Raw genomic sequence first — 112040 nt, 5'->3', positions numbered from 1 at the left:
TAATTACAGTTTTGAGACAACGAGTCTTCCAACCAGAACAGCCATTTAAGCTTTGTCCCTACCCCTTTAGCTGACCCATAGGAGCGCCTCATGAAATAGCACCCCTATGGCGACGCACACCGGACCTTCATTGTCATGGTTACAATAATAAACATGCATATAAGCTCACGGAACAGTCAAGGTTTGGTTTGGTTTAGGCACAAAACCAACTTGGTTATGTTTAGGAAAAGATCATGGTTTGGGTTAAGTAGCCCATTAAGGTTAAAGGACCTTCATCGACATGGTTACAATAATACACACACAGTTAAGGTTGTGGAACGGTCACGGTCAAAAGAAACAATGATGACTATTGGTTTCAAACAGGAAATGAACAGCGGCCTTCTTTGTCAACAGGACAAGGTCCTGTGTTTTGTTGACCCATCCAGCTGGAGGATTTCTTTGATGAAAGATGTCAGTCATTTGCTCTTTCCAAAATCCTAGCTTTAACACAGAATTCTGCTGTGGTAGAAAGCAACTAAAAACCCACCGCCAAACAGCAGACAGACACAGACCGGCTGGTGAACATAGTGGAGCATTTAGCAGCTATGGAGCCAGATATTTTCCTTCAGGAGTTGGTAGAGACCAACACAGAGCTAAAAGAGAGTGAGTATTTGACTTACAATCGCCAGGTCGGTAGAAACACGCCTCCAACTAAATGATAATGTTGCTCCATAGCTGCTGGATGTGTAAGCATCTGTTTGCTAACAAGTTTGCCACATCAATTTAAAAGGTGATATGTCACTGTTGTACAACTTGTTTCTGCCGCCCCCAAGTGGCCATCAGTTAATGCAGGTTTAAGTACTTTAAATACTCATTGTACTTTAGTTTTTCCATTTTATGCTAAATTACCCTTCAGGTCTGCTACATTTCAGAGAGGGATATATTACTTTTTACTTCACTACATTTCTTTGACACTTAAAGTTACTAGTTACTTTTCAGATAAAGATTTCACATTTAAAAAAACAAAACATATAGCTTATAAAATACAACACATTATCAAAGACTAGTTCCCAGCCTCTTTGGCAGTATCATGTTGGAGCCACTTGCCATGTTTCAGATGTCTGAGTTGTTAGCAGTTCCACAAGAAACGATCCTCCATCTAAACTTCCCAGATAATGTCATTTAAATAATTGTTTGAGGCCCAAAAAGGTAAGATTATCGAAAAATTCACAAAAATAAAAAAAACAAAGATTAGAGAAAAGTCCCAAAAAAGAAGACAGGTGCTTGTAGCAGCACTTTGTTTTTCATCCTTTCCTCTCCCGTTAATCCCTCTATCCCCAGATTTCCTTGTGACCCTTCGGAGGGGTCCGACCTCCAGGCTGGGAACTACTGGACTAAACTTCCCAACTGTGCATAAAGAAGTTAAAAGCAGCTGCACCTCGAGCAGCTCCAATGGCTAAATGCTGCTTACACATTGATACACCAGTATAAACACTCTAACTATGGACTGCATAGTAAAATCTCAGTTACAGGGGAAGTATGAGTTTGAATGCAGGACTTTTACTTGTTATGGAGTATTGTTTATTTGCATTGTTGTGTTGGTACTTTCACGTAAGTAAAGGATCTGGCTACTGATGCTGGATATAAGAAATACATTTCCCTTCAGACTTATTGTACAAGGTCAGAATATTGGTTGGTACAGATGCAGTTTTCCCTCATGGAATCATGGTGTGTCTATCTGGTGGTACACTGGTGGTAGGTGCGGCGGTGAGTTTCCTGAAAGAAATCATTTGCCTTTGCTTGTAGCCTGTCTGTCATTCCCACCACGCCTTTCGTGAATGTCATGCATTATTTTATTCATAGGCTTTAGGCTCATTTGCAAGGGAATTGAAAAATCCTGTGCGATGAGATGAGGAGAGTAGTGTCTGTAAAATTAGGCACCCGTAGATATGCACACGGCATCCTAACACACTTTGACAGAGTGTTTGTGAGTGACTTTAGTATTAATTCACTCTTTATCACCAGTTTCTTTTTTTTCCCATCACATCTCCTCGGGTCCTCTTTCTGTTGGACTAGAGATGATGAAATACTCCTTCTGAGAGTGAGTAAGTCTAAAATACTCCTGGGCACGTGATGGTTTCTTAAAAATCCCCTAGAGGGGTCAGTACTGTCAAGAGACACTCAAAGTTTTTGTTTCTTTATTCTTCTTTTTTTTTTTTTTTAAACACAACCATTGTGTAGGGCTTCCATAGAGAGAGGACTCATCCTACGACCAGTCCCCATCATGTGACTCATGATGACCATCCGAGGTCTCTGTATAAATAACTTCATCCACTTAGTTGTGCTGCCAAACTCCCCAAGAGCTGCAAGCAGATACATGAGACTTAGCTCTTCAGTTTGGTAAGTCGGCACATCACCACACTATCAGTATTGTTTAAGGGCGGTCAGCATGGGTTTATAGAAAACTAATCCATGTTGTGTAGACCTTTAGTAACTTTTTCTAAACTGCCGGGAAGTGTTTTCTTTCACGCAAAAAGTACAGGAATGCCATATTAAGAGCTAGGAGTTCCAAAATAAACTCAAGAACAAATTCTTATGTATGTAATAGAATAAGTTGTGAATTTTTGGTAAAGGTATGGAAATGTAAGGATATACTTTTCACTTTTTCACTTGCATGTTAAAGATGTGCATCGAAGCATTAAATGCGTGCACTGAATGTCATGTGAAGGACACTCTGGCAGGCACCGGTTACCACTATTTCGCCTTATCCGTGCCCTCCCGTGCAGTGAGCAGACCTTAGAGCCATGTGCACGTTCTGCGGATCCACACGACGCCGTCCACGTGGAGAGGCCGCGAGCATTTTTCTAACGTCTTAGCTGCGGCTTCACTGCCCACGCGCGCTTTTCGTGGTTTGCCATCGCTTTTGTCACAACGTGTACGACGAAAACTTGACACGCTGGGGTCCTATCCCCGTGCGTAAAGCGTGCGCGAAAGTGAACTGAAAGACAACCTCGTGTTTATGGATGTGTACTTCTGTGTCTTTTTAAAAGGTCCCCCCACGTCGGTTGCACTTCCAACGCAATGGAGCGTCCGGAAAACTCCACAGCCTCACACAAACACCCCTCCCCGCACCCGCAGATCGGCTCAGACCCCCAGGCGGACAAAAGCGGCGGGAACGCATACCTGTACATACTGATAGTCATGGCTTTCTACGGAGTCTTCCTCTCTGGTATAATGCTCGGCTACTTCCGCTCCAAGCGGAGGGAGAAGAGGAGGATCAACATCTTCACGCGCCTAGTGCACGAGGAGGAGCAGCGGGAGTGGGGCGCGCTGCCCAAGAAGCACAGCCTCGCCTTTCCCGCGCCCGTCTCCGGGCTGCGCTCGGTGCAGGTGTCGCTGCCGTTCTGCGGCACCCACCTCGGGCACCTCCACCACGGGGACGCGCTGTGCACGGAGCAGAGCAGCGTCAGCTCCCTCTGCTCCTCCGCGGACGCGCGCTTCGCCATAGAGGAGGAGTCGGACAGCGGCACGGCGGAGGGTCCGGAGGAGAGCGCCAAGGGAGCATCCGAGAACAGCGCAGACGACTCCGGCTGAGCCGGCCGAAGCAGAGGAGAAACGCCAGCGGGTGGCTGTGAAAGCCCGGACAGTCCGAGCAGAAATCCTCGATTTGCCATAAAGAAATAAATAAAAACTCGACATTTCAATGAGATGATCTCCAGAAGAGCCCCGGAAAGAGCCAGACAGGACTTTGTAGCCAGCGTGAAATGTTTTAGATCTCAGTCTGGGCCACATTTGGCCATATTGGAACTTTGTGGTAGCTCTTGAAATACTGAAATAAGTGTCTTCACTTTAGATGATAAGACAACGGCGGTGAGATCGAAATGTATGCACACACTGCTCCTTTTTATATGTCACATGTTGGGAGAACTCCTCACTCACATTTCAGTCAGTAACATAGCGAATGTAACAGCTCCGTCCAGCTCAGTGCTTTGTTCTTTACTCATCCCCGCGAGGACAACTGCGGCTCGCCAGCCAGCTCAACACACACGTTACATAGGAGAAGAAGAATAACACTCACAGTAATGAACACATGAATAAAGTCAAAATAACGCAGCTGCACAGAAGAATGAAAACATATATTTACACGAATCTCGTACCCAGTACAATAAACCACGGTGTTGCTAGAGTACATTATTATTTTATTGTACAGCTATGACTTTGCCTCATGGTGGTGGTGACCCCTCCTGACGCCACACTGACAGAACCACCTCGCCGCTTCGGGCCGATGACTCACCCTGCAGGGGGACGGGAGTGAGAGACTGGCTTCTTTCTGCGGAGGGGGGGCTGTTTGGACTGAACTTGACGTGCTCTTGCCAACACGGTCTTGAGCACTGAAATGTACCTGGAACCCACTTGAAGGACTGTCTGAACTTGCTGTAGCTTCAAAGCGGACACGCTGTTCGCAGGCGGTTGGTGATGTAGGTTTACTTGAAGAAAGCGATGCACTGTACATATGATTTGTATTTGTCACTCTGTAAGGCTTAATTTAAGAAGGAAGCTTTGTACTGTTTAAAAAAAAAAAAAAAAAATTCTTTTGAAATGAGCGTTAGTTTCCTCTTTTTTTGTTGCACTATGATGAACCACCAGTAGGGGGCAGTCTTTTAGTGCTTACTGAGTGGTTGCTACTAGCAAATAAGGAAGATGAAAGAGATGAAATGAAAGCGAGGGCAAGTCTATTAATATCATGTTATTTTTATAGATAACCTACATACAATCATCAGAATAATGCAGAATAGGGCAGATAATAACCAGATCAGTCCCACTAATGCAACATAGCTCATCTTTTTTTGCACATATCCTCAGCTGAACCTGTCTCTAAGCCTCTATCTCTCACACACAGACACAGCAGACTTATGTCCCAATTATCCCAATTAGGTCCCTGTGTTTAAAACTGACAGTGCTTAAGCTTTTGGTGGCATTTAAAAAGCCTGAGGCAGGTCATGATTATTTTTTTTTTCATTTACTGGAAAGCTTCTTTTGGTGTGGGGATTTAAGGTCGTGCAAAAGAACCCCCGAGGGATCATGGACTTCATCTAAAGACGCTTCAGACTGGATTTCAGTTGTTGACCTGACATAGAAGAACAGCAGGCGACAGCAATGAGTCACTGTAGCTTCTCTCATCTCTTGTCTGAAGATTAAAACAAAACAAAAAAAACAACATATGTAGGTTCTCATGTTTTATTGTCTCACAGCACTGAAGTAAAGTAGATTTAATTCAGCCTTTTTGACACCGATCAACAGATAAAGACCCTTTGATATCAAAGTGAAAAAAGAATCCCCAAAAAAAGTGATCAAAGTTGTACACAAATAAAAAATACCAAATGTTTTTGGGGGATTCTTTGTCTATGTACTCTGCAGTTTTCAAGCCCTGTCAGGCTGCGTAGAGACTGTGAGCGAACCGTTCAGCCACAAAATGTCAATAGATCTGGACCCTGACTCGGTCCCTCCAGGACATTAACATTGCTGACTTGAAGCCACTGTGGAGTGTTTGCTTTATGCTTGGGGTCTAAACCTGGTGTTTCGTCTGATGGCCACGAAGCTCGTTGTTGGTCTCATTAGACTACAGAACCTTCTTCCGGCTGGCAGAGTCTCTCGAGATGTCATATGAGTTTTTTTTTTTTCCTTTGCCACTCTCCCATAAAGCTGCAACCGGTGAAGCACCCGACCAGCTGGTGTTGTATGCACACACTCGTTCCAATCTCAGGCCCCCGAAGCTTAGGTAGGTCTCTCGGTGGAGTCCCCTCCGTAGTCTTCCTGCAAGGTCACTCAGGTTTTAGCCATGCTAGTGCTGCAGCTCTAGGGATTGCAATGTCTGTCAGTTTGTTCACCACTGGTCCAGACTGAAATATCTCACTATCTACAGTGCAAGCTGGACTACCATGGAAAAAGCACCACCACGAGGTTGACATTTTTGTCTTCTAGTGAAACATCTTAACAGCTGTGGATTGCAGCGAAATGTGGCACAGCTACCCATGGTGTCCAGAAGATGAGCCTTAAAGACTTTGGTAATGCCTCGACTTTTCCTCTAGCACCCCCAGCGGGTGAAAGTTTTCACTTATCATTTCAAATGTCTAAACATCTAAAAGATGGATTGGCAAAGAACATGCTACAGACATTCATAATTCCCTGAGGATGAATCCTAATGACCTTTGCGATGTTCTGGCTTTTCCTCTGGTGCCATCATGAGGTTGATGGGGGGTTTTTTTTGTGAAATATATCAACAAACTATTTAATGGCAACTTCGCTGCCATGACATTTGGCTTTTTCTTTAGCGCCATCATCAGGTCAACATTTAAACTTGTATATTACTTTGGTTTATGACCAAATACCTGCAAAATGAATGACATTCCCACCAGCTTCGGCTTTATTTTGTGTTGAGTGCTAGAAAGCTCTCCGCTGTCAACTTTCATCACCTTTTTGCAGAGTTACTTGGAGTATTACCTCTGTCTTTATGGTGGAAGGTGGAGGCTTCCAAGGGGTGTGAGTACATTTATAGGTACTATAAGTGGAGGGGTTGAATGTGCCCAAGTTCCTAGATTTTAAAATATGCATACAACCAATATTAAAGTATCTGAAAGCTGTCTCTGCAGTACTACTGTCCACAGAGACATTTCTGTATCTCTCTCTGTCTAACTATCTTCCGGACAAGCCTGACACAGATACAGACTTGTCGAAGCATTCTAATTGTTCTTTCCCACATAACATAAACGCCCCGCTGAATAATTCACGCACAAACCAACACTCACACAACCATACAGTGAACCATTTGTTTATTATCAGCCAGGAAGCTGAGGGGCACGCACTGCTGTGTCTCCAGCAACGGGCAGGAAAAACACGCGCAAGCTGCCTTGTCCCCTTTTTCTTGGTGTGGCAACAGATGTGTGAGACAGAAAAATGAAAGAGTTTTTCTCAGGAGAAAGAGCGTGTAAGAGTAAGCCGGCTGAGAATAAGAAGCAGATGTGATGCATGGAGCATCTAACGCGCCGTGAAGCAGGATGTTTGTCATTAGTGTCCTCCTGTGGGAGTCAATTGTGGGGCCTGAGTCCTGCCTCAGGCCTCACACACCATTAATGAGTCTGGAAATGAGTCATTTCAAAACCCAGCATCCCTCTCCCTAGTTCCATTCTTACCCCCTCCTTTCTTCCTCAGTGATGTTTCCTCATTAAACTTCTTTCCATTAAGTGGAGATTTCATCAGAAAAGGGTTTTGTACTGTGAGTGTATATATATGATCTGAATACACTGCACCGATTGTCAATGGGGATCTTTTTCCACCAGGTTCCACACAAGTATCGCTATTATTAATATTGGTATTAGTAATACTAACACTGAAAGAGGTCGCACATGGTAATGAACACACAGGGAATTATTACCCAGCTCTGCAGTTCTCCTCAGTTCTACAGAGGTTGCCTCAGCTGATTGTTTTGGTTTTTTGGCATGTAACTTACTGGTTGGGTCAGTCTCAGCTCTCATCAACCCCATCCCCAACAGCTCCAATTAACCCAGAAAACCCAGAACCAACCAGAGAGTCACAGCTAGTGACCAGCACTCTAAAGACCCAGGAGTTAGTGGAGACCAAAAAACAGGGCTAAAGGGGGAGCGGATATAGCACTTGCATTTGTCAGGTAGTAGGACTCTTAATAATGCCAATGTTCCTCTGTGTCAACTCTACGAGGCCATAACATGTAAAACGAATGTGATTTTCAGCTTGTTGTGGAGTCCTGCCCCCAGGTGGCCAAAAAGACATAATGCAGCTTTAAAGCTGCACTGACGATCAAATGACTATGCATAAACCCACAGAAAATGAGCCCCTGACTCTGGCCTTTCAGCGTATTTAAGATCACTGCACATAGACAAAGTTAGCAACTTGCAACTGAGGAAAGTCCAACAATGAGCAGTCAGAGAACCAAATAATTTCCCTCAGGAGTTGGTAGAGACCAAAAAGTATTGGACCTAGGTTCATCAGGCGGCCAGGACACAACTCCAAATGAAGGCTGATGTTGCTGTGTCTACTGGATGTGTAAATAGGCAACTGTTTGTTAACACACTGACCATAACAACTTATAAAAGGTGATAATATGTCAATGCTGTGTTTACAGCTTTTTTTGCTGCCCCCTAGGGGCTAAAATGAAAAATCCAGTCCATTCTTTTACTCTTTTGTGTCTTCCAACTTAATCTCTATTGTGTTTCAGGCTTGTTACATGAAATGCTGGAATATTCATTTAAATACCTGCAGCTTTGGTTCAAAAACAACTGGTGTCAAGATCAACCTTAAAAAAAACCCCATACACGTGGCTGAACGTTCCCCACCAACTTTTATCGGCGTGAAGCCGGTTGTTTGAGTCAGTCCACCTGATAGAAGTCGATTGATTTTCTGCTGATATGCGAGCCTGCATTGGCTGTGATAAATTACCAGACCTTTTCTGGGTCATGGTGATAGAGCAAATTATAATACCAAGTCAAAGCAATAATGGCGATGTAGCAGGCCTGCGTCACTCAGGCTCTTACCAGGACTGACAGTTATTATTAGGGAGCAATATGAAAATCTATGTAAGAAATAACTTCATTTGGTCAAACCACAGTCAGCCTGCCTGACAGGCTCAAGATTATTGACAGCCTAATGATGCTGTAATTATGTTTGAGTACAGTTAAATGAAGGATAATATGCCTTAAATTCATATTTTAAGGTCTTAAATGATTTAAATTTTTTTGAGTTATTTTTGGAAATCGAATCTATGGCTTCGATTAGCTTCTCTTCATAGTCTAAAAGGGTCTCGCAGTTTTGACTCATCTTCCTCACCTGACTGGGATGTCGGGCACGCTGTAGCTCACAGCCTCATTGCAAAGTAAGAACATGGCCTTTTGACCTGGAATTGCCACAGTGATGGAAATACTCACAGATACAAGGCACTACTGGAAGAGCTTACCATAAAAACCGTAACTTTCTCTGGGGTACTCATATTGGCTTTGACCTTTTGGTCTTTATGTCAGACACCATCAGTGCCTCATCTCAGAAAGCTTTTCATCACATTGTGTTTGTTTAATGTGCTGTTCTCCTGGGCAAATCATAATTACGTTGTTACCCAACCTGTAGGAGTCACTGGCTACTGAGACACTTAACCTTGACAGAAGGAATGCGATTTTGGCTCAAAATGAGAGCTGTTCTGCTTTCCCTTTAGAGCCTGTAGCACAATTATTGCGTCCCTTATCCAAAAGGGCACTCACACACCTGTTAACACCAACAACAGAAGAAGCAAATAGGCCTGACTGTTTGCCTGCCCACAAATTAAATGGGCTTTTTTCAGAGTGTGGATGGCCTGTACACAAAGAGCAGTCAAGAGTCAACCTTTTAATAATGATTGTTACTATGGAAACGCAAGCCAAAGGCTAATTCACATCAGTGTAGCTGGTCTGGAGGGATCATCGCTACGAATCAAGAAAGGGAGGGGAGTCTCCAAAATACTGAATAAATTGAAATTGACAATCAATCACCTAGATAATGACAAACGAAGCTGCAGAATGACACGTGGCTCATTTCATCCTTATGCTGATTGTAATTTGAGCTGGAGGAGGTTCAGTGGAAATAAAGTCTGACACTGTAGATTCAGACCAATAGGCGCTATCTGCTGGCTGATATTTGGCTTTTGTTTAAAATTCTATACTATCCAGTTCGTGATCAACATAACACATTTGTTGCCATGCAGAGGAGCTTTTCTTCCCCTCAGTTATTTTGAATAAATGATCAAGACTACACTAGCTGTATATAAGAAGGCTCTTGTCCAAATTTATTTTTAAAGCTGCTTTTATCAACATCTTTATATTAACAATGGATCAAATGTTAATATGTAATATTAGAGGTGTGTAGTGAAAAAAACCCATAGAGAATTATCAGTTAACTCTGCAATTTCTTTCTAACATGTTAGCCGTATCCACTTTATGAGGCCATATGTCATACATGATCTTCAGTTTGTTTTGGAGATTTGCCCCCCATGTGGCCAAGAACAGCTTTAAAGCTGCACTAAGTTAGGCCAAAGAGAGATAAAGGGAGTAAATATTGGACTTAAATTTGCCAGTTGGCCAAAAATACAACTCTAAATGTATGCTAATGTTGCTCTGAGTCTGCTGGATGTGTCAATAAGCAACTGTTTGCTACCACCCTTATGATATCAGTGTTTTTACTGCTTCTTTAACTGCCCCCAAGTGGCCAGAAAATCAATTTATGTAGGTTTAAATAAAAGTTCTTCAGCCAGCCAAAAGTTGTATTTGTTTATAATGGAAGGATAATGCTTCTGTTAAGTGAATTATTTAAAGGAATAGTTTGACATTTTGGGAATGGTCCTTATTTGCTTTCTAGTGGAGAGTTTGATGAGAGGATTGATACGACTGTATGTCTGTCTGATAAATAGAAGACTACAGCTCGTAGCCAGTTAGCTTAGGTTAGTAGAAAAACTGGAAACCGGAAGACAGCTAACCTGGCTCTGTCGTGAGGTAACAAAATCCACCTACCAGCACCTCTAATGCCAAATTGACACATTATATTTTCTCTTATTCAATCTGTGAAGAAAATATGGGGGATCAGGGGTTAGAATTGTTTAGGCATCAAAATGGAGTCCTTTCCATCAAACCTCTGCCTTGTATCATTTTTAATTTCTCTCAAACCACACAACTAGTAGATGTGATGTGTCCCTTGAAATATCCTGACACACACTGCATGAGCTGCTCCTTTTATAAGAGTCTGACTAATGTCCACTCACTGGGGGTGTGTGGACATGGTCACACATGTGACACCAAGCCAAGTCTCACCTAGGTTTCACGGCTTTGTTGGCGCCGTGTGTGAAGCTTCGTTAAGTCAGTGGGAAGCGTTGCTCCTTCCTGCCAGATTTGCTTGGATCACTACTAATGGGCACAGTCACAGTTCACTGTCAAGCTGGAGGAAAGCTCACCGGACCAACGTTGGCCCACGTAGTCGCATGTTGCAGTCCTTCTCTTTAATGCCAAGTAAAGCAGACAGCGCAAGATGTGGCTCCCTGCTGGCTGTTAAGCATACCTGTCTAATGAATCGCATACTGAGCCACACTGGTTAATTGCACACTGAAGGAGCCATCCCCCATAGGCTCGTTACCGTGAAGACTATACACCGAATTGGGACTGCTTCAAGTGAGACAAAAGCACCAGTTCATCCTTATTCTGGTCTGCCGTTTGTTTGACTGAAGTCAGATCCCGTGACTGCCTGGTGTGGTACGTCCCCGCTGAAGTCAAGAGCCTGAGTCACATCTGTCGGTGCTTCGCCGTGGTGCACACTGGTATACGGGGGATGTGATAGCTGATACATGAGGGAAACGTCTCCCCGGTGAAGGGATTCAACTCCTCTGGAACCCCTGCGACGTTACAATGGCTCTGTCAATCACTTTCCAAATCACACCTCGTTTGTACTTAAGGCTGACTGTGCATTAACTGCAATATGGCGTAAGTAATTATAAACTGCGGTCTTAATCTGCACGGGTTGAGGATTTAACAGAACTAGTTAATGTGGTAACATCTTGAGTGACGCACATAATAACGCCATATTATTTCATCCGCGGGTGATTAGCATTTTATTAGCTCAAAATATGTTACACCACTGCTAACCAGTTGAGCAAGAGTTTTATCACAATATTTTAGAAAGTATTAAATCATCAGGTAGTTAATATATCACCAGATGTCATAAGGAAGTTTCTGTGTCGTTCAATGGATTAAAGTGCTCTGTTAAATGTATTGTAGGCAGTATTCTGCACATTTTTTTTTTTTTTTTTTTACCTGCCCTGAAGTAGACACAGCATTTCTGGTAAATTGGATCGTTCTGGAGGATCTGGGGCTGAAACTAAACGCCCCAAAACTGGCTGTGCCCACAAACATCATATTCTTCTTACACTTTGGCCACGGCCAAATGTTTCAAATTGCTAAAAGGGAAACTTTGTAGTTAAGTGAAAGCAAAAGGAAAAAATACTTTACTTTTACTCTTAAATTTAAGGCAATGGCTATTTATCCTTACATTGGCTAAGGTTAAAAATAAAAGTACATTCTTTATCTTGGAAATAAAAGTTGGCAAAAAAATCTAAACTCAAGGTCCACTTACTGCATTAGCTTTTTCCAGGGCTTTCAACTGTATACACTCTTCATCTGGTCAGCTGTCATGGAGCTGGATCTGTTGACATGCAAACTCAGCAGCTGTTGCACTTCCCATGTTGGCTTAAAGGATAAGCATTGTATCTAATCTTTTGACGAATGTGTGATAAGGTTGGAAGATTGGGGAAAAGCTAGGGTTGGACCTTGAGTTGGGATTGTTTTGTCCAAATGATTAAGAGTTATCTATTCTTTGATGGCTGCAAATGTAAAACGCACACCTTCCGAGTTATATTTTGGCGAGACTGTGAGATAATTCAATGTCATAAGAATAACATTTTATCCAGAGATATAGTATAATTCAGAATGGGGTAGTTATAACGTACCAGCAGCAGCTACTGCTTTCTTACGCTGCTTTCTTAAAATGCACCTGTGATAGGATGTTTCATCGTTTTTTGTACTTTTTCAGGAGCGCAGATTCTAAAAATAAATCTTGACATTGCTTTTGTTTGTAATCTCTTTTTTTTCATCTTCTTTGTCTGCTTTTGTCTTGAGACTAGAATCCACTTATCGTGTATTTTTGCTAGAGCAGACTTTCCTTCCTGTTCCCGTTTTCCTTTTCGCCTCCAATTTCCAATCATTTTACTTTTAATTTTTTCACCCATTAAATTTAGGCGCAGATCCGGTTAAAGGGGCGGATACAGGAACTGGGCATTTTTTGCCTTTGGCGAAAGTATACGCTCCAGTGAGTGCCAGTCTAGTTCAAAGTTAATTCCAGGTTAATTGTACATATTAATTGCCACTGCAGATATTAAAGGGGCACTCTGACAGCAGAGGCCAACATATCTCAGTCTCCATAAACACAGGATCCTACATTTCTTTTTACTGCATCTTGACAGAATCTCTTAGTTAGACCCTTCCTCCCCAGTAAATGCTGACATTTTTTTTAAACTCCACACTGTCAAGTTCCTTCCAGAACCACAGAAGACATAATACAACTGTTTTCACAGGCTGTATAATACTCCCAGGTAAGGTACATGTAAATTGAGCTTGAAAGATTTCCCATGATTAACTTAAAATAATGAAGGACACTGAAAAAAAAATGTGGGATTTTATAATGAACAATGGGGGAAATGTAGCTTAAATCCTTGTATCTGGCTCCTACACTGAGTATATACACCAATCAGCCACAACATTAAAACCAGTTACCAGTTTTAATGTTGTGGCTGATCGGTGTATGTGATTAAACATGGAATCACGCGGGAGCTCTTCTTAAAGGTTGCGCCACCACTTAGCTGAAAGTAGGAGTGACTCACGTCATAAATGCGTCTTAATCCCCTATTTAAGCAAAGATTTTTTTTTTAGTATAGACATGTTTATACAAATAGAGTATGACACTTCTAGGAAATTCAACTTATGTTAGGGAGAATTTTATCCTTATTTAGTAAAACACACACTCAATTCTAGTTAATGATTTGAATTTTAATCAGTGAGTTGAACCCAGTCTATATTCAGTGACTGTTTCTCATTAACACCATGTTCATGCAACATTATCATCTGCCTAATTACCAACAGGGAGGCAGCAGCCTTTATCAGTGAGCTGTTGATGTTGTAACTGGCTGTTTGGGGACTAACTGCATAACAACAGTATGTATGGTGGCTGAGTGGAGGCAGACTGTTTATGTGCCTGGATGGATCTGCAGAGCAGATATTATACTAATGAGCAAGTGGTTTGCAGAAGTGTGTATGTGTGTGTCCGTGAAGAAGATAAGACAACAAAGGAGCTGAGTGCGTCGATTCACATTCCCCCAATGACACGTTTGCTTTCCCCCTATATTCTTCTTCTTCTTTTTGTCCATTGTTAGTATTGCAGAGGCTTTGTCACTTTGCCTTGAGAAGAATTCTAGACACTTGTTTTTTAGAGTTTTCTTAGAACGTTTGTTAACATGAAAACATACAGACTTAAAGCTGCAATAATCTCTTTATATATATATATATATATATATATATATATATCAACAATTGATCAAATCGTTATGTGTAATCATGAAAGTACAAGCATCTCTCATAGTGACAACTTCACAGGGTGATCATATATAAGATGTTATCTTTTTAACTTGTTTCATTTGGCTAAAAACAACAACAACAAAAAAATTAGTGCAGCTTTAAAGATACCAAATACTAGAACAAAACAAGGGCCGCTACTCTTCCTTCTTCTTCTTGTCTGTATCGGAAAATGGAGAATTTACTTAACAAAACTACTGCTATTTACATGGCATTGCTAACTAGATCTGTTCTTCTGCACAGCAAATATATGTATACTTGGATGAAAAGTTGTATTTCAATTAATGGTTATAAACGGCTTTGCTGTTTTTGACATATACAAATAATATTAATAAGTTAAGCGTCACAGCTCTCTTAAAGACCTTCGTTTTAATCCAGTATCTTAGGTGGATACGGTGGTGTTAGGCCATACGACCTGAGTTCAAGGTTTTTCAGTTTTGAAAAGTGTATAGCAGGATGTGTGAACCAATCCGAGGACTTAGCTGCCAATAGTGGACGAAAGCTAAAAGAAAAAACCGGAGATGGAACAAACAAAAAAATTAGCGGGCCGGTTAAGGTCAGCAGAAGAGGTGACAAGGTACAATGTCAGCAATGTCACAATAGGACATTATAACACAAAAAAGAAACAGCAACAAATGTTGATGAAAAGCTTTCAAAGTGAGATTAGAAAGATAACCCAGCTTCTGTTTTAATTGGCTCTACAGTCTTTTTTTTTCACAATTCTTTGATACAAACCATCATATCAATATGTACGTATTTAAAAATAAATAATTTTAATGAAGAATTAAATATATTACATTAAAAGTCTAAGCGTCAGTATTGGTAAACAAAAATCCTTACCAGTTGAACCGTTGTATGCACGCAGCTGTTTGTGTGGGCTGCAACATCAGTGCAGCATCAGTCTCAGTGCCACTGGACAGATCTCCAGCCAATTCTCCAAATAGCTGCCTTCATCTGTATGGATAAAAAATTGATCAGCCCCAGCGCTGTCAGCTGGAATGCTTGTGGTTTGGAGGCAAACACAAATGACCTAAATGACCACTTTCCATGTGAGACGAGAGTGGAGGTCAGAGAGATTAGAGAGGGAGTCTGAATGGGTAAAGAGTTATTAAATCCTTATTATATCACTGTTACTATCACTGGTATGTGCTTGCTTGATTAAAGTTTTTGTCTACAGGACTACTTTGATCTGTCGAGTGTGTCTGCGTTGCAAGGGAGAGCGATGCAGTATAGAATGAAACAGTATTAATTATGACTCCGGTCAGGGTGTTAATAAACAGAGTGACAAATCAGAGCAACAATCACGAGGGGCTGATGTGATAAAATGATACCTTCCATGGAAACACAGTTTTACTCAGTATCTTCCTGCTTCAACAGAGGAGCTTAATTAAAGGGGAAAAGCAAAAGAGAATCAGAGATAGAGCAAAGAGTCCTCCAATCTACAATGAAAAAAAACGATAACTGCCCTCCAAAATAACACATTTGAGCATTTTCTGGTCTTGGAAAGCTTATGGCCTTTGTTATAAGCAGCTCATATCTGTGATATCATCCTTTCAGTCACTACTCAGTCAGCCAGCAGTCAGGACCCCTCCACTTGGGACATCTGCTGCCCTCTCATCTGGATTGGGCAACAAATCCTCCAATTGTAGTGATCAGCGGGACTTCTACACCACGGCTCGTACCACTGATCACTACAATGCAGACTCTGCCTCCAAATGATGTCTTCATTGCAAGATGGCGGCGCCTGTATCTGGGGTCTTTTGGCTTCATTTTTGTACAGTGGGAGGAAGTGGAGACACGTCGTCTATCTTCATATACAGTCAGTGATTTTTCGATCCGTCATTGCACTGTGTTACCGTTGGTGTCAACAATTTAGCAAGCTAGCGAGCGGGTAACGTAATGCAGGAAATGCAAAGGCATAATGACAAAGGGAAAAGATGAGGCGGCTTTTTCCTCAGACCTATTATAATATTACGAAGAAAAAACTCAATACAACTCAAATTACAATATATTAACTTACAATCCAATGTAAAATGAACTTTCATGGCCTCTGAAAATGTCAGCAAACACATCACAACTCATGAACTCTGAGCTTTCAGAGAATTCCGAGGTCCGAGGTCACAAATACCACAAGAGGGAGTGTCCATATGGACTCTTCTTGCAAACACCATAAACACAACCCAATTTGACAGCAGCATTTGACTTTTTTTAACAAGTATGTTTTTGTTGTGTATGTTCAGTCTACAGTTTAGTGCCCACACAGCAAACTAATTTCCCTCTCAAATAATAAAGTTACCCAATAAAGCAATCTACATTGCTACTGGTTGTACTCGGTTTGGATTCACAGCGGTTAAAATTGATTTCAATGGTGAGACAGCAGTATAATCCACATGAGCAAGCTAGCAAAACAAAAAGCCAATACTAATGAAACCTTTAATGTGTACTGTAAATATAAACAGTTACACAATAAGGCATTTGACGTATTTTCATATTTAAAGAGCGCTAACAAAATATCTAGCTTTAGCTAGCAAAGCAGAAACTTCCCTCTGTTATTGATGTTGTTGGAGTTTAGGGTAAAGATAAATTTGGAAATTTAATTGGCAATGCTGTAGGCAACAAGCAACACAGAGCTACGGTCAAAAATCTAGCCAATATCCTGAGGCAACTCCTAGGGTGGTGTTGAACATCTTGAAGTCAAGAAAATGTTGTTATTTCACATTTAAACTGATAGTGTTGATATTTTCTCTGTTGTGGTTGTTTTTTCATGTTATTATTTTTTCAGTCTTGTTTCGCTTCGATCTGAATGGGTTACTTGAAGTTTAGATGTTTAGCTCAGAAAATCATAGTAGTGTACTTGAGATCATCATTACTCGCAAATATATTGTATGCTTTAGCCAGATGTTGAGTTCAGAACATCATGGTATTGTTTGAGACCATCACGGCCTTCTAAACTGTGGCTACATTCACAAGGTCTTGAAGACATTAAAATGTAGATACTACGTTAACTTTTTAGAAATTTCTTAGGTTATGTTAACTCAAAAGTCAAAACAACTTGGTTTTACTCCAATTTTTAGAAAAAAAAACAGATGTAAACAAATTTACAACTTAAACATACTGGTATATGTAAAATTGGCGTTAAACTGTTACAATTTGTTAGTCCTTATATCAAGAGGTCTTAATCAGTCAATGTGTCAGAACTGAAAAATTCCCATTTGGATTTCTGTGGTAAGCTAGCCTTGTGTTTCTGTTTGAATCAATTAGCCTGTGTTTGATTGTACATTTAACATCACTACATTAAGTAATTTTTTTTTTATTATAATCATAACGGATTCTTCTCTATGATTAGATGTTGAAACCACAACATGTAGTGTTGTTTGGTTGAGATCATTGTACTGTAAGCTTGCATTAAGCTCTGGATATCATATCATTATTTACCTGAGATCCTAAGAGATTTCTTTACATAGTGTAGACTTAGATTTTAACTTCCCGATATTGTAGTGCTGTTGATTTCACATTTATATTTAGTAATTTACCTGACACTTTCAACCAAACCAACTAATAATAGTGTACCATAAGACGTAGTAGGCTAAAGACTTCCAGTAGTCATTAAAAAGTAATACTGTTCATTTAACAGTGCCAGATACACTGCCCTGTTGGAGTGTATAGGAAGCATAGACAATAATAAGATTTAGACAACATCACATTTTTTATTTAAACAAGATACATTTTGAAGCGTGCCAAAAGAGAGAGGGGGACCTGCATGTGGTGTGTCTCGACTTGGTGAACACCTCTGGCTCAGTGGTTGAGCCAGTTTGATCGAGTTTGCATTGGAATTCTTCCATATACCATCCAGTGTCATCAACACCTTAGCCAAGTATTTCAGCAACCTCCGCATGTGCTTCATCCTAGAAGGCTTTACGACAGGATGGCAACAGCTGGAAATCGGCTTTTCCATGGGTTGTTCCATCTCTCCCATACTCTTCGTGGCTAGTAGTCAGTGGTGAAAATTGGTATGCAAAACACCTTGGCAATCCTAAATTCAGGTAGAGCACAAAAAATATACTTTGTTTTTCATTTTGACAAAGAGTTGAAACAATAAACAAAAGTTTCAAATCAAGCCTAATGCTGCAGTTTTAAAAAATACATTCCTTTGTATATTAATGTTGTTTATTTACCCTAGTCAAAATATTGCCCATAAATTTGCACTTACTTTGCTAGGAATATTACACATGGAATCCTAGATCTAAAAAATTTCAAGGAAAATTATGAGGTAAAAGATTTTGACAGCTCAATTGTGAGTCACAGAGCAATACTGTGAGCCATTTCCCACCAGTCCTGCTAGGCTGGACCTTTGGGGTCCAGCAAATAAAAACATTAAATAAATCAATAAGATCCTGCTTGGAGAGTAAGAGGGGAAGTGGTTTACCCCTGAAAAAGAATGGATGTGCAGAATGGCCAGATGTAAGAGGCATATGTTGGTGCTAGAGCAAACACACCAATCATGTATTTTTAATGTGTTCTGGGGTTTCTGTGAGTTAATCTCCCAGTGTATTTATACGTATTTCTTACTGTATTTCAATGCATTTCTTATTTTTGTGTTTTCCATCATCTGGTAAACCAAGAAAATAGCCTCAACTAGCCTCAAAAATATATCTGTACCACTTTGCTAACTACATGCAGAGCTTTTAAATTTGAAGGCCAAATGCTAGACAGAGGCCATGGCAGTTTGCCTTGGTGGTAGGGTGGAATATTAGAAGTGCTCTAAGAATTTACGTATCCACATACTCTAGGATATTATGATTTACCTCGTCAGAAACCTTGTAGTTCTCCATTAAAGTGGTGAGACTTTTCACTTGGACACGGTATGGCCCCACACTGCCCACTAAGAATCTTGGCTTCTTCTTTTGGAGACACATTAATTTTTCCTACAAAGATGAAGAATAATTCAGCATAGATGGGACATTTTTGCAAGGACATCAGGTTCTCATTAACAATGAAAGTAAAAATGCCCATCTGACTTGATAATACTGCAACAGCATGTTTACAACAACACTGTGTGTGAGAGAAGTTTCCCTCTCCGCCACCCCCACATGTTAGCTAGCAAAGTATGCCTTGTGTTAGACTTGAAAACATGTTAAGAATTAAATATTGTTAAATCACATTTAAAAAAGTAAAGGGAAATCTTAGCATGTGCTCTTATTGCCAGTTGCTGTAATTTAAATACATGAGCAACAATTAGGACAGTTATTCTATTACTTTAATCAAACCAGCAGGGAGGTTGTTTTGTTGAGTGCAACATTTTATAATATTTTTATTTATCTGGATTCTTTGTTAAATTCAAAAACTGGGCAGGGGTGGGCAAACACTTAAGTGTTCCAGGGGACTGCATTGACATTATCAAATCAAATGACTTTTTGAGTAAATATTATTTATATTTACAGTACACATTAAAAGTTTGGTATTGACTTTGTTTCTTGATAGCTTGCCCATGTTTACTAGCTAGCTAAGTTTAAGCTTTTTAGCTAACGTCAGGCACACTACAAAACTATCAACTTCTAGTAAACATCTAAATATAACTTTCAGATTAATATTAGCTAATGTTAGCTCACTTGCTTTTTTTTTTTTCTTTTTTGCAGACATCAGCAGCAGGGATCTCTGTGATGGCAACCAAACCTTTTTTGGCTGAGGCAATTGTTGTCCCCGGGCTATCACAGAAAATATTGATAACAGGACAACAGCCACTTGGCAAAATCAGGGCATACAAGAGTGCAAACACTTTCTTTCTTTAGATTTGAGCTTGCAAGCAGATACATGCAGTGGTTTATGCAGGTTAAAGTGCACGTCCTTCTTCTTTTTTCTTTTTTGAACTACAGAAGAGGAAATAGAGGAAAATTTTTGGATCCCACAGAGATGACATTGGGACATTGTGTCTGAAAAGCTTTGTTGCTTTTGAGTTCTTACATTATTTTCTATGCTGAGCACCATAAATAACATTCTATTCATTTCCACTGTATTAAAGTCTCAGAAGTGGCACTATCAGCATGGCTAGATACCCCAAGGGGAATGAGATAAAAAATAATTTTCTCTGGGTGAAATGATCCTTTAAAGTCACCTTTGAAGTCTACTATGGGTAGGTGTTTGGCACTCAAAAGACAGATTTTGGAATTAAAACTGTGAGTGTACAGGTAATGAATGGACTGCAGCTGTGAAAGTACCCCATATGACTGTTTCACCTTCAAAGTATATATCAGGAGACACATTTATAAGTAATTCCAATCAGATGGTATTGTTTTCAAAATGCACACAACAACAAACAGATGTGATGACAACAGCAGCCCAACAATTTCCCGAATTTGAGAACCCATCTAATCCACCTCTACCACCTTAGTCCTTTGGAGTTTACTGACTACGGTGACCTCTAAAAACAAGATAGGCTCTGACTCTCCAAATCTTCTAAATTCATTTCCTGAATTGTTTACGTGTAACTCAAAGTTCTCTTTCAAAAATCCAACAGTATCCCCAATTGAATTCAGTATTTCACCACCCCTAATGAGGCAATGTCCTGCCTTCATCTCCTCAGTCACAGAGTAGTCAAAAGCTTTAGTCTTAAAGCCAAGGCTTTAAGACTAAATAAAAGCCAAACCTTTAAGACTGTGATATAATATGGTCCAACTTCACGCATGCCTGTCACACACAATGTCAACAGGATGGCAGTCAATAGCAATAGCAACCTTTTATGAACCTGCAACCACCCATGACATTTTTCGGTTCGATTCTCTCTTATAAGTTAGTCTCTTTTAAAACTCTCTGTTTTACAGCGTCGTCACTTTCTAACCTCTGTAACATTTACAGGAAAAAGCTTTCCTTTTAAAAGCAAATGTCAAGGCTACTGCTTGACATTGACTATTGCAGTGCTTCTAGTGATGTGTCAACATAACATGATATAACATAGAAGCAATAAAGCAGCCCCGCAAGGTTTTGTTTTGTCAGTAAGTGACAACATTTCTTGAAGACAGGGTTGTCATCCCTGAAAAATCGCAATTGAAACATTTGAAATAGTTGAAAAGGTGAAACAGTTGAAGTTGTAGTTGAAGTTTGTTTTTTTTTCACTTTTGTGTGTTTTCCCCCATGAAACAAAATTCCGCTGTTAGGAGTGTGAGGACATCTAGTCCCTTGTGTAAGTGGTTAGTGTGTGTTTATTTGTGTGTGTGTGTGTGTGTGTGTGTGTGTGTGCATGCCAGCCAAGCCAATGACATTACATATTCGCAGCTCCTCAGGAGGACATACATCCAGAGAAGCACCATCTTTGGTCTCCATGGATACCAGCTGTGCACCTGAGCAAAGTGGAATTATTTGTTGTAGGAGAGCCAATGAGAGCCCTGGAGATGATACATGACATCAGCAGCAGTGTGTTTGTGTGCGTGTGTGCGTGTGTGTGTGTGTGTGTGTGTGTGTGTGTGTGTGTGTGTGTGTGTTTGTGTGTGTCTGTGTGCGTGTCTGTGTGCGTGTTCTGGTAGCTTTTTAACTGAGTTTAAAATGACAGTGTAACTGTCGGAGGGTAATATTCAACAGAACAGAACAAGAACAATAGAGCATGCACGCACACACACACAAACACACATACACACCATTCGCTTGCCCTTTTCCCCTCACAGTCTCTCTCTGTCTCTCTCCAGTGACTCAGTACAATTGCAGACATTTTTCTCTGTCAGTAATTGAACTCTTTGTGTGGGCATCAACACGACAGGAAATGAAAAGTGTTGTTCTTTGGTGCCAAGGGGGCTAATTGAATACCCAATACACCTCTGTCAACACACCTCAGAGAATCCAGTTGGTTTGACAATTCCCACTATGAATTCCTTCCACCAAAATGTATGTGTGTATACGTGTATGAGTTCTGGCAGTAGAGCTGTTTGGTGTGAGGGAGAAATAAAATGAAAAGATGAAGCCGCTAATGAAGAGAGATATCAACTGAGTATTTCAACTGTTGGAACCCTGCAGCCGTCTGATGTGTGACAAGGGAGAGGAAAACCATGTGCATAGAGATTCTGACAGCCAAGAAAGAACTGATATGTTGGTCTTCCAGGGGTTGATTGTTAGCTAAATTACTTCCTGACTAGTTCAAATATCCTGAGGAGAAAGATTAGAGAAACAAAAAGAGTCCATGGCAAGGTTATAAAACAGCATGCGGCATTGGTTTAGTATGTGTCTCTTTCAAATCCAAGTCTGTTTTTGATTTTGAGTAGCTTGCTCAGTGTGGCCGACTTTTATTTAAGAGTTCACCGATTTGGTTATATTCAGACGGCATGGTTTTGGGAATGGCAATATCAGTCGGTTCCTCACTTTGGTCCTTCAACAAATGTTTCAGCCATTAGTGGACTGATTGCAACCCTTTCTCAAAGAAATTGAGTTTCTATACAACTAAATTGAAAAGGAAAAGCATGTTGTAGGAAACGTAATCGTTGGCTGTATTATGTTCAGTGGGAATGTATTTTTTGAATGAATGAGGGGCTACATTCATTAACAGCAGTAATTATAAATAAACACAATGCCCGAAGTCACTGTGAACCTTTTTTGTATTAAACCAGACGACACAGCACTTAACCTTAACTAAGAGCTCTGAGAGCCAAAACATAAGCATAAAAAACTACACTACAACACTATAGTACTGTAAGATTGGATATTTTGACAGAAAAAAAATACATTCTGTTAAAATTTTACTGATACATTTTTTTATCAGCGTATTTGCAACTTGCCAAATACTTAAATTACAAACATATCCTCATTAATACATTAATAGAAAATGTAATCCGGTCACAATTATGTCTCCTACAAAACGTATTTGCCATTGCAGTTTAGTCTTATAGAAACATAACTTTTAGGGGACAGGGTTGATTAATTGCCATTAAGTTTCATATGGACATTCATGCTCCTCAGTGGATGAACTGTAACAACTTTGGTCCCTTAACATTTCCTCTTGCTCATCAATACAAATTTTTAATCTGTCTAATACTTTAGTTTAGAACCAACTACCTGTAAAACTAATGACATTCCCATCAGCCTCAGCTTAACTTTGTGTTTAGTGCTAATTAGCATGCTAACTCACTGAACTAAAATGGTGAACTAGGTAACCATTACTGTACCTGCTGAACATATTGCATGTTAGCATTGTCATTTTGAGCACATTGCCATGTTGACGTTAGCATTTAGCTCAAAGTACCACTGCTCAAAGTACAGTCTCGTAGACCCAATAGCATGGCTTTAGTTTATACTTATCGGTTATATTTTTTATATTAATTTATATTTTTCTGGCCACTTGAGAGCAGCAGAAACAAGATATAAAGACAAAATTGACATGTTATCACCTTTGAAGTTATGGAGAACTTGTTAGCATGCGGTTGCCTATTTACAGAGGATCACTATCATTCACACAGATTCATGTTTCTGGCAACTTGACTAATGTAAATACAATATTCACTCTCCCTTTAACACTGGTTTTGGTCTCCACTTACTCCAGAGAAAAATATCTTTTCTTTGAGCTACAAAGCGCTTCCCTATGTTCACTAGCTAGTCGCTAACTTTGTCCGTGAATTGGAGCTGGATTTATCTCAGCTTTACACTGCCCACTGTGTATCAAAACAACACTGAAAGCAGGGAGAGTGAATCAAAACAGTATAGTCGCAAGCTGTAAAACCAAAACAAGATGAAAGATGCTGGAACAATCCATAAAGCTGACCGAAACTGCAATGTCGGGTGATTACTTTATGTGGGTCCACCACTACAAGGGAACCCTTACATTACACATTACACATAGTAATTTTATTCATTGTTATTGTAAAAAATATTGATTATGGGAGCTTTAAGAGAACAAAAAGTATATTATGAATATTGGGAACTTAGAGTCTATCGTAGTTCAAATAAATAAATCAGGTCATGGTATCACTTACGATGCCCTTTGCTCCTGTTCTTCAGACTCTTGTGAAATACAGAGCGCTAGCATTAATGCAGGGTAATCAGGGCAGTCGGTAATAGCAGACTGTTTCATAAGCACAAGGTCTCCTCTAAATAGCAACATGTCTTGCTGAAACATCCCCGAGCATAACAGTGATGCCGGCTCCTCTGTTTGTGAATGGCTTGCGATAAGAGACTAAATGAAATGAAAGATCACTTTGATGTATTTTTATAATCAGTGTTGTAAAACTGCAGTAAGTGAATGAATCCCAGACTGAAGACACAGCACAGAGGGTGGAGGGGCCTCCCCCTCAGAAACAAACACCGAGGCACAACTTTGCATAATGTTCAAATGCAGAGATGTGATTAAACATGCGCACACAGGTACACACACAAATACACTTTTTCATTCACTCACGCAAATCTGACCTATGAGTCATTCTGGCCGTACTTCCAGACGCCCCTCTCTCTCTCTCCCTCCCTCCCTACCCCACTGGATGTCATAGAATCATGCAGCAGACAGCCGCAGTCTTGATGCTGCTTCCTGTCTCTCTCTAGGCACTTAGCAACCGCTAGGCTCAGGCCGAGTTTAACCAGCAATCAAAGGAGCAATTTGTCATCGCTGACCGACAACAGGAAGGGTTCAGGACTGGGTAAACCAAAAGTTAACTGCAAGTTGAAAAGCATGCCTCTTGGCCAATCACTTAAAAATAAATCAGCTTGATGTGAGCTGTGGTGGTCCCATATGGAAGATTTTAAAAAGCCCAAATGAAAAAAAGTCAACCTTAGAAATAAAGTGAAATACAAAACAAATCATTACAGTATATGAATTTCCTTTTTTGTATGTATTTTCTGTGTTATATTTAAATGAAAAACATATGTTAAAAGGACAGTTATTTAGTGTAACATTATGCACCGCAAAATTTATCCAAATTTGAAATTTGAAATTTGAAATTCATTGCCCATCAGGCTATTCCAGCTAGCTACCTTGCAGTCATCTATTAGCATTAGCTCATCTCCCTCCATTAAACAAGTCACTGTTTGATTTTTTTTAAATTTTTTTTTAGTTAGATTTAGATTTTACATTTTCACCAGTCCCAGTGCAAGTCAGACTAATCATGAAAATGCCTTAATTCCTGCATAAAATTCATTTACGTGATAAGTAACTGACATGGAATAAAGGTCCCTGCCAGAATCAAACCTGGGACATTGTGGTTACTGACCCAAAAAGACCTCATATTTAGATGTAATTGCTGCTGTCAGTGCCTGTAAAACGTGTATCTGTAAAGTAAAATACATGTGTTACAACATAAAAATGCATGGAAAAGCTCTACAAGTACATCCTTGAGTCTTTTCAGGTCGGCTTCATCGTATTATATTATTTTCACAGCTTCTAATCAGCCTGAACATGGGACCACTTATCAAGTGGTTTAAGTGTCAAGCTGATGCAGCTGTTATTTTCATATGACAGCAGGGTCCAACATTTCAGACAGTGAGCTCTAAATAGGAAGTGTCGCAGCTATGAACGTAATATGTTATGGCAGGTGTTATATTATGGCAGGTATTCCAGTCTAGAGGGGAGACTGGAACACTTGCAAACTTCAGGGTGTTGTTTAGAGGTTGAAAGATGGTGCAAACTGACCATTCAAACATTTGGAGTATTAGGATTATTTTTTGGACATTTCTGCTTTATTTCATAAACAGAGAAGAGTAAGGTGGCCTTGAGGGTCAAAACACAACAACATTCTACAAAACACAATGACATTTCACAAAACACGACAACATTTCACAAAACTCGACAACTTTTCAGATTACAGAGAGGCTGGGACAACATTTCTTGTTTGTGCCTTGACAAATCAATTCAGAGTTTATTCAAGCGATGTGTTAAGGTGGGTTGGTACTAGGCTGGATCAGCCGAAGAGACCATCTAAGCTCTAAACTGCTGTGTAGCTTTGTTGGCCCTGTATTCAAAGTAACTAGAATGGTCATCTACATGGAAGTTCCTTAGATGGATAACTGGCATCTCTTCATTAAGAGCTTTGGCTTTAATGAAAAAGCTACAACTTGACAAGTCAATTTCCTGCTCCTCTTCTTCTCTGCAGTGTGCTGTTTGGTGTCATTGTGCGGTATCTGACTAGAGAGATTGTGTTGGATATGCCCTCCGCATCTCGTGGCCTCATCTTCCCTTGTACGAGACCAGCTGCATATGTTCAAGTGGTTGGAAAATGGTGTCATATCTTAATTGTTGGAAGAAATTTCAGTCCCTTCCAAATTTTTTTGATTCTTGTGGGAAGGCATTGACCTTAATAAAATAAAGGGGGCATGAAACAGACACCAGTGGTGGACATCTGTCCAGGCCCGCACAGTTCTGATAAGATGGCCCTTCTGATGTAATTTGTTTTAGAGTAGCTGCCCTGTCACCTCAGTCCTAAATCTTTCAAGTGTGCTTTCTGGGTTTCACGGGACATTTAACGTCATCATATTTTGACAATGTTATTGTGTTGTCTGAAATGTTTTATGAAATGTCATGTTTTCTGAAATACTTTGTGAAATGTCATTGTGTTTTGTGAAATGTCGTGTTTTGCGAAATGTTTAGTGAAATGTGCAATAATTTAGGCTGGGAATATTCATTCAGTAACCAGTGAATGCAGCACCAGAAAAAAGTTAAGACAACTTGCATGGTTACGCATTTTCTGGAGTCTCAACAGGTGGTCTACCAACAAGTCTTCCAACTTAAAATATATATTATATTTGTCCCTAACCTCCTTATGACTCAGAAGAAAAAAGGTGTGTGTGGAAGACTTTCATCATTCATCATAACAGTAATAATAAATACAGGATAGGATCATACCAACAACACAAAAAAAAAATTTTTTTTTTTTTGTTTTTGTGTTTGTGTTTATTGTATGTGTGTGTGTTGTGTTGTGAAAACAAAAAAAACATTTTTTTTTTTTTTTTAAAAAAAAAAATTTTTTTTTTTTTTTTAAATTTTTATATTTTCAGCTACAGCAGTTTTTTTTTTTTTTATTTTTTTTTGACAAGACAAGTGAGCAAAAACAAAGTTAGAAGAGTCAAACCATAAAGGAACAAGGAACAGGTTAGCTAAAAAAAATTGATAAATTTGGTTTTACATGAGAATAGAGTATCCTCTTTTATCAGCGGAGTTCATACAGTGGTTTTGTGCATATTTTGATTAATGAATTATAGGTGGGCTATGCTTAAGTTATACCTATAAAGTATTTTGTATTCTTTTCTCGAGTGTTGATACAGGTACATATCTTTTCATTTTTCTCGACAGGTGACTGGATCAAAACAAGCTTTTTGACTATGTTATGTCAGGTGAAATCACATAATAGTGTGTAGTATAGAATATAACATCAAAACCAAATCCGAGATACAAGTCAGCATCACTTGCTGTGATGTTAAGATGTAATTCTTCAAATAAACCTTTATTCAACATTTTCCTGACTGAACTGAAAGCAATCCTATCAGATTAATAGGCCTTGGAACTTGGAATATGATAAAATGGCCACTACACCCTCTCTGATTCACTGAAACACTGTTGTTTATGAAAGTATTTGTTTCAGGGACATTGTATTGGATTTAATTGCATTATACAAGTTTTCATGTTATTGTGGTGACCCACTAAATATACCTTTTTGATATCAAACTGCCAGAAAGTATTTTAAATATTATTGGAGATATTGTGGCTGTTTGGGGTGATGTTGAACTTTAAATGAAAAATCCTGACATCCATCAGCAGTTCACTGGAGACCAGCAGGGGTGAAAGCCTAAGGTCCTGCCAGCATCCTGAGGCTACAGACAATATTGTTGACTGTCACTCTCTGAGAAATCTGACTGAAGAACCTCTGATCTTTCTGGGGCTGCAGCGAGATATTGCAGAGAAGATTGCTGACCACTTTATATACCTCTGGGGTGTTGAGAGAGGAGGAAAAGCCCGGAAAAAAGCACCACCTGAAGAGAAAAAAGTGACAAAAGATATTAGTGTCTTGTATGTGGGAAAACACACCTGTCACCCAGAGGGGTAAACAGCAGTAGCTATGTTTACTGGAAGTGGCATTTGACCTTTATGAGGTCAGTGCTGTTGTTGTGAGGTCACTGACAGGGACCTCGCAACAACAGTTGTTATGGCTGATCGATGTATATTTTCATTAAATCTCAGACATGTTTTTCGTTGAAATAAATAGACTTTTGACTATAAATACAATAACATTGTTGCCGGGTATTTATTTCACAAACATGGTAAGGATAATGGTTGTGAAATAACATGAAAAAAAAAACTTTAAATAACTTAAAATTTCCTCTGAATAATTTCAAACCCCCAATCCCCACCATCCCCCTGACACCTCCTAAGTCCTCTGAAAACCTTGGGATAACTCTGTGTTGGCTGGTTTATGTCATGTTGGAGACTGTCCTTCTGTAAAAAACAAACCCATAGGTCATCCGTGCAAGCAGCCTATTATGACCCATAGTTACGTTTTATTGTTAGGTGACCTCTAGTTGCCGCAGTAATTAGGATGGGCGCAGAGGAAGAAGTTAGGTGACGTAGTATATAGAGGGACAAAGTCCACCTTAGGAAGAGGCTGGGGTGGATGGATCAACAAAACACAGGACTTTCTCACAGGAGACTGCTGTTAGTTTCCAATATGAAACCATTTGTCACCTTGTTTCTTTTAACCATGACCGTTCCACAAAATTAACTGTGTTTTTATTATTGTAATCATGACGACGAAGGTCCTCTGACATGAACAATTTTAACTCAAACCATGATCTTTACATAAACCTAACCAAGTAGTTTTTGTTTTTGTAACAAAACTGTGACTTTTCCGTAAGTTTAACTGCGTGTTTATTATTGTAACCATGACAACAAAGATCTGGTATTCACCGCCGATACACTCCGCATAGTTATTATTGTAACCATGATGATGAAGATCCAGTACAACTGCCACTGTAGAAGCATTATTTCATGAGACGCTCCTACGGGTACCAGATATAAGAGGGTAGGGACAAATGGCCAATGTAGTCGTTTAGGTTGGAGGACTTGTTGTTATGTTGCCAAGTATCAAATGCTCTATAGTAACTTTAACTACATTTTCCCAGTCTTTCCCCACCATCCACTCCCACAAGTTCATAGATTTTTTCCACGCCTTCTGCCCATACTAATTTATCCCTCTGCTCAAAAACAGATGGCTCTTAGTGTGAAAGCTGGAGATGGATCAGTTTCTTCTTCATGATTTTCTTTTCTTTGTTGTGATGAAAGAGGGGGAAAAAGTTGAATGGGGAAATTTTATGGTCAATAGTCAACAAACTGCACAAATTTTATAGTTGTAATACAACCCTGGCTGCCATATGCTTGCAAATATGTAACCTTGTCCAAATTTTCTATGCCAGGAATTTGATTGGTTATGAATGTCATGGGCCTAATTCAAAGACATACTTGACATGGATGGTGACCATATGATAAACACAATGACATGAATGACAATGACAGACTAAACCTTGTAACATTTACATTAGCTGGATTATAAATGGTGACTTCTGTATAATTCTTCCTATGGTAACTGCTAAATTATGCAGTATGTACGAGTTTTGGTTTAGTACAACAGTCAAGCTTTTTGACTCAATAATGTGAAAATGATCTCCTTTTGTGACCCCCATGCTCCCGCAAAGCTAAATGGGTAATACCTGTTCTGTGCTTCACAATGCAAAAGCAAAAGCAGTTAAAAAATTAAAACATGATTAAGGCGGCACTCAGACCGACTTTAGCCCTGTCTGAAAAAAAAAACACAGCCTACTCATTAATTTGAATTGAGCCAGTCCATCAGTGCAGTGGTATTGCTAATGCAGAAGGCACTAGTAAAACAATTCAGGATTGTCTGGCAATAAAGCTCAACTTATGCTGCAACGCAACGTGATGTCACCCAGCAAGGTACTGCATCACATGTATGCTAGCAAAAATTCGTGGCTTGTTACTTTGTCATGTTTTGCTACACTGTTTACCTTGCAATCTTTGTGGCAAAAGATAAAATAATCGTTGCCATGATAACTTTTCAGAGTTTGGAAAATCCTGTCTGTGAGTATTGCAAACCGTTGTACAATGATTTGGTGTCTGATAAGCTTTCAGATCCAAAGATTTCTCAAACTAGACTTTGTGGATCATATTTCATCGTCTCACTGATACCATAAGCAGCACGTCCCCATCAACGAAGTCCTCATTGTTTTAACGCAGGGCTGTTTTCGCTCTGACTCCCCACTGAGAAGTTTTTACGTCCAGTTGTCCGACCGCGCCAGCATGCAAAGGTGTTCATAGCTATTCTGAAAGGCTGCACTGGAAGGCAGGGTGAAAATCCTCTTGTCACAGAGTGTATGGAGGCGTAATATCGTTTAAATATAGGGGTCAAGGGGGCCCATTTTCTTGAAGTCTGCTAGTCTCTCCTGGAAGACATTCATAGTTTAGCATGTTAGCATGCTAACATTACATAATTAGCACTAAACACAGTGCAAAATGAGGCTGAAGGGTTTAGTTTTGCAAATATGTGGCCAAAAAGTTTTGAACAAAATTCCAGACCAAGAAGACCATGAATATCTGTAAAAAGTTTCAGTCTAGTCAATATATTGTGAGATATTTAGTCTGGACCAAAGTGGTACACCAACACACAGACCAACTGACCATGGTATTCTGTAAGTGCTATGCGAAGGCAACTGGACTTGCTTGACGTTCCTGAAGACGTTTCGCCTCTCAGCCGGTTGTTTTTGCCTCAGTGTGTTAGAGTGCAAAAACTTGTCCACCCTAAGGACAAAATACCAAGGCACAAGCAGAACAATGTAGTTTACGCAGCCCAATGCAGTGAAGAGTGCACCGACCTGTACATTGGGGAAACTAAACAACCGCTACATAAGCGCATTGCACAACACAGTAGAGCCAGTTCCTCAGGTCAGGACTCAGCAGTCCACCTGCACCTTAAGGATAAAGGACACTCTTTTCAGGACAGTGATGTACATATTTTTGCCAGAGAAGACCGAAGGTTTGAAAGAGGAGTGAAAGAAGCCATTTTTGTCAATCTGGAACAACCATCACTAAACAGAGGAGGTGGACTGAGACACCATCTGTCAGCCACCTACAATGCAGTTCTAAATTCGATCCCCAGATAGCTGAACACCCATCCACACCAGGACTCATGTGACCTCAAAGACTCACATGTTGGCAGGGTGGGTCAACGATTCACTTGTCACCCTAACGAACCTCAAGGTGTTAGCACCCATCCGCACCTTGACCGATTTGATCCTAACGACTCACATGATGACTGGGAGGGTTAACGACTCATGTGGATCTCAACGTCTCACTTTTGTTGCAGATCTCACCAGAGGATAAATACCTGGAACTCCTCACTAGTCAGTTAGAACTGAAGAAGCCTTTCGGGTGAGAGGTGAAACGTCTTCAGGAACTTCAAGCAAGTCCAGTTGCCTTCACATAGCACTTAAAGTATATTTCCTTTCCCATAAATCTTCTTGTAGGCCCCCAGAAAGTGAGCCACTATTACTCATCTGATTTTTGAATTGCACTCCTACTGGAATGCTGAGTTTGAATTATAGAATAAAGGAATGCAACATCAAATCCTTCACATACTTTGTATCTTGTCAACCAGAGCATCTGTTTTTGTCGCATTTTCATCATTGTATGTCACACTTTCACAGATGTTTTTCAAGTAGCAGTACATACATTATATATTGTGGGCTGCCCTGGTGTCTATCTAATTGGTGACCACTCTGGCCCTGGAGCAAGGAGGGAGCTCAAACTGGAGCTTTGGCTTTATCCCTGCTGATCCACAAAACAGTCAGCTATCAAATCCCCTGTGATGCCAGGGCTCATCTGCTCCTCTCTATTGCCACTTTATCTTCTGTATAAATGTTAAATAGTGATGCAATATATTTTTTTCTTCAGAAACCTCCCATCTAGCACCCATGCTCCTTAACAAGTATCCCTGCTTTTTTCTGATGTGCCGCAGCAGAAAGCGGATGTTTCTCAGAGATGCCGTTGGGGTAGCAGAGGAGGGAGAGGCAGGTTTATTTTTGTCTTTCAGAAGGAGGTAAACAACAAATATTCCCTTATGTGCTGACAACACAACATCTGTTCTGTGACTTTAAGATGGAGGAATGAGGCAGATTCAAAAACAGGAACATCAAAGCTCAGGATCATGACAAGGCAACAAGAGGCAACAAGCAACATACTGTATGTCAATATCAGCGAGGTGGGGATGTATTTTCTATTCCTCAACAAAAAGTCAGTGAACCCAATAGTTCATTTTATCATTCTTATTTTCATTACTGAGTATATCTGAATTATTTTGAAGTCTGTCTGCAGCTCATAATTGCAGTTTTCAAAATGACGCATTTGTTTCATGTCACTTTTTATTTAATTCTGTCATTTTTCATGACAGTATATTCCTCACCAATCACAGGCCCCCAACCTCTCAGCCCATCACAGCCTCTCCTAAGCTAGCTAGCTCAACAACTGCAAACAAGTTAGTTCCTCTTAGCTAGAGAAACAAAAATGCCAAAGTCATTTTGATTCAGCCAACTAAAGGCTGTTGCTGTTAATAAACACAGTACCAGGACACAATAACTAGTTAATTTATCTTTAAAAGGCTGTTCAGGCTAACTAGCTGGCTACCTGGCAAGGCTGGCTTTTAAGCTTTGTATCAAAGTGAAGTGTTTCAGTGTCTTACCTTGTAGCATTTTGATTCTAAAGATGTTCCTAAGAGAGAGACACACAACTCAGTGCAGAACAGAGGGCAGCCTTCCTCTATGGTTGCTTTACCCTACAGGAGCTAGCTTACAATACTAACACTGGCTCTACACCTTGATCCTGAGTAAGAATCCAATGATGAATTCACATCAGGTCATTTAAACTGTAATTATGAGCAGCAGAGTGGGAAAACCGTCCACGTCAGCCTTTGACTTGTATTTTCCGAGTCGGAGATATTGGGAATTTGTTTCCCTGACAATATTTTTCACTTGGTGAAAAGAACTACAGAGGTGTCAAAAAACTGTTGGCAAAGTGGCTGCAAATACAACACCACTGGCAGTTACATCCAAGTGAAATCCAGTATTAATACAATACAGTGGATTCAGCTAATTTAAAATGGGTTATACACTGCTTGTTATTAGCTAGTTTAATTTGGTCATGAAGCACTACAATACATAACACAACAAAAGAAACTAATTTAGGTTTTTTATCTGGTGTGAAAAATACAGGTTTTTATGCTGAACAACGCAAAGCTTATTTTTTCAAACTTGCTGAATAATTTGAGTTCTTTGGGCTCCACCTGAACTGGTCAGAGCTGCTCAACAAATGAGACTGATGTCAAGGGATCGTAAGTAAACATTGGTTTTGTCTCAGCAGGTCACAAGCCAAAAAGGTCAGGAACCGCTGCTCTTGCTAACAGGAGCAAACAGGGATTGGCTGAAAGGTGAAAGGGGCAGTGATTGGTGGAATAAAAACAGACTTTTGAAGATGAAAATAAAAATAAAACTGTTAATATAAGAAATAAGAATGATGGAATAACATTTCATAAGAATAGGGGTAAATTACTTTTTATGCAATTTCATATGATTATTTATTTCATGGTGTATGTTTTCTTTTTATCTTTTTAATTCATATTTAACACTTTGGGGTTCATACTGAGGTTTGTTAAAACATTTGGTAATTACTACATGTCACCTGATTTGCTATTTACTGATGTATTGGAGCTTTAAACAGTGCTGTTATCTGTTTAATAACAGCACTGTTAAAGGTCTCAGTCATAAATCTAAACTATTTCTTCAAAGCTCCCTCTTGTACTGTTTGCTTCCTGTTTTGAAATTCCATACGTGCTAAAGGTCCTGCCAGTTTCATTTTGATTTTCATAAACAGCCAAAGTGGTCGGATTGTTTATGCTGTATTCTCATCACAAAGCATCAGCAAACCCGGATGACTCATCCTGCTGTGGATACACAAATCAGAGAAAAACACAACATGAAAATGGATTCGAGCACAGTTATATAAATGGTCAAATATCAAAATTAGCACCATGGAGTCTTTTAATGGCTGTCTCAAGAAAAGCATTTTATAAATATCAGGCTCTATATGTTCTTCCTTTGATCCCTTTCCCTCTCTCAGTAGCAAATATTCAGTTTCCTGTAGCCATGTGTAAACTTCCCAGACGGGTGTGAGGGCTGTAAACATGCAGTTTTTAGAAATGAATGACTCCATTGTTTTCATCATTTCGGGGAAAGGTGACAAATATGGTGAGGAACATTTTGTATATATGACCTAGTGTTCTATAAATGCCATGGAGAGGCTATCTGGTGCTACACGTCTCACAAAAGAAAAAAAAATAGATGCATCAAACCTATTCCCCCACACACACACACACAGACACACACATAATCGACCAGAGGAGAGAGAAACAAGGCTGACGTCAAACCCTTTAAACCCATTCACAATCTTTCCCTCTCCCCCTTTCTCTCTACATTGTGCCTGCCAAGCTTCTGACATCCTGAGTTAAGGAGAAGAATTATTGGCTGTCAAGCCAGGTGGTAATGAATGGGGAGCAGCCGGTCAGTCTCCAGGGGACAAACGCACACAGAAGATAGGTACAGAGAGGGGAGAAGATGACGCCCTCGGCCAGGAGAGGTGAATGTTTGTTTGTAAGGAGCACTTAGGGTTAGAGATTCTCGTGTGGTTTGATGGGGTTGAGCACACACCCACTGTGATTCATTCATTTCAAAATGATACATACAGCATCTTTAGTGTTTTTCTCACTACACACACTGGGGCCCTACATGAACACAATGTTTTGCCTCTTTTCGATTTCTGACATGATAGGTTTTCTCCCTTTAAGATTTTCTCCGCGCTCTCCTCATGGGTTTGAAGTGGGCGGGGCTCAGTTGGAAACAAAAAAAGGTGATGTCACCTACTTCTGTGGACCAATCAGGATTTTGCATCATTTGAATGAGAATCTGACGACAGTTGTTGGGTTGGTTCGTCACTGTCAAACGTTTGATCACAATCTGACCAAACCACACCCAGTCCCTGATGAAGCAGAATGGTTGAGTTTTGGAGTGTTTTTCAAACTTTAATTGCTGCTTATTCATTACAATCCAAGATAACCCTGATGACATTATCTTTGGCTATTGTGTCTGACTTTAGAGAGCTCTCTCCAGAGCCACAGATGACATGATACAACTGTTTTCACAGGCTGAGTATAACTCCTCATGATGAGTGAACTGATTGTCATGTGTAAAATCAGCGGACTGCCTATATCAGACTGAAACCGAGTTTCCAGGTGATTTAAGACAGAAAAATACAATCTACCTTTAACCTGATTTACCAGACTGGTAAATCCCACATCATGCACATGTTAAGCAAATCCAGATGATCATGCTTCTAGTCCCTCATGGCATTATGTACCAAACTACTGATTGTAATGGCTTTAGGTTATCACAACATTTTATTGCAGGATAAAATGGTGTAAACACTTACTCATGTTTTCCAGAGCTTTCATCGATATCAAAAGGTTTTCATCAGCAGATGGAGTTGCCATGTGGATGGAGCTGTAGGAATGTAAGCTTATCATTCTCAGGACCTCTCATCCATGTTGGCTTAAAAGCTAAGAACCAAAGGTCCTCTTTTCCAAAGTTTTATTATTTAGCAATCTTGTGAGAAAGGGCTGGAACCCTTCCCCATACAGGACCTTATAATGAGACTGTAACCTGAAGTGAAAGTAAACGTAACACTTCCTGCACTGGCAAAAGTTTCAGGAAAAATGTGACACCCAAACAGCCACACCACACTGCTGTGCAAATACGTTTACAGGGGAAAACTAGTAATTGCCAGTAAGAAACGTCTCGTATGACCTGATTAAAACCTTGGGGTTTTTTTGTTTTTTTTTGTGTGGACAGCCAATTAAAAATGGGGGTGGAACTGAGCTGTTATTGGCTTCTTTTTACCAGTAATCCTGCCACAGAAACAACCACAAGCAATTAGCCAGACAGCTCGAGCTTTATCAGTACAAAACTGGCATTGTATGTGTGTGTGTGTGTGTGTGTGTGTGTGTGTGTGTGTGTTAGTCAGGAGGGGGAGTGTAATTAGCCTGAGGGAGACATGAGATTTAAATCAGCTCTTTTGTCCTGGTTTCCTTTGGTCTCCCTGTCCTCAAAACGCGTGGTATGACAACATTAGAAAGGTACACTTTATTCGAAGGAAGGTTAATCTCACCGCAGTCCTCCAGTGTGACGTGTCAGAACCTTCTCAGGTGCCACAAAGAACATTTCATGAAAGGTCGTATGTGTTTCTGAATGCTCCACATTAGAAATATTGACAGACATTTTATCAATTCTACCATTCAGTGTTATATGACAACAGTCAGGTGTTTTCTGAGTCACTGTGGGAGGAATCACAAACCCAAACTATGTTGAAGAATCGTCCTTTTTCTGTCGGCTAGGCTTTACAGAGAACTATTTACATACTGCCACCGTGACAAAGCTGAAAATAAGAAAGCTGCGCTGAATATCACACAAGAGGGTCAGTGGAGGGTAGCCTGAACTCAGTTCAAATACAGCAACAGGGGGGTTTATGAATGGAACTGGATGCAAACACACACACACACACACACACACACACACACACACACACTGATCAATACTACACAAGATATGACAGGCCGCCAAAAATAGAGACCAAAGTATGCTTGGCTGAGAGAAGTGCTCTCTCTCTCTCTCTCTCTCTCTCACATACACACACACACAAACACACATAAGCAGACACACTCCTCTGCAGTCCCTCTGTCACCCCGCCCGTCTCAGGCTTTGGCGGAGTCCATATGTGAGTCATCGGTCGGTGGACTTTTAACTGTCTCTGTCCCTCAGTGCCGCAGCAGAGACACAACAGCGGCCACTGACAACGGCCATTCAACACTCGGTACGACAGTGCTACACGCTCTGCTACCAGAAACCTACGATACCATCAGTGTAGAAACAAAACGAATCACAAGCATCATTGAGTGAGCGTTTATCGGGTCGATTTGGAACCAAAAAGCCCACAAAAGGTGAACTAACCGAGCTTAAGGAGCTTTACGTCTACCACTCACCACCATATACGAGGACCTACGGTCTCTGCCGAAATGCCCGCAACATCCACCTGAGACAGACTAGAGACGATTTCACATAATAGCGCAGGGCGGTCACATCAGTCATCCAGTCACTGCTCCTAAATACGGCCCCGTGAATTCATTCGCCCCCCACCCCCCCCGAGCTGCCACATCAGCCGCTACGCAGCCATTGAGATGTGCCGGCTCCAAACTATTTTAGTTCGTATTCCAAGAGCGAAGCGGGTTTGTTTGGCTGACTCAAATTACCTGCGCGTGAGTGTAGGCGTCTCTCTGTGTGTGTGTGTGTGTGTGTGTGTGTGTGTGTGTGTGCGCGTGCTCGCGCGCGAGAGAGGTGCGTATCTCCTCGCTCTCTGACGCACGAGTCAGGTGCCTCCTCTAATAGCATGAGGAGCTGTCCGCGGTGCCGAAGCCAGACCCGCTGCGAGGCAGGGCGATGCTCAGCTCACTCACCACCCTCCGGAGAAACTAGTTACAAAGGTAGGACTCGGTTCTTATTCACCGAACCGTCCACATTACTCGACTTTAAATATGTTTCTATCACACCTCAAAAGAATCTAGAGGGTTTGTGTTTGTTTTTTTTAGTTACCGAGGCTAGCCCCTGTCACAGTAGCTGCTTACCAACCTGATGCACCGCCACAGATGTTGAGGCGAAGAGGTTGCGTTGTGCTGTCCGCGCTGTTTCTTTGTTCTCATTTCCTTCATGTTACTTTTGAATCGCTTGCGCGTTGAAGCTTAAAATGTTAGATTTCCTTTCACGAGTTCTTTCTATCCCAGTTAAAAAACAAAACAAAAAAAAAACAAAAACAAAAAAACGACTACGTGAAGTTCTACAATTTAAGTTCAGGCTGCAGAAGCGAAGGAAAGGGAAACATGGCAAAATGAGAGCAATTGCTTATGCATCGTCGCCTCTGCTCTGTTATGCATTGTTCGTATTGTCTCATAATTTTGGTTCCCGTCTAAAAAATATCAATATTATATACCTATATATATATAAATGTATTTACCTTCATTTTGCATGTATTTGCATTAAAAATAAACATTTAAATACGTTTTGCTCGCATGTTCTTAGAAGCCCATAAGCAGACTTTATCCCACTGGAGAGCAGTTTGTTGCAACAGAACAGTATTCAGTTTGGGTTTCGAGTTTGAAAAACAGTGATCATTGGAGTTTGGAGGTTTTCGGGGGTTAACGCAGAGTTTCCATGTGAAAAGCAGCCTTACCGGGTTTCCTTGACAACGGGTCCATGACTCACGGAGAGCAGCAATTTGACGACTAATGAGATTTGCACGGGAGCCGAATGCCGCTGCTATTGCTGCTGCTTGCAAACAGGCGGCAGGATTCTATCATCATCATCATCATCATCATTATTGTTATTATTATTATTATTATCATTGTCATTATTATTATTATCATTGTTAGTAGTAGTAGCATTAATAATAATAATAATAATACGACAGACATTTAACAGAAATATTGTAAAGATAAATGTAGGTGTTCCAACTGGTTTACATCAGAGCAGAAATTCATTGATCAGATTTTCAACCTGATCTTCAGGCTTTTAATCAATACAAATGTCTCTGTGGTCTGTGATGTCATCACCAGACCACAGGGACCTTTAAAGTGATGTTAAGAGCAGAAGATGTGAGAAAAATGCCAGAGCAGTGACCGCTGCAAACCTGTTAGCTTCATGTGCAGTGCTGACACACGGATCTTTGTCTTTCCACTGCAGGCATCACCATGCCGTCAGTCCCCGAGACCTCCACAACAAGCAAACTCTTCCTTGTCTGTTTTACCAACCTCCTTCTAATCCTCCTCTTCCCAAGTTCCTCTGGTGTTCACGGGGTGTCACTCAGAGAGCACAAACTGCGGGGAAGTGAATCAGACTCCCAGAGAGGAAATGTCCACCAGGCTCCTAATGCTGACATGCTCAAAGCCTTGGAGTACATTGAGAGCCTTCGTCAGAGAACCGGCACAGACTCCCAGCAGCACAACCCTCTCTCTGCAGGGTACGACGCCAGCCACATGGATGATGCCGAGAAGCTGCGTGTGATGCTGAGACTGGCTTCGAATCCTATACAGAGTAAAGATGAGGATGAGGAAGAGGAGGAGGGAAGGGAGGATAAGAGTGAAGAGCTGCTCCAGGCCGTGCTTAGCACCCTCCATCAGGCGGAAAGGGCCTCCAAGCCAGAGGGCATGAAGGACAGCATGTATCCCAGGGTGCAGCAGAAGCAACACAGCATCATGCTCCACAAGAAGCTGCCACTAATGTTTGAGGATGAGGAAGAGGGTGAGGGGGGTGAGGAAGAGGAGGATGAGGGGCCAGCTTTGGAGCACGATAGCCAATTCAAGCGCACCAATGAGAACGTGGAGGAGATGTATACACCTCAGAATCTGGCAACGCTGCAGTCTGTGTTTGACGAACTGGACAAGCTGACTAGTGCGAAGACCATGTACAAACGCCAATATGAGGAGGATGACATGGAGGACGATGATGAGGAAGAAGATGATGATATGTTTAATGTCAGGAATGTGGCATACGATGACGTAGGCGGGGATCTCGCACTCAACTGGGGTCCACTACAAGAACAGGAAGAGGAAGAGGAGAGGGACAACAAACATGAGATTGACCGAGGGCTTGATTATGCTGACGATAATGATGAAAAAGACGATGAGGATGATGAAGAGGAAGATGATGAAAGTTACCCAGTCAAGAGGACAAAAGATCCAGATGATGTTGCCAACCTATTGGACTATTACCTACTGAAAGTGCTGGAGAAAACAGAAGAGGAAGAGAAGAAACGAGAGGTAGAGGAAGAGGAGGAGAAGAGGACTGAGAGGAGAGTGGCTCAAACACAGTACAGAGATAATATATTTCCAAGAACCATCTACGAGTTCATTCAGATCTCCCAGAAATACCAGATTCCACCTGAAGACCTGATGGACATGCTCAAAACTGGAGAAATGACGAATCAAGACAAGTCACGAGAGAGCAACAAATTAGCCAGAGCACAAAACAAGCTCTCTCAGATATCCTCAAAGAAGATACACAAGATTCCTGAAGCTAAATTCAACAACAGACGCCTGCCTGATAGTCAGAAATCCCCAAAGGAGCTGAGGACAGAAGAAATCCTCAACATCCTGGGGTTACAGGGCAAGGACGATCGAGCTCCTGTCATGAAGCAGAAGCAGTACAAAAGCTTGCTGTCACGACTTCACACTCAGCCTGTGGGGCGTTCGGGGGATTCCGCTCCCACTCAGCGGCGCCTTCCCAGCACATTAAAGGATGACTATGACAACACCATGGATGAGGATGAACTGGCAGCGTATTTAGCAGCTCAGATGCCGGCACAGTATCTGAACCCCGTGTACAGCAACAACAACAAGGCGAGCCAAAAGCGGGACGAGACTGGTGAGAGCGTGACAGGCTCTTTTGAACAGGCCATACAGGACTATTTTGATCATATGGACTCAGATAAAAGACCAAGTGAAAACAGACAGTCTGAGGATGGTGAGAGGAGTGGAGGCACACAAACACAAGGCTTTGAAAATGAGGCAGTGATGAAACTGCTGAGCTACCTGAACCCAGAAACTGAAGGAAGTGATACCGATGACAAAACTGCCCAAGGAATGTAAATAAGGCTATGTATATAGACGTAAACACATACATATAAATATATATATATATGTGTGTATATGTATATGTATATATATATATATATATATATATATTTCTGTGTGTGTTTTGGTGGAGTTAGAGAATGAAAATAAAGTATTTTAAAGAATAAAACATGTTGTCAAGTTTAGTTATTCTGTTGTTATTTATTAGCAGAAATATGAGTGTTCAGACATTCATTTAATGCTTTTTTTTTTTTTAATATGTTGCTCAACAGTACGTAACAACCGGTACATGTAATTCACCAGCCTTACATTTTAGTGCACACACACACACAACCAAAATTATTATCTGATCCCTTAGAATTACTTGTGTTTTTCGGTAATTCCTTCTTAAATGTGGTCATTTGTGACATACCTGAGGTTAATAAAGCATTGACTTTATTTTTTCCTTACTGTGAAGTGTTTCTTCATTTATTCACCATCACAACATGCATTGGTTTAAACATACGGGTAAATATGCCTACGCTGCTACGTCTTACCAGGGTTGCAAAAACACATTTAAATATTTAAAAAAATGTATGTATATGAATAGGGAAAAAAAGAGTTTTCAGTCATATCTCCTGTCATAAATCCTGAGATGAATGAATATAAGGCTCAAAAAGGCACTTATAGATGCAAACATTATTGCAATTCCTAACATTTAAGTGTAGGCATGAAAAATCCCTAGGATTGTGGTTATTGTATGACCACAGCATTACGCCAAATGAGTCATCATTGGTCACTAAGTAAAAATATTCCAGAATAATAAACCTCTTGGTTCAAGTCTTGAAATCCTCATCTTCTCTTGGCTCAGTAGGCAGGTTTGCTCATGTATTCCTCCATTGTCTGTGATGAGAGAAGAGGTACATGAGCACATTTCATATGAGGAGTAACACAACCTACATTTACTGAAGGTCTATGAAAGCTTAGTGTACCTCTTGGAGTGTGTCAGCCTCCTCCATAGACACACCCACAGCTACTTTGGAAGTTTCTAAGATTTCTCCTCCCATCAGGAATTCATCTAGGATGAAGTAAGCCTTCTCAAAGTTGAAAATGATGTCCAACTCACACACCTGACAGAGGAAGATAGAACAATACAGCATCCATTAAACTGAAGATAAGTTACACTTCCTTGGTCAGTGGTATAGAAGGTAAATTCCCCCATGAGAAAAAATTCTAAACTACTATTTTTGTTCTACTACTATGGATGACCAGTCCCTAACTGAATATTATAAAGAACATAGTAATGACTGGTGATGAAAGAAATACATTATGACACAAACAAGAGAAAAAGGTATCCTAGACAGTTATAAACAGACATTTTCCATTTGCTCTTTTCCACTTGCTGTCTTGATTTTCGCTGTTTGTGTCTTTGTATATAAGAAAGCCTGCCTCTCTTCTTCTTTTGGAAATGAAAACAAACAGGGTGGACCTCAAAGTGGTGGTGAAGCAGAGGCATGTTATGGACACCACAGGGGAGTCTGATTGGTAAAGAGCCCAGCGACGTGCATGTGCAGAGTGAGGGCTGTACAGTGTAACACAAGAGTCACTGTAGTTGAGTGTTTGACCTCTATATAATTGTGCTAAGTATTGATAAAACTGATAGGAACCTCAGTTTTCTGAGCCTTTCCTTTTTTATGGTGCCTTTTCACAGCTGACATGAAGTCCTTAAACTTTTTCAGAAATATACCAGTTGTACTTTCAAAAATCACACTTATATTTATGTAATGATATTGATATCTCTGTTACAACTGCATGGCTGTAAAAATGATTTGATCCAGGATTAAAAAAACATTGGATTCATTAAACAAAAAGTAATGAGTTGTTAGCACTTTGTGACCCTCAGTCACTATTGTTACAGTCACCAAACACCAGACAGATAAAATCAATGACACCAATTGTACTGTGTTACACATCATACTGAAACAAAAATAAGGGTTCACAGAGTCAGAGGTGAGAGAAAGTTGGCTACTTTTAACCTGAACCACCAACGTTTAGAACATGATGGAAAATGTTCACATCTAGTTATTTCGGACGCAGTTTTATCAAGCAAAAGCATAGCACACCAGCAACATGAATATCACACATTCATATTCATCAGTAAGCTATAGTTTTGGTCTAGTATTGTTTTTCTGTATCAAGCTGATCAGTGGTGAATCATCTTTAAAACTACCAAGCAGGGAGGGGTGGGGGGAGTGGAGTCGTGATTTCCAGAACTTACTTATTACAGCTTTAACTTTAATTTTTGGAAGAAATGAGCCTCCATAAAATAGCTCTGGTCCAGAATTCATAATCTATACAAAAGTGTTAGACAGTGTAAAAAACATTCTTAGGACGTTCTTAGTTCGTCTTCATGTCCAGCCCCAGTCCACCCACATGGGTGTTTTCACTCTGCTTGATTAGAGCTCTTCTCAGGACTGTTGTGAGCATGTGCAGACTGTCCTTCACTGACATCTCCCTCACTCTGCTCTGAGTATTTTTGCCTCTGTTTGAACAGGACAAATCAGACCTATAACATTCTTATGGTGCGCACAAAGTCTTAGTGACCTCACATAATGCAAGACATATATATAGACAGATAGTGAATGACCAATGAATTCTGCTTGGACTAAGACATTCGGCTCTACCTACATTGCCAAAGTATTTATCCAACAACTCAACATATCTGTGCAGCACTTCGAGGGCCAGCAGCTCATTATCCTGGCTCTCCAGACCGACACAGAAATACAGGCTGGCATATCTGAAATTGAAGAGGATAAAGGTCAAATGTTACAGCAACAGTTGCCACAATGTTGTCAAGAAACTGGGAGACATTACAAGCTCATTTAGCAGCACTCTGAGGAGAACGTGTCCTCGTATGACTGCCTGTATGGGTTTCCTTGGAATGAAAAAAAAAAAAGTCATGAAGTAAATTAGAAGTCGTGTAAGTGTAGAAGGGTTCTGCTCAAAAACAAGCACATAAATGCTCTACTTTTATTACAAGGTTATTAGTGTGAGAAGAGGAGATAAAAGGCCATTAGAGCACCATCACTAATATGGTCCTGCCATCAATCTAGGTCATGCTCTGTGTGTTTAACTTGACCTTTACTCTTTCTAGGTCTTATTAACTCATTGTTGAGATTGGCTGTGTCTGAATTCTGTGTGTGTTTTGAAGCATTAGCAAAGAGGACAGAGGGGTAAACTATTCAGCATGATCAGAATCAGCGGGGCCTTCTGTTAAACACCCAGCAACCTAATCTGTACCTTCCAGGAAAGACCTGCCAACCTGCCAAATGGCAAGACATTAGAAAACACAGCAACTCATAATGATAACAGAAGAGAAACACAGGTGTGTCTCTTGTAGGCACCTCTTGTAAACAATCTTGAGGTCCCTCCATTGGAGGAAGTTGCAGGAACGTGGTTGACGGGCCAACACCAACATCATCATGTCCCGGATCACCTTCTTCTTCTCTCGGTCTGTTAACGGTGTGAACCACTTCTGCAGCCGCAGCTTCCCCTGTCGACTGAACAGCAACAGGAAGCGCATCTGAGGAGGACAGGAGGCGGGAGACACTGACTTATAACATTTTTGTTGTGCAATGTTAAGGATAACTGCAGCAAATAGTATAAAATAACCCAACAGGAGGAATATCTTGTGTTGTGAGGGTGAAACACACATAGCTGGCAGCAGAGGAAGCTAAATACAGACACACCATGAAGCAGTCACATACGCATGTACAATCACATACATGCATACAGTGATACTAGCCCCTCCTACAGTCCTAAAGCTGCAACTATAATGAAACCACCCATAAGTGAAGGTTGCCCCAAACAGCAGATTTCACAGCTAGAAATTTGGATGAGGATCACCAGGGAAACATAACGCATCTTTATCATCGGTGAGGATTAGAGATGTGATAAAACACACTGAATACAATGCTTGTGTTGTGCAAGGGCAATTAATGCACGCTCTTTGCCCTGGGGTGCAGCTGCCAGCAGCACTGCCTCTGCCTGCAACAAGATAAGCCAGGGCACGTGGAGTAAAGACAGTCTGGAGCACAACAATATATCAGTTACTTTAACATAATGTGATGATTTTTCTGTGAATCTGGATTACCATAAATGACCCATTCTTTGAATAAATGTCAAAAAAGAGCTCAGTTTACAAATGAGAAGACTTGCATTCATTTGCCTTTCAGACACTGTTGTTAAACTTCAGGTGTCCGTCCTATTGAAGCCTTTCACCCTGACCTTAGTTTTCTTAATAAAAGACGATGACATTATTCTTCTGCTGTAATTTCCACATGTGAAAACAAAAGTCGAGGAAAAATCAGGATCTTGAAGCAAGCTAGAATAATTCCACTCCAGTATCAGAGGAAGTCAAGGCTGTCCTTCCCCTAAACTGAATTGCAGCTGTGAAATAAAAAATAAAATTAAAAAGTGAAATAATACCCCTTCCGCCTCACTTTTTTGAAAATAGCAATTTAAACAAACTATAGCAAATTAATAGCCTTCTAAAATGTTTCTGACATCGTAGGACATATTTTACTGCCCACACGTGCACGGACAAAGCTCAGTACATCCAGGTATAGCAGCGAGCTGGGACACTCACCATTTTGTCACAAGCAGTCCGAGAAAAAAAAAGTCGCTCGGATTCAAATCCCGCAGGTGTATGATGAATCCCGTCCCAGAATCCTACTGTGTCGTGTGCGTTTTGAGGGCAGGCGACATCGTTGCTTCCCGGCGCGCTTTCACCTTCTCCGCGCTGCGCCGCGCCCTTCTGCGCTCCGGCTGCTGATTGGCTTCCGGGGAACCACCGGGCAAAGCTGCACACAGACCGGTGAGCCAGTGCGGTCGGTGGGGGCCCGGCAGGTGGATGTGCAGTACGGCTCTAAGGAAAATATCGTGCGTGTGTGTGTGTGTGTGTGTGTGTGTGTGTGTATATTTTTTTCTCTCTCTCTTTTGGCATACGCCACACACATTTCTGTGATACTGAGCGAACGCGAAAAATCCACATATTTTCCGGCCATCGGTTTAATTTGTAATAAGCAGCTTCTAAATAGGAAACGGCGACATTTTGTTTTACCAAAATATAGGCCTAGGTCAAAATTATGGGATTAAATTCAAACGGCTAACGTTTCACCTGCGTTTTTAATCCCCCCTCTGTACCCACCTTTCCCATAGAAGCTTACATGGGAAACGTGGGTGTAGTTTTTCAAATGAGACTATTGCTATTTTTTCTCATATTTTTGTGTATGTTTTTGTTTCTGTAGTGTTATTGTCTGTGTTCACCCGTTAATATATAGATTCCGGTGTACTGACACTTAATTCATCTAATGGTTTTTAGCTAAACACTGCTAGCTTAAAGTTGCGGTAAACTAAGATAACTACTGTATGTAGTTACATTTGTCTGAGGAAGGGGAGCTCGCAGGTTTGTTTTTTTTACATGGGGGTTCTGCTTCATTACCTGTCTCTGCCAGGAAGCCTAGGTTTTATTCTATATGAGAAATATTTCCTGTCGAGTATTTTTTTTTTACTCTGAGCCCCTTCGCACTGTTCTCCTGTGGGAGCGGAGCTGGAGCTGGACATTTTATTTACACGGGCGATACCGCGTTAATCGCCAACTGATAAACTGCGTAGCTGCAGTCAGACTATCACACTGCCGGAATATTACAGCGTCTCCCCTCACAATGCAGGCTAGGCCTGCGGTAAATCCAGTCCCGGGTCGCCAACCGCATACGAAAAGAGGTTCTGGGACAGCAACATGGGCAATGTACAGTACGTGCCGTGTTTGTCTGTAGGTTTCGACGAGGATGTGAACGGAAGGGATGCACCCCTCCTTCCCGCCGCTGGGTGGCCCGTGGGCTTTTCGCCCGCTGGTGCGAATTCAGCGGCGCTACACGTGGTCCGGGTCCAGGCTAAAAAGCGGAGGAGAGCGCTCAGCTCAGCGAGAGGCTTCCAGAGCAGCACCATGTCTCTGTACCGCAACTCCGCCTGGTTCCTGAAGGGAATGACCGAGTTCACCAGGTAAGATGCTTTCATCTGTCCCGCACTACGAGTGCCGACACTTCACTGTGGCGTTTTAGGAGCTGGAGCGAGACTGGGACCTAATGCGTCTCGTGTGCGTCCTCACTTTTGTGCGAGTGTAAGTGTGGAGGGAAAATCTATTGATGATTATTTCAGATCAGTACACAGTAATAACTTTGATGGGGGCGATCCTAATAATGCATCATAACTCGATCGGAGAAGTTGTATCGTTAAAGAAACTCAATATGGAAGAAAATGTAAAGATTCAATGGTTTATGGGGTTACTGCCAAAAATATTGACTAATATCAAACTGAGTGTAATTTTTCTGCTCTTTGCCTCATGATTGTATTTCAGTTAAACTGTATTAGTGATTCTAATGGGAGTGAAAATCACAGGGCACTTCCACTGTAGTTACCTCACTGAACTTTCATTCCATTTTTATCTTTTTAAGATACAAATGTCAAAATTGTTTGACTGGAAATTGCCACTTTATGTACGGCTCAGGTTTTAACTTGCAAATAGATTAAATAGATTTAGTTTTTCTAAAAAGTGCCTTTTTAAAATTTTTGGTTTATTTCAATATGTAGGTAAAAGTTTTACCCCCGTTATTATTTTTGACTACGAATGCGCTACACTGTGTTTCTGGTCATTTGAAATGAAAAAAAAAACAATGTATATATTTTTGTCTATATAAATAGGCCCTGAGAGATAGGATGAGGTTCATGGAAGAATCTGCCTTGCTCACTGTCTAGGATAGCGCAGAATAGAATAGAAACAGAGAAACCCAACTAAACTGCTCTCAGACCTCTTCATTTAAAGACTTTCTTCAACATTTTGAAGAAAGTTCCAATTAAAGTCAAAACCTTAATTCGTAGAGCTGAAACAACAATTTAAGTCGCTTTTAAACCAGAAATGCCAAATATTTGATGGTTTCAAATTGTCAGATGAGAGGATATGCTGCTTTTCGCTGTCGATGACATATCTTTGGGTTTTGGACTGTTGGTTGGACAAAACAAGATATTTGAAGACCTCACATTGAGCTCTAGGAAATGTAATGGCCATTTTCACTGACAAAGAACATTTTAATTGAAAAAATAAATAGCACATTAATCTATGATGAAAATTAATGTCACTGTCAGCTGTAATGTTAAGTAATGTCAAAATTATACACAGTATGTATAGGCCATATGAGGTCGGCTTAGGTCAGAAGCTGTATGAGGGCTGGATCTCTGAAAGGGAGGATGTATAACGAACCTTGAATTGCCACTGTATCACTGAACAGAATGAACACTTCGTCGACTATCGTTGATTTATGAATCGAGCAATGACTTGATATTGAATTGATAATGACTCAGCAGGAGCCGTGTAAGACAGTTGTTCAACCACAACATGGCTCTAAATGCTTTATCAATCCCATTTGATCCGTTGCAGCCCCAAGGCGCCTCTCCTCATCTGTACACAGCAAGCCAAATTGTCTGAAGAGGTGCTTTTGTGATTGTTTCCCTTCTCCCCTTTGTTCTGTGTTATCTTTTCCCCCAGAGAGCTGCCTGGCAACCCGCTCTGACCCTGCTCTAATAGCTCTCTGCATGACACCAGTGAACAGAGCAGGCATTTAGCCTTTGGTATTACCCCCCACCCTCTCCCCTTTATCCCCCCCTTCAGCCGCCCTCAACAATGGCATCCAGGACAATAGGGGGAATTGAGGTCCTTGGTGCCACATACACACACGCGCGCAAACACACACTCCGATGCTGTTGTCACTGTCAGTAGTCCCATCCCAAACCGCCTTTCATCAGAGACGATGCCAGGCACCCTTTCTCCTTCATTGTATCTGTACAGTAAAGCTGTGAAGCAATATACAGTAAGCAGGCTGAACTCAAACACTGACCCCTTATGACCTGAACACACGCACGCACGCACACACACACACACACACACACACACACACACACACAAATACACTGAGCACTGAGGCAGAGATACAGATGCATGGAAGCAGTACAGATGTGCAGATAAGCAGTCTGCTGACATGGGAAATGGTAATATCTTGCAGGACTGCCTTCTTGTCAGCCTCCAAGCGGTTTGTGGAGAAAGACCTGGAGGTGTCCATGGCTGGGCGCTCCTTCATGATAACAGGAGCCAACAGTGGCATTGGGAAAGCCACCGCTATGGCCATCGCTAAGAGAGGTACCACTCTCACTGTGGATTCTCAGCAAAACATCTCCTACGTGAACGCAAGCAGAACATGTTTTAACTGCTACTAATTATAGTAGTAAACCTACAAATTGTTTTCGTGAACAACATTTCTTTGAGTTTTTCCTCGTTTATACAGCAGTCAAAAATATACAGTTTATACAGTAAAAAAATAAATATAATATGATTTATGAAATGAATAAGGAAAGACAAAATAATATGTATATACATACATATATATATATATATATATATATATATATATATATATATATATATATATATATATATCTTTATATATACATATCTATATATATATTATAGAGATATACACCAAATGGTGTGTATAATTAAAATTAAAAACTGAAAAACATGGGCAGAAAAGAAAATTTGTTATCCATTATATTGCAATTATGTAGGTAACAATTGCACTTGCATACATACTGTACATATACACACAAACGGCTTTTAATATGTACACACAGTACCAGTTAGTTTTACCTATTCTGTGTAGTTATACTACAACCTGCACTGCATGTAGTGGTGTATACAGTACATACTTGAACACAATGGTTCTACTACAGATATTTTAAATGTGCCAAAACCTCCATATATGTACATATACTCATCATCCCGCGAACATACTGTATTTTGTATAACCCGGAGTTATGCTTGCATGCAAGCCCAGCCATCTACTAATAACACGGAGAAAATTTTGTACATATTGTAAATACCATAGAAAAAAAACCTTAGAAAATATAAAACTTGATGTTTATTCTGTCTCTCTCACAGGTGGAACGATCCACATGGTGTGTAGGAACAAGGACAAGGCTGAGGAGGCAAGGGCTGATATTGTAAAGGAGACAGGAAATAAGGTACAGTATGAGTCACTGCTCAACAGATATTTAAAAAAAAACATGGGGACCTTCAGATTGACTCCGATTTCACATGGATGACATTATTCGTTCTTCTAAATGGCTGGTGTCACTACAGGAGGTCTATGTCCACATCCTGGATCTGTCTGAGACCAAGAAGGTCTGGGAGTTTGCTGAGGCCTTCAAGAGAAAGTACAAGGCCCTAAATGTACTGGTTAGTGACATGAGTTACCTATTTTCATATATGAAAATATATGGCATTGTGTAAACAGATTATTATCACCATCTCACTGTAATTCACTCTGTCGGTGTTGATTTTATATGATATATGATTTTCGGATCAATATAAGTAAGAAAAAATATTGTGTCATGTGTTGCAATCTGTGCAGATCAATAATGCAGGCTCCATCATGAGTCAGAGGGATATGAATGCTGAGGGGCTTGAGAAGAGCTTCGCCACTAATGTCCTTGGTGAGTCAAAGGTCAGGGGTGAGGTGTGAGGAACACAATAAGAAGCAAAGATTGGGATGGATATGAAAAGTGTCGTTCCGTCCTTGTCTGTCCGCTAGGGGTTTACATTCTCACCAAGAGTCTCATTCCTTTGCTGGAGAAGAGCACAGATCCCAGAGTGGTGAGTCTGAGGGACACAACCCTTGTCTGTTTTACACGGTCAGAATCTCCCGCTATCTGCTCTGCTGTAGGTTTGTCTGACCTCACGGAAGTTACAGCCTCTCGCTGTCTTCAGAACTTTTAACTTTTGAATGAGTCAAAGAGAAAGCACAGTGGGTTATCAGCTACTTTTCCCTGTGGCCTGCAAACTGTTGAAAAGTCTTACTGCCTGAGCATAAAAGCTATTTTTAAAACAAGTGATGAGCGCTTTGATGCCACGATATTCGCTTACCCGATGGTGGCAGTGAAAATAAGTGATGCCTGATCCTAGTATCATACTGTGTATCTCATCTAGGTATGTCTGATTGCTTCTTTTGTTGAGTCGCCGCCGGTCAAACTCTGACAGGTTACCAAACAATCTTTACCAAAAGAAACTTTACCAAACAAACTTTCAACAGAAATTGAAGGTTTTGTACACACAGCAAATTTCTTAAGGCATCTACAATAGCCTTTGCTGTTCCTTTTCAGTATATAGTGGGTTGTACCATGGTCTCAACAGATACACCGTCAGTACAATACTGGATTATTATTACTGATGCATAATGTGTAATCAGTATTGCAATTTATAACAATGTATCATATCTTATAAGCTGATCCTAGGTTTTGTATGTAAAATTTGAATCTGCGAGGTAATGAGCAGCTTTAGCTGTCAAATAAATGAACTGGAGGAAGAGCACAATGTTTCCCTGTGAAGTAGCATAAAATGAACGTACTTAAGTACCTCAAAGTTGTACTTATTGTAAAGTATGTGGATAAATGTACTTAGTGTTGTTACATTGCACCACTGTTTACAGTGAAGATTAAAATACAGGATTGGATTTTATATCATGACCTCTAAAACCCCAGCTCCCTCTCCTGCCCCTCACCCCTGTCTCCAATCCTCCATGGTCAGATAACAGTGTCATCAGGGGGAATGTTGGTGCAAAAGCTCAGGACTGGAAACCTGCAGTCTGACAGAGGCCGCTACGATGGCACCATGGTCTACGCCCAGCACAAAGTAAGAACTGAGCCTGGACCTGCTGATCAGTGTGTTAAGACACGGCAAAGGCGGTGACTTGACAGACCGTCAGGCTTTACGGTCCGTACGTGTTCTGACTTTGTTAGGAAACACAAGACATGCAAAGTTTTTTTTCATGTTAGATTTACAGTAGGAAGAAAAACCTAGACTACAGGGAAGATATTTACAGTTTGCAGTAAATATTGCAGCTGATTTGGGCCTTTTGTTATTCACTGAGATCATTCATGAATCAGATACGAAATATTTTGTTTACCCTTGATGTAAATGACTAGAATTCATTAGTACCACTAATGGTGTTTTTACATTGTGATCAAACTCGATAGAAATCAGCATGGAAGTGCTGCTTGAATTTTTTAGGGTGAAATTGGCCAAATATAAAAATGCACGCATACATGTTACATGGCACAGAGAACATCAAATGACAGCTGAGCCTGAATGCCTCAAATCTGTGTCTGTTTCACATGGTTTATGTTGATAATTTGAAATGTGAAGCTCTAAGATGTTTGGTTTAACTGACAATGACGTGTCAAAGAGACACGTGGGCCCTTCAGCGGCCTCTAAAACACTTTTCTTCATGTCCGCGCGCGTGTGTGTGTGTTCCAGAGGCAGCAGGTGGTGATGACAGAGCAGCTGGCAAAGACTCACACAAACGTCCACTTTTCCGTCATGCATCCTGGCTGGGTGGACACTCCAGGTACCACCCACTCACACACAGAACCCCTACCACTTTTTGAACAACTTTAACAAACTAATTCCCTATTCAAAATTTGGATCCTTATTGTTCCCCAATTCTTACCGAAGTTTGTTTCTCTCCCTGTCTCTGTATCTCTGTCTCTCTGTCCCAGCGGTGGCCAATGCCATGCCAGACTTCCATCGCTCAATGAAGGACAGTCTGCGAACCCCGGAGCAGGGGGCTGACACCGTGGTGTGGCTGGCAGTCTCTGATGCTGCAACCACAAATCCTAGTGGACGCTTCTATCAGGGTATGATGCAAAAATTAAAACAATCTTTGACGTGTTAATTGAGCATTTTTCTATTAGGGATTTATGTGTTTAAAAAAGGTCTGACAAAACAGACAAAAATGATATTTTAATCGCCCAATACTGCAAAAAACAGTAAGGACAGGAGAGACGACTGCTGGCTGAATTCTGTGTTTGTCAGTTGAGGGTTGGATAGGAGGGCATGGTGTGTGCGTGTGTGCTTGTTTGCGTGTGTGTGAGGGGTTGGCCTGTGTCCATTGCAGCTGGAGTGGGCTGCTTTGGTGCCAGATACTACCAGAGAGTACAGTGCCTTTATGAGGACGCACACACACACACACACACACACACACACACACACACACACACACACACACACACACACACACACACACAAATGCACTTTGGTGTACTCACACACACAGGCAATGACCCCCAGTGGCCTTGAAGAGAGGAAAAACACACCTCAACAGAGACACAACATGCTGCATCCATCTTTTACCATGATGTAATATGAGGCCATTATGGCTGTCGTCCTCATTTTTTATTTGAAGCAAGTTGATCAACCTTGCTGCTTATATTTCCTTAATACCAGTGTGAAGGGACAGTGATGTGGAAATGACGTGCTTTAGAGGACTTCACGTCTAACTGAAGAAATCATGTCTGTTTGGATTTTGGTTGCAGGATAAACCCAAACTCTGACATACCTAGCGTGTCTCCCTAAACACCCGTCAAGCTTTCTGTCTGGTTTTATCTCCAGGCAACACTCGCTCAGCCAAACAGCTGCAAGTGCCAAAATCCTAAGTGCTGTCAACAGAGGCGATGATTTTGATTTTGGCATTCCCGTGCAAGTCGAGAACCTTGGATCCAATATTGCACATATTCAGACAACAAGTGGAAAAAGTATTTGCTTTTTAGCTGTTCACTATGCGTAGACATCAGATTCATTTCACAAACAAGGGAAAAGTGGAATTCAGACACTTCCAGCTGCAGCGTAACAACACCACCCCAGTGAAAATGTAACCTCCAACTCTGGTTGCTTCACAAGCAACAGAAACTGTTGAAATACAATGTCTAGTATAGTAATGTAATGCATCTCAGAGTATCTGCAGGTCGTGAAAAGTCCTACAAAACATTAAATTCTGTTTCCTTTAGAAAAGGTATTAAAAAGTGTTAATTTCCAAATGTTTCCAGTAATTTCTCTCGCCTGCCATAGGCAGAAATGTATCTTATAAAATGTTTTTGTATCCGACTGCTGGCTGTCAGGAGACGTTACACACTCATAAATCAAAATTGGGATATTGGAATCATTTTTCATGGTTAATCCATCTATTTATTTTCTACCGCCTATCCAAGTCCAGGTCATATTCATTTAGTTGAAAATATAATTAGAATTTATTGTTTAACTGCAGGGAATTACTGGAAAATAGTAATGTTATAATAAATAATTCTAGGTCCTATCTTCTCCACTGGGTTTTCATCATACTTTCATTCTTTGGCTGTTATGATCTTGAAACAAATTGCATTCTGTGTGGTATTAAAAAGGTCTTAAAAAGCCTTAAATTTATGCCTGGCAGAATCTGTTGCCTTTAAGGATGAGGGTTGAAAATGAATCCTGAGTTTGCCTTTCGTTTGTACATGAGCATGGCCTTAATTGCCTTTTAACCGCTGGCTATATCACAGCTGACCCTCTGTACTGTGTGGTACCTGAAACCTTATGATTCACTATTTCTTAACATTAGAACCAGACCAGGGATTAAGGAATAAATGAGCCAGTAGAATAGGCTTTAATAGTACACATCTTTATGTTAACATCTGTGTGTGTTCGTACTCAGACCGAAAGATGGTGTCCACCCACCTGCCACTGGCCTGGACCTACAGCTCCCCCCTGGAGGAGCAGAAGTTAATGTCTCTGCTGGAGGACTTGGCCAAGACATTCCAGCCACACTGAGACGACAGGAAACTGTGCACCAGTGCACCACCAACACTAACACCATCAGCTAATACTGACCGAGGCTGGGCTCCGGAATGGATCTGCTTCTGCTTTCCCAAAAGCATTTGGAGAGTTATAATCAGTCTTGGTCACTGGCTTAGAATGGGACAGAATGGAAACTCAACCTGACAGACTAAAGTCAGCTATAAATGAGGGATTAGCAAATTTTGTAATGCTTTTTTAACTATTTATATGATAAATAAGTTTTCTTATTTGTGAGCTCAACTTTATAGCGACTACCACCTCTGTGGCTTCAAACTTTATTATGAGTGTTTGATAGCGATGTTGCTTTCAGGGAGTTTTCTGAGGAGGTTGTGGTGCTGATAGAGAGAACACCGTCATAAACCACACACACAGACACACAGACACATGCTTGCACAAACAACCACCCAGTCGTTTACTGTGACTTTATGAAAGTTGTCAATCAGATGGGAATCTGATGTGACCAAAGTCACTCTACACACCCTCCATCATTAATTCATGATAACAGTTATGGGCTCAGTCTGATGCTGTTGTCTGCATGATTTACAAATGTGCCAAGTTGTTGATGTGTATGAAACAGCTATGTAAGTAACTCATTTATTTGCTATATTGCAGCACGGCTACTGTACTGTGCAGGTTGAGCTCAGGCTGGAGATGAAGTTCTCTCTATGAGCAGTGTGCCTTAAATACACCACACAGCAGCGTTACTTAACATGTGCAATAAAACCTATGTATTTATCTGCCCAGCACCTTTAAAAGGGCCTTTTACTGACTGTGACTTTTGTGTGAGATTGTCCTGTAAATGCATGCTCGAATAAAGAACTTTACTAATTTTCTGTGTCATTGTGCAGCTAACCCCGCCCCCCCCCCCAAAACAAAAAAACAAAAACACAAGAAAACAGTCAAATAAACATATCAGAATATCTTTATTAAGCATTAATTCTCTTCTCTCTGAGTCCTCATCTGAGGGCACTGAGAGCCTAGAGTCAGTACTGTATTGTCAGCAAAAGTGTTTAAAAATACAAGTATTTTGAGATATACATTAACAATTTGTTGGAAGCAGTTTGAAGAGAAAAAGTCAAACCATGAGAAATCAAATTACAGAGTTCAAGATTATGGGCCACGGTGTTGTGGAAAATGAGTCATCGTCAAAGTGTTGATGGCCTCCCATCAACATGAAGGCCATCCATTTTAGTGTTGGACGAACTAAAGGTGACAAAGACAAAATGACTCCAATAACTGCTCCATCTGGTGAAAGAGCAGAAAATATACCATTTACAACGTGACAAAATCTTTTCCTTCCTTCCTGTGATGGCCTGGCAATATGAAGTTTTATTTCATTAGCCGTTTCTGCACAGAGTAAATCTTGCCATCCATTAAACCTTTAACATCTTGTCCATCTGCTGCGGAGTTGAGCCTCCAGAGCCAGAGACTCTTATCACTAAATGCAATCTGTTACGAGGATACGATAAGAAGTAATGACCGGGAGAAGCTTCAATGCACAGTTAACGGAAGAAAGAAAGGAGAGCTTAGACTCCTGATTGTACGGCAGCATCGTCAATAACCCTGTAGATCCCTGATGACGCTTTGTGACACAAGTTTTTAAATCACACTTGGGGCTGGACAGAGATCAGTTTGCAGGTGCAGTCGACTGACTAAAAATTGTTCAGCCAACTAAAGTAATCTATTTCTAATATGGCAGGCGTTCGGCTACAATATGACTCTTCAAAACATGCAAAGACTTTAAAGCTGCACTAATCAATATTTTTACATTAACAATGGCTCAAATTACTAAATGTCATGTGAAAGCTGTCTCTACTAGTGATGACCCCACAGAGAGTTATCAGCCAACTCTGCAGTTCCTCGGATCTACGGTGTGTCTTATGATTTAAAGCTACTTATTTGGTTTTACGACCAACAACTTTACTGTTTTGGCTGAATCTTACTTCTTCTATCAACTTTGTTTCCAGAAGCAGGCAGCTATTTTTTAACAAAAGCGTTTTGATAAACCCACTGTACACTACCTGTGGACATATTCAAGCATTTAGCAGCTAAAAGAGCCATATTATTCTCACAGAATGTGCTGTTTTCTAGCACACTTGCCATTTACTGCTTTATAAGGTGGTAATATGTTTTTTGTTTATGTCTTGTTCTGCTGCCACCAAATGGCCAAAGATCAGTTAATGCAGCTTTAACAACTTTTTTACAACATTTTATTTACTCTTTTGAGTTATTTAAAGCTGCACTACTCAAAACTTTTATATTAACAATGGACAAAATGACTATGCATAATGTGAAAGATGCACTTACATTGTCAAATTATCACTCAACCCTGGAGCTCTGTGCAGCTCCACACAGCTTTTTGGCTTCTTTTAGCTCATTGTTTTGGTTTTCCAGCCTGCAAACTCTACTATCCTCAGTCTATTTTAGAACAGGAACAAGCAGCAGCAGGCAGGTTTCAGCAAAAAAGGTCTGATAAACCCACTGCACGTTGCCTGCCCAGCACCAAACAGCAGTTAGCGGCTAACTGGTGAACATAGTGGAGGATTTAGCAGTTAAAGAGCCAGATATTTTTCTCTGGAGTGGGTGGAGACGAAAACCGAGCTTAAGGGAGAATGAGTATTTGACTTAAATTAGTCAGCTCCAAATGAATGCTAATGTTGTTTCTTGTCTGCTGGACATATAAATTGGCAACTGTTTGCTAGCAGATCCGCTGCAACAGCTTAATGACGTGGTATTACATGAATTTTGTGTTTATAGTTTGTTCTGCTACCCACATTCGCCAAAAAAAAAAATCAATTATTGCAGCTTTAATAACATATTTTGTAATATCTTTGCGATATTTATAACAATTTAAGGCATGTTTTATCCCAAAGCTTCCAGAATTCAAATCAAATCAGTATCAGGTTTCAGTCTAACCCCAAGTATGGTACAGTGTGACATCTAAGTATCATGGAGTAAGGTCTTGATGATGGGAAACAATAGAGGCTGTAATTACTGCTGTCACTTGATTAACCGGTCAATCTCTGAGTTTCTATGTGCTTCATTAAAGAGTGTTCAACATATTTTAGTTTGTTACTACAAGGGAATGAAGACTATTAGATGGGCAGAAAGGAAAGTAAACAAACACTTACAATGATAATAGATAAATAGTAATACTACAAATATAAATATACACTACATGATCAAAAAACTGGAATGTGACTACATTTTGAAATCAGGAACTCCAACATTATAATGCTCATTTTTCCACTTACAATAAGGCAAGCATTAGTCTAAAATTATAGGATATTAGCTGCTATTTACAAGGACGCTACATTGACTCCAGCTATTATCCCTCCCAAATCTGAACTTGCAAAAATGTTTTGTTTAATTCAAAAGACAAAGACCAGCGAGTTGTTCAGTTCAGTGCAGTGGTGAGAGCGTTTTTAGACATCCTTGATACACAGATTTGTGGGGGAAGGAGGAGAGCTCAGAATAGGATCTGGAGAGAAAAAAAAAAAAAAAAAAAGGGTAAAAAATTTAAATGACGAGATATCTAGAGCTTTGTAACAAGGTGAGTGCAACAGAGCGATTGAGCATGTTTACAGTTGTAAGCACTGACAAACCGCTGAAAAGGCTTTGTAAGTGTGTCCTTCTCTTCTTAAGGCTTTTGGAAGGAGACAGGCAGCCCTGATCTGATCTGCGATTCAGTTGGGGACGATTCAACATGCCAGCATTTATTGCTGCATTTAGTTTGGAGTACCTGTCCAGTACCTGCTTGCCTTTCTGATAAATCCAATTTTGTACCAAAAAAAAAAAAAAAAATTGTAATATTTATGTTTTTTTTTTTTTTTAAATTACAGATGAAAAGTAATTCTCATGAGGTATTAGAGTCTTGGCTTTACGCCATCACTGCTGTGTGTGGTGTCTACCTTCACAACAAGTTTTCTAAAGAGACTGATAAATACCTTGGAGATGGTGAGGCTGTGCATTTTTTTTTTTAAACCTGTTTCTAAATAAAGTTGGAGATTTAAACCCACGACTGTATCAAATTTCTGTGGCAGCATCTTAAGAGTTTACCGAGAGATTTCCTTCATCTATCAAGAAAGAGGCCGGTCTATTGATTCTTTTACCACACCTGCATAATCTCACGTTAATAATGGCAATGACTGAAATGAAGAACCCCCGCCCTACTGATGTAAAACCTCCTGAGAGTGATTTAAGGCCAACAAGTGAAAAAACAAAAAACAAAAGACAAAAAAAAAAAACACAGAATAAGAGGAAAAAAGACTGATCACTTTGATCAGCTAGAGTCATTTCAAGCAACTATTTACTATACACATGATGCAGAGCTATATACAGATGATTAGGGTTTTTTTGTACATGTTACAGTGCTGAGTAATATGCAGTTAGTGGGCCATAGTAATAAAGAAGAGAAGCTATTGTGTTTTTACAGGAATGGCAGGTCAGCGATTTGATGAAACCAAATTTTACAGTGCAAGGGCAATAAAAAAATTACGTTTGTCAAAAGAAGCATCAGAAATATTGAATGTAAACACTAACATCAATACCATTTCCTCCCATAGGAGAAACCATTACGATACATGCACACGTATACACACACCATTGTGCTTAGGGTTATCTTTTCGCATCAGCACAAAAAGTCAAAAATCGGTCGCACACACTTTCATGTAGGACCGACAAGTTAGTGAAATTAAAAGGAGAATTTTTTTTCCTTTATGAGAAGCAAAAGGAATGTGGAGGGCTACACTATCCACACACACACACACACACACACACACACACATTGCACATTCACCCAGAACAGGCCTGGCTGTAGCTGAAGATCCCAAGCGTGACAGGAAGATGTAATGTACAGAGGGGTTTCCATGAAATTGGAAGAGTGGGCGCAGCACAGGGGAGCACGCAATGGGCTGGGCCAGTCAGCGCGGAGAGAAGCCTGTTGCTAAGCTACAGCCAACCACCTGCGTCATGTCCCAGATCTGTGGAGACAAACAGCCAATAACAGTGACAGAAGGCTTGGTACAAAGCTGCATTTAAGGATTCTGCATTTTTATCGTTAGGTGAACTGAATGTAACTGTTTCTGCTACTGTTACCCTACTTTCATTTTCACAGATAATTTAGACCGAATTAGGCAATAAAAATAAATATACACATAAAACATGTGAGGTAGAGGAACCAATTAAAACCTTATTCTTACAAATAAGCTCTACAAGACACTACACAACTTAGAACTTTGAGTGTTACATCACCGAAAATCTCATCTTTTAAACCCCTGTTGGGTTGAAACAGACTCTGGTCTGCTTGGACTAACAATTAATTACAATCCTTAATGCTGATGAGTTTTCATGATGAAGAAAAAAAACAAAAACGTGGAAAATCAATAAACGTCCATAAGAAAGTTTTTAAACCATTTCACCAGCATAATTCACTTTTCTGCCACCCATTCATGTGCAATGTACATTATGTGCCAAACACTTAACAACTATTTTCATTCTCATTTAATCTGCTGATTATTTTCATAATTAATCCGCTGGTTGACTGTTCAATAAAATGTCAGAAAATGGTGAAAATGCCTGTTACAATTTCCCGAAGCCTAAATCGACTTCTTCAAAACAGCTCGTTTTGTCGGAACCACAGCCAAAAACCCCAAAATGATAAAGAAAGGCGGCATATCCGCACTATAAAGAAACTTGAATGAGGGAACATGTAATATTTCTGCTGGAAAAATTATTTTAAGGTTTTGCGTTTAGGACTGCCTGCGGCATCATGAGTCTAGGATAACAGCCGCACGAAGGAAATGAAATTGATTTGATGAATTATTGGTTTGAGTTTCACTGTCTGTTTTAAAAGGCCTGTACACACGCACAAATTATCTGGTATCAAAGAGTTGTTGATGACCTTGACAATGCGGTCGCTTCCACAAGTGACCATCAGGCCTCTGGATGGGTCCATGTCCATGTGGGCGATGTTGTGTTTCCCCTCGTGGAACGTGGCCAAGGGTGTTCGACTGCACCACACGCACAGACAGACACACAATGACAGCGTTTCATCAGACGTGCCCCTCAGTACTCTGAAAACATGAGTACAGCGCGACTAAATGACATCACAAATATTCAGAGAAGCAATTTACTCACTCTTCTTCTTTGATGGTGTCAAAGCAGTCATCACACACCCGCACAGGGAACTCAAAGCCCATGATTGGAAATGTGGAGCGTTTAGAACTGCATTTTCCACACACAGCTTTGCCACACTTCCTGCAGTGGTGCTGTGCACAGGAAACACACCCGTATATTAGAATTACTAATGACTGAGGCAATGACAGCTACTAAAGACACTGATCAGACTCTCGTACCTGTCTGAGCCCCAGAGTTTTAGTGTCCCACATCTGCTTGATGTTCCAGAAGAAAGGTTGTTCACACTTCTGACACGAGTCGCTGTCCAACCACTGAGGCGCCTGCAGAGATGCCACCAGTTTAAGGCTACTATTAAACATGCAGAAACACTGCAATGGAGCCCACTAAATTAAATTAACTCTCCAGTGGACAATCCATACAAGCAGCATTCAAACCAAAACTGAGACCAAATAAAAATGAGAAACTAAACTCTGTATCAATTACAACCAACTTCTAATTCTAAAATACTACGTTTTCCATGGTAGCTACTGTGTGCTACCTTGACCATTATACTGTGTGAGCAGTGAGCGCTGAACAATTTATTGTCAGTTAGCAATGATGAAAGTTACATCACCACTAAAGTATTTATTTTTACATAGAGAAGAATCTGCTGTAAAACAAGTCCATTTAAATTTAATGTAAGACACTGTATTATTTGCATTTTACACTAGCATCTATGAGAAAAACAATTGAAAACCATAAATACTCAAATTTGACAATAAGGGCATTTAAGAGTGTATCACCCTTTAAACCCTGTATCTGACTGTATTGTTACAACCTGTAACTGTGTAGCAGTTTTTAATAGTGACTTAAACCTCTTCTCTCTGCGTGTCCATGTTCCACACGGCGATGCCTCCGTCGGCTGAGCACGACACCAGCTGCCTCGTCAACTGGAGGTAGCGCAGGGCCTGAACACGTTCGCTGAGGGGGGTCAAGGAATAGAGAGAAAGAACGAAAAGTGAGAAAAATACTTTAAATGATTACAATCAAAACAGACGCCTGATTAAAACCTGTAGTAGTAAACACTATTTTCACAGATGATCAACATCCAACTCAGTAGATCAATGTCCTCAGCTCTTTTAGCTCGCTGTTTTGGTTTTACAGAGGCACATTTCTTACATGGTTCAATCTAAGCAGCTCTGACAAATACTCATGGACAGCCGTTTCTGAAAAAAAAAACAACAAAACAAAACGAAAAAAACAAAACAAAACCCTGAGACACACTACCTGCCCAGACCCAAACAGCAGACAGGCAAAGTTAGCAGCTAACTGGTGAACATAATGGAGCATTTAGAAGCTTAGAAAATATATTTTTCCTCAGGCATTGGTGAAGACCGAAACAGAGGATATAAATTGTTTTGATTTAAATCCGCTATAATGTGTCTGTGTGTAATGTGAAAAGGGTCGTTTGTAGTGATGACTCTGCAGCTCCTCTCAGCGCTACAGAGCGTTTAAGCGTCTTTCAGCTCACTGTTTTGGTTTTTACTTCCCGCAACTTTGACTTTGTGTGTCGGTCTCACCGCTCTCATAAACCCTGTTTCCAGAAGCAACGGGTGCCGGTGAAAAACATCTACGAATCCAGCATACACAGCAGCAGTCAGAGAAAATAAGTAACTAGCGGTTAAACATAGTGAATAGACTGAAACGCAGCTCCAAATGATTTCTAATTTTGTGTCTGCTTGACGCATAGACATCTGTGTGCTAACACATTAACCCTAATATCTTTGATAGCTCTGTATTTGTCAGCTCGTTTTGATATTTTTCTGCTCCTTAGCGTCCAAACACGGATTAATGCTGCTTTCATACATAAAGCAGCACAAGTATAAAGGTTAGAATAGGAGGTAAAAAAGACCCAATAATGCAAATAAACTGATTTAACTTTTAATTAAAACTTCCAAAAGATGAAAATAAAATTACACCATTTGAATTGTTTTTCTAATGAGCTGACATTTTTGCCCACTATGACAACACTGACGATATCACTTCTGCTCAACTGTCATAACACCGATGTCATAGAACTGTTAAATCCCATAAAAGGAAGTCTATTAAATACATTTTAGTACATGAGTAAAATGGAGAAGAAGGAAAAAGCAGTGAAAAGAAGGCTTGAAAAGAGATAAAGACAGGGTCAAAACAAGTTTTAGTGCCTGTCGGAACTACAGGAGCGTGACAACTCTCATTTTTATGGGTGTCTGAGAGGCAAACCTCTGTAAATCCTGCTAATGTGCAACAGGATCTACGGAGGGTTGCTCTGACATGCACTGGTGGACAGGGGCTTTGTCGAAGACTCCTGTAACAGGGGGAGGGGCACTAGGAGGTGGTGAAATATGTATGTAGGCCGAAAAGAGGAGACAAAAACAGAGTCAGTGCCTGATTCCAGCGATGCCTGCCTTTGACAAGAGTGTGTGGAGATGCGAGACGGACACTGATGTGAAAGGAAATGAGGAGACTAGGCATGTGGATGTTTTCGAAGAAATCTGTGGCACATCTGCATGCCATTTCATCAGGACCAACTTTCTCTAATTTAGTTTAGCTGTTAAGCCACCCAATCCCTTACAAAAACAGAGGAACGAAAGGGAGTTCAGAATCTGTCCGTATACAAAACACTGAAGGACTTACTGGTGTCCCTGCAACAACAGCGTCCGTCCTTTGCGGCCCCCAATGTCCCACATGATGACGCTGTGGTCAGAGGCCCCTGAGAAGAGCAGCCTCTGGACAGGGTCCCACCACAGAGCTCCTATACTTCCTGGAGGGGTCAAAAGACAAAAGAATACACACTTGTTACATGTTCTACTTTGTGATGCAAGAACTTGTTGAGAGATAGTGTCATGGTCTGACCTATTGGCTCCTCCCGGTGCATGCTGGAAGACCTACAGGCAGCTCCTACGAAACACCTTAACCCTGAAGCTGGCTATAGTCGGAGCTGGAGGATCTCCGATCTGATCTCCGATCTGATCTCCGATCTGATCTCCGATCTGATCTCCTCTATTGAGGGCATAAGCTACCCTTTTTTTTGAATGAGCCTTGTTTTTCCGGTGTTGTACATATAAATCAAATTATACCAATATCTCATTAACTTCCTGACCTGGAAGACTACCGCTCCATCCTTCTTTGTGCATTGGCTCAAGGAGATGTTGTCTGTTATACAAATGGAAAGTCTGCATCTTCACAAATCCAAGACACAGGGTAGATTTGACAGAATTTGGGGACCTTTCCTGGTACAGTGCCATACTACCCCGCTTCCATAGAGACTCTGACTCATCTGGCTACATGAATGGTGCGGTTTTTATTAGGGGTCCAAGCACAAGGGGGCTGGGGGCCATGCATGCAAGGCAGCGTGGCTCCCAGTACCAGCAGCGCTGGAAACCCTAATGTAATCGCTCAGGTTTTTAAAATGTATTAATGTATTTATTTATTTACTCTTCCGTGGGTAAAAGTAGTACTGCAGCATACACCGTTAAAGTTATGTAAGTAAAATTTTAAGGGGAGGTACAGCATCATGCACACGTCAGAAAAATTACACATGTCCACCAGCAGGTGGGGCTATAATCAAGGTAAGCACGTTTGGGGCAGTAACTCCCACATAGTACATTGAAGGTTAAAAAACTTCACATGCACGCTTCCCTGAATTTAGCTGAATCTCGTGAGATAGGTCACGCCAACTTCCACCTCTACATTTTTTTTTTTTGTGTAAAATTGCAAAATATGTGAAACCTGCTTTTTCAAACTCCTCCTAGATTGTGATCCTGATCTGCTCGAAACTTAGAGAATAGAATAGAACATAGAATCACATAGAATCTATGGAAGCTCGTGACAAAACGTTATCAAAAGAATTTTCATAATCAAAAAAATGTGCAAGTAAGGAACAACTTCCTATAGGTTGCAGTCAAAACAGGAAGTATTGCATTACTTGGCAACAACCACTCCTATTAAATTGAAAGTCGGATCAATAGTTTCCCCTCATCCCCTGAGGCTCTGTGCAAAACTTAGTGTCAATTGGCCACGAGGTGGCACTTTTGTTGCAAAATCATGAAATATGCTAAAATTGTTTTTCCAAACTTCTCTTAGGCTCTAAGCATGACTCGCACGAAAATTTGCACATATCTTCATGCTCACAGGTTATTAAAAGAGTTTTTATACTAAAAAAAAATGCAAAAGTTATAAAGGAAAAACTTGTACTCATACAAAGGAAGTGATGTCATATCTTTACATAGGTTTGTCGGATTAAGACAAAACTTGGGCCAGTAGTTTGGCTTGCCACACTGAGGTTCTACCACTAGGTGGCACTTTCACAAAAAGTTGAAAAATATACGAAACCTACTTTTAAAAACTCAGGTGGAGGTCCAATCTGCGTAAAATTGTTACACATAGCATCTAAGGACCCTCATGGTTGTTGGATCGCTTACCACGAATCTTGGGGTAAGTCGCAACAGACTCACTCGACCCCAAGTCCAGGGTTTATGCCACACTAGTTTAACCTCGCTTTCTGAAATACTCCTCAGAAACATTCCAACCTCGGTGGAATGTTCACCAATGTCTGTGCTGCTCTCAACCTGAGACTTGCATTTATTTATGTTGTTATTGTAAAATTGAAAACTGTAAAAGTATTTTTTTTTTAAAAATACTCCACACTGAAAAAAAATCCTGACCCTGAAATGAATGTCTGTCTTTTAGTATATCATATTATTTAGTATTACTACCGGAGGCTAGCTTATAAAGCTAGCTCGACGCTAACTAATGAGCAAGAAACTTGTTAGTTAGCTTACTTGCTAAATTCAAGCTAAATGCTGTTCCTGACACTGCTCACCAACCTCAAGGAGTACTGGAGACCAAAAGGTTGCTGCCATTGGTTGAGCCAAAGAAGATTTTTTTCCTGTTCTTGGCCCTTTGGACTTAATTCAGCAGGGAACTCAGTTGGTTTCAGCTGAGCAACCACAAAGCACAGACCATCTGTCCATTCTTCTCAGAGGGTAGAGCATATAACACATGCTGAACACTCACCATCCTTCTCTGGCTGTGGCCTAAAACCACACACTGCTCTGTCGTTACACACTAGTGCAGAAGCCTTTTAAACCAGTTATGATAACTTAAAATGCTTTAACTGCATTTCTGTTTGCTTCACAGGTTTTCCCAGGCAAGCCAACTTGCAAAGCAATCATTTTTTTCCACATTTCCAGGAGAATATTCAGCATTCAAAGGAAAGGAGCTGTGGGACAGACGATAATGGCTCTTGAAGTCAGATTAGTCACATGATGACTAATAGCCTGTGGCAGGTGGCGGAGGACTTATTAGACTCTCAGTAAGTGTAGCTGCATGAACCACAGGGGAAACCAAGCAGTGGGAGCTCCATTCATGGCCGCCTTATTGACAATGTTTTGAGCCAATGTGGAGAAACAGTAGTTATAACCTCATAGTCCTCTGCTGCAGCTATGTTTCCATCAGCTGACATGAAAGAAAAGAAATACTTATATCTACACATGAAACTGTGTCAGAAAAAATGTGTAAAAATGAAAGTCTAATTTACTGGATTCAGGAAAATTACTGATGTACATTTATATTAGACAATTTATATTATAAAAAACATAACGAAAGTGGTTGTAAAAGTGTTCCTGTAACTCTGATGTCTGACCTTTCCATTTTGTTTTCCAAATTTGATCACTCATAATTTCCATTAAATATTTGGATGGAACTCAACCTAGCGCCAGCTTGCGCCCAGCACCACAGCCATTAATGTGTGTTATCTGTCTAATTAACATGTATTATCATGAGCACCAAGGCACATTTACAGATCAAAGAGAGGTAGGAATAAAAAAAAAAAATTAATATGGTATAATGATTTGGTTTTTGGTTTTTTTTGTACATTTTCTACTTGTCACAAGGCAAAGGACACCATAACATGTTCATCCCAACATGCTAACCCATAAACACTAGGGCTGTGGTAAAAATAGGCATTTTGAGTGGTGGAGATCATCACTGGGTCAGATGTGTCCTCACCCGCCTTGCTCTCAACAAGCTCATGTGTGATAAATGGCCAAACAAGAACATAGGGAAGTGTTTGTTTCAGTGAAGTGTCCTAGCAACCCATTTTTGTTGTGGGATTCATTTTTCTCGGCACAGCTACGAGTACACTGAACCCCTGAATACAAATCCCATCTGAGTAACGTATTCATCATTTGATGATGTATTTCTCTCTTATTGAGAGGGACTTTTCCACAGTGACAGCGCTCCCATCTAAAGGGCTCAAATGGTCACTGAACAGCTTGACAAACATGAAAACGGCACAGTTGCCAGATCTCAACCCAAACAAGCAGTTATGGGGATTTCTAGAGCAGCAAGTGAGATAGCATTTTCCATCATCATCATAAATCAAAATGGAATTGGAATGAAACTGCTTGCGGAGCAGTGGTGTCACATCCTGCCTACAGACTCTGCTCACTTAGAAAGTAAATGTCAGGCTTTTATCAGAGCTTTTGTGGCAGGCTGTGGTGCTCAATGCTCTATTTGACAGGAACTACCACAGAGGCGGTTTTTGAGTACTTTGGTACAGGTGCATTACAGGTCTCTCTCCGTCCATCCGTCCGTCTGTCCATCTGTCTCTCTCGCTCCCTCCCTCTCTCTCAAATTTTTGTATCCCAATTTTTGTCACCACAATAACGTCACAACTGTGCATGATACAGTGACAAAACTTTAAAGGTGTGTAGCTGAGATCAAAATGAAGGCCGAGTTTTAAGATGGGTGGGGTCTAACCCATGAGTACTGAGTACTCATGTGATAACGTAGTAATCACTACTGAGTATTCATGGGTCCGAACCTCGACATGTTGACGGGCGTTGTGGCTGAAGTGATCCAATCACCAGATGGTCTCTAGTTTAGCTTTTGTAATATTTTGTGGAATTGTTTCAATTTTCAAAATGAAATGTTGTGGCGATACATGAACCTTAAAATTCAGTGCTTCAACTGCACTGCAAAACACACGTCTGCATTTATAACTCACTATAATTGCAGTTTTGCTCATAAAAACAATCCTTTGTTCGCGGACTAATTTCCAAGGTGGAGGCATATATTCCTTCTGTGCTAGATGGATTCGCAGCTCCTCCAACAGCGGTTCAAATGTCCCATTCAAGACAACAAAAACTCTCCACTGTTGTGGACTACATACTCCATGAAACTCCACCAGCAGACGCCGACTGTTCCAGAGGCTGGTGTTCTGGCTGATCCTAAGATAAACCTCTTGCCCTTTCCCCGTCTCTCTCTGCTCGCCTCAGCACCATTTCTTCCTCAGTATACTTTGGCTTGAACTGATACATTTTCTACAGAACAAATGTTGTAGTGTAACTGTCTGCTCGTTGGAGGTCCTTGCCATCATAATCGCTGTGAAACGCCAATACTTGGTAAAGTTAGGTCTTTGCAAAGTATTTTTTGTTTACTAACTAGTAGGTCTTAAATCCTGTTGTGTAGATAAAAGTGTCTTCCAGGCTGAAGAAAGCTGAATAATTTTCATAGATCACACAGTACAACTAAATATCCAATTTATGACAAGAGTTTAGGACATTCATGTCTGATAATTGTTTTCTCTGCTGATTTTCAAACATCATAGCTTATGAATATAGCACATTGTGGCAGCTGAATGGTGAAGTTCTGTCCTCAGACTTTTACTTCAGAATATGAATGAGCCACCGTGAAAGATTCACAGATCACCCCACAACTTTAACGTGAAAAACGCTTCAATTAAATATTAATATAAAATAAGCTTCACAGAAAACAGTGCGGACGTGTGTCATTATGATGCGTTAGCTATTTCCAGCAAGTTTCAAGTCCCTGCAGGTTGATTCTGATAGTGTACTGAAATGACCAGAAAACCAATGGGCCCCAGGAAGGAAGGAAAAGCACATTTAAAAATTACAGTGCCGCTTGCATAAATTGGGAACTGATTGTCAGTACGTTGTATGCAGAAAGGATTTACTGGTATGGTCCTTTCAACCCTGACCCATATCAACACTGGCACACTTGAACAAGAGGAATCCTGTTAAACCCGACGGTTTTTTTTTTTTTTTTTAAAATCAGACAAATGCATTTTTGAACGTTGAGAAAAAGTTTAACTTTTTAGTTAAATGACAGAGTATTTGTGGTCACACTGAATCCAACTGGTCTTTTTTTTCCCCTTTCATAATGAAGTCATGTGGAGGAATCTGGGTCATCTATTATTTACTGCGGCCACATCTGCATATCTGGAATCCGAGACCTATTTATGCGTAGACGTACACGAGACAAGCAGTGCTTATAACTCACCTGCGCTATGAGAAAAAACAACGGTTCTGTGCTGATGACAAATGTGATTCTTTACGTGTAGGCAGGCGCGTCTTTACCTTCATGACCCTTCAGTGTAGTGATTGTAGAATACGTCTGCTTCTCCAGTTTCAGCAGCGTGATCTGCCCTGAGTAATCACCGACGAAGGCATGCTGCGTTTCATGATCGTATCTGAGCGTTGAGTCAGGGCTTCAACAGGCTCGACATGTTAAAAGCACTTAACTGACAGACACTTCTATGGACTAGTACACACAGCGAGTGAATGAAGGATACTGTAGGCAGGAGGCCCAGGCGGTGAAGTAGTGTCTCCCCAGCATGCTCCCACTCTGGGTGCACATCCAGCTCACACTCTTGTCATGGCCGGTACTCACCACCCACTCACTCTCCAGGGAGAACACCATATCTGACACGCGGTTCTGGTGGGCTGCAAAACACACATACATACACACACACACACACACACACACACACACACACACACACACACACACACACACACACACAATGTATAGCGTGTTTAACAGACACAAGTCATGTTGGATAAACATCAAACAAGATCACATCTACTACACTGGGCTTTAGATCCGAGGCATCATGGATGAGCACCATCTAAGACCAACATGCCCTTTCCATGTGCTGATCCCATCAGAGGCTCTGCTTAGCGTTGCAGTAATCCAGACTAAGACACACGGATCCCTTCAAACGGTTTGTACTCCCATCAGTCTTAATGGTCCACCTCAGGATCACCCCTAAAGGTACATACTTCTGTTGTCAAATTTCTGCACTCAATGGTTCTAGCATCACAGACGACAGGGTTTTAACCTGGTTCCAATCACCACAGTGTTTAGACCTGTGGCCAAAAGCTATATTGATGTAATACAAAATCAATACCAAAACCCTGCTAAACAGTCAAAACACAGTATGTGCTGAAATACTATTTATTTATGCATCATATTTTTACACAGTCATTTCATCCATTCTTATTATAAAACTATTGATTATAGCAGCTTTAAATTAAAACACCACCCTCACATCAACCACCGGCAGCTCCATTATCACAAGTACATGTTTCTGCTGCCATTGGAGCATTGTTCAAGAGCCCGAGCTGAACTACTGGATGGGGAAAGGTTTAGCAATTGATGAGGAGGACACCTAAAAATGGTTCCATCGGATCTGACAACTCAGCTGTAAAAACTATGGTATGCTGGGTTTGAATATTTAACTCAAATTAAACATCATGTACATTTAAAGAAGTATTGGGAGAAAACATTTTTCTTGAGAACAGTCAAAGCTACTTATATGAGAGAATTCAAAAGGGAAGCCAGCGGCACAGTGTAACTAATAACATTACATGCAAACTGGCAAGGCTCTACAACTGTAATAAACTCTACTGAGAAGTGCTATACTGGGTAAACCAAGTTAATATGGCTCAGAGTAAAACAAAGCATCACTGATAAGTAAAGGAGTCATCTTTGTCCCCTTTTAAGTTTGTAAGATGAACCATTAGAATTGGGGCAAAACCAAAACCGAAGACATGTCCAATTTTATGTTAGATACAGCTGTATGTCATATTTTAGCCTGAATTACTGTAAATTCTTTGCATCTTTGTCATCTTGCTTGTTTGTGTGTTTCATCACCGAAGCATGGCCATGGATACGGCCTCTGAGGCTGAAACGTTGATCTTCTCTTTCATTTTCACTGTGCTACTTCTCCTTTGTCTTTTTTTTCCCCCCTCCTAGCATCTAGTGAAAAACAGGCTTGAGAAACATTTTCATTACTTAAATCCATCTACCTTACTATAGTCCTTTCTCTCACCTGTTACTGTCCTAGGTGTCTGATGGAGCCATATTTTTTGTCCCCTGTGTAGTGAGTGCCAAAGACACTGCCACCGTCAACATGTTTATATAATAATTCGACACAGATTTTGCGTAAGTAAGTAATTAATCTGAACTGCAGAGAGGAAAGCTTTTCCCGAAATCATTTCCATCATTCTGAACATATGTAAGCTGTTTTTGATCACTGGCCACTACTCCTTGTCAAAAACTCTGAGGAGAGTAACTGCCAAAAGGCGAATGGCACTGTTAATCCCAGCCTGTCTTTGAAGTGCATAGACAAATCTTAATACCTGTTTGATCTGATTGTGAGTCATGTTTTTGCTGTTTGGGCTCTGCTGCTTGATTTTTCATTAAGGGGTGGAAACCAGATGGAGCATGCCAGTGGTGACATGTGGTCTTTTGTCCTCTAAAGCAACAGGCTGGCCATTTTCCCCCAAACGCCTGATTTTCCACGGAGGAAGCTAAATGGCTGCCTTTGCAGTCACAGGAACCGTGTTCTGTTCACAACCATCCAATCATGACATTATGAGGAGATGACATCGAGATGTAATAACTGTATATAGTCATCAGTAAGCAAAAATAGGTAATACCAAGGTCAGGCCTCAAGGAGACAGACAATGAGTTTTGGTGAGAAACCCTGCATGTAAACCTAACTTTGTTTGTTTACAAGACAAGAGACCTCCACAGGGCACCTTTAAGGGAGGCTCAGCATCCAGGGCCAGAAAACAGGTTAATGCGAGACTCAACCTGAGCATACAAAATGTCGCTAATAACAAAGCACCGTGCACTTCCTATCAGTTTACTTATGTAATGATGATTGCACAAGAGGCAAAGACTGCGGCTACCTGCTTTTACTAATAATGTGAGTTAAAGAATAACACAGGTTTCTCCCCTTTGCTGTAAAAATGAAATGAAACTTTTTTTTTTTTTTTTTTTTAAGTTTTATGGACTTTTTATGGACAAGTTTTACAGTGCAAGTACCGAAATGTAGGGTGCTGATGCGATCCTGGGGCAGGGGGTGGCCACATCTCTGACACTTACTCACATGCACAGATCAAACTCACTCTAGGGATCAGATTGAGCATGTATTGATATACTGATGGCTAGATTTATTTATTTTACTCATGTAATTATGATGAGAAAATGTTTATTTTATGTTCATATTTTTCTAATTATAAACTATAGTGAAAGGAATCAGCAGCACAAGACCAACGCATTTGACTTGTCAATGAAGCAAAGGTCTGTGTCATGATGAGTTTGATATAGAGGCTGACAATATTCCATGAGATGATAGAGTTTTGTCAGCGGTTACAGGGACTTGCCAGTTGCGTGTAATTTGTCCTGAGCTCATGTTCTCACCTGGATATGTTTTGACGTGGTTCATCTTGTTGAAATCTTCAGAGATGAGAAACTCCTGGAAGGCAAGCATGCATACGCGCACGCACACACACACACACATACACACACACACACACACACACGAAAAAAAAAAAAAAACAAGTTTCAACTCTAATAACTATCCTGCACCCACAGGCATTTGGAGGAGTCCAAATATTGAAATTGTGGCCTATTTTAAACCAGATATGCTGGGTTTAAAAAAAAAACTAGACTGTTTGAACAACTAAAAGTCTAGCCCGCAGCGAGAGTATGAAGCCATTTGCTTGAGTTAGCTGCACTCACCACCACGGCTCCGTTGTCCTGGCCTATGAAGATGCGTCTACTGTCATGGTGGTATGACATGCAAGAGCATGGAGCTAAGGGAGAAAGAGGCAGACATTCTCCATGAGCAGGTACATCGCCATAAACATGCCATGTTGCAGAGAGGTCTTCATTTGGCTTTAGTGTGGCAAACGAACAAAAAAAATCTTTTTTCCTAACACAGACAAGCACGTACAGACATATTCCTAATTGCTTTTCCCACAGAAACAATGCAGTCTTACTTACAGGAGACTGTGTGGTAAATGCTTGGCCAGTACTGACCGCTGTCTCTCTTCAGCCATACCCGGATCGTTCTGAAGGAAAATGTCAAAACATCACATTCAAAGCACTCTCCTACATCTTATGTTATTTGCAAGATCCACTCAAGGGTCAGTCTGTAGTCTATTTCACTTCTCATGGTATGACGACATTTTTGGGATTCAGAACTTGAAATGCATTTCCAATCTTTTACTTAATGTACATATGGACCCGCCTGGCAGTTATACAAATACATACTTGATCTAAAAATTGAGACTTGGCACTTTTCAATGGAAATATCCATCGAAGAAAAGCCCTCATCCAGGATATGACCTAATCCTCGTCTAGGAAACCAGTCCTAATTCTCTTTACACACAAAGCTAGACTCTGTTCACAAAACAGCACCGAGAGAAGCAGGATTACAGATTTATTGGTTTCAATAATGTCAGTTGGTGAAAAATTATTTTTGGCAGGTTTTTTTTTTTTTTTAATATTATCTGTATGACACACCCACCATGCACACATGCTTTGTAAACATTACTAATGAAACCATATTACAGAAGTGAGGATTCAATACTGAACCACTCCTGAAACTGTATGTCTGACCTTTCCCAAATTCTACCACTTTGTTGTATATACGATAAAGGCCTTTGCTTAGTCTTTTGATATTTATTCTTTAAATAAGTGTTGTGCTTTAATACACTTTTACACTTTATGGTACCAATTTTGGAACCCACCCCTAAACATAATATGAGCAGCTGTCATGTACTGTCATGTTGTGGTTTTACAAAAAGTTTTCACTTCTAGTGCATTTAACATAGGTTTTAAAAGGAATCAGGTTTCAGGGTTTACTTCCAATCCAGTAAAATGTCCGCAAAGTCAAAGCATCAACAATGTCAAAAGCAATGACGGTCCAGCCCTGTTTCACCAAGGAACCTGAATGTCTGACGGCCGCACCATTGCCCCACAACTTCCCTTTTGAACATCAAGAGGTTTAGATGTGTGATGGAAACTGTTCTAAGTTCCCTTTATCCCTGAATGGGGACCTCGCTTCTTCACACTTGTGGCCGAGCACGGCAGCCCGGAGAACACCTCGGCGAGTGGACCGTGCTTAGTCCCCCGCCGCTCGGATTATCCGGCTGCTGCCGCGGTGAGGGCGAGCGGAGACGCCCGTCGAGTTATAGCGGCCCTGCGGCCCTTCAGGTTCTCTTGAAAAAAAAAACCCGGTCATGCCCAAGTTGTCTAGATGGGATGTCGGGGGAGACCACAGCCGTTTTTAACGAGCATTAAGTCAGGCGTAGCTAACTATGCCACGCAGTGTAAAACAGCTTGTAAACAAGGTGAATGAACCACTCTGAAATGTACCCCTGGGTTATTAGTGTTCATCACATGGATACTTTTACCGTAAAGTCCAGCTGAAAGAGTTCGTTTAAAGCCCTTCCGGTGAATACAAGCTTTGCAGATTACGACGAGCACTTGCAGGCAGCAAGTCGTTAGTTGGAGAGAGTAATGTTTACTATGGGCAGTAGCTAGCTACCTAGCCAGCGGGGTAGCGTTAGATTGACACAACCGTACACGTTTTAACACTGTTACGTAAAGCAAATCATGAGCCCTAAAGCCAGACGTTATAGAGTGAAAACTAAATGGGTTTTTTTCCCGTTTACTATTGCGTTTGGTTGTTTGTTCGCGGATATTTTAAGCAAATGACTCATTCTTGATGCATTTCTATCCCCAACCCCTCCTGCGCTAGCCTTGGTTCCGTATCGAAAGCCACGACCAAAAATTCAGATTCTGAGAAGGGGGGGGGGTTGGTTTCCTCTCTCCCCCCACACCCCCGTCCTTCCTAAACCAATGCACCGAGAATTATGAGTGTGATGACCAGCAAATACACGGAGCCCGCTAGCTACTGCTCTGGGCTAACGGTAGCCTGCCTGGCAAACTCACCTGTCCTCGCTGACCGTGATCACTCCATCTTCCTTTGGTATCAAGACCGCTGCATTGACAGTGTCTGAGTGTCCCTCGATCTTGTTCAGAAGAACCGGTCTGGCCGTCTGAGGCCTGGAATGAATCTCCGCAGCCATAATTTTAACTAGCCAGCAGTGTTTTCCTTCAGCTGATTTTCCTCCTCACTCGCCAGTAAAGGGGGATCAGCTGACACTCGGAGCAACTGTAAGGATTACCGTAGCGACTGCAAGAAGGCGCCCAACAAATTCTCGCTGGCTGCCGTATTACCGGCAAAAGCAAGTAGGTCAGACGTCCCGGGAGCCCGGAGCATTTAAGGACACGAAAAGTTTTGCGCAGCATCGGCAAAGAGATTAACAACATAAAAGAGCCCGAGATGACACAACAAATAGAGCAGTCCGTGTCCGAAACGGCCTGTTCTGCCAGTTGAGCCGCCATCAACGCGGGCGGACAGCTGCACCCATCCTTGGCGGCCCCAGGGATGGGGGCAGCTGCCAGTGCTATTCGTACTGTGTACCAGAATATTCTGCTCAGTGTCTAGGACAAACTGTATCTCGATCAGTTTTTCACACAGGTACAGAGTTGAAGCGCACTCTACCCCCCTGCTACTGCCTGGATCCATGGTACAATCCCTGTAGCTCCGAGGTCTCGAGGGGAAAAAAATTATTTTCCTCGCTCTTAAAATATAAAACCAGGATTAAAAAGTGTGTCTATACTGTGTCGGACCTGTAGCATATTGAATATAAATTCAATTTGCACACTGGGCCTCTTGTCAAGTCCACGTACAACTGGTAATTCACACTCTAGAAAAGTAAAAATAAACTCCTAGAACAAGAAATTCCAATTCTAGGTTTCTAACTTTTGATTGCAAAACTATAAATTAACATTCACATTTCTAGATTTTCAAGTTCTGGTTCTTTTAAATTCCAACTCTGGCATTGGAATTACAAACTCTATAATGTAAAGTTACAAAATTAGAAGTTTAAGTTACAGTTCTACAGTTGGATTTTCCAGATCTTGACTGGAAAGGTCAACTTCTAGAATGTTAGATTACAGTTCTAGAAACAGAGTGTCCAAATCTACAATAGAAATTGTAAGCTCTGTCCATTTCCAATTCTATAACTTGTTACTTTAGCATTCTAGAATTGAAATTCCAATTTTAGATTTGGGAATTCCATTGCTAGGTTTTTAAATTAAGGCTCTAGAATTGAAATTTTTGGTACAACTAGGGAAAAAAAAAAAAAAAAAAAAAAAAATCAAGATTGCTTTTGCCAGTTTCAGAACTGTAACATAACCTAGTATTATAATCTAAAACTACGGAGCTGAAAATGTTGATTTTTAGATTTGAAAGTTCCAATTCTAGAACTGAAAATTGACATTCTAGAACTTGAACTTCTAGCTGCTCCAGGCGTGGCACTCAACATACCTACAGTATACTTGAGCAATCTAGAAGGGAAAATTTCACAAATCCTAAATTTGGAACTAATTTCAAATGTGTAAATTCTGATTTTAGATCTCCTCTCATTTATTCACTTATTTATTTGTTCTTCCTTTAGTCTGACACCAGTTTTTTTTAGCTTGCCTGCATGTGCTTTAGTCCTGTGAAAGACTGGTGACCCATTCAGGATACGGCCTGTCTCTTACCTCATATATTTAAACTCCAGCCACCCACAAGCTTCAACAGGGTAAGTGGTTTAGGAAAAGCACAGATCTGTTTTAACAGTTTCTGAATAAAGCTGAATAATGAAGCACTATCATACATTTCTATTATAATTGTGACAGACATGTTATAATTGAAAAACGCAAACACAGTACCACAGAATTTCACATGAACACAAACATTCCCTTCTCAGAAATAGTATTACAGAATATAAGCAAGGCAAAATCATTGGAGTTATAAATATGTGAATTTATTTTCAAATATGAAGCAAGTATGATAACAGAAGACTCCCTCAGGAAGGGAGACATCATTTTAAAGTAGCTGAATGCAAGGCGTTCAATGAGGGATGCACATTGGCGTAACTTCAGAGTGAAACTGAGAACAAACTGGAGTGATAGGACTTGAGATGAAGAACTTTTCAACTGAAAGTCACACAATGAAATCAAAAATAAAAGTATCCTATTACAGAGTTGAGAAAATACACAACTGACATTCAAAGTATTTTAAAAATGTAATAAATTCCAAAAAGTATAAAAAAAAATTAAAAAACAGCTGGAAAATTTAGTTTGCAAAACATTTTATAAAGCATGTTATGCATTACAGAAAATGGGTTACATAAAAAGCAATATTTATAACAAATAACATCATATGTCCATATTGTACATAAGTCTACAGCAAAGTGTGCATGTGTATGTGGGTGTGTATTCATGTATGTGTGTGTGTGTGTGTGTGTGTGTGTGTGTGTGTGTGTTCATGCGTGGCAGTGTATAAGCGTTTCCTGTGCTGGCTTATGATGCTACCAGGGGCTGGCCAGTGATGGCTGGGCTCAAGGCTGGTTGATCTGGCCCATAAAGAGAATGGTACCTGGGGACAGAGACATGGAAAACTCATCATAGTCAAGCACCGCTTTCTTCAGGTAAAGGCCTTCAACTCCAAGGTAAAGTTGAGACTATATTTCAACAAGAATATGAACAAGACAAACAAGTTAAATTATTTGCATTTAGAGCCATCTTGCTTAAAGTTGAGGCTACCAGGGGTCACAGCTCAAGGGACCTGCATCACATAACAAGTTCCACCTTAGCAATGCTCTGTTTGGAATACCAGGGGCCTGTGTCACAAAGCAAGTTCAGCTTAGTCTGGCTTTCTTTGGGTTGCCTAAACCTAACATTAGTGATAAACTGCCTCATTTCAAATGGTGATATGTCCTGTATATTTCTCCTATAGTTGCACAAATGTTAGATTTTCTATGCAAAATATATCTATATATACCCAGATGGAAATCGAAGATTGTACCTGTTGGGTTATGTCTGATGAGGAATAGGAAAGGTCTGTCCACTGTAACCCAAGGTGGAGAGGACCGAGCCAGCAAAATGGCAGCTGTACAGAAAACCAAACACATTGTAAAACCACGTCAGAAACTATAAGAGCGTAGGCTACTGTTTTGAATGTACTAATGCTGTAAGTACAACTGTTATATAGAACATTCTCATCAACTAAGCATACAAGTTTGTGTTTGGCTCAACACTGTACACCAAGACAAGATGTTCTGAACAAATACTCACTAGTGGCAGCTGCTGCTTTTGTTCCGTCTTCATTCACCACAATTTTGGCTTTCTGCAGTGCCTTGGATACATGCAAAGGCTCAGCACCTGAGAAAACACTTCCTGTTAATTCTGGGCTTAGACAATACAGTATGTTAGTTTATGGATATCCCATGCCATCATTGCCTTTTATGAACAATCTGATATTAATCCACCAATGCTGTCCACATCCAACACGATGGGGACCCTTTTGGCCTAATAATATACTAGCAACTGATAGCGTCAGTGAACAAAACTTTACCATCTACTTAGGAGAAATCATTGAATGCCCTACACGCCCACCCACGTGTGTTATGATTATTAGTTTTAGTCGAGACTGCAAGTGGACCTTATAAAACAGTGATGAAACAGAAAAAAGGGGGACAGAAAAGGGCCATCTTGAATCATAATATTACTGGGGTGTGGCCATTTCTCTCATTTTTCAAAGATACATAATACAGAGCAAATACAGCTGCTGATGATCTCTATTCAAAAATGTCAGTATCAGCTAGGTTGATTACCAATGGAGTAAAGGTATAGTGTCCTTTATACAATATACCACATGATGGCACTAGAGCACTTGATTCAGAGCTCCTTTCAGTCCATTGCTCAGGGAGATGATGAGGAAAGAGAACAGCAGTTTTTCACACTCAACAGTTAGCCACAATTCATACTTCTTAATGGCTCTTAGCAGTAAACAGCCAACAATTTTTTTCAAACCACTGTAAATACTTATAGGCGCTGGAAGTATTGCGTCACTTTTGGGATGGCTTGACTGCGCTTTCACTCACTGAGGTGTCTGAAGTCAGCTTTGTCCTCACTGAATATGTCTGTTATTCCCAGTGCTGAAAGGGAGGCTTTCAAATCTACCTCTGCATCAGCAGTAAACCTACAGACATAAACACAAATATGCACACACAATGTTAACGTTTCAGTCTAATAGGTCTTAAGACAACTCAACTGATTTGCATGTGCATGTGCATGCGTGTGTGTGTGTGTCTTACTTGGGGATGACCAGGTGGACTTTCCTCAGGCGCATCATTTTGGTCCAGCTCTGCACTGTGGCTGTGCTGATGTGTGGGATAACACGGGAAAGAGGCGTGTCCTCATCAGAGGGCAGAACAATCAGCATGCTGATGGTGTTGCCATGATAGGGCAGCTCAATGACCTTATATTTCAGACCTTGAGGTGTGGTGGCCATGCCTGGCAGAACGGGAGAGGTTATATTGTAGGTTAATGATTTTAAAGGTTTGGATGACAGCAAGAATGAAACTTGATTCATGTATCATCAATGATATAGAAATTACTCGTTTGTTTATTCCTATTTCCTGTATCTGTTGAACCTTTTGGGAAGACATGCGTGACTGACTGGCAACCAAGGTATCTGTTTGATACATCTGATTTAAGATTAAAATTATTTGGAAACCTCCTGCTTTACCTTGACAAGTAATTTTTAAAAAAGTATAAAAATGTGACCTCCCTTCTGTTAAACTACTTCCTTGTGATGCAAGACAAATGGAATGAAATTAGTACTTTTTCTCTGTTATACATCTGTAGGTTTTGGTATTTTTATTACTGTTGTTCCTTGTATAAGTTGATTTACTTAAGCCTTGAGCAAGGCCACATTATCTGTGTGTTAATAAGGAAGAAGAGTGTTTTTTCTTTTTTTAAATGGTCTAAAACTCTCCATTTTACCAGGATTTTCTGTCGTAGAAATTAGTGTTTCTTTGGGTGACAGTATTTTCTTTGTCTGTCTGACTGTGGTGGTCATCGCTGCTCAGTATGTTTATTTAGTCTAAACAAACTAGAAGCGGAAAAAGCATCATTTCCTGAGGGCAAACTGATTCTTCCTCAGAAAAAAAAAAACAAACAAAAATTAAAAAAAAACCTGCCAGACAGCAGATGTTCATTATATAAAATGCAAAACGCTCTGAAACAATACTGTGTTATATCAGTTGTTAAGGGGGAGTAGCAAAACAGACAGTGATAATCAAAATATCATAGATTATGACTTTTTATTTACACAGAGATGCTACTTTTAGGCCCATTGAACTTTCCAAGATGTATTAGAGAGCTTTTCCCTTCAGTCAAATACATTATTAATATTGCTTGAAGCTTGAGATGGCATTGAGTTTTCTGGAATGGAGGGGTCCTTTGACTTTTTACATAACAACATATTTCCACCTAGTTTGGCACTTAGTTTCAAAATAAGAATGACATATGTACAGTTTAACGGCTGGCCAAAGAAAGCAGATTAAGTCACAGCAGCACCAGTCTCACACCACAAGCATCAATTCGACTGTGCCTACACAGTTTTTCATGCTCTATAAAACCTATTATATTCATAGAACAACAGCGAATCAAGCCATACCCAGGTGATTTGGGGCGGTTACAAGCTTTACCACTTCTTCTCTTTGTGACCTAAGTGAAGTAATTTGGGGACAAGAATCAAAGCGACAAGTCCCAGACTTTCTACACTACAGTCAACACACTGCAGGATACTGGAGAAACATCTGTGTCTCACAGCTGAACATGACCTTCGTTTAACTCTAGCACTGTCTGAGAATCTACTCACAGCACTCACCATGCTAACACGACTCTGACAACTCATCTAAATATAGACGACTGACTGGTATATCATTTCATTTCACACAGGGCTAAATAATATCCTACAGACGTGGCATGTCTAGGCCTGCATTTCCTTACAACTCAACACAAACCGACCTATGAATCACGAACTGGCAATGCCTGGGATTCCATCATAAAAACAAACTAAGTTAAACAATTTCAACAAGAAATCTACATTATATCCATTTGGTCTGAGTGCAATAGCAGCTACTTACAGGTTTAATTGGTGCCATTTGTCCACTTGTATTAGTGAAGGTTCACCCATGTCCAGACAGTTCAGACAAGTAGTCATTACTCAAAGAAAATTAATGTTAAGTTAAAGGTACCCTGTGGAATTTTTCACAAACTGCAAGCGATTAAACGTGGATGTAAACAATACAGGATTAGACATATTTAAAGCACTGGCATTGGCAGATGTTATATGTGGACAGAAATGCATTCAACACATTTCTTAGACCTCAATGATACACTTAGAGCATTTTGGTGGGAAACACTGAATGTAAACGTAACCTATGTGTGTTCCCAAGAAAACGCCACCTCTAACTTAACGCTACCATCCAGTATTTTATAAATGTGCAAAATTTAGGTCATATCATCCACCATGCCCAAAGCACACTACACATCTGTGTCTTTACTCGTGCCCTCCTGAGGATCATGCTGAGCAGCATGCCTACCATAAATGGGAAGTCGCTGCCAGCAGCAGCTCTTCAACACCCTCCATCCACTACAAGATTTTGAATTGTTCCCCTGTCTCCTGCCATGCACTCCTTATGACTACTTCTGTTTTTAGTAATTTAAGACATGACATTTTCCTTCAGAATAGTTTCAAGTGTGGCAGGGAGGTCATGAACATGAGAGTACGAACAAGAAAGAGCAGTTTGTGATACACATTCAAATTGGATCCTGTAGCCACTGAAAGTACAGGGTATGCTGATTTTTCTGGATGTGGTTACTGGTATAATTTTAATTTCAGGATCAGTTCAAGGTCTAGTGATATTCCACAGTAAGTTACTGTCTGGCACTCATTTTTTACTAGTATATGGAAAATCCACTAGTCCATTATTTAACAAATCTGAAATACTGTATGAGTAGGCATACCGCAACTATCTATCCACAAATATAAACATATCTACAAAAGAAGAATGATTCCTGATAATTCATGGTGAAAGAAATGGAATGCCCTACTATTGAAAGAAATTCCTCTGCATTTACATACACAGATAGTCAAACATTTGTATTTATCATAGTGTTGAAGTGCAATTTTATTTGACTTGTCTCGACAAGTCTGGCTCTTACCACTCGACAGAAATGATAACCTTATCTGGCCAATTCATTTCAACCACTCTGAATCCAATACTGCAACTAGCTCTAGCAAAGCCTTCTAATTATGAAGCTAAATATCTTTAAATGTCAATGGATGGTGAAATTTAATAAAGAATATTTAGCATCAATATGTTTCTAAAACAGTGGCTGTACGTTAACAAGTGAGTGATGTCAAAGCAAAATCATTAATGCTGCATAATGGCACTAATTAGAAATATTCAAATGGTTAGTCTCACAAAGAGGGCCATCAGTGGAAACGTCACACATCACCACTCACATATGTTGAAGACAGATAGCTGGGACATCATTGGGACTGAATATACATTCCCATCACCCCCCGTGAAGGGCCTCATCTTGGTGTTCATCGGCTGGAAGCGGGACTTCCATAAGCCTTTAAAGTAGATTGAGTTGACAGCGACCAGACGGGTCAGAGTCGCGTCCAGCATCTCTGGGTTGATCAAGCTGGGGATGTGACCTGGATAAATATGCAACATGGGGACAACATTCAATCAGCAAGGCTTGATAAAAAACACCATTTCTTTCATATTCTCTTCAGTACAGATGAGAAAGTAATGATGCAATGTCCTACAGTATAAGGAGACACCAATCTATGCAACAAAAAAAACAAAAAAACTGACAACATTACAAAGCCAGGCGTTTATACTAACACAGTATAAAACCCCTGGCTTTGTAATGTGGTCAGTTTTTTGTTGCATAGATTGGTTTCTCCTTATACTTTTCAGAAAAAAAAGAAAGAAAAAAAAGTCTTTTTTTTGAATGTGTGTTTGAATATGTGTTTGCTCTTGTTGCGGGTAAGTATACAGGGGTCCAAGCACTCTACACAGCTTGGAACTCTCACAATCCTAAGCCGATCAAGAAGATGAATAAGGCTTACGCAGGTAGACCACAACAACCATTAAATCTGTTTCTTCATCCAAACCATTCTCAAAAAAAAAAAAAAAAAGAAAAAAAAAAAAAATCACTATATCTGCCTTTTCAGGGTCTATTTGAGAATATTTTATATTATGTATACAGCTGCTATGTACATCCATGACTCTTACCTTTGGTTTTATTGTTGACCCATTCATTGATTTCATTGGCTGCCACCTGAGGTTTGCTGAAGTCCAAGCTCCTTGTCTCAGTACGGAAGTTGTCCTTGTTGGTGTTTACAAAGGACTCCTCCATAGGGAAGCCCTGCTGGCTGAATATGGCATTGGCAATCAAAACAGCGTCCTGGTTGGACTTAGCTGTCAAGGTCTTGTGCAGCTTCTTCAACATCTTGTAAGGACCTGTGCAGACCAAATTAACTTTGAATTACTACTCAATCATTGCCTAATGTGGAGACTCAATCTACCAAAATTTAATGCTGAGACACAGCTTATACATAAAGTTCATCAGCAAAACTCCAGCTAGTGCCTCATCTTCCACGGTCAGAAAACAGTACTTACCATTCTTTTTGTAACGGAGACCACTAATGATCTGCTTCCGGGTTTCTCCATGGGCTCCAGGTAGCAGCATGCCTAGGATGGAAGCCACTCCATGGGGTGAAAACACCACATTTTCCAAGGGCTTGGAGCGGACTAGTTGCTGGAACACCTGTATGCCAAGATCTGAGCCCCGTTCACCGTACGAGGGAGTCTGGGGCAGCACACACTCAAGGCCATGCAGGATCACCAGTGCATACAGGCAAAAAAAGCAGAGGTGCTTCATTATAATTTACACAGCACCTAGTAAGAAACAGAAAATACAGATTATCAAAGGCATTTTGTATGAACCAGTCTCTGTTTGTGATTTGTTCTCCAGGAGACATGTGGTTTTTTTTTTGGTTTTTTTTTACATGTATTGGTTTCCAGTGTTACCAATATTTCATCATTATGAGACCTGCCATCTCAACAACTACAGATTTATGAAAACATTAAATCTACAACCAGCGGCACTCTTTAAAAATCACTTCCAAGAGAGCTGGATGTCCATTTCATATGATGCATCATGGTTTCCCAGTTATCACATGCACCTTTGCTTGTCTTGTCGTTCAGCAGCAAAACCTTTTATCCGGTGCTGCAGGGTCTGACTAAGTCTTACTCACACACTTACTCACACAGTCTAACCATAACCAGGCCTACTGAATCTGCTCCCTTCTTACCTTTTAATTTTAGACTAAATTAAATCTTTTGGACCCTTTTAGGAAAATGATTCATCCTGCACCTCCACTCACTGAAGCGGAATGAATGTAGCTATTAAAGAGCCAGCTAGAATGACTGCTGGCTAACTCGGAGGACACAGAGCATCTATGTGAAACATGTGATTTCTTTGTACGTGGACTTACTGGTAATCGTGCTATATTTTTGTCCACAGTTACAGTGTGAACTGTGGACAAGTCTGAGTTTTTGGTTATAGCTTTCATAGTTTATTTGCTCACTAGATTTGCAGTTAGGCTACTCTCAGAACATACACTATAACACTCACGTGTAGCCCCCTTTTTTTGGGTCGAAAAGTAACCGGAAACTTGATCAAGGTATAAAAACCGACAGTGTGTAATAGTATAAAGAGAGAAATGGTGGTAAAATTGGGACTCCGGGAAAGGCAGTTTTTTTTTTTTTTTTTTTGGTTTATCATGTATGTCTGAGAATATGTGCAGGAATGGAGCACCCACATAAAAAGCCACCGCTGCCCAGCATGCTTCTCATGCATTAAACCAGCTCGCAGTCCACACTTCAGGGAGTCCAAGAGAGCAGCTCAGCACTGGATGTGAAGCGCACTTTTTGCTGGACCCATTGCCACATAACTCACGTTAACAGACCTTAAACTTACAAAAAAATAACCGTTTTTCTGCCGAATGTGTACACTGTGTTGAATGTGTTGATTATTTATAGCCAATTTAGAAGTGTAAAACAAAACCCACCTGACAGAAAGACAATACATTTTGTAATGTTATCAATATAAAAATGTTATTTAGATGTTTAGAGCTACTTTTTGCGTTAGAATGCAGGCTACAAAGTGGTGCTAAAGGCTGTTAGGCTAGATATAACGTTTGGACCTGTTGACAATAACGACGTTTGTTGAGTCTACCATTACAATTCACTTTAAAAAAAAAACAGTCCTACCGTTCAGGACGTCACGTTAGTTCGACTTATTCCGCAGGTGAAACTGGAACCTTCTCTGTTCACTTTCCACTGTCGACCCAAAGCAGACACGAAGCTTCGTCTGCAGTGAAAGTGGAAAAAAAAAAAAGCCCCACTCCTTACTCCGGCGAAAGTGAGACCTACAACTGACTTCAACAACGTTTCAGTGCGGACTTTATCAGACCCAACTCCGCCTTCAAAGCAAACTGAAGAGAGTATCTCCGTTAGCGTCAGTTGCGCACTTACAGAGTAAGCCTTCCGGTTAACTTTCAAAATAAAACCCAAGAAAATTCGCATATTATTGTAGCCCATTAGGGAAATACAGTCTCCCAACCTTTATAATATAACGCTAATATTTTCTCACGATATTCTGATATAATTCTGTTGCTTTACCTAACACAAAAGTCCAGTTTCGCTTTTAAATCCACGCAGCTACTTCCGGTCATATTCGGGCCAACTCTGGGTAACTTGACGCAGCTAAGAATTTGCAAGTTGTGTACAAGTACAGGAAGACGCAATCGAGGGCAATGTTTAGAGACAACATGGGCAATCATCTTAGTCATACTGGGCATCATTCTCTGGAAAACTGGCTTAACTTGCCCACAAATGACGCTCGGCCTCAAATGACCACCTGAAGCGTTTCCGTCAGGTGAGCCGATACAGCTGAGTGGCGACGCACAAACACACACGCTTGAAAAGAGGCTGAGGCTCAATTACATCCCCTGCTGCTGCCAGAGAGGGGATTATGAGGTGCTTGAATGGTTTGAATTACAGGGGATTAAATGAGAGTCTATGGGCAAATTATGATTAAATCCACCATCAATTTTTTCCTTAACAAAGACTGGGATGTGGACTGTCATAATTATATATATTTCCCGTGTATTGTATGGGCTGAGCCTTGGCTTTAACAGACTGCTTTCATACAGCCTCTGACTGCATACCCAGGTGGAGGCTTTAAGAATTCAGTGCCACAGCATGGGACACCCTTAGTGGGTCTGGATTCAGGGCAGACTTTGGTCTACGAACTTTGGTGGGGGCCTTGAATGTCCAGCTGGGATGCAGAGATGGGACTGTTGTGAAAACAAACATGGTTAAGCGAAGTGGGGAGGGTCACTGTGTGTGTGTTTTGAGGACGCAGTGAGCGAACACACAGCTGTGTTCTCCGATCACGCAAGGCCACTTATTTTTCTAATGCAGATTCTGCTTTTGAAGTAAATCAATTTACCTCAAGACAAAAGATGAGAACACTGCGACATGTAGTCCATATCACACCGTTTCTGGGAGTTCTTGGTGTGGCAAAGATGCCATCTCTGAGTCCCGCTGGAGATATCGTCAATGCTCAGGCTGAGCAGCCAAGACAACATTTCAGTTACACTGTTATCATCAAACCAGACTAAACTTGTGCTGAACAAGACCAGATGTGTGAATGTTTGTGCAACACATATCCCATGCAAACAAATGAACTAAAGCCATTTCTGGACAAGTTTTCCGTTGAAAAGTTTTGATTTTTTTTCATTTTGTTTGGGCTATGGAACCATCGAATGCTGCAGTGAAAGGGTAATTTATACAGCCATGATTTTGATGAACTTACTGATAACCTTTGTTTGGAAAGCTCCTGAAGTTTCCAAAAGCTACTGAGAAAGATGCAGTTTCTCAATATTAAATGTATTAGTCAAGAGCTGGCAACACAAAGTGTCCTGTATGCAGACAGGATTGGTCGATAGCATGAAAAAAAAAAAAGAGGAAGTGACATTGTGTTTTATATTGGAAAGCAAATGTTATGCCGTGGAACATTTTTGTTTCACATACTTGCACACAAGAACATTTTTTTGTTGTTTTTCAATGAAATGGTCAATTCTGAAGGTTTAACTAAGGCTATCTTGGACTATTCTAAACTATGTCTAAGAAAGCAAACATGCTTCTCTGGTTTAAAAGGCCAGGATTAACTAGGCATAGGCCTACTCATACGTTAAGGTACACGTACACCCTGCCCTAGAAACCATTTCTCCCACCTATGTAAAGTTAACTTAGAATGAAACTGAAAAAACAGAGTCATAAAAACATCTTTATTCATCTGCTCAACATTGTCTCACACATTTAAAACTCCTGAACTTTGTACCTAGTAATGCTCGTGCAAAGTGCCTTCTCAAGCAGTCATACATGTGGCAGTATAATGAGCGGTCTTGTTCTAGTGTCAATGATCTGGGCAAAAGAATTAGTTTGCTTTGCAAAGACACCGACTGGACTATTCTGCCCTCAGTCACTGCTTCAACCACTTCTGGAGGAGTAAGATGATGTGGTCACGGGCCAGAGTCAGCTGGAGGAGATCCTCGCTCCTAGCAGGGTACATGTTGGCACAGTGGGCTGTTCCTGGATCAGAGAGAAATTTATGCATCAAGGATATGGCAGGGAAACGTGGTGAAACTGAGAGTTAAAAGTTAATTCTCCACCCAATAAAATCAGACTTGAACAAGCAGGCCATTGTTCTGCTGCTGCTTGGTCCTTGGAATGTAAAGCAACGGAAAAAGAAATGCAGGTCTTCAATGAACCTGCAACAGATTTTAGACCTGGATGTAGAGAAATTCATGAAGCTGTTAAAAAGCTTCATGAAGAACTGGACAATGAAAACACGTACCCATCATGTACGAGGCACCTGCTGTACATAAACAAGAGCATACACAACTCAGGTCCTTTGTATTTCTTACTTGGGTTTTGTACTTAAAGAAACCACATTTGTCACAGCATGAAACTAACCAAAAGGACACTGCAAAATATTAATTTCACTTGACAAAAAAAAAAAAGATTAGTTAATTTTTTTTGGTCAATCTCCTGTTTCCTAGGTCAAAAATGTATTTATCTAGCCAGACACAGCAAGCATGGTTTTAATGATGTTTCAACACATACTCAGGACCTGCCAGACTGCATTAATAATAATAGATTTTATTGAAACAATGGTTATAAAATTACACAATATTCTTTATTAAATCTTACTTCTAAAGGACAGTATGACTTCAAATAGCTTTTTCCCCCCACATGTAACGATTTAAGCTCACATGTACCACACTATTTTAGAGAAACAATGTTTGAGATTTAGACACAAAGTCTTAGGACATCTCTGAAATGACTCCCCACTTACTATGTAGTAAATAGGGAGAAACTGAGCGTTAAAGCTTACTTCTCATTATAGTGTAATCAACTAAATGTATTTTATGAAGGGAGCAGTGAATATGTGAATGTAGGAGAGTATGGTACACACTCATGTGTACCATTCTCTTAAGACAAGGCCATGAAATACTTGAACTCAAAGCGTAAAGTCACAGAGCTTATCACCTGTTGTGCATATTTTGTCTCACCTGTGATGAATACCGCGGGGAGGTCAGGCGCGATGTCCTGCGTGATTCCCAGGGCGTGCCAGGGGTCGATGGACCCGTTGGGGAAAACTATTCTGCTGGAGCGGATCTCATAGCCGCCGTAATACTCATTGGTCTGGGCAACGGCCTCCGCCAGCTGCTCAGCACTGACGTTGTAGAAGTCGGCACACTGTTTCACGTAATACCTGTATGAGAAAACACAGACTCAAAACGGGCAGCGTTTGATGTCGAAATAATAGTTAGAGAAGGGGGAGCACGTGCAAGGGAAAAGCATAATTATGAGTTTCTTAGGCAGAGGGGCAATGTTTAGTCTACTTACTCGATAGGGAAGCCAGTGAATGGTTGATTGGGCGAATCGGTGCTCTGGTAGAATCCAAATTCAGTGCAGGTCTGGTAGACCCACTGTCTCCCTGACAACACACACACAGACACACACAGGCACACACACACACACACAGGCACACACACACACACACACACACACACACACACACACACACACACAGTTTACCCATGGCCTGAATATTCATTCTGTTCATAGAAATCAAAAATCAAATGACTTGCAACACAGAGCAGGTAACACTAGCAATTACTTTAAAATGGCTCTCTTCCCAAGAAGTGTTCGCTTTCAGTTTTCAGCCCCAATTAAGAGAGGAAAGAGTTTAACTGAAATCCACAAAACAAGCGGGGGGCAGTGGGTGACGTTTATGCAGACGCATCCTAATGGCTTTTTAAAGACCACTTCCTTTTCCAGTGATCCCACTCCAGTCCTCCCACCAGCTGGGAAAAGGAACCACAGCCCAGGGCAATGGTACAACAAGAAATATAGAGAATCTGTTTTTGGTTAAACATGCAAAGTTGTTGGTCAATACGAGTTCCCCACGAAGAACATTATACAAAAAATGCAAATCCAGTCTTAGAATAGTCACTTTCTAGTCAAAATAAGCACATCTTGGATTTTTAAACACTGCTGGAAAAAAAGGAAAGCTTTGGTCTTAATTTAACTTTACCCCAAAAAGAAGAAAACATTATTTTACGATGCTGACATCATTCCAGAAGTTTTGTTTAGGTGTAATGTGACGTAATTAGATTTTTTGATGTACTTTGTTTTTTCCAGAACCAGCCTAGTCTACTTTTATATAAGTTACTAATAACCTCCTTTTCCCAAAAATGCCCTTAAGCAACACCCAAAAAATGGGTTAAGTTACGTTATGACACTAACCACATCCCTTACTCAGCACGTAACCTGTCTTGTGGCTGTGTTATATTCTGGTCTCCTGAGGTGACTGATGGTGGAGAAAGTGGTGTTTTGGCCTCTACTGCAGCTGATTGTTCCTGTATTATTGGTGGACGACAGTGGAAAATTTCAGTGACACGTCACATTGTCTGCGTCAGTTATCCTCCGTCACGAGAACAAAAAACATGCCACCTGACAACCTGTAAACAAACTGGACCATCAAATACAAGGTACTTATTGTCCAATCGTCATGGAATTGTTAAGGTTTTAATTAGAACCAACTAAAATAACCTTATTTACACAAACAAGAAGCCACCTTCCACGACATGCTCATACCCACCTCCGCCTGCAGCCGGCCCCTCCCAGGACGTGTTAGTCATCTCACTGAGGTAGGTGCTGAAGCTGGCATCTAGGCATTTAATAGAGAAGGTGTCCATCATGAGGCGGGCCACAGCAGCATAGCGGGCATATGGCTCCCCCAGTGACCTGTCACCCATCACTCCACACAGCACCTTGATGGTGATGTTAGTGCCTGTCACGCCCTACGTTGACAGAGCGGCAACAAGCCAAAAAGAAGAGGAGAAAGAAAAAAGCTGAAAACTTTTTGTATTACCTCCTCTATATAATCAGAATGAAGCAGTTTTATCCCGAAAATTTTGATGATCTCCGTCTCCCAGTTAGATGACTCATGGCAATTTATGAATGCTTTATTAAGTGATACAATGACAAAAATAACAGAGGATGACCTCTAACAAAAACCACCAAAAAAGAATGAAGAAGTTTAACAACATACCGCCAAGTAATATGATGAAAATTAACATTACTTTATAACTGGCGAGCTCAACCTAATCAACATAATGCAACCTAAGTCTTATCGTGCTCTTAAAGTGTTGGATGGAATAAAATTTTATAAAAGAAGTTATGATATTTTGGTGTACAATGGAGTCACCAAATAATAAGATCCACCATTCCACAAATCCACAAGTCAGTGTTTCCTCACAAACAGGCAAGTCAATCGGCCAATCAGAACTTGAAGTTTCCTCAGGGGTTGTTACCACCTAATGCACTGCTGTGCGCAAATGGTTACCGGGTGAGAAATGATGGGTGGTATTAAATGGACTTGGAAGAGAGACTGTTTTGTTTTTTTGCATACATTTTGGGTAACTAACTCTTTATGAATGTCACATGAACTTTTGTACATTTTGCCTGTGGTCTAGGTTGTTCTATTTTCAGGTTACTGTTCCTTCATTGTTTATAGTTTCCACACTGTCTAGATGGAACAGTGATGACACCAAGATGAATTAATTCCAGGCAAGTTGGGAAGAAATCCATCCTCTGAATCAGTTCTGCGAAGGCACAGGGATCTATCAAGGTTGTTGTTGTCGATGTTTTCCACATTCTAGAGCTTCAGTTTCTTGATGAAACATTATGTTTATGACAATTCAATGGTTCTCTCTCCATACTGAATATAACTGCAAATAACCTTTGTAAGTACATGTACTTATACACCTACCAAATAAATAGAGAAGGGCAATTATCGTATGTATTGGCCTGATTTATTATGGCTAGATTTATAAGTGCTGGTCCGGGTGCTTTCTTTATTGTTTTATTTATTAATTTTGTTTATTGAAGAACAAGAGGTAGAGTCTACAGCCATTTTAGCAGCTCTGCAGTGGTTGAAAGTGGTACATTAACTAAAGTACTACTTTGACTACAGTGACTAGACATTTAAATGGATCATAGGTCGTTTATAGTACGTTATAAAGAGGGGTTATCTGAGTTAGCGTAGTCTTTCTGTCAGCTCCAACCAGTCTGGCCATTCCCCTCTGACCTCACTAATCAACAAGGTTTTTCCATCCGCAGAACTTCTGTACCCGATGTTTTTTGTTTCTGGCACCATTCTGAGTAAAAACTCTATAGAGACTGTTGTGTGTGGATATCCCAGGAGATCAGAAGTGTCAGAAATACTCAAACCACCCTGTCTGCAACCAACATCAAAGTCGCTGAGATCACTTTTTTCCCCCCCATTCTGATGTCTGATGTGAACATTAACCGATCTTCCTAATAAAGTGCTCAGTGAGTTTATGCGTTAGTGGAATGACGGCTGGAGGAGTAAACATTTGGCAGAGGTTACAGATTCTTACATGTGAAACGAAAGCCTTGCTATCTATAAATGAGCCGTGGCTACTGTCCCATCTCCATCTCTCTGCATCTTTGGTGTAAAAAGAAGAACTGTTGGTACTTGTTGTTCAAACTGTAGCGTTACATAATGTCCTTACATATCTTATAAAGCACCCCATTAATAACCCTTCCACTGTGAAACCACTACTCTGACTCTTCTGACTGAGTTACACCTCACTCCTGGTTCTTGCCCAAATTCCTGAATGGTACATAAAACCAGGTAGTTTGCTCCTTACCCAGCCCTTTCTGTCAGAGAGACAGCTGTTGGCTGCGTTTGCCCGCTAGTGCTGTGGACTCTGTGGCCCACCGCTCTTCTTGGTTCTTTTATAAGCGTCTCTTTAGCTTGGGGCGACAGGAAACCAGTGAGACCAAGGAGTCTTTTGTTACTTTTTTACATCAGCTTATTGGTAACCGGACTCACGTCTCCTCAAGGCACCAGGGGCACAGAGAGGGGATAGGATGAAAATAAAAAAAAGGGGGGGGGGGTAACTGGTAGAAAAGGGCATCAAGAGGGGAAAAAAACAGAGGACAGATGTACTGTAACAGATAATAGAAAAGGGAAAGGAAAGAAATGCTATGAGTACTACATCTCACCACAATGGGGACTTGTTCTGAAAAGCTGTAGTATTTTCCACAAATTCGAGACTAGGGCTAGGCATTATAATTTACTGTCTATATAATTCCATTGCTGGATTTTTTTTTTTACGATGTGAACTGTGATACCCAGTTTTAAAAAGTCAAGGTTCCCTTTTTGTCTCCTGAAGGAGAAGACTGTCTCTGGATTAAAGGAACTGCGAGACAGAAAACAGACATGACTGCCCCCTTACCCTTCTGTCAACATTACAAAGTAATTCATGAATTAGATTTCTCCCAGAGTGTCTTCCAAAGCACGTAACCATGCCACCTGAAAAATGACAGTTTCAGTTTGACTTCCCAATATCACAGACCTAATATAGAAAGAAATCATCCACACACCATGCCCTGAGATCAAAAATAATAATCTCCCCTACAATGGCTGTCTATGGGGAAACCATTATGCTAAATTAATTATCATTTAATTGTTCACATTTCATACCCAACTTTTATTATTATCTTGGTATTTTATCATGACCCAGAGCTTCATTGGAGGGTTTTCACTCTTTCATATTGTGTTTCAGAAACTTTTATACTAAAATACAAAAGGAATCTGAGACATTCAATATCAGCACAAATGTGGGCAGCATTAATCTAACTAGATTGGCATCATTCAAACCTAAAAGTCAAAACTTATTTCCCACCTTCCAATGTTATCTTGTTCAGCTGGTCCTCTCTTTGCTGAGTCACAAGCCATCCATGATGTACAATATGTAGGTTAGAACAGGGGCTCCACCTCTCATATTGAGATACAGACAAAGTAAGCGAGCAAGCAGCCCCAGGATCAACCCTGGAGACTCCCTTACAAGCCAGTATCTGTGGGCCGCTCACTGTTGAACAAAGCAGGGTTTATTATGTTTCGGTATACTGCTTGGGCTGTCTATAACCCTCCTACACCTCATAGCTGCCTTCCAGTCAACCAAGACTGGATACCAGGTCAATCCCTCCACAAACTCCCTTTACTCTGTCTCAAGTCAGAATGCATGAATCATGTCACGTCCAATACATGGTTTCTATACCAGATGTGTGTCACACTGAAGGGTGTTCACCTGGAATTGTCCTATCATTTCAGATCACTTCAAAATTATTTCAAAAAACACAATCTGTGCTTTGAGCCATTCATCAAGACCTCTGCAGAACTAAGATGATGAACCTGATGAAATTGGCATAGATCCACCAGCACAATGGGAAACGTGGTGTGCACTGAAAAAAGCTGAAATTGTCTTTTAAGCAACTAATAGTCAACATAATGGATTTTCAAGAGTTTTGACGCAACATGTCAGCTATCGGTTGCCTTAATCCAAAATATTTCCAAATTATTCCTCTAAAAATCCCTCTTTTATGATGTTTTACTTTTGCTGTCTGGAGTTAGTCTCTCTCACCTCAAACCCCCTGTTGTCTTCATTGTACTGGACCACGTCCATGAAGTTGCCAGCCAGCATTTCCAGGAAGTAGGCAGAGTCCATCTTTGACTGGATCTGCAGTTTGGAACACAAGCTGGAGAGTGAGAGGCGAGAACAAGAGGAGAGGAAGGAGGACGACAGAGGAGAGGAAGCAAGGAAATAGGGAAGGAGATGAAGAAGAGGTGGAGGGGGAGAGGAAATTGGGGGACAATGGAGGTGGAGAGGGGGGCAGAGAGGAAAATATTAGGAAAGTTAGACCAGAGCATGTTTTGGCAATTGTACAGTACATCGTGGGATATTTTTTCTTCTCCTGTGCTCTCGGGAAAAACCTCAGGCCATTTCCCTGAAAGCACACAACTAGCCACCAGTATGGGTTTAAAACTTGTTTCTATCCATGATAACCATGTAGAAAAAAACAGCTAAATTTCTTTAGAGCAGTGATCACCATGGAAGAGTGTCGAAGCAATCTGTGATCCAAAAACAATTTATGTTAAGACAGAAAAAATTCCAATTTGTTTCTCGATATGAAGGGAAAAACTTTTTTTTCCACAAGGCACTCGGGTGTGAATAGCTGATTTCCAATCTAAGGGGAAAAGTAATTCATTCAAAGTCAATACACGTAAGCTGATTAGGGTCATCTGTCGAGTTGACAGTAATGAGGTGCAGAGACAAAGTGGAAATGACTTTGTTATCCTTTGAAGAAGTGTGTGTGTATAGACTTAACAGACTTAAATTACAACTTCCTTAAGCATTTGTTAGACCTTTACACTGGTAAATTTAGGTAACATGCTGGTGACACTATATGATGATTTCAGACACATCTCGTGCGTGCGTGTGTGTGTGTGTGTGTGTGTGCAGAGAGGATATTTCCTTCATGATGAAATCATGACGCAAGTACTATATTCCCTGGGGCATTGTGGTCTGGAAGCTTGACAAGCCTCCAAACCACCTTTGTAACCTTTGTGTGTCTGTGCCTGCATGAGGACATGTCTGCATTACAGCCTGCATAATCTGCAAGAAGCTAAAATAAAAGATGTCCTATGTGGTCAGGCCGGCGCAGACACAAAGACGAGGCTTTAGTGTGTCTCCGTGACAGTATTAGTTCTGTGAGACTAACCACACCATTAGAAAAGCAGTTTAAGCCTGCTTATTCTTCATGCTGACTGACTTTACAGTCACTATAACAGCCTAGAATACACAAATATAAAGGAAGACAGGAGACAGCAAACAATGAAAGACACTTAAAAAGAAAATCATGTAACAAGGGAATGAGAAAATGTCAAAAAATATATGGAAGGCGGAGGTCACTTTTGTTGAAGCAGAGGCCAGCAGCCTTTTTAGAGGGCTGGTTCACCCAATTTAGGAACAGGAGCTAAAAGAGGTATCCAAGACAGTTCATCATTAATTGATTTAATTCTGTTTAAAAATATTAAAGCTGTAAATTGATGTTTTTAGGCAGTAGGGGAAAAGCTTCCAAAACAAGCTTTCACGGAATGCCCTGACATGTTTTTTCATTAGAAAATTGTTACAGCTAGCATGCTAGCAGTTAACAGTTTCCATTTACACATCCAGTGCACATGGAACACCTTACACCTTCATAAACTTTCCAAATGAAGAATGTAAATCCAATGCTTACGCTCCGTTTAGCTCGGGTTTGGTCTCCACCAGCCCCTGAATGAAATATACCTATACCTGCTCACATTTAATAATGCTGTTTCACATGTGGCACTGCTAACCATCTGAAAATTAGCAGATTTAAAGGAATAGTTTTTTTTATTTTGGGAAATAAACTCATCCACTTTCTTGCCGAGAGTTTGATGACAGGATCGATACCACTCTCGTGTCTGTATGGTAAATATGAAGCTAAAGCCAGAAGACGGTTAGTTTAGCTTAGCATAAAGACTGGAAATTGGCGTAAACAGCTAGCCTGGCTCTGTATATAAACCAAAGTGTAAAAACCTCAATTTGGGCTTTTGCATTTTGTCAACACCGTGGGGTTACGAGGCAACCGTCAGAGACTCTAGGAAGCCTCTGCGGCTGGCCAAGAAATAGTCAGGCGTTTGTATGGATACGAATACTTAAACAATCGAGGTACATTGAGCTTTAGAGATGCTGGTAGGAAGATTTTGTTACATTTAGAGGCAGCCAGGCTAGCTGTTACCCTGTGTTTCTGCTCTTTTTGCAAAAGGTAAGCTAATAATCTGCTGGCTGTAGCCTTCTGTTTAACAGACAGATATAGGTCATATTGATCTTCTCATCTTACTCTTGGCAAGAAAGCGAATAAGCGTTTCTCTCTAAATGTCAAACTACTGCAAACTTATCAACTCCTAAAACGCACTACATCTGTGCTTTTCCTGCGTTGACAAGTTGAAAAGTTTTCTGAGGAAAAAGATCCATAACTGCTCTCAAGACCCTATACACCACGCAGGTGTTTCCAGCACTCTGTCTGATTAGACCTCTGCTCGGTTTGAAGGTGAGGTGAGGGTGAGGTGGAGCCATGCTGGTGAGTTTGCCGATGTCACCAAATTTCGTCAACTAATGAGAATAATAGAGGTCTAATTTGTCCTGCGCTAAGGGCGGCAACAAAGCTAACAGGAGCGTGAGGGAACCGCCAAGCCGGCAACGTATGCAACTGTCTGCACAGTCCTGAGAGGAACTCTAAGCGGGCAAAGTGAAAACACTGTGCAGTGCACTCAGTGGGGTTTAACAACTTTAGGGGTAAATTATCCCAGGCACTGCGGAGTCTAGTAAAAACTATCAGGTGGCTTTATATAATCACTCATGTGATTCAAACTTTAATAATTAAAAGAACAACAAATTAAATCAAATATTGATGTAATGCATCATCCCTAGCCTTGGTCAGGTTAATGTTTGCAGCAAACAACAAGATAGAGAAGGAATGGTTACAGGGAGTAAATGTACGGTACTTGAAGTCTTTAGTGATGTTGTCATAGGTCTTGGGATCCTTCAGGCGTTCAACAAGGCTATCTGAGGCCATTTTCACCAGTAGGGGGCACTCTACGTTCTCTGAGGCCAGCGAACGCCACACAACCTCCAAGTACTCTGGCAAAACATGAAGACAGAGGGAGGAATGAAAACTTAAACGTGGGCTGCTATAAAAAGACCACAATAATACACAAAAACCTCAGTTAAACATATGTATACTATTTGGGGGCACTGCAGAAGCACAAATTCATCTTCAAAACAGCATCTGAATCAAGTTCTATTCAAGTGCATGAGAAAGTATTTATTTGAAAAGTTTTCAGCGAGGTTGCAAATGAAGTGATGAGTGGATTTCACAGTTTATGAAAACTCCAAAGGCAGGCTATCTGAGGAGAAACTCCACATTACAAAATCTTGGAATTTTTCCACCTGGAATGAGAGCCAGTCTGTTGCTGGTAATAATGCTGACTAACTGCAGTGTTGCTTCGGGAAATAATAACTTTAGGACTAAGGGGAAAAAGATACCTGACATCAGAGCACCACATTCACTAATCTCTGTGTGTTTTGTCTCGGATATTTTCCTAAAGGATAAGAGAATGCGGGCCAAAAGCGTGCGATAGTGTCTTCGAGATAGCATTAGTGTGTGGGTGGAACAGTACAGCTCCGTGTTCAAAGCTACTCTGACCTTGATTCCAGCCTGGAGCCTTCCGCAGGAAAACAATGGGCTCAGCCAAACACAACACAGACAGAGATAGAGAATAAACCCTTCCAAATCTTTGATCTGTCTGGGGCTCTTCTTCCAAGACGCATAACAAAACTGGAAAATTATTGTATAGTTCAATTCAAGGCTTAGTGTGTTCGACAAAGACGTTGATTCTAGAGCATGCTGTGGGGACTCCAGGCAATACCAAATTCGAGAGAGACAGTTTTTCTCAAATAAGTTTGGTTTGATGCACTATGTAGAGCTGAATTTAATAGTGAAACATACTATTTAACAATTTCAAGGAATATTTTATACGGTATTTTTGGTTTATTTCCCTGATAGCAAATCTTTCTTAAATTTCCTGTTTTTTATAAAGAGTTTGGCATAAAATACTCCTTATCCAAAAAACACAAAAAGGCAGGAATCAGGGTTATACTTTATAAGGTGAGAATAATGTTGTGTGTGTGCGTGTGTTATCATGTCGTGCAATGTCTCTTCATACGTTCGAAGTTGACAGTAGCTTTAAAAGGTGCACTCGTGGCCACGGAGGCATAGACCAGGTGAGGGTACTTCAGCCTGAACCAAGCAGCCAGAGAACCTGGGTAGGACCCGCCGAACGCCACCCACTTGCTGTTGGTCAGCCCGCGGGCCTCGGCCATCGTGGTGCGGAAGTGGGCCAGGTCAGCTAAAGCCTGACGGCTGCTGAGGAAGCGCAGGTTGTCTGTGCTGAGGTCACTGGATGTAGAGGAGAGGGAGGCTCAGTTTAAATAGTAGTTTGAGTGAGCATCTACAGTGTATCATCATTCAGTCTACACAGCACTACATGGGCCATTGGCAGGACTGTCCTTGTCTGAATGCAGGGCTGCCACCTAGTGGTGCAAAAGCTTCACCATCTAGTAGGTCAGCTACTATACTTACTAGAACACATGAATCTGGTGGCGGGATGAGTTTTTCTTGCTTCTGTTGCTCACAGACTACTGCTCAACCAGATTGACTAAAGGATATAAAACTGCTGTAAAGAATGATGAGATTCATTCAAATCCACTTTTACTGTACTTTCTTTCATTGTGACAGATTGAATTTATCTGCTTTTTGTAATGACTTAATAAAAGCTTTCTTGAAATATTGCCCTTTTTTAAAAGTGCCTAAACATCATATGTAGGGATAGGGCAGCATATAGGAAACTGGCTATTTAAGCGCAAGTTTCAGTCTTCACATATATTGCTTGTTTTCTTTGGTTGTTGGACTTCCGTAGCGCAAACTAACCCCGCGTGAGCCAACATTGAAGGGATCCTATACACTCACAATTAGTGTGGTAATTTCAAGGTTTAAAATCAAAATGACAGGTTAAAGATTTTTGCCCGATTGAATTTAACAACTGGTTGTAATTCTTCCAGCTTAAACTTGGAATGGTTATAAACTTAAACTGGTGAATTTGTCTGTACTGGCATAGTTGCCCTTTTCTGTTGTTCATGCTGTTCATACATACATTGTTGCCACCCCCCCAAACAAGCCAAGAAAACACCCTTAAACAAGATCAAGAACACCAGTGAGGTGAAACATACACTGTCGGGTGACTCTTTCCATAGAAGCGATGCTCAAGCATGAAGCAGAGCGCTCCCAGTTTCTCAGCGTAGATGAGCCAGGTTCCGTTCTGCATCCATGCTGGATTGGCTGGGCCCTCTCCACCTATCATCAGAAACACTGGGCCCTCTGGCTTGTAGAAGGCTTCATTTACAAAGTACCTCTGGGGCAAAAAAAAGGAGAGTGAGTTATTCAGACGGGGCAATACTGTAACACGATTATCGTGGTACAGTTGTGCATCTGTGTATCTGTAGTCTTCATGATGTGCCAAGAAGGTACAGTTCTTGACATATAGCCAGGTGGGTGCATATACACAGACACAAAAACACTGAAGGGCCCTTGATGGGATTTTCCACTGACTACTTCCTTCTTTATCTTGCACTACCCCAAGTACTAGCTAAATCTGATCACTTTGCTATTTTTTTCAAAAATGTATTTCAGGTCTTGAAGGATACACACAGCCCATTGGCAGACCTACTTGCTTCCACTTTCTCTGGTCTGCACCACTGAAGTGATCCAGTTTCTGAGTGAACCACTGCTCCTCGAACACGACTCTCTGCCTGGTGTCCTGCAATTGATTGAAACTCCTGAACCCCTTATAGCGTCCCTCTCCGACAGCAAAGACAGACAACAGGAAAAACAAGGTTACTTTACACACAAGCAACACACACGTTTGGAAGGCCATGTTGGTATAAACAGGGAAACTGTCAGGGACGTGTGACTTAGTTTGATTTGGTCACATGACAAGTTCTTCTGTTACTTTCAATGACTCGCAAAGCGTGGGAGATATGAGACTCCTACTTTAAATTCCGTTACATGTATTTCCGGTTTCAGTAAATTCTCATATGTGACTTTTAAGTAAAGCAAAAAAAACGTTCATTTTTATTATAAGTATGTGTTTACTCAAACTGCTCGGATATATATTTAAAGACAGATTTTGTTTAACGTTTGGTAATGAGACTACAGTGTGCTGCAATATATGGCTTAAAATGTATGATTCAATTAGTGGATCCGTGTTAAGTGTGTCGAGTGTTTGAAAAGTAATAATCAGCCAAACTGCAGGAAATCACAGGTCACCTGAGGTCTTTAAACAAACTGCTGCCATGTTTTACAGGACCTGAAGTACACACAAACAACCATGGCAGCTCAGCGCCAGCAGGGGCAGTAAAGAAAAAATACAACACATTCTTCGTGTAGAAGAAGAAGAAGAAGGAAAAATAAGAAGAACAAGAAGAAAAGAAGAAGAGGCGGCCCATACCATTTCTCTTCAGTTCCGTTTGCTAGCCGATAGTTCATATAGTCGCAACTATGGAGGAGGCGAAACGGAAAGAGAGTAAGCACCCCGAAAAGACTGATGAGAAGGCGAAGGACAAGGATAAGAGTCAGCAGCCCAAGGATAAAGAAAAGGACAAGAAAGAAGAGCAAGAACTGGTGAGTGTGGGCATTTTTTTCTCATTCAGATTTGTGCTAGTAACCTCACAGGAGCCAGAGGTATTATTTTGCCTTAGTCACTGCCGCTTTGACAACATGGTTGAGCAGGCCTAAGTCAATGCATTTCAAGATAGACGACAAATTAACTTACTTAATTACTTTGTGATTATCTCTCACATGAAATGTCCCCATTCGACTTATTTATGTGTTGTGGTCCTTTTTAAAAATCTGCACATAAACTCACCCCGTTAGCTCACTATAGCCTAGCCTAACTCAGCCGGTAAGCTAACGTTAGCTTGCTAGTTGTTATCGCTGCTGTCTATAGTATCATCAATGTTAGCTTTGCTCCCTGACTGCGACCATATCCAGCTATCGTGTGTTAGCATTGGGCGACATAGTGTGCGGCACAGGGGCTAGCGCGAATTGAAATAAACTGCCAAACCACACAATAACAGTTTCCTAGCGTTAACTGTAACAACAGGTCTATTGGGCAGTTTAGCTTGTAGCCGCCTTTGTGAATTAGCCAAGGCTAAGTGTCACTGGTCAGATTATTGTTTTTCGTGTTAGTCAGTGGATATTGATGTGGAACTTAGTGCAAACTTAGAAATGTGTAATTGTTTTCTTTATACCGGATTAAAATTAGTGTTATAAATCATAGGTTACGGTGGCTCTAAATGCGTCAGGCAGGCATTCGCCATCAAGGTGGACAGAATATAGAAATATAATAGGACGGGAAAAATCCATCACTGTCAAAGTGTAGCTGCAATCATTAGTGGTGGCTGATTCTAAGTTCTCTTTCTAAGTGCTTATGCCAAATAGGAAAGAATGCTTGATATCGTGCATCTACAAGGTCATTAGGTCAGCAAATTTATTTTTCATCAATATTTGTCCCTGTGGGCACTTACTTTTACAACAAGTATTCCAAACAACAGTACATATTAAACTACAGCAGCAATAGTCAGGTAGCTGACAGTGTAAAGTGTTGATTCATAGTTCCAAAAATGCATGATAAGAAAATAAACATGACCACTGCCGTCACCACATTATCAGCTATAACCCCTCTCCTTTTTGAGGCCAAAAACAGGGACAGTGAAAGATGAATGTTTGTGTGGATTTTTGTTTTTGATTTGTAATAATGTTATTCTTTTCTTTCACAATTTCAGTCAGAGGAAGACAAGCAGTTACAAGAGGACCTGGAAATGATGGTGGAGAGGCTGAGTGTGAGTATTAGATTTATTTAGATTTTTTTCCCTCATTTTTTTCCTCACTGATGTGTCAGGGTGTAAAATCCCTTACAAGGCAAAAAAAAACCAACTCAACTTTCTACACATTTGCAGGAGAAGAACACGGCGCTGTACCGTCCGTCGTTGGAAGAGCTGCGCAGACAAATCCGCTCCTCAACCACCTCCATGACCTCAGTACCCAAGCCCCTGAAATTCCTGCGCCCACACTATGGCAAGCTCAAAGAGATCCATGAGGGGATGGCTCCTGGAGAGAACAAGGTATGGTTTTAATGCTGCCAGAATATTGAAAAATTAAAGTATGAGCACATTTTTAAGACTTTTTCTGTAGAACCACGTTGAAAAAAATGGTACAGCCTCCATGCAAGTGTATGCAATTGAATCTACAGATTGCTGGGTTTTTTTTTTTGGTTTGTTTTTGTTTTGTTTTTTTGTTTGTTTTTTTTCTCCCCTTGACAAGTAATGGAAGAGATCAGTGTTTTGCTCAGAATAAAAATAACAGGTATTCTTGCATGTTTGATGAAAACCCAACATTGTTGGATATATAATCCAAATGTATAATCACACAAATGGCGTCATCATGTCGTAAGTTTATTGGCCTTTATTATTTGCCAAAAGCATTCGTATAAATCTTAAAGCTGTCCCACTTCTCTTAACACTGACATTAAATCCAATCCACACATGAAATCAAGTTCAAACTATAGATGTTTGTATTTGCAGCGTTTCTGTGCTGATGTGGTGTCAGTGCTGGCCATGACAATGAGTGGTGAGAGGGAGTGTCTGAAGTACCGTCTGCTGGGCTCGCAGGAAGAGCTGGCCTCCTGGGGACATGAGTATGTAAGGTAAGACAACTAACTACCAACAACATATGTAGAAGTCTTCTGGCTGTTGGTGAAGCTGTAACTTAAATGGGGAATATACAGCTCTTTGGTGTGGTTTTTGTTTGTTTGTTTTTTGTTTTGTTTTGTGTTGTTTTGTTTTATTTATGCTGTGGTTCAGTGTCAAATTAGTACAAAAACCTAGGTACATAAGAAATGTCATTGGTTGCTTGCTTAAATTTTTGGTGACAAATATTTTCTGTCCATCATCTTCCAGGCACCTGGCAGGTGAGGTCGCTAAGGAGTGGCAGGAGGTGGAGGAGAATGACAAGACACAGCAGGAGACGCTGTTGAAACTGGTGAAGGAGATTGTGCCCTACAACATGGCCCACAATGCTGAGCACGAGGCGTGCGACTTGCTGATGGAGATTGAGAGGCTGGACATGCTGGAGGACTACATTGATGAAAATGCTTATGGCAAAGTCTGCCTTTACCTCACCAGGTATGTTCAGGTTTTACAGTGCTCAGAAAACACAAACCTGATTATTAAGTATATTAATAAAATGACCTGAATTTGTCGCTGAAATATAGCCATCTCATCTCTTCCTTCCTTCATCACTCCTTTAGTTGTGTGAGTTATGTCCCTGAGCCAGAAAACTCAGCACTGCTGAGATGTGCCCTGAACATCTTCCGAAAGTTCAACCATTATCCGGAGGCCCTGCGTCTGGCCCTGATGCTCAATGATGTGGAGCCAGTTGAAAACATCTTTACATCCTGCAAAGACATGTAAGGATTAAAAAAACCACTATTCTTAGAGGACACAAGATGGTTGTGGTAATGATAAAAGGTATTAACCCATCAAGGTGGCAGAGCACAGCTACATTTAAGGGAAAAAATTGATATTGCTTACCTCAGTCCACTGCTTTTGGTTTTGTTCCTGTCAATCATTTGACATTTTTCTGTGAATTCTCTTTAGACAGTACTTCAACTCATTTAGGAATTCAAGTCTTAGTGTGTCATAGTGCATGGTGTAAATGAAAGGCCTGCTACCAGTATCTTTCACCCCTTGCAGTGTCATCCAGAAGCAGATGGCCTTCATGCTCGGTCGTCACGGCATGTTCCTGGAGCTTAATGAGGATGTCGAGGACTATGAGGACCTGACAGAGATCATGTCTAATGTGCAGCTCAACAGCAACTTCTTGGCCCTGGCCAGAGAGGTAAGAGAGGGTTAAAGAACTGTATTGAGGTTCTGAAAATGAAAACATCAGACACTAATATGCTATGGGGCATGTCTGTGCTGCTGAGCCAAGATTTTCATCCTTGCTGTGTTCTTTGTTTGTTTGTTTTTAGCGCTGGTGGGTTTTTTAAGTTTTAATTGTGCACTTGTTAAGAAATTAATTTGACAGTTATAGTAAAAGTGATGAATGTGTTTGATCTGAAACTTCCTTATAGGGCCTTTTTATATATATTACCAAGTTTCCAAAATGCCTTGAATGTTTATTCATACACACTTGAGAAGCTGGATACACTTTTGTCAAGCATCGGTGCTGATAAGTCACTTCTATGGCTGCATATCACAAAGGTCTCAGATATCTGACTGTGAACAAAACAAAAACAAAATCTGTCACAAAAAAGCACAGAAGAAAAATAAAAATCCAACTTCCATTGCACGAGGAGTTGGAGCCAACTGCCTGCTGCTTGAAGGCTTGTACTGTGAAGTAGCTGCAGGCATGAGTTTTCTGGTGCCATGGAATCTTAACTTGTATATTAGACATACAAATTCCTGCCATTATTGGAAGGTACCATTTTAAAAATTGAAAATAAGTTCCAAATTTTACTATATTTACACATTAAACAGTGTTATTTTCTATTCTATTCATGACAGCATATACAGACAAACACTGAAAATGTGTGCTTACAACAGTTACATCACAATCGGTTTATCAGCAGATTATCACTCAGCATCTTGTCATCTGTATTGCACAGCCCTGCATTGAATCGGTCCTATAAAACCTATCTCTTGGGAGTTGTCGGTAAATACAAATCCATTTAAATTCTTTCATAGACGTGCAGACATGGATGTAATAATAATAGCACTATATGCAATGAACTGCTCAAGAGGGATGCAATGATTCTACTCTCTCTCCCATTACTGATTCCTGTAGCTTACCTGGGGATATGTGCTGATATTGAGCGCTGTGCTTAGTGCTTTCTTTCTCCCAGATTTAAAATCTGTATACCTCATTGTGTGTAACTCTTCGGAATAATTTTTATGTAAATTAACATGAGACTAGAGGTACTGTGGTAATAAAGACCGAGTCGGATTCTCTTTAGTAGGAACAAGGACTTTTATAATAACATAGACAAAAAACCTGTGTAAGTCTGTTTAAGTTAATTTCACGACTGACACCCAATCTGTATTGGCACTGATACTAATCTAGCATATCGGAGAGGTGAATCCCTAATGGTCAAGGAAAACTATATCATGTCCCTGGATGTTCTGCCTCTTGCTTAAAAAAAAATAAATAAATAAATAAATAAAAAAAATTTAAAAAATAGCAGGAACATATGGGGGTTGCATGTGTGCAGGAAGGTTGCAGCCGAGGATTAGAATGAGAAACAAGAGTTTTTTTTTTAAAGAAATGTGTATGTGGGGAAACAGGGGGAAGGAAGTTTTAGAAGGGTTACACAGAAAGGATGATTATAATGTACAGTTGCAGGTGGGGGATTATAAATTCAGCTCTGCACTTTCTAATTGCTTTGAGTTTCTCCGTATGACTCAACACATTTCACCTTTTTTTTTTTATTAATAAAACGCTCATCCTGTCCTCCCCAGTTGGACATCATGGAACCCAAAGTCCCAGATGACATCTACAAAACACACCTGGAAAACAACAGTGAGTCCATATGGTCGGATGGATGCCGTGTTTTGTGATTTAGTGGCCAAGTTATGTTTGTTCATTGATGGGGGAAAATGTATGATTTAGCCATGTTGTATGACAACTGTTCCTTACGTGACAGGGTTTGGAGGCAGCGGCTCTCAGGTGGACTCTGCTCGTATGAATTTGGCGTCCTCCTTTGTGAACGGCTTTGTCAACGCAGCTTTTGGACAGGACAAGCTGCTCACAGACGATGGCAACAAGTGGCTGTACAAGAATAAGGACCACGGTAAAACAAAACACACACAACAAACACTTTACATTTACATTTTATTTGATTGTTCAGTGCCTAATGATGATATAAATGTCTTCAGGCATGTTGAGCGCTGCAGCCTCCCTGGGTATGATCCTGCTTTGGGACGTGGATGGTGGTCTGACCCAGATTGACAAATACCTCTATTCTTCCGAGGACTACATCAAGGTAAACATTAAGCTAGGAAATATTAGAAATATTTCAATAATAGAGTTCATATTATTTTCAGACAGTGATATGGTCGTAATAGCATAATCTTTTTAAGTTGAGCCGTTAAGAGTAACAGAATCCCATCTCAACTTTGTTAACTGTTCTACACCACTGCTTTTTATATCTTGGCAGAGTTTTTTTAATGAGATTCTCCCAATATCTTCAGTACTTAAGTTCCAGTAAATCACTACATTGCATTAGCTTCCGGCGGAGCAAATTCAGTTCATTGACTAGATTACAACTATGTCTTCATTTACTCGTGAATTTGACGTTCTGAAAAACATAAGCTATTCTCAGGCTTATTACTAGTGAGGAAAGGCTTTAAAAATGAAGCCCCGGAGGTCTTTCTTTTTTGTCTTACACCTGCGTCATCTCTCTCTGTGCAGTCCGGTGCCCTTCTGGCCTGTGGCATTGTAAACTCAGGTGTGAGAAACGAATGTGACCCGGCCCTCGCCCTGCTCTCAGACTATGTCCTCCACAACAGCAATGTCATGAGGATAGGAGCCATCTTTGGGTGAGGAGAATGTTTACATATAGAAAGTACAAACAAACATAATAGCATTTGTACAAGGAGATTTTTCTGAATTATACAAGGCAATTTTATCAAAGGGTTTAGGGTTTAGTGGTGCATATAACTTTTCAATTGTCTTATTCTGTTAAGTTTTCTCTGCTTATCTGTACCAATCTCTTTAATCTCTTTGATGATCTGCTCTTTAACACTTGAGTCTCTCTTTTGGGGATCTGTAAAGTATTATCTTATGATAGCACATTGTGGCTGTGTCTCTTGATCCTTGTCGTCTTGTTTTCAGACTGGGCCTGGCCTACGCTGGCTCCAACAGAGAAGATGTCCTTTCTCTGCTTCTCCCTGTCATGGGAGACTCCAAATCCAGCATGGAGGTATGGATGCTAGTTTTGTGTTAAGGGCTCATCTCATTCTATATATGTTCGGTTTAGCAACATTCAGGTGTGTGTGTGTTTTAATGTCCAGGTGGTTGGTGTGACAGCGCTGGCATGTGGTATGATCGCAGTAGGGTCGTGTAACGGCGACGTGACCTCCACCATCGTCCAGACCATCATGGAGAAGAATGAGCAGGAGCTGAAGGACACATATGCCCGCTGGCTGCCTCTAGGCCTAGGACTCAACCACCTGGGTAGGTATAAGGAGCTACAGGCTTCAACATTAAGAACAATATTAAATAACTTCAGAGATTTTTCAAAACTGGGTGGAAAGATCTGTACTGGCATAGGAGCCAAAAGAGAATAAAATAAACTAATACGCAAAGTGTGACTGCTTTTTACAAATCAGTTTGTGTAGGTCAGGATTTGTTGTAGAGGTCAATTCCATTACCACTGTATCTTTTTTGATTACCTTAATGTTGCTCAAACTATTGTGTTTGTGCCATTCACTGTCCTTAGGTAAAGGAGAGGCAATTGAGACAACCCTGGCAGCTCTACAGGTTGTACCTGAACCTTTCCGCAGCTTTGCCAACACACTAGTGGATATCTGTGCCTATGCAGGTCAGTCTGACAGTACTTTTTTCCCCAGCCATTCCACAGTGATTTAGTTGTTGGCACAGATGCAGACCTATATCTACTGATTTAATCTTTCATTTTCCACGAATGCCATAACTCATGCTAATAATCCCCCCCCCCCATCTCAGGTTCTGGTAATGTGCTGAAGGTGCAGCAGCTTCTCCATATCTGCAGTGAGCACTATGAAGCCAAGGAGAAGGAAAAAGATGAGGACAAGGACAAGAAGGATAAGAAGGACAAAGACAAGAAGGACACTACTGCTGACATGGGCTCCCACCAGGTAAAGACTAACTTATTACCATAATTATCCTTATAAACATTTCTTTCCATGTAGTACTTCTTTATCACCTATATTATGGATGCGTGTGAAGTTTTCTACTTGGGGAAAAAGGAGAAAACAGTTTATTTTTATGTTTTCCTTTCAGGGTGTAGCTGTTCTTGGTATTGCCCTGATTGCCATGGGGGAGGAGATTGGCTCTGAAATGGCACTGCGAACATTTGGACATCTGGTCAGTAGCACTGCTTACTGTCAGTCGTCTATTCTTGTTTTGTTTCCGTTTACCTTTACTGAATACATCATTGTTCCCCCATCTGAAAACCTCTTATTTCCTATTCTTTTGATCTACTTCACGTTGTAACTTCCACTATTTATACTCAAGGAAGAGAGGCCTTTATGCCTGGTTATCTCGACTAGACAGTGCTCCCGTATTTTCAGACCTCATCATTTGTCCCTTTTTTCTTCTTTTGATCCACATAACATCATCACCTTTTGATCCCACTTCCTACAGTTTTCTCTGTTGTTGTCTCTTTGATTTATTACTCTTTTCTACTTGCCCTAAAGTTCTTCATGAATCAGACAAAGAACATAGCATAAAGAGTTCCTTTGTGTCATGTGTCAACCATATATACTGGGGTGTGACAATTAAAATAATTTTAGCCAAATTTCGGTTCTTCTCTTGATCTTTTTCACCTTTAGCGATGCATTTACAGTGTCTTTTCTCTGTATTTATTCCATCAGCTGCGCTATGGTGAGCCCACCCTGAGACGAGCAGTGCCCCTTGCCCTTGCTCTCATTTCCGTGTCCAACCCTCGTCTCAACATCTTGGACACCCTCAGCAAGTTTTCCCATGATGCTGACCCTGAGGTCTCCCACAACTCCATCTTTGCCATGGGCATGGTGGGGAGTGGTAAGTAGGATTCTGGACATTACATGGAATAATGTTAACTGCGTGCTAATAGCTGCCACGATACCAAACCCCTGTCAAAGTCTATGTCTCAAAATGTTTCACTTGAGGGCTTTCATGCGTAGTAGCTTATTTATTATTATTACTTTCTGTATATTAAAAAAAAATAGCTAATTGTTTGTAATGTTAGGTCATGGTAATTGTATTAGACTTGTATGTTAGCTTAATACATTGTTTGCTGTTTTTAATAAAATTACAAAACCAAGTTATGTGATGCAATAAGCGAAAATGTAAAAGTGTAATAAAAAAAAAAGCCTAAACCATTCAATAATAATCTAACACCCATTCATTAAAACTCTGTAAAAAAACAACCTCATTTTTATAACCCCTTTCGAGTATTTTGACTACAAACAAATAAGATGCTGTCAAAGCGCTATATTATAATCGTGCACTGATTTCATATATTATCTGCTTAAAGTGGGCATTAAAGCTTTGTTAGGTTACAATTTCTGTGAGCGTTTCCATGTCATTATTGTTAATTATTTTACATAGAGGCTCATGCCGACGCTTTGAGACTCAACAAATTGAAAACTCTTAAATACGCATCCGTCCTCATAAATATGTATTAGCTTGCAACATTAAAAGCTGACCCCACTGAAGGTGCATCTTACATACTTGCCATTTCAGTGATGCACAATGCCGCCTCCTCTGGGAGAGCCTCTAGTGTCAACTTCCTTTACACATTTAACACACTTCATTTTTTCCATTTCCTCAGGCACAAATAACGCCCGTCTGGCTGCCATGCTGCGGCAGCTGGCACAGTATCACGCCAAAGACCCTAACAATCTCTTCATGGTCCGACTGGCTCAGGTGGGTGGCAACACAAAAGGCACTCTGTACCAGACAGTGTGTTTGAGTGATTATTGACTCTGCTGTTTGTGCCTCCACAGGGTCTGACTCACTTGGGCAAAGGCACACTGACACTCTGTCCCTACCATAGCGACAGGCAGCTGATGAGCCAGGTGGCGGTTGCTGGACTGCTCACCGTGCTTGTTTCTTTCCTTGATGTCAAGAACAGTCAGTTTATTTTCCCCCTGCTGCTACTTGTCTCAGCTCTCTGCTTCCACACACTTAACATTGTCCATTATGGTTATGCAATTTGAAGGTTGTGATCATTAGTAATTTCCCTGTGTTAATATTCCCCCTGGTGTTCATTGTGTGCATTACAGTAATCCTGGGGAAATCTCACTATATTCTCTACGGCCTGGTAGCAGCCATGCAGCCACGTATGCTGGTCACATTCGATGAGGAGCTCCGACCACTGCCTGTGTCTGTCAGAGTTGGACAGGTAAAGCCTAGGATAATTACTCTGAGAAATGTAAAGACAAGAATGGTAATGGAAATTCTGCCATTCGTGTGTATTACAATTCTTTTCTTGACTTAAAAAACAGTCAAAATTCATGAAAATATATATTTTTCCCAGACTTACAATAAAGAAAACTATGGAAAGATAGCTGAAAGAAAAATGGCTCTTTATCTCATGAATTTGTTTGTATGATCTGTGTCCAGGCTGTGGATGTCGTGGGCCAGGCAGGCAAGCCAAAAGCCATCACAGGTTTCCAGACTCACACCACACCAGTGTTGCTCGCTCATGGAGAGAGGGCTGAGCTGGCCACAGAGGAGTACCTCCCTGTCACCCCCATCCTGGAGGGCTTTGTCATCCTCCGCAAGAACCCTAACTATGAAACCTAGACTGCACCCAAACAAAACCATTCTCGCTGGTCTCTCCTTCTGTTTGTAAGGGTAGTCCTCCATGGCTCTTGGCAGTTGTTATATTTAGTTGTTTACAGCATGGCTGAAAAGAGCGACGCAGGCCTATCCTTCTTCCTTGCTTTGTCCTCTCACTGTCATCTGTGGCCCAGCTCCAGCAGTCATTAAAAATGGATGATTGGGGTCTGGTTAATTGGACTGGTATGACACAGAGAGGGTTTAACTGGGACCTTATCCACTCTACATAGATGGTTTCCTTATTGCTCTAAGTTTGATCCACCTCTCCCATTTGTACTGAATCAGCTGTTTGGCTGACTGGGGGCCTCTTCAAAAGTGGGAACTGTTCACCACCCCTTTGTTTGTTTGGTTTTTTTTTTTTTTTTTTACACTCAGAGCATTTAAAAGTATGTATTCTTCATTGCATTTGTCTTGGGTTTCTTTTTGTTTTTGGTTTTTTTTTTTTTTTGGGGTGTTAGAGTACTGTACAAGGTGAATCAAAAATAAAAAACTCAGATCCACATGGTGGAAATATGATGGCTGTGTGTTGTGTTGATTTAGGTGCAAAGTATGCCATGAAACTTGGTTATAATTTACTCAATGTCACAAGTGTTGTCAGTTAAATTAAGCAGTTGTCCTCAACAAGGAGGAGCCTATATACACACACTTGTGTACATATATGGAGGAAAGTGATGGCAAAAGTAGTTTAGAATTAAACATATCAATTGTAAGTGATCTACAAGGAGCAAAGGTTCCAAGGATCCTTGACCTGGAGAATAAAACTAAGTTTAAAAAAAAAAAGAGTACAGATAGATGCCACATTTTAACAGTGGTGTCACAGCCAATTTTTTTTTTTTTTTTTTTTTTAAATAAAGAGTTTCTGTGTGTGTGTCTTACCTTATTAGCGGAAGTGGAAATAGTAGAATATACCATCATAGAAACCTCCAGTGGATAGTAAATACTCAGAACTACAATTATGCCTGTGGCTGTTGGACACAAAATGTTAGGCTTTGAAATCAATTCATTATTTATTTTTCTAAATACCTATCAACAAGGTCTATGACTAGACACATGACCATCACGTAGGTGAACCTGTAGATTCTCTGAGGAAATAAGTCACCTGAAGTGTCTGTGTTGACCATTTTGCTTTGATCATATGATGTGCAGGCATGTATAGAAGACCTCCAATCCAAAATTTGTCCCATGGAAAGACTTGAATTTTCTAACTGCTCTATGCAGACCATTATTTAAAATATAACGAATTATATTATTATTTATACTTACAAAAGTAATTCTTATACATCATGGGAACCTAGTTTGCTGGTTATATTTAATGGAAAATGTGAACTTGGGTATATCT

The 112040-nt window shown here is 40.6% G+C and overlaps 8 protein-coding genes across 10 annotated transcripts; 4 read left to right on the top strand and 4 right to left on the bottom strand.

Moving 5' to 3' along the window:
* Window positions 1–2275: 2275 nt before the first annotated feature.
* kcne4 (potassium voltage-gated channel, Isk-related family, member 4) lies at window positions 2276–5100 on the top strand. Its single transcript, XM_040130011.1, has 2 exons — window positions 2276–2379; window positions 3030–5100. Exons 1-2 carry the CDS (start codon window positions 2276–2278, stop codon window positions 3571–3573), a joined length of 648 nt encoding a protein of 215 aa, XP_039985945.1. The 3' UTR covers window positions 3574–5100.
* Window positions 5101–37757: 32657 nt separating this feature from the next.
* Window positions 37758–40965, top strand: scg2a (secretogranin II a). The gene is made up of 2 exons (XM_040129961.1): window positions 37758–37804; window positions 39057–40965. The coding sequence occupies exon 2, from the start codon at window positions 39065–39067 to the stop codon at window positions 40958–40960; it is 1896 nt and encodes a 631-aa protein (XP_039985895.1). The 5' UTR covers window positions 37758–37804; window positions 39057–39064; the 3' UTR covers window positions 40961–40965.
* Window positions 40966–41154: 189 nt separating this feature from the next.
* On the bottom strand, window positions 41155–45711 carry ap1s3a (adaptor related protein complex 1 subunit sigma 3a). Of its 2 annotated transcripts, none has more exons than XM_040129962.1 (5): window positions 45573–45711; window positions 44329–44507; window positions 43613–43721; window positions 41917–42054; window positions 41155–41827 (listed from the first exon to the last, which is right to left on the bottom strand). In XM_040129962.1, exons 1-5 carry the CDS (start codon window positions 45573–45575, stop codon window positions 41792–41794), a joined length of 465 nt encoding a protein of 154 aa, XP_039985896.1. In that variant the 5' UTR covers window positions 45576–45711; the 3' UTR covers window positions 41155–41791. The 2 variants fall into 2 exon arrangements, with proteins under 2 accessions (XP_039985896.1, XP_039985897.1); XM_040129963.1 differs by having other exon boundaries at window positions 43643–43721.
* A 943-nt stretch (window positions 45712–46654) lies between these two features.
* Window positions 46655–55487, top strand: dhrs12la (dehydrogenase/reductase 12-like a). The gene is made up of 10 exons (XM_040130980.1): window positions 46655–46987; window positions 49042–49175; window positions 49974–50056; window positions 50175–50270; window positions 50446–50527; window positions 50626–50687; window positions 51618–51722; window positions 52347–52437; window positions 52589–52726; window positions 54556–55487. Exons 1-10 carry the CDS (start codon window positions 46725–46727, stop codon window positions 54669–54671), a joined length of 1170 nt encoding a protein of 389 aa, XP_039986914.1. The 5' UTR covers window positions 46655–46724; the 3' UTR covers window positions 54672–55487.
* A 117-nt stretch (window positions 55488–55604) lies between these two features.
* Window positions 55605–75200, bottom strand: wdfy1 (WD repeat and FYVE domain containing 1). Of its 2 annotated transcripts, XR_005707763.1 has the most exons (13): window positions 74919–75200; window positions 72963–73030; window positions 72699–72772; window positions 72378–72432; window positions 69457–69607; window positions 69242–69354; window positions 63495–63621; window positions 61691–61796; window positions 61055–61156; window positions 60837–60967; window positions 60601–60709; window positions 59497–59680; window positions 55605–58179 (listed from the first exon to the last, which is right to left on the bottom strand). XR_005707763.1 is itself a non-coding variant. In XM_040130818.1 (12 exons), the coding sequence occupies exons 1-12, from the start codon at window positions 75053–75055 to the stop codon at window positions 59621–59623; spliced, it is 1233 nt and encodes a 410-aa protein (XP_039986752.1). In that variant the 5' UTR covers window positions 75056–75200; the 3' UTR covers window positions 58526–59620. The 2 variants fall into 2 exon arrangements, 1 of the variants encoding a protein (XP_039986752.1); XM_040130818.1 differs by lacking the exon at window positions 55605–58179 and having other exon boundaries at window positions 58526–59680.
* Window positions 75201–76824: 1624 nt separating this feature from the next.
* serpine2 (serpin peptidase inhibitor, clade E (nexin, plasminogen activator inhibitor type 1), member 2) lies at window positions 76825–85462 on the bottom strand. The gene is made up of 9 exons (XM_040131458.1): window positions 85232–85462; window positions 83576–83854; window positions 83189–83416; window positions 82405–82602; window positions 79181–79379; window positions 78968–79065; window positions 78159–78245; window positions 77890–77973; window positions 76825–77460 (listed from the first exon to the last, which is right to left on the bottom strand). Exons 2-9 carry the CDS (start codon window positions 83835–83837, stop codon window positions 77423–77425), a joined length of 1194 nt encoding a protein of 397 aa, XP_039987392.1. The 5' UTR covers window positions 83838–83854; window positions 85232–85462; the 3' UTR covers window positions 76825–77422.
* A 1836-nt stretch (window positions 85463–87298) lies between these two features.
* On the bottom strand, window positions 87299–100065 carry prss16 (serine protease 16). Its single transcript, XM_040129854.1, has 9 exons — window positions 99783–100065; window positions 99286–99467; window positions 98223–98455; window positions 97002–97137; window positions 94054–94168; window positions 90198–90399; window positions 88940–89030; window positions 88603–88805; window positions 87299–87619 (listed from the first exon to the last, which is right to left on the bottom strand). The coding sequence occupies exons 1-9, from the start codon at window positions 99987–99989 to the stop codon at window positions 87510–87512; spliced, it is 1479 nt and encodes a 492-aa protein (XP_039985788.1). The 5' UTR covers window positions 99990–100065; the 3' UTR covers window positions 87299–87509.
* A 547-nt stretch (window positions 100066–100612) lies between these two features.
* Window positions 100613–111062, top strand: psmd2 (proteasome 26S subunit ubiquitin receptor, non-ATPase 2). Its single transcript, XM_040131492.1, has 21 exons — window positions 100613–100735; window positions 101899–101955; window positions 102073–102237; window positions 102697–102818; window positions 103072–103296; window positions 103422–103580; window positions 103867–104011; window positions 105631–105691; window positions 105816–105962; window positions 106048–106154; window positions 106583–106710; window positions 107006–107093; window positions 107185–107347; window positions 107613–107714; window positions 107858–108009; window positions 108155–108238; window positions 108748–108916; window positions 109689–109783; window positions 109864–109990; window positions 110143–110261; window positions 110483–111062. Exons 1-21 carry the CDS (start codon window positions 100613–100615, stop codon window positions 110663–110665), a joined length of 2721 nt encoding a protein of 906 aa, XP_039987426.1. The 3' UTR covers window positions 110666–111062.
* Window positions 111063–112040: the final 978 nt, after the last annotated feature.

This window comes from Xiphias gladius, chromosome 7 (assembly GCF_016859285.1).
Source record: "Xiphias gladius isolate SHS-SW01 ecotype Sanya breed wild chromosome 7, ASM1685928v1, whole genome shotgun sequence".
Lineage (NCBI taxonomy): Eukaryota > Metazoa > Chordata > Actinopteri > Istiophoriformes > Xiphiidae > Xiphias > Xiphias gladius.
Note: the sequence above shows the minus strand (reverse complement) of the source record. Positions and strands in the feature narration are given on the sequence as shown.

Coding starts and splice junctions, on each gene's coding strand:
- dhrs12la (XM_040130980.1), top strand. CDS start 46,725: ATGGGCAATGTACAGTACGTGCCGTGTTTGTCTGTAGGTTTCGACGAG. Junction 46,988..49,041: donor GGAATGACCGAGTTCACCAG/GTAAGATGCTTT, acceptor AATATCTTGCAG/GACTGCCTTCTTGTCAGCCT. Junction 49,176..49,973: donor TATGGCCATCGCTAAGAGAG/GTACCACTCTCA, acceptor TCTCTCTCACAG/GTGGAACGATCCACATGGTG.
- kcne4 (XM_040130011.1), top strand. CDS start 2,276: ATGACCATCCGAGGTCTCTGTATAAATAACTTCATCCACTTAGTTGTG. Junction 2,380..3,029: donor AGACTTAGCTCTTCAGTTTG/GTAAGTCGGCAC, acceptor TCTTTTTAAAAG/GTCCCCCCACGTCGGTTGCA.
- psmd2 (XM_040131492.1), top strand. CDS start 100,613: ATGGAGGAGGCGAAACGGAAAGAGAGTAAGCACCCCGAAAAGACTGAT. Junction 106,711..107,005: donor AGGATAGGAGCCATCTTTGG/GTGAGGAGAATG, acceptor TCTTGTTTTCAG/ACTGGGCCTGGCCTACGCTG. Junction 108,010..108,154: donor CTGACATGGGCTCCCACCAG/GTAAAGACTAAC, acceptor TTTTCCTTTCAG/GGTGTAGCTGTTCTTGGTAT.
- ap1s3a (XM_040129962.1), bottom strand. Junction 42,055..43,612: donor TGGATAAATACTTTGGCAAT/GTAGGTAGAGCC, acceptor TTCCTCTGTCAG/GTGTGTGAGTTGGACATCAT. Junction 41,828..41,916: donor AGGCTGACACACTCCAAGAG/GTACACTAAGCT, acceptor CTCTCATCACAG/ACAATGGAGGAATACATGAG.
- serpine2 (XM_040131458.1), bottom strand. CDS start 83,837: ATGAAGCACCTCTGCTTTTTTTGCCTGTATGCACTGGTGATCCTGCAT. Junction 83,417..83,575: donor TCTCCGTTACAAAAAGAATG/GTAAGTACTGTT, acceptor TGGTCTGCACAG/GTCCTTACAAGATGTTGAAG. Junction 79,380..82,404: donor GCTATCTGTCTTCAACATAT/GTGAGTGGTGAT, acceptor CCGTTCTGCCAG/GCATGGCCACCACACCTCAA.
- wdfy1 (XM_040130818.1), bottom strand. CDS start 75,055: ATGGCTGCGGAGATTCATTCCAGGCCTCAGACGGCCAGACCGGTTCTT. Junction 69,355..69,456: donor GCCTGGGCCTCCTGCCTACA/GTATCCTTCATT, acceptor CTCAACGCTCAG/ATACGATCATGAAACGCAGC. Junction 59,681..60,600: donor GAAGCGACCGCATTGTCAAG/GTCATCAACAAC, acceptor TTGTCTCCACAG/ATCTGGGACATGACGCAGGT.
- prss16 (XM_040129854.1), bottom strand. CDS start 99,989: ATGGCCTTCCAAACGTGTGTGTTGCTTGTGTGTAAAGTAACCTTGTTT. Junction 90,400..94,053: donor AAGACAACAGGGGGTTTGAG/GTGAGAGAGACT, acceptor CTGTCAACGTAG/GGCGTGACAGGCACTAACAT. Junction 89,031..90,197: donor GGGGCCGGCTGCAGGCGGAG/GTGGGTATGAGC, acceptor GTGTGTTGTCAG/GGAGACAGTGGGTCTACCAG.
- scg2a (XM_040129961.1), top strand. CDS start 39,065: ATGCCGTCAGTCCCCGAGACCTCCACAACAAGCAAACTCTTCCTTGTC.